Consider the following 143,639-nt stretch of genomic DNA (forward strand, 5'->3'; position numbering starts at 1 on the left):
TTGGCTGGATATCAGTTGTAATCTCCTGCCACCACCTGGAGGTTGGCAACCCTAAAAAAAACCAATGTGAAATCTGGGAGGAAATAATCCAACAGGGCCTCTTCCGATGAGCTCCTTTTCCCCCTGCCCAATTCTGCAATGAAAGGCATGGGGTATGGAGTAGCCACCTATGGAAGCATTATATAATGTGGACCCCTCCCCCCCCCAAAAAAAACCCATGGGTGCATTTTAGTCGAATCGTGGCAATTTTAATTTAAAAGCAGCTACCAGGATCCCCTGGACTAGATTGGGGCCACTGCGCTGTCATGTTTAATGCTTTGAAGGGGTTGACTTTTTCCTCTTCAGAGGTACAACTGAGGTTAGGGGTCCCCAACGTGGTGCCTAACAGCACCTTTCCTGGTGCCCACCAAGAGTTTTTAGAAAGTGGGCGGGCCCAGATGTGGGTGCTGCCCAGCAGACTTTCTGATTAGCCATCGGAGATCTGATTGGCTGTGCATATTAAGGTGACATTGTTTTAGTATGAGCTTGCCCTTACAGCATTGGTTTTATCATCTCCTCATTCCTTATTTCCAGTGTGTGTGTGTGTGTTTTGAACACATGAAGCTGCCTTCTACTGAATCAGACCCTTGGTCCATCAAAGCCAGTACTGTCTACTCAGGGTCTCAGGCGGAGATCTTTCACATCACCTCCTCGCCTAGTCCCTTTAACTGGAGATGCCGGGGATTGAACCTGGGGCCTTCTGCATGCCAAGCAGATGCTCTACAACTGAGCCATGCCCCCTTCCTGGGTGTGCGCAGCTCCGCCCCCTGTGGCGGCCATTTTATAGCAGCCATGTTGTGATTGCGCCCGCCACCTTGAGTCAGAATCCACCGTGGCTCAAAAAGTTTGGGGACCCCAGGTTTAAATATAGGAAACACCATGGAAGGAGCAAGTTAACTTTCCTCCCCTCGGTACTCTGTACCTGATCCAAATTTGCTTCTGACACTGCTTTTAAATAAAATTAAAATTTAGGGAGCTCTGAAGACAGCTCTCCCTAATCTTTAAGGGCTGTGCTTAATTTTTACAAATGGGGGGGGGAGAAATGCACATAGATGTCTCTTTAAAAGAGGGAAAGGCCATGCTAAAGAGTGTGGCTGAAGGAGAAGGAGTGGGGCTACAGGGCAGCAGAGGTATGCCATTTCTTCCCTGCTGATATTTCCATTGCGTTGCCTCCGAGGTCCTGAGATTGTACTGTAGTAAAGGGAGGATGGTTACAGCAGTTTCTGGAAGTTGTGAGATGCTCAATTCTGCCTGGAAATCAGGCCCTCTGATTCCTACTCTTAAGAGATGCTTTGATTGCTGGAAATTACATACTGGTAAGGGGCAAGCCACTCTGCACATGCTTACTTTGTGTCTTATACCATGAGATCTAGGGTTTGAGTCCAGGGTTCATATCAGGTTTTAGGATGTGGCCTCGCTCGAAGAAAACCCTAAATCAGAGAGGGTGAACTTTTGAGTGCATCTGTAGTCTTGATACTGGTTTGAGGCCCATAATGATATTTTCCCATACAAAAGGACTCCCTGCACACAAGTAGTGAAGCTCTGAGATAAAGATGGCTCTCTAGCAAGAACAATTAAGCAGTTACCATATTTACCTGAAAGGAAAACAACCTTTATATAAGATGATTCCACTAAAAGTTATTTTAAAAAACCTTTTTGTTACTGTCTTTTTTTAGCTATGCCTTGCATGTGAATTTAAGGCTGTTTCCTCTTTTTTGTGACAGTAGAAAGAAAAAAAATCCTAGTCCTCATTTCAATTAAATAGGATACACTGCACAGGCATAGCTGGGGAATTGCATACAGCACTCAAAGGGAGAGGCAATGCTAAATGCAAAACATCTCTATCAGAATAATTTCATTTGCCCTGAGTGTGAAATGGTGAGCAGATTTCCCACTATATCATGATTAACATTTGGTAGAGTAAAATTAAATTACTTGGGTGTTTCTAGCTGATCATACCTAGCCCTAGACTCTACAAATCAATATCACATATATACCACCAAATCCCGCATGAATTACAAAGCCTAAGAAGTGATTGTATATCAGTCATCTATCAATAATTATATCAATGTAAACTGCCTTCCCCTTCGTGGATGATGAAAGCAGCAAAACCGGGCCACCTGCAGACCAGGTAGAGGTCTCTACCTATTTGTGGGACTCCCCAGGTTTGCAGAAAAATAGCTCTTTGTCCATCAGCCCAAAGGAAAAATGCTCTAAAGATTGGGACTGAAAATTGCCCCAGAAGGAAAGGGATGTGGAGAGCAATGGAGCGTCAGTTTAAACAAGAAAAAAGGGGGAGGAGAAATTGGTCCACTCAAAACACCTGAGAGAACAGAATCCTGGAGGGAGAGCTTTTGAGAAGTGGTATCTCAAAGTTGTGGCCCTCCCTAAACAGTTGTGGCTTTCTTCAAAGAGTCGTGAGAATTGGCGTGATGCTGAAAATTCTCTTCACAGAGTTAAACGGTGGGGGGTTCACAAGGAAAGGGGAGTAGCTGTGAAACCTGTCCACGCCTACAGTGTAAGCGTAGACCACAGTTTGCCTAAGGTTCGGTATATTAATAAGTTATCATAGAGTCTTTCTCCTGTCTAGGTTATCAGCGGACATTTCTGCAATTGATTATTCCACAGAGGATCCCATTACATGCCACTGGAAATCTGGTAAGGTACCTTGTTTAGATGAAGAATTACTGAGACTTTAACACTACAATCTGTCTGGACATGTGGCATTTTCACACGAGCTATACCAAATGCTTCTGGCAAAGAATGACTCTTCTCCTTTGTGGGCATGCATTAAGATTATGCACACAAGCTCACATATACTAAAGGAGAGCCTCAAAGATTCTTGTAGAATTATCTTGTAACTTTCCTATGAGCTCACCTACTGTGCTGACAGTAGAAGTATAACATTACCCTTTTGGGGGAGGAGGGAGTCATTTATCCCAGAAGTTTGGGAACTTCTGGTGTCTTGATTTCCACACTCCCCCAAGCTGATCTTATAAGATCATAACCAATTTTTCAAGCTTTTGTGATCAGCTAGGAGTTCTCTAGGCAACTGGTTGTTTTGAGTTGATTTTCATGGTTGTCTTACCAGATGTGAATTATTTAAAATACTTTTAGCCTGCATTTCTTTTTTTTCTTTTTTTTTAAAAGGGCTCCATGACTTTGGGTCTTTGTGTTGATTATGCATGCTGTTTTCAACCGTCAGAGGTCAACTTGCTCTCCCCCTGCATTCCCCCCCCCCGTTTTGCCCGTGTTTTCAAATTCAAGATAAAACCAGTCTTTGAAAACATGGGCAAAATTCGGGGAAACGCAGGGGGAGAGCGAGGCGACCTCTGACAGTCAGAAACAGCATGCATAATCAACACAAACACCCAAAGTCATTGGAGAGGTGACCCCAAGGGAAACAGCCATGCATAAAAGACCTTTGCCTGGAAAATTTGCCCAGGTACAAGATGCTATGTTTTAATTGGTGGGAAAATGTGATATCTTTGGACGTGGCACCAAAGCAGGAACACATGCACGTTTTATTCAGCACAAAACTCTTGCATGTGAATATTCACATCCTTGAGACAAATAAAGTCTGGGATGGTAGCACTTTTCAAAATGTTGTCTTCGTACATCTAAGGCCAAAAGAAGCAGCAGGCCAAGTGGAAAAACTGTTCTTGGGCTATACCACTTTTTTATTTTAGAGTTGGGGAATCACAAGTTTGAATGTTCTCCCTTAAAAATATAATATAATATGTTAATATATTTAATAAAGTACAATATTAAAATTCATATACATAGAATACTAGTATGCCAGGAAGATGGCTAGGCTACAACATGAATCCTAATATATAATTTTCTGTGTGAGTGTTCTTGTTTTGTTTAAAGGGGGGGGGGGTCATCCAGTCATGTGATCTCACACCTTCAGTCTGAAGGTACCAAGCCTTCCAACAGGCTTAAAAAATATCTCTCTCTCATTTTTCTCCCTTGCGGGGACCCATGCTGCCTTATCACATTGTCCTCTCTCCCTCCTCTGCCTTATCCTCACAGCAACAAGCCTGTGAGGTAGGCTAGGCAGAGAGATTGTGACAGGCCCATGGTAACTGGCAAGCTTCCATTGGCAGAGCGGGGATTCAAGTTCAGTTGTCCCAGGTCCTCATTGAACACTTTTAACTACTACACCGTGCTGGTTTTACCACCTGACTGAGCTGTTTGTGCAGAATGGACTTCCCGTACAATATCTGAATAAAACAACTGTCGTTTTACAAATTCTTTGGCTGTTACAGGACAGGATGACCTTTAATATCAATATAGACGGGACGACGTACACGGTTCATCTGAAGCGACAGTAAGTAGAACCAAGGACTACTGGAGTTTGCAGCCCCTGTCTCTTCATTCACATGAACGTTGACTGAGTCTTGGAGGTTTCTGGCAAAGCCTCCTGGAGAAAGAATTCTTACCCAGGAAAAAAAACAAACTTACTTCCAGGTGCATATTGTTAATAAGTCCCCCTCTTCCCCAATTGGCAAGAAATGTCGAGGGCAGCCCTACCGGAAGAGGTTACCTTTGGACAGGAGAGCACCAGAGCCCTACAGTGGCTTTGAAACATTGCCTGATTTTCAAATGTCCAAGAAAAACCTAAGGGGAGCTGGGGGCGGGGAGAAGCATTTCTATAAGGCAGCTTATAGAACGCTGTTTGCCGTTCATCTCTCTTCTGTGCTTGGTGAGTCAATTGGGGCCCTGAAAGTGGGCACGACACCCCTGGAGGGTGTAAGTTCCTAGGCCAGGCTGGGGCCGACTATGGCGCCTCTGATCCTTCTCTGGGGTGGGAAGGGTGGAAGAAGCACTCCCCACTGCCTGAGTTTTCAATGTGAAGGCGCCTAAACCTTTTTTAGAGTCTAAGGAGAGCTATAAGGCAGCATAACAAGTTACCTGACATCAGATTCCCCAGAGGAAGGCACCCTTCACCACCAGATGCTTCTTCACCTTTTGCCAACTCACTGCCCTCTAATGGGTTGAATCCAACCAACTTTTCCACTGGTGAAAAAGGGTGGAGAGGCTCCCCTGTGACCACCAAAAAGGCTGTGCTGGGGATCATGGAATGGAAAACATGCCTGACAGAGACTGGAGTAAGGAGGCGGGGAGGGGGTTTAGGTGAGACTGAGTGGAAAAAAAACAGTCTGGATCAAACCCTCTGTTTTTCCCCTTCCCTCTTTTCTCCTTCCAAACTCAAACTTCAAGCACGCCCTATTCACAGAAGGCCTGTGTCACCTTCTCCAAACTTTGATGGGTCCGTGGACAATTTCCTAACAGCTCTCATCGAGGAAACATTTATACCAATTGAGAGACATGGACATTTTTTTGGTCCGAAGCCTGACTTTAATCAGGTGTTCCAGTCCAGGCCGCACCAATAGTGATAGCTGCATTCACAATAATCTTTGTCATTCCTATAGATCAGTGGTTCCCAAACTTTTTCGGGCCACCGCCTCCTTGGTTCCATAAATTCATCCGCAGTGCCCCCTACCCTATAAAAAGCATTATTCAAAATATGACTCGCTAAGGAACGTAATAATAAAATTCAAAACTGTAACAGTTGTTGCACATCTATTCAAAATCAAATCAAAACTTTGCAGTCTAATTTACTAAACAAAATTGAGGAACCTGATCCAGTGATACCAGCTTTTCAAAGTCTTAAAAAAAATTCTGGTCGTTTCCATCAGATTTGGCAGCATGGTTCCATAGCTTGATCTACTGTAAATAAGTGAACAACACAGTTGAAGGGGCCCACCTCCAGCACCCCCTGCCACTCTCTTGCCTCTTAGTGTCCCCTGGTAATCCCACTTCCCCCCAGGAGCGGTACTGCCCACTTTGGGAACCACTGCTATAACAGTGTACCCTCGATGAATTTCAAATGTGTGCAGTGATGGGCACTCTTGGTGGGCCTCTGTTGGCCTACAAATAATGCAACAGTGTAAGTGATAAATTGAGGGAAGAGGGTACTGTTTGTTAAAATTCAGTTGCCCTGAAGACTGACAATGTGCCATGATCTATGAAGTAACTGGAGGTGGCTGAGATTATTTTATTTGATATAGAAAATTTGCATGTGCCTCTCCAAATGTGGGAGTGAGGTAGGTGAGTCCCTCTATCATACACCTGTCAGATGGACAGCATAAGCTTGAGCTTTCCTCTTGGGGGAAAGGCAGGGAATCCTGCATCCATGCTGTCTGTCTGACGGGCGCATGATAGAAGGATTCACCCTCCTGACTCCCCTATTTGACCTCCACTTCAGCTTTTCAGTCTCCTCCTTGCATCTCTGCCACAACAGAGTTTCAGGAATCACAAGGGAATTCCCCTCAATTTTTAGGTGTTGGGATTTGAATACCTGCTGACAGGTGCTGCAGTCCTGACCTGTCTCCTTCAGTAATTGTGAGGAATCCAGGCCTCCCAGCCACATCCTCCTGGCCAGATCACCCCGTGTTTAGTGACGTCAGTGCTTCAATTGCTGAGGCAAGAATTGTGGCTGCAGTAGTGAGAGCATCTGGCTACCATTTGGTGTCAGGCCAGAGAAATTCCAAATTATTTAGCCTTCGAACCCAGACACTTACATTGAATTATCTTCTCCTCTTCTGGCTGAAATCTCCATAGCCAAGCAGGATGTGCAAACCCGCCCCCGCCCCCCAACAGATATTCTAGGCCTTCTTATTGATTTTGGAGCATTCACACTTTTAAAAAAAAAAAGCCTCTTTACTTACATAGAGTTAATTTGGGGTGCTCTGCTTAATTCAGGTTGCAAGCTTGTAGGGTGCTAAGAAAGACCTGCAGAGAAATTATCTTAGTGGACCTGTCTAGCAGTAGGAAGTGGGCTGCAGGGTATAGGCAAGCGGTTCAGGACCAGGGAGAGCGTCCCAGGGAAGGCTGATGTTGTTCCTGCGATAGTAGGAAACAGAACACAAAATGTGAAGGTGCAGCTGAATTTGTTCTTCATGTGTCTGCCTCATAACGTGTCTAAAATGGGAGACAGGGGTATTTCTTTTTTCCTTTTTCTACAATAAAAGGGGGTTGTTGACCCGTGCCATACTCACTCAAATTATCTCCCCGAGATCTGTCACTTCAGGCACCAATATTGGAAGGGCTAAGGGGAAAAGTGCCTTTTGTTTTTTTTAAAAAATAGACCCCCTATTCCCTGTTTTAGACAAGAATGGGGCACGCCCACACACACACGGACACATACACATGGCTGGTCTGTAGTGCAGGGGTGGGGAACGTCAGGCCCAGGGTCTGGCCCTTCATGGGTCCTGGCAGATCTCTAGTTCAGAAGGATCTAAGACTGGTGATCCGCCCCCTCCCGCGGACAGGAATAGCCTCTATTCAAGGCGGATGTGAGTTTGTTTTGCTGAGAAAAGGCACCTTTCCCCCCCCCCCTTGCAGAAGAGTCGTTAGCTATGGAGCTGCTAGGACCGCCCAAGTAACTGTGTTAACCCTTTCCCACCCAGACCATGGAGAAACGTATTTCCGGTTGGATGCCTGCCTGCTTGCCCACGCAGGGGCGGGGTGTCATCTGGGGCAGTTGCCTGCTTGGGGCTTGGTTGGCTAATTTTTAAGTTGATAATTTTGTACGGCCTGCGAATGATGTTATAAATATCCAAATGGCCCCTGATGGAAAAAAGGTTCCCCACCCCTGCTGTTGTGTGTAGTTTGCATGTGAGCTCTTTCGAATTGTGGAGCTGCCCTACTGAGTATTCAAGACCCGCCCATCAGGCACAAGCTGGCAGAAATGCAAAAGATGAAAGCCCTGGCTTGGAAGCAGGACACAACCCTAGTGTTGTGATGCTTCAGATTTTACATTTCAGAAATTGAGGTTTTCCAGTCTCAGGTGCAGAAAGCCATCAGTTATGCTCCTCAAGCTTGTCTGGGGAGTGCTAGTCCTTGTTCTGGACCCTGGGCAGACCTGGGGAGAGGAGGGTCCCTCAAGCAGACTTGAGTTGATCTGTTTGTCTACAGTCCCCCTTTGCCGCAGAGGCCATGATCCAAAAGTTGTGAACGGGTACTTGGACATGACTGTGGGTGCTGTTGTGACTTTCAAAACAAAGTCACTCTTTGTACCTCAGCTTACTGTCCTCATATTTTTTTGTGTGTGTGTTTTCCCCCCAGAGCACTATTAACCAATAATTTCAGAATTTATACGCGCGATTTTAGAGGGTCTCTGAGGTCTGCTATCCCGACCATCAAGGTAAGATTTCTGAGATACGGGAGGCAAGATTCTTTTCATTCAGTTGCTTTTTGATTACTTTGGAGCTGCAAAGCAAGTTTTTAAAAGTTGATTTATTCATTCAAGGGATTTATAATGCACCTTTTTACTATTGAGATGACCCTCAGGGAGCTTACAGTATAAAAGTAAAAAACAGCAAATACAATCAACATGCAATACTTAAGTTTGCATTAGCAAAGCTAAAGCAACAATGCAAAACTATTTTTTGAAAAGGACAAAAGTAGCAATGTGACAGCAGGAAAAAAGGTATTAAAAACAGCAATCAAAGAGCAGCAATCAAAATTGGTGATCAGCAATAAAATGGGCTAGATTCAAGAACAAGGCTTTGCTTCCGTGCCTTGAGAAGCAAGTGGCTTTTCCAAGGAGGAGGGGCTGTGGCTCAGTGGCAGAGCATCTGGTTGGCATGCAGAAGGCTCCTGGTTCAATCCCTGGACACCTCCATTTAAAAGGATCTGGCAGTAGGTGATGTGAAAGACCTCTGCATAAGACCCTGGAGAGCTGCTGCCAATCTGAGCAGACAATGCTGACCTTGATGGACTGATGGTCTGATTCAGCATAAGGCAGCTTCGTGTGTTCATGTGTTCTGCTCATGCTACCCCCTTTTGCAGAACATATTGCATGAGGGCTGGGAGCTTCCGGTCACACAACGTCTTTCTTGGAGCTGAGAAGCACCAAGTGCCAGAGGAAAGCACTGCACCAGAGAACGGCTTCCACCTCGAACAGAGAGCGGTGCAAACAGAAGCAAGGCTTAGGATCCAAGCCGGATTTGCATCTTGAGAAAAGAAACACCAGCATCCCTCTGGGACAAAATAGTTGTAATGAGAGGACCAGAAGGGAGGGGGCATGACAAGCCTCCTCAGGCAAGGAGTTCCACCGTCTGGATGCCACAAAGGAAGAAAGCCCTGTCCTCTGTGTCTGCCAACCCGTTACTGTGAGCACATAGAGAAGGCTCCAGCATCTGAGAGTCTGCACAGCAACTTCCCCGCCCTGCACTTTCCTTGCCTTAGGCCCAGGCCATCAGAAAACTTTTTTGAACTTTTCTTTTCATTGGTAATTGACAAAGCACTATAGGGTTATGCCAATTATAGATTTTTTTTTTTTAAAGCCAGTGATGGGAAAGGAAATAGTGGCCATGGTGGATGGGGTGGTGGTGGCTGAGGTCAGTGAGTAAAATGGTGTGGAGGTAGGTGGAACCTTCAAACATGTGCACTTCTTAATTCACACAGCATGCAAACAGGCTTTGACTGCAGTCTTGAACCTGCCAGCCAGGTTTTAAAAAGATTGTATCAAAGCTGGGTGGGGGAAGGGGCATGGATACAGGACAAATGGAGAGCTGTGGAAAGACGCCGAAGCAGAGCAAAACATCTGTGTGGAAGAAGCCTCCAGTGACAATTCCAGCACAGCCCTCTCTCTTTTGGAAACACGAATATTGCCGGCCTTCGCAGAATTGTATCCTCTTGGACAGTTGTAATTGGTGGCTACAGTGCCATTATCATTCTTTAGCATGCATTTGCCTGCTGTCACTTTGTACATTCTTGTGCTAAGATGTCATAGAAGGGCGGAAGCTCACTTTGTAATGCATCATATTTATTTGAGGCAACCAGTCCAGTTGTTTGCCTGCAGGCCGCCAGTTTAAATACACTGGCACAGTGTACGGGGTTAGACTTCCCCAACGCAGTTGGTGTGACTGTTAGATGGGTTCAGGGTTAATTCCCCTTCCCATTCTTAGATGCTTCTGCTAACATACAAATTGTTCTGATTATTCTTTTTTTAAGCGGGATTGCTACTACCAAGGATATGTTGCAGACTACACTGATTCACTTGTGATGCTCAGCACCTGTTCTGGGCTCAGGTGAGGCCTTGTTTTTCTTAGACAGAGCCCTTTGCATCTCTAAGTGGGGGCATCTGACCACCTTGGCCCAGCGGGAAATCATGACACCGTTGAAATTGGTGATCTTGCTTCCGTGGCTTGGCTGAATAAGCTGCAAGCGGTACAAGGCATAGCAAGAATTTGTTTGCAGGGCCAAATCTCTGTCTCTTCTTTGAACCCCTCTCAGAAGCACCTTTTCCTTAAAGCCCATGCCTTAACCCCCCCCCCCCCGCATTTTCAACTGGAATAAATCCTAAGTATTTCCAGCCACAGGCTGGTCTTGCATTGGTAGTCTACCTTTGTCTGGGCTGGACCATGTCAGGCTAGAGATGTGGGCTCGTATTACTGAAAGCTCCTCCATATAAAATAATCCTTGCCATACATAGTAGTACATGAAGGAAAAGTTGAGGGTAGAACATTTCTCCCTTTCTATGTAGAGGGAAATTGTTTTGAATGGAAGAAAATTCAGTCACATAAAACAGCCAGCCTGAAGTTGGGAGGGCTGTGGCTCAGTGGTAGAGCACATGCTTAGAATGCAGAATATCCCAGGTTCAATCCCTGGCATCTCCATTTAAAAGGATGAGGTAGTACTGATGTGAATGACCTCTGCCTGAGCCCCAGGAGAGCAGCTGGCAGTCAGAATAGACAATATTGATCTGGATAGACCAGTGGCCTGACTCAGTATAAGGCAGCTTTATGTGTTTTCAAGTGGTCCAATCAAGACACAGTTTTGTAACTTCAGAATAGGCCTGCATGTTGTAACATTCATTCCTCATTAACCTTGGCTGTCCCTAGCCCTCCCTCCCTTAGTTGTCTGTTGATCCTGCATCAGATCCCTTCCCATTGCACCCCCCCCTCCCCAGGCTCCCTCTCCAGCTGCTTCCACTTCAGAGACTCCCCCCAATTCTCTTCCTCTGTACGTCTCTTAAGTCAGACTTGCTGCAAACACTTTCTCTGTGAGCTGGACCATGTCACCTTCCAAAGGCTAGAAAGAGAGTGCCAGTTATTAAGGGAAATATCCATGGTCACCAAGAAACATTAGTGTTCTTTTGTCAAGTCCTTGGTTGCTCATCAGAGGCATTTATTGCAATCAAAATTCCTGCTCTTGAAATAGTATTGATACGGTGTTCAGTCTAGATGCTTTGCAGAAAAGCATTCTGTAATTGTAGTAAATACAAGGGAAACTGATAATGGCTGCTGTGCCAGATAATGGGGAAGGGATGAAATCTGGACTGTTGTAGGTCTTTTGTGGCCCAGAAGTGGGCCCTTAAGGGCCAAACTGGATGCTAACTGAAGGCATGGCTACCTCCAATTCACCTCTCTTCTTGAAACATCATTTATGCAGGGAGGTTTCTCTGTGGTCATCCCACTGACTGCTTCAAGGCTTACTTTTGATTATGCATGCCTTATCTGCCCATCAGAGGTTGCCTCCTGCTCCCCGTGCATTTTGCTCAGGTTTTCCAGATTCTGGCTAGAACAGCATCTGGAAAACATGGGCAAAACATGCGGGAAGAGCAAGGTGACCTCTATATAGCAGGGAGAGCAAGGTGGAAAAGGCATGCATAATCAAGGCATGCATAATCAAAAGGAAGCCCCAAAGCAGTCGGCAGGGGTGACCGCGGGGAAATGTCCCTGCATAAAAGGCCCTTGCAGTGTCTCCTGGTAGCATTTAGCTGCATATGTGTGATTTGATGCCACTGCAATCAGCATTCCCGACACAGGTAGCAATCAGTGAAGGGTGTGTGTGCTGGGAAAAACTGAACATCATGGCCTTGCATGATACGTTGGCTTCTGTTGGTTGTGGGATTGATGGCAGCCACATGTTCCAGGCATCTGGCTTGCCCCTCAGGCTGACTGTTCACACGATGGGAGTGGGAATGGCGAGGCACTGTGCTGCCTGAATGGGGAAGCTGGAACTGCTGGGCACCAAAGTCCTGGTTTGTGCTGTCCATATATATTTTTTTTCTTTCCCCTCTGCCCAGAGGGCTGTTGCAGTTCTCAAATGCCACCTATGGAATTGAGCCCTTGGAGTCTGCGCACGGGTTTCAGCATCTCATTTATCAAACAAACTACGGGAACTCAAACCTTCCAATTTCTACAGAGAATTATCACATTAAGTGGAGCACAGAATTGACTCAAAGGGTCAACATAGAAGTACCGGTGCGTGCTAATTTTTTTTTGTAAAAAAAAAACCACCATTCTGGTATGTATATAGATATAAAGGTAAAGGTCCCCCGTGCAAGCACTGGGTCATTCCTGACCCATGGGGTGACGTCACATCCCGACGTTTACTGGGCAGACTGTGTTTACGGGGTGGTTTGCCAGTGCCTTCCCCCAGTCATCTTCCCTTTACCCCCGGCAAGCTGGGTACTAATTTTACTGACCTCGGAAGGATGGAAGGCTGAGTCAACCTTGAGCCGACTACCTGAAACTCCCATTGGGATCGAACTCAGGTCATGAGCAGAGCTTTTGACTGCAGTACTGCAGCTTACCACTCTGTGCCATGAGGCTCCTGAAGATATAGATCTATAAAAAATAAGCAGATAGTTGAGTGGCTTCTCATTTCCCCATGTGGTAGGAAAGCTTCCACAGAGGTGAGCTTCTTTGTCACAAGAAGTACTGGAGACTTCCGGTTCTTTTTCATTTTTTCATCTATTTACATATGCAGGAGGGAGAGAGAAAGCAGACCATTCCCAATGTGAATGGCACCAGTCAATTCTGTTTGTGTCCCCCCTCCCCGAATTTTCCCTGAAAAAAAATGTGCTCATTTTTCAACGTTAAGTTGTGTGTCAGCAAAAAGGGTTCTACGTACATATTGCGTACACTGCCTGTTTAAATACTATATCCGTCCCGTGTTCCAACTACGCAACATGCACACCCAGTAAAAACGAATCTATAAAAACAGCAGCAAAAATGGAGAATTGAAAACCAGTGAATGGACATGGAAAGGTGCAAAATCAGTCTCTCGGGGACATTCCCTAGACCTGAAAGTGGCTTGGGGTCAGTTGGCTCTTTCTTGACTCCCAGCAGATTCTAGTAGGCTCCCACAGTTGCCCCTTGATAGTCAGCAGTCCCCCCCCCTTTGGTTGTCAAATTCTGCATTTCCCTAGAATTCAAGGGCAATTCTAGTTCCTTTCTCTGGCTTTGTTTTTTTGGATATTAATAGTCCTGGCATGCTAAAGAGTGTGGTCATAAAGTCTTCAACTTGGTTTCTGCCTTCTGTTTGAAACAGGCTAATTTCACTACCCAGAGATACCTGGAAATACAAGTGGTTGTGGCCAAGACTCTGGTAGGTCTATTACAATGGCTGTCTTATCACTTCACCCACAGGCCCATTCAAACCTCTTAGAAGACCAGACTTAACCAGTGGTTCATGTGTATGGCCCCTTAGGGGTTCTGGCTTGGGATGTACAAACATGCTCCAGTAGCTGCCACCTTTACAAGCGCACGGTTTCTTCTTGTGGCCTTTCCAAAGTTTGGAAGTATGGGGAGAAGCATTTCTTTGGTTAAACCGCACACAACACTGGGAGATCCATGATTATATCTGTGCAGTGTTTTTAAAATGCTAATAGAAGGCAGGAGGGTCATGCTTTAAAATCCAGGGATGGGTTGATTTATTCATTTTATTTTTTGCAAAATGTCATAGGAGCTGTAAGTGGTATTCGAGCCACATTGGGGTGGGGGATGGGGTTTAACTCTTCCTGCTCTGCAGTTTACTGATCCGAAACCTGCCCAGCTAATGGTGATAATTCACAGTGGGTAGCTGCGTTAGTCTGTCTGCAGTAGTAGAAAAGAGCAAGAGTCTAGTAGCACCTTAAAGACTAACAAAAATATTTTCTGGCAGGGTGTGAGCTTTCGTGAGCCACAGCTCACTTCTTCAGATACAGCTAGAATGTGAATCCATCTGTCTTTAAGTAGAGGAGAGTGAATTCAGACAAGCATTAGTATGTAAATGTTAACAGTATGTAAATGTGAATAGCAGACGAGATGGGATTAGGTGTGGTATGCAGAAGAGTCTGTGATGTCCAGGGGAGAGATGGGTGTGGAGAAATCAGCATTGGTAATGAGCCATGAATGCAAGGTCTTTATTCAGCCCAGGTAAATGCATTGTCTTTAGTTTGAATATCAACTGTAATTCAGCAGTTTCTCTTTCCAATCTCCCTTTGAAATTCCTTTGTAACTGACTTCCTAAGGAAACTACAGTCCATCAACTGTCTCCCAGAAAACAGCATTCTAGTCACCATGGATGTGGAGTCTCTATACACCAACATCCCCCATGATGACGGGCTACAAGCCAGTAGAAATACCATCCCTGACAACAACACAGCAGATCTGGCTACACAACTCTTCAGGTTTGTTCTCACTCACAACTACTTCCGGTTTGGTAAGGACTTATACCTTCAAATCAATGGCACTGCCATGGTCACTCACATGGCTCCACAATATGCCAACATTTTCATGGCAATGTTTTTTGAACTCATACCCACTGGCACCTCTCCTTTACTTGAGATTCATTGATGACATTTTCTTTGGACTCATGGCAAAGAAGCCCTTGAAAGATTTCACCAGGCTTTCAACGACTTCCACCCCACCATCAATCTAACTATGAATTACTCCAAACAAGAAATCAACTTCCTAGACCCACAGTACGGATCCACGGGGGACACACAAGCACCACATTGTACCGGAAACCGACGGATCGGCAAACGTATCTACATGCGTCCAGCCACCACCACAACCGTATCAGACAATCCATTGTCTATAGCCAAGCCCTACGCTATAGTCGCATCTGCTCCAATCCTTCAGACAGAGATACACACTTGAGAGACCTACAGCAAACATTTTTGCAACTACAATATCCTGCTGATATGGTGAGAAAGATGATTGCGAAGGCCAGAATGATACCCAGGCACAACTTACTACAAGAGAGAATGACAACAGAACACCTCTGGTTGTCACTTATAGCTCCCAACTAAAACCAGTCCAACATATTATTAAGGACCTACAACCAATGCTGGATTGTGACACTTCCCTCGCTGAAGCACTGGGGGGCAGGGGGCGTCCCTTTCTTGCTTACAGACAGCCGGCTAACCTAAAACAACTTCTCACCCATGATGATAAACTACTTAACAGGAACATGGACTCTGCACCAAGGCCTGCAACAAACCAAGGTGCCAACTTTGCCCTCATATAGATTCTAGGAACATCATCTCTGGACCCACCAATGTCAGCCATACTATCTCAGGTTCATACTCCTGCTCATCTTCTAATGTGATTTATGCCATCACATGCCAGCAATGCCCTTCCACAATCTACATTGGACAAACAGGTCAGTCTCTTAGACAAAGATTAAATGGACATAAGTCTGACATCAGAAACCACAATATTCAAAAACCAGTGGGAGAACATTTCAACCTTCCAGGACATTCTGTTGCAGATTTAAGAGTAGCAGTTCTCTTACAAAGGAATTTCAAAGGGAGATTGGAAAGAGAAACTGCTGAATTACAGTTGATATTCAAACTAAAGACAATGCATTTACCTGGGCTGAATAAAGACCTTGCATTCATGGCTCATTACCAATGCTGATTTCTCCACACCCATCTCTCCCCTGGACATCACAGACTCTTCTGCATACCACACCTAATCCCATCACGCCTTCTATTCACATTTACATACTGTTAACATTTACATACTAATGCTTGTCTGAATTCACTCTCCTCTACTAAAAGACAGATGGATTCACATTCTAGCTGTATCTGAAGAAGTGACCTATGGCTCATGAAAGCTCATACCCTGCAAGAAAATATTTTTGTTAGTCTTTAAGGTGCTACTAGACTCTTGCTCTTTTCTACTACAGCTAATGGTGGTTGGGGGTGGGGGAGGAGCTGACTTCAGTCACATCAGCTCTTGGTATTCAACCCCCCTCTTCCATCCATGCAGACCCAAGGTCTGAACTGAACTGCTGTCCATCTTCTACCAACATTTTAAGTAAACTGGGAAGTTCCTATCATAGCTTTTCCAATGTCTCATCTGCTTCAGTCCAAAGAGCGTGAAAATGATGTGAGTTTTGTATACATTTTTTGGGTGCTTGTGTGCATGTATGTGTAGGAATTATGATATTGTGCAAACAAAAACAAGTGTTTCTTGTGAAAGGGTCTTAGAGGGCCATTCCACACATTTCACAGTGGTAAGCCTGGATTTGCTCCCTGGAGTTATGTACACTAGATGGAGCGCTCCAGCCATTTGGGCCTCCACAGTGGGTGCATCTTTTTGATATCTGTGTTTGTAAACTTATGTTGGTTGCCTTCAAGCGTTGCATGAAGACTTAAAAAAAATTAAAAATAAAATGTGTGGAGCAGGCCTGATCTAAAAACAACAACAGCTGACTAACAAGAGAGTGTCATTTTTTAGTATGAATATCTGGGTCCGAATGAGGAAACCGTGGTGGAAAAAATCATCCAGCTTATCAACTTCCTCAATGCTGTAAGTTGCAACACTTTTACAGTGAGATATTTATTTTTAATCCACTTTTCTGCTGTGGCAGAACTCAAGGCAGCATGCATAGGGCTCTCAAGGTTCTCCTATCCAGGCCTGAGCCAGATCTGTTAGCTCCAATAAAGGTTGGGGCATCATGTGTCTTCCAACCATACTGTGGGACCTAAACAGGCGGAGCTATGGCCCTACATAAATTGTTTTCTTGGGCCTGATTTGAATACAGTTCTGACAGGTCGGGAGAGCCACCAACAAATGAAATCCTTGCCACATCTAGGGAGTTTCACTAGTACGGCATGTATTAATGCTCTCCTATGGAGAGAAGTGACTAGTGGGCCATTAATGCATGGCCATAATAGAATTTGTTTGTCCCGGGTGTATATCACATTTTATGTTCCCACATTCAAAAAATTGAATGCACGGGGACATAAAACAGGGACAAACAAATTCGTCTGCTTTCCCCGCCAGGTAGAAGTCACTGCCTGGCCCTAGCCAGGAAAGCAGCGGCGCGCCCCCCCCCCCCCCGCCAGTGTTTGAAGCTCACCTCCAAGCAGCCTGCTGCCTGGATCCCCGCCGTCAGAGGGGAAGCGGCGGCAGCCCCTTCCGGTGCGCCAGGTCCGTGCACTTTCCGCCGCCACAAACCTCCACCGGGCAGGCTGCTCGGAGGTGAGCTTCAAATGCTGGCAGCGGGGGGGGGGGGGGAGAGGAGGGAGAGAGAGGCGGGGGTGGGAAAAGGTGCCGCTGCCGCTGCTCTCCCCGCTGGGGCCAGGTAGTGCCTTCCTCCCGGCAGGGAAAGGAGCTGCTACCGCTGCTGCTGCCGGGGCCCAGAAGTCTCCGGTGGGGAGGCAATCCGGGCGCCCGGCACACATGGGCAACCTACTTCCTCTGTTGCGCGACTTTCATTTAAGTCGCAATAACAGAGGAATTAGTTCTCCCGGGAATGTAGCGAAAGACAGAGGGGTCAACACGCGCTTGTACAAAGCACGTGCATGGGGACCTCGCCAATTCGCTGCATTCCCGGGAGAAAAGAGGGAGAAAGAACCCATGCGTTAATGGCCGTGGAGTTCCTCAGGGATCTGTCCTGGGCCCTGTGTTGTTCAACATGATTATAAATGATTTGGATGAAGGAATAGAGGGGATGCTTATTAAATCTGCAGATGATACTAAATTGGGAGGGGTAGCAAATACAGTAGAAGACAGAGCCAGGATATAAGATGATCTTGACAGGCTGGAGAACTGGGCTAAAACTAATAAAATGCATTTCAACACAGATAAATGTAAAATTCTACATTTAGGTATGAAAAATCAAATGCATAATTATAGGATGGGGGAGCCTTGTCTGAGCAGTAGTGTGTGCAAAAAGGATCTTGGGGTCTTAGTAGACCAAACACTGAACATGAGTCAGCAGTGTGATGCGATAGCTAAAAAGGCAAATGCGATCTTGGGCTGTATCAACAGAAGTATAGTGTCCAGATGACGTGAAGCGTTGGTATCGCTTTACTCTGCTCTGGTTAGACCTCACCTAGAGTACTGTGTTCAGTTTTGGGCACCGCAATTTAAGAAAGATGTAGACAAGCTGGAATGTGTCCAGAGGAGGGCAACAAAGATGGTGAGAGATCTGGAGAACAAATCCTAGGAGGAAAGATTGAAGGAGCTGGGTATATTTAGCCTGAAGAGGAGAAGACTGAGAGGGGATATGATAACCATCTTCAAGTACTTGAAGGGCTGTCACATAGAGGAGGGTGCTGAGTTGTTTTCTGTTGCCCCAGAAGGTTGGACCAGAACCAACGGGTTGAAATTAAATCAAAAGAGTTTCCATCTAGACATTAGGAAGAATTTTCTAACCGTTAGAGTGGTTTCTCAGTGGAACAGACTTCCTCGGGAGGTGGTAAGCTCTCCTTCCCTGGAGGTTTTTAAGAAGAGGTTAGATGGCCATCTGTCAGCAGTGCTGATTCTATGACCTTAAGCAGATGATGAGAGGGAATGCATCTTGGTCATCTTCTGGGCATGTAGTGGGGGGGTCACTGGGGGGGGAGGTAGTTGTGAGTTTCCTGCATTGTGCAGGGGGTTGGACTAGATGACACTGGTGGTCCCTTCCAATTCTATGATTTTATATGAGACCACTTAGTCAAACTATTGGTCCCTGTAGTCCACTGTTGTCTATAGCAGTAGATCTCCACGGTCTTAGGTCCTTCCTGGCCTTTGATGCCCCTAATGTCCTAAGTTCAGTTTCACGCGGTTTGTCTTGCACATAACAAAGCTGATTCTTTAGCTGGAGAGTACTGAAGCTGCTGCAAAGCTTGTGCTCCTCCACTGAACCTGGGCACATCATCACTTCCATTTTCAGATGTTTTTCAAACTCAACACAAAAGTCATACTGACCTCTGTCGAGTTCTGGAAAAAAAAGGATAAAATTGAAACAACCAGGAGCATGAATGAATTGCTGCAAAGATTTACCGAGTGGAAACATTCCCATCTCAGCCTGCGACCCCACGACGTAGCATTCTTGTTTATGTAAGAAAAGCAGCTCTTTCCTTATTATTAATGAATGGAATCTCCAGGGTTGTCCCTGTTTAGGAAACTTTACCGTTATCATAATCTCTGGGTACTGAGCAGGTGAGGGAGGAGGTCAGAACAGAAGTCTAAAGCTGTTGGGCCCATTCCTGTGCCTTTTAAAACACTTTTGATATGAAATTCGTGGCATCCCTGGTGGTGGAAAGTGTTGTCAAGCCACAGCCTGCTTATGGCGACCCTGTGAGGTTGTCAAGGCAAGAAACGTTCAGAGGCGGGTTGCCATTGCATAGCAACCCTGGATTTCCTTGGTGGTCTCCCAAATACTGGCTCTGCTTAGCTTCTGAGATCTGATGAGATCAGGCTAACCTGGGCCATCCAGGTCAGGGAAGAAGAAGAAGAGTTGTTTTTTATATCTTGACTTTCTCTACCACTTCAGGCAGAATCAAACCGGCTTACAATCACCTTCCCCTCCCCACAACAGACACCCTGTGAGGTAGGTGAGGCTGAGAGAGTGTGACTTGCCCAAGGTCACCCAGCTGGCTTCATGTGTAGGAGTGGGGAAACCAACCCGGTTCACCAGATTAGCCTCCGCCGCTCATGTGGAGGAGTGGGGAATCAAACCCGGTTCTCCAGATCAGAGTCCACTGCTCCAAACCACCGCTCTTAACCACTCCACCACGCTGGCTCCCAGGGCACCTGTAGGGTAGTCCAATGCTCAGTGTGTGGCTCAGTGCTGTCATTTCAATTGGCGTGAGAAAGTCTAAGAGGTTACGCCAGATGTTTCATGGAAGAGAGCCAGGCAATGTAATGGTCTGAGCATCTGAGTAGGGCCTGGGAGACTCAGATTCAAACCTCCTTAGGGCCTTGAAGCTCATTGGGTGTTCTTGGGCCGTTCATTCTCCCTCAGCCTGACCTACCTCACACAGTTATTGTGAGGACAAAATGGAAGTGTGTGTGTGGGGCTTTCTGCAAACTGCCCCAAGCTCCTTAGAGGGAAACGCAACAGCGTAGAGGTGGATTTTAGGGAGAGAAGAGGCTCGTACAAGGTCAGTATTCTTGGTGGGCACTCCTGCACCAAGAGGAAATGAGTCGTCTTTGAAGGGAGCAGGAGACCGAAGTGTGTTTTCCCCAAAAGCATGTGCACACAGTACAAAACAAGGGGATGTGTTTCTGTGTGTGATTTTGCTACCAGGCACCGCCCATGTCCCTGTGTTTTTGTGTTCTCTCAGCTACAGGGAGCAGTCTGCTTCTGTGGGGTCTGCCTTTGCAAGGAAGCTGTGCGTCAAACCCACCTCAGCAGCGGTTGCTGTGGTATGTATGTGCTCCCCCCCATGCTTATCTTGTGTGCTTTTAAAAAGATCGCTTCTTATTTGCAATGTAATTCACAACTCTGAATGAGGAGTTTTGACTGCTTGAGCAAACAGAGGAATCTATGACATCCCTAAATTTGTCTGTTCATAGAGAAAATTCCCCTATTTTTTTCCCATTAAAAAAAAAGAAAATAATTGCTGGTGCAATCTGCATGCCTATTGATCCTAATCCTTCACATATGAGTTGCATTCATCCACTGTTTTTTCCTGAGATCCCCACGTAACTTACAACAACAACAAAAGTAACAGGTATACAGTAAGAACAGAATCGTAGATTTAACTACTGCAACACAGTAAACCTACTGTGTAGTTAAGCATACTGAAGCCTGTAGGTTTCAGGTTGATGCTGATAGCCACTGATGTCCTCCATGATGGATCTGTCTTCTCATTCTTTTCAGTATAAAAAGGAATACACACTGGAGAACTTTTCCGTGATTGTCGCGCAGCTGCTGGGGATCAGCCTAGGAATATACTTTGACCAGTCAAGAAACTGCTACTGTCCAGGATCTGCTTGCTTAATGCATACTAGAGCAGTGTAAGAAAGTGCAATGACCAAAGGCATGTCCCCTCCCTTCCCCTAGATCCAACATAAGATGCAACCATAAGATGCAACCTCCTGCTTTGCATGCATGAGGTCCCTGCTTCAATCCTCTCTCTGCTTAGAGACACTGGCGATTCTGGGGGGCAGAGCCTGAGGAGGGCGGGGGTTGGGGAGGGGAGGGACTTCAACGCCATAGAGTCCAATGGCCAAGGCGGCCATTTTCTCCAAGGGAACTGATCTTTGTTGGCTGGAGATCAGTTGTAATAGCAGGAGATCTCCAGCCACCACCTGGAGGTTGCCAGCCCTGCAGACGGTTGCCGGTGCAGCCGTGATGGAAAATCCTGGCCTTCACTCCTGGCACTGAATGGCCTGTTCCTGGGGGGGGGGGGGGGTACACAGTCTGAAATACAGGAGGTTTCCACCTAATATGTTCTCTTTCTATGCTCTTAACAAGTAGTGTATTTACAGAGTGGAAGGGTGCATAGGGGGTCCTTCTTTGATGGCCTCAGGGAGCACGACACTGAGCATTCATATTGTTTAGATTTCTCTCATTGTTGGCAGATCTGTCCCTCTTGAGGACCATTACTGGCGGCCAAGGACTGCCAGGCTACAGGACTCCTCATGTCTTTAATTCTGACAGATTGTATTATTTATTCCTTTGCAATATTTCTGTCCTCTGCTCTCAATACAAAAAGGTTGGCCGAGGCAGCAACAACATTTGTCATCAGAACTGACGCTACGTAAATATAAGAATGGGAGAAAAGCAGGAAAGGCGGGCAAGCAGCAGAAGAGCGACACTAATTTTAAAAACCATTCTCAGAACCATCCCTTTAAAAGCATCTGAATGTCAACACCATATGGTCAGGAGGAGCGCCCCCACCCAGATAAAAAAACAAAAATTTAAGCAAAGGCCAAAGCAAAGAAAAAGCTTTATCTGATGCTTAAAACTTGCAGAATTGGCTCCAGGGGAAAGCTGTGGGGAAGGAACTCCATTGGGGTGCCACCGGAGGGAAGGCCCTGCCTTTTGGCCATCTCCCACAAACCAGTGATGCTTCACAGTGTGTGTGTGTGTGTGTGTGTGGGGACTGTCGATCCCGAGGCTGGTGCTGCAGTCCACAACTGCTGCTCTCCCTGGTTCTTCAGACCCCTCCCAGCTCTGAGCTCTATCAGTTCAGCAGTCCATAGTGCATCTGTCCCCTTTCTGGTCTCATCCCCTGGGCTCCCACATTTTGCAGGCACCAGCCATTGCTGTTGTTATCCTTGCAATTCCCCCACCCACCCCACTTTTTGTGTGGGTGTAAAATCAGGCATTTTGCAAGTGTGAAATATTCCCCCAGCGCCTCTCCAGCATGCACTGTTTTACTGTTCTTAACTTGTTGAGCCGAAAGCAGAACTGCACGTTACAAAGACTGCCTGAGAAAATGGCAGTCCTGCATTGAGGACCCTTCTGGAACACCAAGGACAATTTCCCCTGTGCCCAGGGCTTTTTTTTGCACCCTAGACGAGGCTAACTATTTGCACGCACCCCCCCATTGCAAACCAATTTTCAAAAACAAATGTCTTGCAGAAAAAATAAAAACACAACACTTGAAACTGCTAACTTTTTGTTAAAAAAATTTCCCCCCAGGTCAGTTCTGTGCCTCTTTGAGGTCTGCGCCCTAGGGGACCGCCTAGTTCACCTAATGGTAGCACCGGCCCTGCCTGTGCCCCATGGTAATTATGCCGCAGGAGTTTCCTGGCCCTGCCAACAGTTGCCAGAGATTCCATATGGGTTGGAATTTTGCATCCCACGGGCCTTCTGAATCTAGGGCAGACCTCTAGGTGGCCTTGTGTTATGGAAAGTGGTGTTATGGAAAGTGGTGACTTCCGTTTCATGCATATGCATATGCCCCTCCAGACAGGCCAGTGGTGTGAAGGCCTTCAGCAGCTGCAGCGTAAAAGACTTCCAGAGTTTTCTGGCCCACGGACAGGGGCAGTGCCTCCTGAACAGGCCTCATCTGGATCTCCAGTACAAAACCCCCTCCTGCGGCAACGGAATCGTGGAGGACGGCGAGCAGTGCGACTGCGGCACCAATCGGGTTTGTTTCGCGAGAAAAGAACTGGGAGTGCAATTGATGGAGACCCCCTCCCCAAAGCTTAGACCAGGTTGCACTGTTCCATGTTCCTCATTCAGTATTTTTTTTTAATTTTCTCTCTCCCCCCCCCCCCCCGCCTTCATTTTAGCAATGCATAAACCACGGTTGCTGTCAAGCGGACTGTCACTTGAAACCGGGGAAAACGTGTGCCCACGGGGTATGTTGTTGGGAGAGGAGCTGCCAGGTAGGTGGGCCTCGCCGTAGGTTTTTCTGCAGTTTCTCCCAGGGGTTTGTGACTCAGTGGCAGAGCCCAGGCTCCTGGACACAGAAGGCCCCAGGGTAAAGGGTGTCAGGCTCTGCTTTGCATTCAAGAATACATCAAGCCAATGAGTCTCATATAAGAACATAAGAAAGGCCCTGCTGGATCAGACCAAGGCCCATCAAATCCAGCAGTCTGTTCACACAGTGGCCAACCAGGTGCCTTTAGGAAGCCCCCAAACAAGACGACTGCAGCAACTCCGTCCCGCCTGTGTTCCAAAGCACCTAATATAATAGGCATGCTCATCTGATTCTGGAGAGAATAGGCATGCAGCATGACCAGAATCCATTATAACTAACAGCCATGAGTACCCCTTTCCTCCATGAACCTGTCCACTCCCCTCTTAAAGCCTTCCAAGTTGGCAGCCATCACCACATCCTGGGGCAGGGAGTTCCACAATTTAACTATGCGTTGTGTGAAAAAATACTTCCTTTTATCTGTTTTGAATCTGTCACCCTCCAGCTTCAACAGATGACCTTGCGTTCATATGTCATGTGAACCTCAGGCAGAAATCCTTTAACTGAGGTTGCTGGTGTGTGTGTGTGTGTGAGTGTGTGTGTGTGAACACAAGATGAGTCCTTGCTGGATCTGACTGAATGGCCTATCTAGTGCAGCATTCCTCTCTCTCACAGTAATTGACCACTTGCCTTTGGGAAGCCCACAAGCGGGATGGGAAAGCAGTGGCCCTCCCCTGCCATCGCTCCCTGGCAACTAGTATTCAGAAGTACACTGCCTCTAAACATGGATGTTTCATTCAGTTATCCTAAGAATTTGCTGCTTAAGGAAATTACATAAGAACATAAGAAAGGCCTTGCTGGATCAGACCAAGGCCCATCAAGTCCAGCAGTCTGTTCATGCAGTGGCCAACCAGGTTGCCTCTATGAAACCCACAAACGAAACGACTGCAGCAGCACCATCCTACCTGTGTTCCACCACACCCAAGATAATAGGCATGCTCCTCTGAGACTGGAGAGAATAGGTATGCAGCATGACTAGTGTCCATTTTTACTAGTAGGCATGGATAGCTCTCTCCTCCATTAACAATATATCCTCCAACAATTTCTGTCTCATCCTTCTAAAACCATCCAAGCTGGTTGCCCCCTCCCCACCTCATGTGGCCACGGGTGCCCCTTACTGTCCATCAGTTTCACCGGGTGACCCCCATCATGGCAAGTTCCAGAGTGTGTGGGGAAAAGGGAGAAAAATGTCTATCCGCTTTCTCTGTAACAGGGATACTTGCTCAGTGGCTCAGGAGCCACGCGTGGCACTTAGACATGCCATCTGTGGCTCTTTTGAGCGCTGTTCCCTAATGAGGCACCTGCCACACATCTCAGGAAAGCAGGCAAGGCCCTTGCCTGGTGGGTCTTGCAGCTGGCAGGTGGTTCCTGAAGCAGCTGGTGCCGGAGGGACAGGCAGCTGTGAGCCTACGTGAAGTGCAGGCACCATGGCCAAGATGGAAGTAGATGTGGGTTTTTTGGTTGATGTTAATTGAGAATGGGGCCTTCCGTGAGCCACAGAGTGGGTATGTCTGCTCTACACATTCTGCATCTCAGTCATGTGCTCTGGCCCTGAGCCAAGGCCACTCCCCATAGAACCAGGTCCGCTTGCTGGCTTGGATATTTGTAAATCCTATGAGTTGCCTTTCTCCTTTCTGAACTTTCCCTGCTTCCCTGTGGTCATGCCCTTGACTACCTATGTGGCTTTGGTAGAGATGCATTTGTGTGTATGTAGGGATTGGTGCGCTCAGCACCACAGGCTTTGCACGTGAGAGCCTGTGCGCAGGCGCAAATGGATATCAAAGTTTGTTGCTAGACCCCCTATCTCAGAGGGGTAGGAGGGGAGAGCAGTGTTGTGTGTAGTTCTACCCTCTGCCATTCCCCTCTCCCTTACAAGCGCACTCACACGATACACTGCTTTGAAGCTTCTTCACAAGCTATATACAATTAGGTGCATGCTTCAAGAATCGTAGGCCCATTCTTCATGTTGCGGCGAAATGCTTGCGGGCATGGCTGGCTCTCTTCTCCCCTGTAACGTGTCACTGAGAGCATGCTCAGTGCGGTGTGATGTCATCCCATTTGTGTGTTTGGATCCCCGCCTCCAGCTCAGCTTCAGGGGTTGCCCTTTGCAGGATGGAGTGGGAGGGGGCAGGCGATGCCGGCACGAAGTTGTCACATTCCCTTCTTTTTAGCCACATGTCCGCAAGGAGAGGCAGGCTGGCAGCACCCGCGTGCCCCCTCATACTGTGTAGTTGGCACCTTAGGCACGCACCTGTATGTCTGAACGGGCCCCTTAAGGTTGGGCGTGAACTGGACGGCTTCCCCTTTCTTCTTCCAGATAAAGGAAAAAGGCACCTTGTGCAGAACCGCGCCTGACCAGGAGTGTGATTTGGCCGAGTACTGCAATGGCACCTCTACAGAATGCACGGAGAATTTTTATGTCCAGAATGGGCAAATGTGCGAGGAGCGGACTGGGGTTTGCATGAATGCAGTATGCCAAAGTCCTGATCGATGGTGCCGAAAAGTGTTTGGAAGAGGTAACAGAAACCCACTCCCCCCCATCCCCCACCCACAACCTCATGCCCCTATTCTCTCCCCTGGTCCTTCATACATGTGTTAGTCAAATATGTATGCTTTGCCTTTCTTGTTCATAAGGGTCTCAGTGTTTATAGAAAGCACACCCCAAACAGTCTTGTGAATAGTGACCACAAAGCTGTACAAAGTCCATTTAAAAACAGTTTTAGAACACATCTAGAAGGAGCGAAGGTGTAATCGTCTCCCTCCCTCCCTGGTCTGGCTCAGCAGTAGTTGAGTGGCAGCATTTTGGAGCAACTGAAGTTTCCGGAGAAATCTTCAGAAGCTGCCCCGAGTAGAGTACATGACAGTAGTCTAATCTGGGCGTCACCGCAGCGTGAGAGAGAGTGGGAGCGTCCTTTTATTCTGACAGCAGGTGTAGAGGGCAGACCAACCTAACCGGTAAAGGGCCCCCTCGTAGTCACTGCTGCCGCCTGTCATTCCAGAAGCAACTCAGGAGGGGCCCAAATTGAAAAAAAGTGATCTTTCAGGGAGAGTGCAACCCATCCAGAACAGGCATTTTCCCCTGCTAAGTCTCTCCTGCAAACATCAGCTCTGTCTTGCCTGGTTCGAGCTTCAATACGTTCATCCTCATCAGTGGTTCCCATCAGTGGTTCCCTGGTGGGGTGGTGGGATTACCTAGGGGGGCACTAAGAGGCAAGGGGGAAGCAGGGGGCGCTAGAGGTGGGCCCCTTCAACTGTGTTGTTCACTAATTGACAATAGATCAAGCTATGGCACCATGCTGGCAAATTTGGTGGGAACAATCAGGATTTTCCCCCAGGCTTCGAAGAGCTGGTACCACTGGATCAAGTTCATCAGTTTTGTTGAATGAATTTCAACTAAAAAGTTTTAATTTGATATTGAACAGATGAGCAATTAATTGTTACTGTTTTGAAATTTCATTGTTATTTTCTGTAGCGTGTCACGCAAACCCCTATTTTGAATAATGCTTTTTATAGGATAGGGTAAGGATGTGTCACTGGTCACCAAGACTAGATTAATTCATGCCATCGTATTCCCTATTACTATGTATGGGTGTGAAAGCTGGACAGTGAAGAAAGCTGATAGGAAGAAAATAGATTCCTTTGAAATGTGGTGTTGAAGGAGAATGTTACAGATTCCACGGACTGCCAAAAAAACAAATCAGTGGGTTATAGATCAAATCAAGCCTGAACTGACCCTAGAAGCTAAAATGACTAAACTGAGGCTATCGTATTTTGGTCACGTCATGAGACGACAAGAGTCACTGGAAAAGACAGTCATGCTAGGAAAAGTGGAGGGCAGCAGGAAAAGAGGAAGACCCAACAAGAGATGGATTGACTCAATAAAAGAAGCCACAGCCTTCAATTTGCAAGATCTGAGCAAGGCTCAAAGATAGGACATTTTGGAGGACTTTCATTCATAGGGTCGCCATGAGTCGGAAGCGACTTGACGGCACTTAACACACACACACAGGGGGTGCTGGGGTTGAGTTTGTGGAACCAAGGGGCCGTGACCTGAAAAGTTTGGGAACCACTGATCCTCATCTAATCCATCATCAGAAAGGAACTCTGGAGGACTCCATAGAATAATTCCCATGTAGAAGAACGGTAGATCCTGCCCACTACCTTCTGAGACCGACATTGCTTCGGGGGTGGGGGGGCGGGGCACTACCAGGGATGAACTCCCCCCCCTCCCACAAGCAGCTTCTTACACTGCGTTCCAGGTCCCTGGTAAATCCTAATTGGCACTTGTTTGCAGGTTCAAAAAGCGCCTCGTCGCAGTGCTACGAGGAAATTAACAGCCAGAGCGACCGGATGGGACACTGCGGATCCTCTGAGAAGGGATATCAGAACTGTCAGTGGCAGTATGTTTTCGATGCAAATGGAATAATTTGATTAATTTTTTTTTAATTATTCCTTGTGATGTAGAATATGTTTGTAAAGGTATCAGGGCTGTGGGTTGCATCTGGGGTAGTAGGTACAGGCAATTGGGTGGCTATGTCATTTTGAATCTGAATTGCTGTGCTGTTAACAACTCCCTCCCTCTCCGCCACTGAATACAATATCAGTGTATTCATTAATTAAATTAAATTAAATTAAATTAAGTAATTAAATTACTAAATTAATTTAGTAATTTAAACACTGGCAATACTGTTAAAAAGTAAAGGTAAAAGGTCCCCTGTGCGAGCACCAAGTCATTCCTGACCCATGGGGTGACGTCACATCCCGACGGTTTCTAGGCAGACTTTGTTTTTATGGGGTGGTTTGCCAGTGCCTTCCCCAGTCGTCTTCCCTTTACCCCCAGAAAGCTGGGTACTCATTTTATCGACCTCGGAAGGATGGAAGGCTGAGTCAACCTTGAGCTGGCTACCTGAAACCGACTTCTGTCAGGATCGAACTCAGGTCGTGAGCAGAGCTTGGACTGCAGTACTGCAGCTTACCACTCTGCGCCACGGGGCTCTGTGCTATGGGGCTGTTAGCTGAGTTAAATGCTTGGGTTTGTCCATTAGTGCAAACATAGTTGCAGATGAACTAAAACCCAGGTAAAATGCAATCAGAGCACCTCTGATTTTTCTGCTCCCTAGTATACCAGGACAGCGAGTTGGATCTCTTTTTCCCATACAGCTACCCTATTCCTCTTTAACCTCTTCCAAAGGCTATCTTAAAAGTCCTCTGTCCAGCCAGCATAACCTCATTGTCAGGCCTTAGTTCTGTCTCCTACCCTCACTCCCTCGTTAGTCAGCATGGTATAGTGGTTAAGAGCAGTGGTTTGGAGCAGTGGACTCTGATCTGGAGAACCAGGTTCAATCCCCCACTCCTCCACATGAGTGGCGGATGCTAATCTGGTGAACCGGGTTGGTTTCCCCCCACTCCACATGAAGCCAGCTGGGTGACCTTGGGCAAGTCACCATTCTATTAAGATCTCTCTCAGCCCCACCTACCTCACAGGGTGTCTGTTGTGGGAAGGGATTGTAAGCCGGTTGGAGTCTGCCTTAAGTGATAGAGAAAGTCGGCATATAAAAACCAACTCTTCTTCTCTTAAGCCTGGGATTCTCTTTCTTTGCCAAACTGATCTGTTTTAAGGCTTTACAAATGTGATCTGACCCCTCCCTCTGTCCTGCCACAGCCTGAAATGCTTATTGAAATGTTGTGGGAGACCAATAACAGGAAAATGGGGACAGAGGGTTGGATGGCTGTGGCATGAGAGGGGAACTGGCCAAAATCACGCATGCAAACACATGCACCACATACAGATCTTTTCACAAGATTCAGTCTGTATGCTGGTGTAGCCTTCTTGGATGGAGCTCCAGAGTCTTGAGGAGGAGTCTGATGCAGAAGGTAGGACTTTGTTTGGGAGAGAAAAAGTAGCAGAAAGAGCCGACATCTAGTGGGGAATCTGCCCTGCTGCTTCTCTAGCAGCACAAATGAGGACCATCGTAAGCAGTTAACTAACTAGCCACTGCTACTGTAATGGGGAAGCTTCACAGACATGGTCCCATGCTCAACATTTGATAGTCACCTGTTGAGCAGGACAGCACATGTACTTCTGGCCTAAAGCGTTATGCACGACGGCTATTCATTCTTGCATGTGCTCCTTTTCTTACTCATCCGTGTTTCTTTTTTTGGGGGGGTTGGGGGTGTTCTTTTTAGTGGGTTCATGTGGGCAAGGTTTTGCAACAATCCCCCACGTGGAAACCATCCACTTCAGCACCTTTCTCAAAGGTTTTTGTAACCTCCTCTTCCTACACAGTGCATCACCAGGGGGCACTGTGTGGCAGGGAGACTGTCTCTCTTGCATCTCGTGACCTGACCTGTTCACTTTGTGCCATCTTTGGCGGCGCAGTGGTTCACTTTGCTCTGTCGACCAGACACGAATTAAAAGTGAAGGCATTCCCCCATCCCTCCTGAGAGGCTCTTGGGAGTTAGGTTGGTGGAGCCTCACAGGCACACAAGCAGACCTCCCAAAGACCGGGCCTGATCAGGAATGCAGAGACGCGCACCCAGCCTGCTGAGGCAGGCGTGGCGCTGACTAGAGCACCTCTTCCATACAGGATTTCTTAATAGAAACAAGTTTCAGAGCAGCAGAGCTTCAGAGCAGCAGCTAGAATGTGGCAGTCTGGTGCACGTCTGCAGTGACACGATGGGACTGTAAGGCGACAGGTCCAGATCCAAATCCTGAATGGTGTTGTTTACTATTTCGGGCTCAGACTCTGTGGTTCGGGGTGCTTTGGGTGATTCCTCTTGTCCAGCAGGCTCCTTCATGCTCTAAGCTCCAGCCTGATACAGATCGCCTGCCCCCCTCTTCCCTTATCTACCCGTGCTCTTCTGGGGACATTCTTCTACCCCACCTGAGACCCGGCCCCCTTCTGCTCTCATGTGGAACAAGCCCAGGTCAAGATGCTCCATCAGAAAAACATTGGCCGCCCAATCATGTGCCACACGACTTTGCCAGTTGCAAGGCACAGGAACTTGTGATGCCACCTGTGTAACTGTCTTCTCTCTCTCCCCCCCTCCTGCTTTGTTGTGTTCCATTTGCATGCAGGGATCTCAGGTGCGGCAAGCTGGTCTGTGACTATCCACACAACAAGCCTTTCCTGATAGAAAATGCAGCGGTGATCTACGCAAGAGTGCATAACCGCTGGTGCATCACGTTAGATTACCAAAAGGGGAAAACCATGAAGGATCCCTTCTTGGTTCAGAATGGTGCTGGCTGTGGGCAAAACAAGGTAATAGTTGAAGCTGGAGATGTAGCCAGGACGCAGCCCGTTCAATTGCCGTCCTGTAAATAGTACTGCCCCACGTGTAGGCAGTCATCCCCAGGCCTCTTTCTAACCATTTCTATCCAATTCACTTGCCACCGAAGGGGGGCCCTTTAGCAGCAGCTAGATTCACACAATCTTGCCTGTTCTTTAGTGCTCTTCATTCACTCTTTTTATAGTTGTTACCCCTCTTTGGACTTGTGTTTCTATTCTTTATTCAGTGGAACTGCTGACAATGGAAACACTTTTCCACCTGTAGTTTTTGTTTGTTTTCCAACCAGAGGGAGGGAAATTGTCAAAAGATGCCATGCCCAGTGGATCCTCCCACCAAATTTCAGCGCCCCCATTTTAGAGGCAATTGACATTCTCACTTTTACGTTGGAACGGAGAGAGTTGTGGACTGACGCGTGAACGACATTTTCCTCCCTAGGAACCTCCAGTGAGGGATGGGGGGGGCTGGAGTGTCTCTGTTTTAAAACAAGGCATGAGTCAGGGGAATGAAGCCCTGCTGCCCTCCACCGGTTTGAATGCGATTCCTGGAAATCAACCATCTCATTTGGATGTTTTGGCCTTCATAATTTCTTACGAAGCGTATTTCTACTTTGGCTCTCTACCTGAAAAATTTGGCTTACGAAACTTTAAAAGCAGCTTTAAAACCAAAGCAGTTACAATAAAAAAAATCTTTTCAAGGGATTTTATATAAACGAAGGAGGGAGGGGCTGGTTGGACCAACTGCCAACCGCCCCCTAAATGATGGCACCGTTCAGGGCTTGAGGGTGGTCAGAGGTGACAAAAGACTCCGCCCTGCCCTCAGATGCTCCTCTTGTTGCCACGGCAGCTGCTGCCCTTTGAGAGGCCGCAGCCAGCCCAGAGTAGATTGCCCCCCGCCCCAGCCCTTGCTGAGCTCTCTTCCAGCAGTCACTGTAGGGGAAGGCTTCTCTACATCCGAGCCATGGTTGGGGCAGCCTTGGCAGCTCCTTCTCCTTCTGCAGTGCTGAGGGATGACCGGGTGGGTGGGAGGGTTAACAGAGCTAACAAAAGTCCTCACAGCATCCTCAAGTTGGTCCTGCCATGGCCTAGAGAGCCAGCGTGGCATAGTGGTTAAGTGTGGCAGACTCTAAATCTGGAGAACCGGGTTTGATTCCCCACTCCTCCACCTGAGCGGCAGACTCTAATCTGGTGAACTGGGTTGGTTCCCCCACTCCTCCACATGAAGCCAGCTGGGTGACCTTGGGCTAGTCACAGTTCTCTTAGAGCTCTGTCAGCCTCACCGAGCTCACAAGGTGTCTGCTGTGGGGAGAGGAAGGAAAAGAGATTGTAAGCCGGTTCAAAGGCCGAGAAAATCAGCATATAAAAACCGACTCTTCTTCTTCTCATTTCTTATCCTGAAATGGTTCAGTGGCTTTTTCTTTGTTTTTAGGTTTGCATGAACCAGAGGTGCGTGGAGTATGCTACAATCAAACCTTCCTGTGATGCCGAAACAAAATGTAACAGCAAAGGCGTGAGTAAAAACAAAATGATGATTCAGACAGCACTTCGTGCAGGGGAGGGCTTCGGCTGCTTCTGCGTGGTGGTAGCGCTCTTGTTGCGGCAGCTTCCACATGGCGGGTTTCCCTGCCCTTTCCCTGCCCCGCCCTCCGCGGCCACCAGCTCCACTGCCATGTGGGAGAGACCCTGCATAGATGGATTTGTACCTGATGGTGACTGACGCATTCCTGCCTCCCAGGCAACTGTGCAAGCCCAGTTGGGACAAAAGCATGTCAGGGTTTTTTTTCCCCTTACACAAATGCTGCTCCAGGAGAGGGAGGCAGGGAGAGAACGCATTGCTGTAAGGAAAGTAAGTTCGGGTTCTTTTCTTCCCCTTTCCATGAAACTCAGGTGTGCAACAACAAAGGGAATTGCCATTGCCAGAAGGGCTGGGCCCCACCTGACTGCAAGACAAGAGAAACCGGAGGCTTGGGAGGAAGCATCGACAGCACGTTCCGAAGTGGTTAGTGACGTTGCCAGGTTTTTGCGCCGTCTTGTTGCTGTTTCATCTCTTAGGAAAAGATAAATGAAAATGGTAGTTGTCTGGGGATGCTTTGCAAGACAGACTGGATGGGCTGTAAGAGGGAGGGGGAGCGCGCCCCTTAAAATCGAGGTGCAAGTAGAGCGAGTGAACACATCGGTCTGCTTCATATGCCTTTCACTGGCGGGAAGAACCCTGGGAGTTGTCATGACTAGCGACTGCACCATATTCAGAGCACCATGCCAATTAAGCCTTTTGATTTGCTAGCAGCGTCACCAGTCCGGCCCCGCGCTGTTAGTGTCACGACGAGGAACTGGCTGCTGGTGAGCTTCTTTCTGTTCCTGCCTGTCGTCATTGGCTCCATCGTCTTGGCTGTGAAAATGAGAGAGTTCCTCATGTGGCGCAGCGATGAAGAGCCCAGAGACAAGGAAGAGGAAGAGGAGGAGAAGGAGGAGGAAGTTTACCAAGAAAGGTAACCAGTTCGCTGAGTGGTCCAACTTTTTGATACCTGGTTTAGGATTTGCCTCCCCTCCCCGGATTATAGTCGGAGGCATGCTTTCCTCGAGTTTAACTCTCAAAGATGTAATTCCTTAATTGGTTCTTGAACCATGGAGGACATCATCTATGCAACTGCGAGGCTGCTTCCCACCCCCACCCCCCGCCCTGGAGAGTTTTTCCACGGCTTAACAGTAGGATGACCCTGTTGTTTTTCAGAACTTCCCCATTATTTCATTACACGTCATAGGCTTCCCGTGTCTTTCCCTTTTGAGCTGGATCAAAGAAAAACCTCCTTTGATCCAGATTAAAGGAAGAACTGCTGGGTGGCTACATTTCTCCACCAGCATTCCACTTCCCCTGGCAGCACTCAGTGGGTCAGGGGGGGAAATGGGAGGGGTGACAGGACACTGTTTCCAGGTGTGTATCTGGAAGTGCCATCACTGTGTTGCTGACTGCTCTAGAATTCACCAGAAACTCTATGGCCATTTATTCATGAACAATTTTGATGCTCACTCAAAGCACTTTTTTTAAAATGCAACTTTAAAAATGCCTACTCACGGTCCCGGCGCAAAAGGAGAAATTCCACCCCCACCACTCGCCTGCTCCTGTAGGAGAGGGAAACCATGCATTTTGCCGAAGGTTCTCCCCCACCAGTGGTGCGCTGAATTAATTTAAGGCACTGCTTAAGCCTCGGGGCCGCTTAAGCAGAGCAGCATGCACAGCTGCCCGGCGGCAAACGGTGGAATACCCCCCTAGACCGCTTTCGCCCATCAGCAGAATCAAGCTCTTCCTCAGCCGTACCACTTCAGGCTGCAGGAGCAGGGCTGTTGTGCGTCAGAGTGCTTTCCTTTCCAGAAAATGAGAAAAATGGCGCCCTGTACACAGAGCCTTAGTAAGCATGGAGGGAAGAATAATACAAATCCTCACCTACAGTCTGAAATGGTATAGTCCAATAAAGGCTGGTGGAGCTTTTTAATAATCTCATTCTGTTTAAAAGGGCAAACTGCATGTGGCGAGGCTAGGGAAAGCCCCCCATGTTTTTCTAAAATTTTGTTTTCCCTTTAAATCTAGGTCTCAAGACCCAAGCCCAACAGGGATCACAAGGTAGATTTTTTTATTTATTCCTTCTCACCTTTCCTCCAGTGAGCACAGGGCAGCGCATGTGCCATTCCCCTCTTACCTTAACAACAATTCTGCAGTGTAGGGGGATGGCTCAAAGACGGGGATTGGAACCCAGGTCTTCCCAAGCCTCATCCCAAACACTAAATGCTACACTACACTGGTTCTTGCTTTAACTTGCTCTTTTATGCCAAACTCAGCTCTAGTAATCTACCTTGCCTCTAGAGTTACATTTTTCCTATTTAAAGAATGAAACCTGTAGAACCATTTGATAGCTGTGTTTCCTTGGTACTCTGGCGGATTCTATCAGCAGTTTTCAGAGCATGTGAAAGTAAAAATTTAACGGTCCAGAAAGGAGCCCAATCTCTGTTTCTGTGGCCGTTAACGCATGGTTGGTTTGTCTTGCACTTCTCCCTGGAATGCAGCGAATCTCCCTTGGCCGAACGCATGGTCGTCTCCCTCCCGCAGGGACCAACACACTCCCTGGCGCTGTTTAACTTTCTTTTCCAATCCCTCTGTTTTCCCGATTTAAAGTGAAAGTTTCGCTTTAACTTGGAGTGCTTGCTTGTGCGCTGGTCAACCTTACTTCCTGCCCCATTGTCCCTTCTTCCTCGGCTCTCTTTTTGCCGCCTTCTGCACGAGACAGGCAGCAGCAGTGTACCAGCCTACTGGCCGCTGCCGCAGCAGTGGCCACTGCGGTTGGAGGAGGACGGGAAGCAGAGAGAGGCTGCGGCAGCAGCAGGCCAGCTGCCACTGCAGAAGCTGCTGCGCAGTTAAGTCCTTCTCATGCGTTCAGTTTTCTGATCGCGCTTCAGAAAATTGTCAGACACAAGAGGGACAAACCAAGGACTCTGTAGCCATGCTTTAATGGCCTGTGTGTCTCACAGACTGATCCCCCTAACTGGAACATAAGACAAGCTCTGCTGAATCAGACTAGGCAGTGGTCTCCCTAGCCTAGCATCCTGTCTCACACAGTGGCCAACCAGTTGTCTTGGAGGGCAAACGAAAAGGGCACAGAGGCCAGGGGTTTCCCCAGGTGTTGCCTCCTAGCTCAAAGGTTTCAAAGGTTTCAAAAGTTTACTGCCTCTGAATATGGCTTTTCCTTTCACTCACCATGGCTAATAGCCATTGGTGGCAGGGGCAGTGATTCTGGGGCACCAGGCAAAACTCAACGAGTAGCCCCCGGAATCACTAGCCTGGGTGCAGAGGGCTGACATGTATTGGTGCCTCCAGCAGCCTTCTTAGATGATTATGATATCCTTCGCCACAATTATTTTTCTTTTTTTGCTGTCAACTCACAGTAGACTTATGGCAAGCCTGTAAGGATTTAAAGGCAAGAGATGTTCAGAGGTGGGTTGCCTTTGCCTGCCTCTGCCTAGCGACCCTGGTACTCCTAGGTGGTCTCCCATCCAAATACTTGCTAGTGCTGACCCTGCTTAGCTTCCAAGATTGGCCCAGCCTGGTCTATCTGCAATCAGTCCTATAAAATGTCAGTGGGACAGTGTAGCTTTGGAGGTGACTCTGTGCATGTGCGTGCATGTGTGTATTGGAAGGAATACTAGCACACAATGGCTGAAGAGTTTGCACAAATGCTTGTCCGCTGCACGTTCTTGTTGATTCTCTGCTTTGTTTTTATTGCATCTCAGTGTATAGCCAACACAGACCGGGCTGCTCCATCGCTGTTCAGATGCAAAAGACATCTTTTCTTCACTTCAAGAAGCGAGCAACAGCAAAAATGTCTTAGCTGGAGCATCCTTCTGTGCTACAGTGTAATTTGTCAAGCAAACACTGCTGTTTGCCGCTCGAATTTCTACAATAAACTTACACTGATTTAAAAAAAAACTGAAACTTTCAACTAAAATGGACGGGGCATGTGTCTGGGCGGGAAGGGAGATGGATGATGGGAGTGGCCAGACCACAGGACTGATTGGCCCACGGGTAGTGACTTTCCTGGTGGAAGTGATTCCAAAGAATCTTGGGACACCAAGAGACTGTGGGGCGGGGGCATTCTTGCAGAAACACCAACTGCCTTGGGAAAGTGCACAATTTGGACACGGAGGCAGAAACAGGTTTAGGCAACATAAGGAGGCCAAAAATGGCAAAGCCAGAGACGTCCAGGTGGGAGGAATATTGCAATGGGAATGCAAGGCGCGAGAAGTCTCTCTCAATGGCCAAGCTCAAGAGTGGTGGCAGCTGTCCACCTCCAGGTGGAGGAACCTGGCACTGAGCCTCAACAGGTGCTGAGGCCTTCACTTTACCTTGAGCTGAGACTCCTTGTGGCAGAGCACTTATATTTCTTGCTCACTTGCTAATTCCACAAACTGAACACCTATTGTTCATGCATATCACTGCTTTTTAAGCTAGGTTGTTCAAAGAATTCTCTCCAGCTGACAAAGCCTTCTGCATCTGGCTTGGAACGTCTGGGCATTGCAGTGGGTTCTGGGTTCTCTGTGGCTGTGCTCATGTTAGCTTCTGGGAAAGGTCCTGGCCTTGGGAGTTGTGCTCCCATGCATGTTAAGAGTGTGGAGTGCATGCACTAACTGGCCATGCAGAGCTTAATTCACTGACTAAGCAAAATCCCATATTTGCATATCCATTGGAGTTCTCCCAGTCAGGCTGCTTCCCAACTGAAGGCCCTGCCAGCTGTCTTTAAATCTTTGGTGGCCAGGCCCACCACTGACTCGATCTACTTAGGGTGTTATCAGCAACCTTTACTGATGTTTACTCAGCTCTGCTGGCCATTGGTCAGCGTGAATGCTACACCCAGGTCAAAGGTTCCATTGGTACCCTGAGTGTCAGAGGGACTGCGTTGCGCGATCAGCACATACCAGCTGTGATCTGCAGTCAGACCGGCACGCACCGCAAAAGTCTTGACTTCCCCTTGATGCAGTAGGCCCTGCATTTCCAGAGCCATCTCCCGACTCTGGCTTCACTCAAATAACAATGGAAATGAATAATGAGCATGCAAATGAGACTTTGCCTTTCACTTTAAGAAGATTTCATATTTCTGAAGATTATGGCTTCCTTCTTCCAAATCCACTGGTAGGAATGCAAGCTGTACATGCTACTGGGGGCAGAAAGGGGGCAGTGGAGGTGGGGAGGAGGATCAAAGCCTTCTGAGAAGAAGGGATTTGCATGTCTTTTACCAAAGTCAATCACTAATGTCTAATCGCATTTAGAGATTCACTGGGCTTATGGAATTGGTTGGATTGGAGTTTGGTTCTCTGGCTGAATGCTGAAGAGATTCAACAGGGGAGGAAGCTCTTAAGAAGTTGTGGGGGGGGATACCTCAAAACAGCCATAGGCATTTTGAAACCCTGAATGAGTTAATATTGAAAAACAAGCACTTAATTTCAGACTTGGAGGGAAGCAATATGTCCCTTAACTCCAGATGCACAGGGACTAGCTATGGTTTCTGACACAGGGGCATGAATACCCCCTCCTCCCCAACCAAGAAATGTTTCTACATGGATTGAAACTCTCTACAAGAAAAGTCCTCCTGAATCAGGCCGAGCAGCCTTTCCCCAGCAGTGGCCAATTAAATGTTTTGAGAAAGGCCGTAAGCAGGACATGGAGGGCTCAGATGAAAACCACAGAGAACATATCTCATGGCTATTGGTCATGGCATCCAAATGGAGCTTCCATGTCCAAAGGCAGTGTGCCTTTGAGTATCAGATGTTCTGGGGCAGCACAATGGAGGGGTGTTGCTTTCAGGCTCTGTCTGTGAGCTTTCAAGGTGTGTCAACACTGATGGAAACAAAGCCGTTGGCCTGATTGGGTTCCTCTCACATCTTTTGGTTGCCTTAAATTTCCCTGGATTCTTTGCTTCAGCCCGAACCTCCACAGTCACGTTGAAGGTTCACTTCCAAGCTACTTGTCACCTTTGAATTTCTTCAGGGGTTCAGAAAGGACTAGCAATATTGCTTCAGTTCTAATTCATGACTGTACAAGTCATAAAACAGACCTCATGATCTTGCTGGAGAAACAGCTTCAGTATCATGTTGGAGCCAGAAGAGGGTACGGACAGCGCCCAGGCTTACATGCCCACAACAACCCCACTCTCAGTGCGTGGTTGCAGGGCTCATGAACACGGGTGGATCTGTTCAGTGCCTGGCTAGGTATTGCCCTGGGAATTCTGTGTTAGCAGCCTTGATTTCCTTAGAAACATGGTGGGGTAAAAATGTCATCAATGATCATAAAAAAAAACCCTTTAGAATGGGAATTCTGATTATTAGTCAACTTTCTGGTGAGGAAGCAGATTGAATCCAGCCTGCTTCTATGTGTGCATGATATTTTTGAAAAATATATATCAGGAACTTTGTTTTATGATGCAAAAGAAATGAGATTCGAAGGGCTTGAAATGCTATTTCAAGTATGTCATGTTCTTTCCTCACTTTTGTTTTGGCACTCCCCTCTGGATTGCTGTAGTTTCTGAGTGGCAAAAGGATTACATTTTATATATGTTCAGAGGCACTTTTCTAAATTGCAGAAATGAGCTGGCATAGAGTAGGGGCCAGAGCATGAGCTAAGAGCAGTAAGTCTCTGTTTCACATCTCCCAGCCTCTTGTGTAATATGGAGATGATCACACTGGCCTACCTGAAAGAGTTGTTGTAAGAAGAATCCATCTAAAGCACTTTGAGAAAACACTGTATGAGTACCACTGTAATTTGTTTGTACGTTCCAGTGCCAAGCTCTGGCTTAAAAAGCAGGTTTGGGGCTGAACCCCTTTAAAAATTAAGTCTCAGCATCTTGGGCTAAACTGTCCCAAAATCCGTACCCCTATAGGTCTGCTCCAAACTGCAGATTAAATCAAATAGGGAAGTAATAATGGGGTGGGGATTTCCTAGGGCATGAAGCATCCCTCCCCTTCTGTTACAGGTAGACACTAGGCTAAAACAGTGTGATTTTTAAAAAGAGAATTAACCTTCCCTAGAAACAAAGTCCATTTCAGTTTAGTGTATCAGCAGACTGTGACAGTGATAAGGGTTTTTCTTCAATCGAAGAGATAATGCGTCTTAAAATCTGAGTGGACAAAGAGGACAGATAAGATGCTATGCAACGCCAGGAAACATTAAAAAACAGACTTACACAAGGCAAAAGGAAAAGGGGGTGGAATCCCTGATTTTAGTTAAACCCTTTCCTGAATCTTCCTCCCAGTTTTTGGGATATCTGCAGACACAGAAGTTAGAAAACTGGCAATTTGGTCCACGTCAGTTGTCAATAGATAACTAAATTGGCAGGTTTCCTCACACTCCTCATCTCAAAAAGTCTCGACGAAATTTCATTATACCTTCAGACAGCTCAGAAGCCATGTGATTCTAGAGATTATCACTGTTACGCGACTGTCAGGCCTTTAAATAAAAAGTAAAATTAAAGCAAAAGCAGTTATTCCCTGGACCGGCTGAGCTCAACGTATCTTGAAAATCAAGGTGAAAAATACACAGGCTCTCCCTGATCATGAGTGAAACCTGGGACCCAGTGTATTGGGAAGCTTTCCTGCACAGCCCCACTGAACTGAACAGGGGCTGAAGAAAGCAGACCTCAATAGATTGGGCCCCAGTGGGTGAGATCTATCAGGGATTTTGCCTCCCTTAAAAACCTCCCTGGAGGTTTCTAAGAAGAGGTTAGATGGCCATCTGTCAGCAGGGCTGATTCTACGACATTAAGCAGATGATGAGAGGGAGGGCATCTTGCCCATCTTCTGGACATGGAGTAGGGGTCACTGGGGGTGTAGGGAGGAGGTAGTTGTGAATATCCTGCATTGTGCAGGGGGTTGGACTAGATGACCCTGGTGGTCCCTTCCAACTCTATGATTCTATGATTCTGTTCTATGCTTCTAATGGTACTCAATCTGCCTCCCCCCCAAACAGCTGTCTCACACTGCCTCATAGTAAACCTGGCTCTGATACTTATCCTCCATTAAGGCTGGCCATGTGGTCATCTAGTAGTTATCTGACTGGATGGTCATGTGGTCTTTTTTGCTATTTTTTTGCCATTTTTTTAACCTTATGATAGGGGTCCATCTCTGTCTCTTCATCAAAGTGATTGGTTTAGGTTGCAGTCTTGTCTGTGCCTCCTTGGGAGAAAGTCTCCTGGAGAATACTGAGTGCTGCTTGTCAGTAGGCATGGCGGTTAATCTGGGACCCCCAATATAAGCAAATGACACACCACTATCTCAACAGCACCCTGTTTCATAGCTGGTCAGAGGCAGCATGTGAGAATTCATAGTTTTCATGTCTTACTTCTTGCTGACTGGAAGAGGCATACTGAGGGTGCCTTGCTAAGGTTCCCAAAATACTGGAGCCAGCACTGGCTTGGGGAGTGGCATAAGAACATAAGAAAGGCCCTGCTGGATCAGACCAAGGCCCATCAAGTCCAGCAGTCTGTTCACACAGTGGCCAACCAGGTGCCTCTAGGAAGCCACAAACAAGTCGACTGCAGCAGCACCATCCTGCCTGTGCTCCACCGCACCCAATATAGTTGGCATGCTCCTCTGATATTAGAGAGAATAAGTATGCAGCATGACTAATATCCATTCTAAGTAATAGCCATGAATACCCCTTTCCTCCATGAATATGTCCACTCCCCTCTTAAAGCCCTTCTAGCAGGCAGCCATCATCATATCCTGGGGCAGGGAGTTCCACAATTTAACTATGCGTTGTGTGAAAAAATACTTCCTTTTATCTGTTTTGAATCTCTCCCCCTCCAGCTTCATCAGTGAATAAATTGTGAAGATCTCTTTTAAGCTCTTTGTCCTGAATACTGATCTATACTCTTAAGAGTCTGGTCATGGGGGCTCTTCCTTCTCTGTTTTATAGAAAGAACTCCCTCCTTTCTACAGCCCTTGGATGGCGATTGCCCACAAACTTCCTCACCTGATCGAGAACCATCAACTTCGTTCGTATGTAGAAAAGGTATTGAATTTTATCCTGTGTCATTTTACAGAGTGTGAAGAATGTTAGGGTGACGATGGATATAATAGAAAATTGGAGTTCAGCCATGGGATGAGATTAAGGATGAGCAGATTTCTCTTTATTATTTTGGAATTTCTCTCTGCACAACATTCCATTTCTTGTTGGTTCCAGTTTCACTGGGTGAATTTCTAAGATTAATTCTGAAACAGAATCATATGCAGTTTGTTGCAGCTTTCAGTTCCTTGACATTGCAGTTGTTCCTCATTTGTTACTGATGTGCAACCCTGTATTGACCAAATGCTGGGGAAAGCAATGGTGATATGATTGCATCAAGATTCTTTTTGTGCAGTGTTCCACTGGTGTGCAATCATACATTCACTTAAGGGTTGAACAGTTAGGGGTCAGTTCCTTACATCTCTTTGCAATGCTAAGAAACCTCCTCTGGAGGTCACTAGTGCCTTAGCAGAGAATCCCCCAGCAAACGTGCAGGCTGGAAATAAGGAATCTGGCTTCAGGTTCTCATATACAACTATTTAGAGCAGCTGCATCAAGAATTTTTATCAAACTAGCAAGCTAACTCCCTGTGATTAATCCATTATTTTATTGATGCATGAACACCTATTCCTATCTGTTGGTCTCTTCGCCAAAACAATAGCCTGGTGTTTCCTCCCAACGGTCTCTCAAGGCAGATTATGTACAGTTAAATCCAAACATGGTTAAAATCCAACAAACTTTATATTTTAGTGCCTGAAACTGTGATTCCAAATTGCTAATGAAGCTCTTCCCTGCAAGTGTAATTGACATAAATAGGAGTGGCTCTCAAGAGCATTACTGTGTTTTGCTGAAATTCATGCAGGGTGAACCTTCCACCGCATTGTGTCTGATGGGGCTTCTTGCCTTTCTCTGCTTCCAGCTCTGCTGCTTTTAATGTCCCTTCGAATCTGCTGCCTGAATGTGTTTGATCCACGACAGAGCCATTTCTAAACACGCTGAACCATACTAGCCAGCTTTAAAAAAAAAAGTTTATTGGAATAAAAATACCTTGGATGGCATGGATGCGCATTTGGGAGTAGGGTTGCCAACCTCCAGGTGGTGGCAGGAGATCTCCTGCTATTACAACTTAAATGCCATACCGTCCAATTGCCAAAGCGGCCATTTTCTCCCAGTGAACTGATCACTATCGGCTGGAGATCAGTTGTAATAGCAGGAGATCTCCTGCTATTACAACTGATCTCCAGCCGATAGTGATCAGTTCACTGGGAGAAAATGGCCAGGTGGCGGCAGGAGATCTCCTGCTATTACAACTGATCTCCAGCCGATAGTGATCAATTCACTGGGAGAAAATGGCCGCTTTGGCAATTGGATGGTATGGCATTTAAGTCCCTCCCACCCCAAACCCTGCCCTCCTTAGGCTCCGCCCCAAAAACCTCCTGCTGGTGGTGAAGAGGGACCTGGAGTGGCAACCCTATTTGGGAGGCAGCCCAATGCCTCCACCTCCTTTCCCTACAACAGAGTGAGCTGGTGGGCATGTAGCAATTACTTCTATCAGGAGTAGTTGCATTGCTTGGCCCTTTGCCTGCCAGATCCTCTTCCTCTGGACAGTGGCAAGGGTAGGGATTGGCAGCTGTTGTCCTTAGGGAGATAAGTGTGGAGTGGCTAGGCATCATTGCTACTCATTCATTCTCATGTCTGGCCACATCTGTAGGCTTCCTTGCATGCTCATCTCTTTAAGGGCTGTGACAACTACCCATCCTCTTAAGGAGAACCTGCTCCCGTCCCTGCAAGAGCCCTGAGGGACAGTTTGAGATTAAGGGGGAAGATTCTAGCTAGCCGCCTTTAGTATGAGAAAATAAGGCAGGGAATAAATCTTCTAAATTAATAAATAACATGAATAGACACTGTAAATATTCATGTGGCAAATGACTCCAAGGCACAGGACTTCACTGACACTTGGTCCTGGATAGGAAGAGAGAACTAGAATGGAAGGTTAGGCCTAGTCCCCAAAACAATCATTTACGAAAGAAGTCCAGCCCTGTTTCTATGAATAAGGGATAATACATATACAAACAAATGATACATATACGTACAAATTATCATTCTGTCCATTCCATGAAATATAAATTCAGTGTGTATAACACAAATCCTTCTTCCCCAGTGGTATTTGGTGGTGGTCTTTGCCACCCTTGTGCTCCCCTGAATTAGATCAAATAATAGGTGGTCAATTCACAATATTGGACTGGTTAAAGGACTAGTATGCCAACTCTATTCATGGGTGAATGGGTGAACTTACCCCATTTAAACATTGCGTGTGAGGAGTTAAGATGCTCTCTCTGTGGTTTGTGACCTTAGATGCAGTGGCGTAGCGTGGGGGGTGCAGGGGGGGCCGGCCGCACCGGGCGCAACATCTGGGGGGGCGTGCTCGCACTCGCAGCTCTCTGCCCCGAGGGGCCGGGTCTCCATGGCTGGGGGAGGGGGGGCAGACCCCCCCCGTCCCCAGCAGCCGCTCTTCTCCAGAGTCTGCTCCAGCCTCACCTCGCCCGCCAGGGTCTCAAGGGGAAGCCTCCCCTCCGGCAAAAGGGCGCTTCACCCGACCCGCCACCCCTTTTCTCTCCAGTGGGGACCCAAGACGGCTCACGTCGTTCCCCTCTGCGGCATGTTATCCTCACCCCCACCGGGTGAGGTGGGCCAGGCGGAGAATGCACGCGCTTGGCCGAGACCACCCAACAAGCGTGCACGACGCAGCTGGGATTCGACACCTGCCCCGCCGAGCCGAGCGTCCGCCAAGCCACCCTTCCTGGCACCGCTGCCGGCCTGGCCGCTTGCTGGCAGGGAGGCAGGCAGGCAGGCAGGCAGGCCGGCCCCGCGCCTCCGCGCCAGCCCGGGGGCACGCGCACCCCCCCCAGCCCCCCGGCCCGCTCACCTGCGCGGCGTCCAGGCGGCTCTTGCTCTTGCTGCGGGGCCAGCAGACGTGGCGCAGGGAGGCGAGGCCCGGCCCGGCCCCCTCGCCAAGCACCTGCGCGGCACAGGGAGCGGAGCCGGCCCGGCCCCTGCGCGGCACAGCAGCCCCGCTCCCGCGGGAACGCGCCCTTTCGGCGCAAGGCCGGCCCTTCGGCTTCTGCCGCCGGCCTTTCCTTCCAAGCCAGCCCCTGGAGCACGACCTGCAGCAAGACCCCCTCCCCAAGCCCCAGAAATCAAGCTGCCCTCCCTTCTGCGCCCCCCAGCAAAGCCAAGATTTGAACCCAGGCCTCCCAGGCCCCAGTTAGCACAACATACTCTGCAAGGGACCAGTGGCCCCCCCCCCCCCACAGGCCCTCTCCTTGGAAACACATTATAGCCCTGGCGGAGGCTGCGGACACCAGGATGCTCTTCTGAGAAGTGTTTGAAAATAAACTTGTATTTAGATGCATTTTACTTTAATTACATCAGTATTTTCATAACAAACAATACATGTGCTTAGGGGGTAAGGGTTTCTTTAACTAATCTAGTGGAAGAGACTCGAGTGCTAAAATCCACGGGTTAGGGGGCGCAAATTACTTGCCTTGCCCTGGGTGCTGACAACCCACGCTACGCCACTGCTTAGATGATTCATTTATTACCCAAGTATCACTTGATTCTCCAGACATCGGGTGAAAACGCATGGTTACTTTAGCCTCCTTTATTCCCTGTTTCAGCTGGGATTCAGCCAGGATCGAACGCATGGGTTGCGCCAAACGTGTGTTCGATCCTGGCTGAATCCTGGCTGAAACAGGGAACAAAGGAGGCTAAAGCGATCATGAATTTTCGCCCATCATGTGACAAATGGGTTTAAGAGCCAGTTTATAAGAATCCCTGAATTAGCAGATTCTGGTGTTCTTGAGAGAAATAGTTTTGCTGCACAGCACTGTCTCTGTTTAATGCCTTGCTTTTTAAACAGATGCCTCTGCTAAGCACTCAGCACCTTCAAAGCCACCGAGAACTGTATTTGGCCCATTTGGTCCTCAGCTTTATCACGATGGGCTACGTCTGGCAGGAAGGTGAAAAGGGAACTACCAAGGTAAAGCCCACAAGAAATAGTCTTCCTGAGATAAAAATAATTTCGTATATATCTCAACAGCCTAGCTGTCAGTACTGAGTGTGGTAACAGCATGTCTCTGTGTGGTAATAGCATGTGCTGTTTCCTACACATACAAAATTAGCACACAAGGGAATAGTCTGGACTAGAACTTTTCTCCCTAACATCTAGCTTTTGTATGTAGTTTTAGGAATGAAGGAATGTTAATTTCCATTGGGATACAGCCTGAGTGTATATCATCTGAGTGTTGCACCTAGCGATCCACTGTAGCGTAGAAAACCAGTGATTGCAGTGGTCATCCTGGAGAGATCTGGGTTCAAATCCCTGCTGTCCCTAAAGCCTACTGGATGACCTTGGGCAAGTCACTCTCTCCCGGCCTAGCCTACCTCACAGGATTGTTGGAAGGACAACACATTTAGGGGAGAACCACAAACATCACGGTAAACTCTTTGGAGGCTGGATGGGATTAAGATTGACAGTAACAACGGCAAAGTGTTGCATCACAATCACCAACTGTTACTAGGCCTCCCTACTCTAGGTTGGGAAATTCCTGGAGATTTGGGGATGGAGCTGGGGGCGGGAGAGAGGTTGGGGAGGGGAAGTACTTCAGTAGGGCATGATGCCATAGAGTCCAGCCTCCAAAGCAGCCATTTTGTTCAAGGGGGGGAATGTAGTCTGGAGATCAGTTGTAATTCCAGATCTCCTGTCCCCACCTGGAGATTGGCAACCTAATTACATGAGCCTTTTTAGCGAGCACTCTGCTAAACTCTTGAGGGGCAGTGACTTTATCTCATCATCCATTACAATCTATTCAGCCAAAGGTCTATATCTGAAAATTACAGGGGAATTCGGACTTGTCTTGTATCTTGCAGGTCTTGCCGCGTAACCTTGCCGTCCCCTTTGGAGAGATCTCTCAGGCTCTAGGGCTACCTCCGATCCTGGTTCATGCGGATTTTGTGTTAGTAAACTGGAAGAAAAAGAATCCTTATGGGTAAATGTAAGAAGAAAGACCTTTGGGATTGGTGGACAGAAGCCAGACCAAAACAGGAGCCTGAAATGTTAGCCTGTATTCATCGGGTTTCTTTGTTTAGGACTGGCTTGGCTCTCTGAATTGAGAGTACTTTTAACAGTTTAGTATACCGAGAGTCATGGTGGTGATGTTAGCCCCACAAAAGAATCCACATTTTAAATTGTCCTGTGTTTGTGGACAGGTTTGCAAGATGCCAATTCCAACTGTTAACGGGCTCTTTGCAACTGAAACAAAGGCCCTTTCTGATGTGAGGAGGCATCCTGAAAACCTTTTAAAATCAGAGGCCATTTATTCTTGGTAATTAACAGTGCGTTCCAGGCTGAAGTGCCCTGCATATTTTTTTTGAGTTTTTCACGCTGAACTGTCATTTAGGAAGTGACTGTGAAGGCGGCGCATACCTACTTTGCATTTCTTAACAGCCCCTTTAACACGACCTTTTGAGTTTGCTCCCCCCCCCAACACCGAAGAATCCCAAGGAAGCATGCAAAATGACAGCCGCGTGTTTAGCGGTTGGCTAATGCAAGGAACGAAGAAGCAGGCGAGGGGTGTGTGTGGAATTTCTCCTTTTGTGTCGGGACCGTGAATAAGCAATTTAAAGGTCGCATTTTTAAAAAGAGCTTTGAGCGAGCATCAAAATTGACTCTGCATAAATGGCCAGAGACATTTGGCCACTGAAGTGTTTAATTTATCGGCTTATGTAAAATATTCGTAGGCTGTTTTCCAATTTTTTAACTGGTATATGCTCTTGAAAAGCAGCATTAAAAATAAATAAAAACAAAACAGCAAACAATAATTATTAAAAGCACCTTCAAACTACCGTTTGAGAGCCAAATCTTACATTTAAACCAGCAGTCGTTCCTTCTCTCCTAGTAAATTGCTACAACCTTTATGGAAGGGTTAGTGATATTTAACAGAATCTGAGCATAACTCTCCAAATTACAATTCTCAGGATTCCCAGGGAAGAGGAAACTCAACTAGTCAACTCAACTAGTCAAACTCAAATCGATATACTTTTTGTAATTTTGATGTCCCTCACAGAATTATATTACTCAGGGTTCCCTGGGGTGAGGGAATGATGCCTACAACCATTTTAAAGGTATAATTTAGTTATTACCTGAAAGAAGATGGGGATGAGGCACAGTTTAATGGTAGGTCACAAGCGCTGCAGGCAGAAAGTCTCTGCTTCAATCCCTAGAATCCCTGGCCAACCGGGTACCTTTTTAAAAATACTTGTATAGCCCCATGCTAGGCTGATGTCATGAGATCTCAGAAGCTAATCAGGGTCAGCCCTGGTTAGTATTTGGATGGGCAACCTCCAAGGAAGACCAGGGTTGTGACATGGTGGCAGGCAATGGCAAACCACCTCTGAATGTCTCTTGCCTTGAAAACCCCACCAGGGCTTGCCATAAATCAGCGGTGACTTGACGGCACAAAAAAAATCCCACTTTCCCCACTTTCAATAGCAGTTTACAAAAATCAGTACTAGTACTGGAGCTATAATACATAACCAAACAACACTACGCAGATAGGGTTGCCAGCTGCCTGGTAGTAGCAGGAGATCTCCTGCTATTTCAACTGATCTCCAGCCGATAGAGATCAGTTCCCCTGGAGAAAATGGCCACTTTGGCCATGGCATGGAAGTCCCTCCCTTCCCCAAACCCCGCCCTCCTCAGGCTCCGCCCCAAAAAACTCCCATCAGTGGCAAAGAGGGACCTGGCAACCCTATACGCAGATCTCATGATGACCTTTTCTCAAAAGCCCCTTTAAATAGGACAGCCTTGCACAGTTTTTGGAAACCAGCCGATATGGGTGTCCTCCTGACCTTTTTGGGAAGGCCGTTCAAGAGGGCTGGAGTCACAGCCAAAAAAGATCTCACAGATCTGAGATGTGGGACAGAGGACGCGCTGAGTGCCTTGCACAATACATGCAAATGAGGGGGGCATTTGGGGAGATTTCAGTTTTCAGAAAAGCACAATGCTATTGCGTGGTCCGGACTTTGCTCCTCCACTGACTTAATCTTTTTGTTTCCTTTCCTTGTGTGCTTGCTGCTGATACCTCCAATCTCTCAAAGCCCCCTGGAAATTGAGTAAGTATTTGAGATGGCATTTGTTTTTGCACTTCAGAGTTTGTTCGGATATTTGAGGTCACTGCTCAGGCTTCTTGAAGTTAAGTCTCTGCTGTTCGTGGGATGATTGTCCAGGGTGATAGTTTATTGTTGGCTATTCATCAGGATAGTTCTGTGTTTTTATTCTTACTGTTCTGAATTTTATGGAATTAAGTAAAGGTCCCCTGTGCAAGCACCTGGGATCTATTTAATTTTGTAAGCCACCTTGAGAACCTTGGAGTTCAACCGCAGGACAGACAATTTCTGTTCCATGTCTCAATCCCATTCTCCTTATCTGGTTTCCCTCAGATTGCATAGTTCCAAATTACATGGTCTTGTTTACAAGGTGGAATTCTCTATTGTTTAGTTCTTATTTTAGAAATTCATCAAGAGCAGAGGACTATGAGAGGGTTGCCAATTCTGGCTTGGTAAATTCCTGGAGATTTGAGGGTGGCGCCTGGTGAGGGCAGAGCTTGAGGAGGGGAAGGAGCTCAGTGGGTATGTGATGCCATATGTTCCACTCTCTGAAGCTGCCATTTTCTCCAGAGGAACTGATCTCTGTAGCTCTATTGTAATTTTGGGAGAACTCCCGGCCCTTCTTGGAGGGTGGCATCTATACATCTTTCAATTCCTTCAAGTCATTTTTATCTACTCCTTTTCCCCACCCCACATTGCCACTGAGCATGCTTGCATTGCTAAAACGATGCAAAAAATTAAACGACACGTGACGGTACCATTAATTGTGTGTGCAGTGTTTTACCAGGGTGCAAGAGAGCCATACAAAAAGAACTTTGGTGCAGTCATGCATACAATCAGAGCAAGATTTTATTTTTTGCAGTGTTTTATTGTATGCACATTGGTAACAGAGGAGGGGGAGAGGCAAAAGTTAGAAGAAAGAACTGAAAGATGTAACAAAGGATGCCTGCTTTCATTCTAGAATTCATATTAGAAATCTTCTTAGTTAAAATGCAATTACAGAGGAATCAAACCCTGGTGCCCTGACTGTAAACTCTCCTTGCACGCCCCATGCTTTCTCCTCTCCCCACAGGAATTTGGATCCCATTGTTTCCTTGCCTGGAGGAGACAGCATGAGGGGCTTCATTCTCGTCACTTTCCTGGTTGAGAAAGCTGCTGCACCTGGGATCAAGGTATGGTCTGTTCAAAGCATATACATAGATATAGAAATAGATAGGGTAGAGTTGCCAGGTCCCCCCTCCCAATTGGTGTAAGTTTTAGTGGGTGGGCTGCAGTGAGAGCCAGCATGGTATAGTGGTTAAGAGCGGTGGTTTGGAGCAGTGGACGCTGATCTGGAGAACCGGGTTTGATTTCCCACTCCTATACATAAGTGGCGGATGCTAATCTGGTGAGCTGGGTTGGTTTCCCAACTCCTACACATGAAGCCAGCTGGGTGACCTTCAGCTAGTCACAGCTCTGATAGAGCTCTCTCAGCCCCACCTACCTCACAGGGTGGTAGGTGGGGCTGAGAGAGCTCTATCAGAGCTGTGACTAGCTGAAGGTCACCCAGCTGGCTTCATGTGTAGGTGTAGGGAAACCAACCCGGCTCACAGGGTGTCTGTTGTGGGGAGGAGAAGGGAAAGTGATTGTAAGCCAGTCTGATTCTGCCTTAAGTGGTAGGGAAAGTCAGCATATAAAAACCAACTCTTCTTCTTCTTCCAGTTTTACTTCCGGAAGCACCATATCACTGTGGCCGATTTAACACACAAAGCCCCAAATTTTGGGGGTTTGAGTGTTAAAACAGCTGTGGCGATGCGGCGCTTCCAGAAATAAAACCGGAAGTGCTGTCACGCCAGCATGCGCGCAGCCCCAGCTCTGGAGTGGCTGGGTGGATTGGTGGGCAATGCCTAATATAGGGTTGCCAACCCCCAGGTGGTTAAGCAAACACCAGCAGCACTTATGACCAAATGCAAAACTATTAATTTCTCCTAGCAAACAATATTCCCAATACAAAAGTTATTCATATGGATGTGTGTACAAATTTCCAATAAAAATAAATTCAAATCAAAGAACCGTCACCTGGTGCTCTGTAATTTTAATATAGTCTAGTCTATAAAGTAGTACTATAATCTTAACACAGGTAATCATCACAACACTAAACTATAGTTTATTTTTGTTAAACATTTGTACACACATCCATATGAATAACTTTTGTATTGGGAATATTGTTTGTTAGGAGAAATTCATAGTGTTGCATTTGGTCATAAGCGCTGCTGGTGTTTGCTTAACTTCCAGGTGGTGGCTGGAGATCTCCCGCTATTACAACTGGAGTTCACCTGGAGAAAATGGCTGCTTTGGCAGTTGTACTCTATGGCACTGAAGTCCTTCCCCTCTCCAAACCCCTCCCTCCTCAGGCTCCACCCCCAAAACCTCCAGGTATTTCCCAGTCCGGAGCTGGAAGTTTGTGGAGAGGAAACAAACTCTTGTTTGCCCCAGCATCTGCATTTGGGAATAATTTAATTAAATTATTTATTATTTAAGTTATTTATAGTTTTTTTTTAATAATCCATCTTTCTCATTGAGACTCAAGGTTGATTATACAATGTAAGTCAGTGCATCAGTAGGATGAGGAGACATCTAATAAGCAATGCAATAGGCCTAGAAATCTGAAACCGGGCATAAATATTAAACACGATGTGTTAAGCAATGCAGGAAATGGTATTACGTAAGCAGAAATACAAAGCAGTGAAAACAAGATAAAAACATAGAGGAACAGATAATATATATTAGTAGTATGTATGTATGTATGTGTGTGTGTGTGTGTATATATATATATATATATATATATATATATATATATATATATATATATATATATATATATATATATATATATATATATATAGCTTCTTTCTGAATCATTCTGTTCTAACGCAGACCTATTCTTTTACCAAAATACCCCCATGAATAGTTCTGTATTACATAGTTCAGTGGTCGGCAAACCGCGGCTCACGAGCCGCATGTGGCTCTTTGGGCCCTTGAGTGAGGCACCCAAGGTGGCAATCAAGAAAACTGCCGGCGCGCTGAGTCAGCACGGCACAACCCCAACCCTCCAGAGGCTCCGAAAGGGGCTCCATAGTTGGTAGGAAGCCAGAAGTGCGGGAGCCTTCCTGACCTTCTCAGGCAGTCCATTCCACAGGATGGAGAATGCTCACGTACAGGCAGTTGCTGGTCTTGCCCATTGGCAGGGTGGCACCTGTAGAAGGCCCTGTTCAGATGAGCAAAGTTGGCTTGGTGGGACATAGGAGGTAGAGTTGCCAGCCTCCAGGTGGGACCTGGAGATCTCCTGCAATTGTAACTGATCTCCAGATGACAGAGGTGTTCTCCTGGAGAAGATGGCTGCTTCGGAGGGTGGACTCTATGGCTTTATACCTACTGATGTTCCTCCCTTCCCCTAACCTTGCCCTCCCTAGGCTCCACCCCCAAACTGCCAGGAATTTCCCAACCTAGAGTTGGCAATCCTATGAGGAGAGGTGGGCCTGCAGATGTGAGGGTGCAAGGCTGTGAAGGGCTTTGTACATGAAATCATGGGAACCTGGAAATTTGTCTGAAGGCTTTGCCAAGAGGAGCTGATTTGCTGACCTGTCAGAGTGCCTCTTTTCCTCCATTGGTGCACTATTTGCATATTTGTAAATAAATCAGATAGTATATATTTGAAACCCACATAAGATTCCAGTCCGCTGATATTCAAAGGACACCAGACTGGTATTTCCCCTGGAACTGCTTGCTTATTGCTTGGGAAAATGGAGTCTTGGAAGAAGAGTTGGTTTTTATATGCTGACTTTCTCTACTACTTAAGGAAGAATCAAACCAGCTTACAATCACCTTCTCTTCCCCTCCCCACAACAGATACCCTGTGAGCCAGGTGGGGCTGAGAGAGTGTGACTAGCCCAAGGTCACCCAGCTGGCTTCATGTGGAGGAGTGGGGAATCAAACCTGGTTCTCTGGATCAGATCCACCACTCCTAACCACCACTCTTAACCACTAGGCCAGTCTGGCTCCTTCACTCCAGGCCTTCCAATTACTGGAAATATTTTACTTTTCTGGAAGGCCTTTGGTGGACACTGAATCCAACTGTACCCAGTGCTGATTGCTGGTTTTATGCATTATTTTGTCTCTGCGTTAGTTTTAATCCACACAAGCCACACTGAGTACCATTTTTATGGGTGTATGAAACCAAGCATGTGCATTGCTCATGTCTCCCACAGGCAATGGCCCAGGCTATGAATGGCATCTTGCAGCTGAATCACCGGGTTCTGGAAGAAGCACTGTGGGAACTGGCAAATGCACTCAAAGATATGACTAGGGTTTTGAAGAAAATGCATGGTAAACCTGGGGATTTTTTCTTAGCAGCATGACTCACAAAATGTTACCCAAAAGGACCAAAAAAAGGGAAATAATATGTCATTTTTATGCAGTATTAAGAGGACAGGTGGATGTATACCACAGTTTTGCATTACATTCAGGAAAGCTACATAATATGTTGCAGCACAGTATAACGTACTTTTTGTTTTGTTTTGTTAAAGTACATGTTTCTAGCCCTTGATCCCAAAATACGCTTGAAAGTGTGTGGAAACGCCTTGTGAATTCTCCATACCAGAAGAGTTGTTCAGTGTTAGGTGAATAGCGAATGGATGGTTGAATATTGTTGAACAGTGGTTTCTACTATTCCTCAAGAAAGGCCAGAGGGCAACATAATGGATTATTATTATTATTGTCCTCATAACAACCATGTGAGATCATTTAGGCTAAGACCATCTTGCAAAGATAACAAAACTCTATCCCTAAAAGTTATTAGCAGCCCATCTGCTTAGACACAGCCAGTGCTCAAATGTGTTGGCATGGAGTATGATGCCATGTTACTTTTTTTCAGACAGGCCAAAACCCATCCACGTGGTCGGTGGGCAAAAGCTGGCCAGGAGAAGGGAGGGGGAGCGATTGGCATCCCTGATGTCACTTCCAGTTTATGCAGAAGTGCTGGCATCTTACCGGGGGGCAGCAGGGTGGGGGGGACCGCTTTAGCACTCTCCCCAAAAACTCTATGAAAACCATAGAGATTTTTTTGCAAGTGCTAGAGCATCCCCCAGTGTGATGCCAGCACTTCTGCACAAACTGGAAGTGACGTCATCGTGTAGGTGATGCCAATCGCCGACCCTGAACCTGCCTTTGGAGGTTGGATGGCCATCTGTCGGGAGCGCTTTGATTGTGGGATCCTGCATGTCATGTTGTTGGACTGGATGGCCCTTGCGGTCTCTTCCAACCTTGTGTGATTTTGTGATTTGTGTGATTTGTGCCAGGTCCCTCTTCGCTACCGGTGGGAGGCTTTGGGGGTGGAGCCTGAGGAGGGCAGGATTTGGGGAAAGGAGGGACTTCAATGCCATAGGGTCCAATTGCCAAAGCGGCCATTTTCTCCAGGTGAACAGATCTCTATCGGCTGGAGATCAGTTGTTAATAGCAGGAGATCTCCAGCTAGTAACTGGTGGTTGGCAAACCTACCAATGTAAGCAGAGTGATATAGGAAAGGAAAGATGGAAGGAATGTGGGGTAAGAGAAGAAGCCCAGAGGGAGGCTTTGCAGAGTGCAAAAGCAGAATTGAACATGACCAGGCCCCTGCAGAGGCTGGGAAACTTGCAGCTCTTGTGTAGTCCAAAATCGGCCACAGCTTTGTCTGCCTACCTCTAGCCGCCTTGTATAATTAGATAATCAAAGGGGTAGGGGATAAATAAGTGTGTATGTGTGGGGTGGGGGGAGACTTGGATCCCAGCACAGTACTGGTCTTTTTAGCTTTCTTCTACATGGGCTTTCTTAACCTGTATAAAGAGGAAAAGTGACCATTGATTTAACTGATAGGCCTGGTTCTGCTTTGCTTCCCAGATTATGTGGATCCAGCAATATTTTACGGTGTGATACGAATATTTCTTTCTGGGTAAGTACAGCACACTCCTTTGGCTACAGAAAAGACTCTCTCAGCTTTCCCAAGCTGGAATGAAGAGGAGGGATGAATCAATGCCACTAGGGTTGCCTGGTCCCCCCCTGCTGGGGGATGGGGGGTAGCCTTGCCAGATCCAGGTTTGGAAACTCCTGGAGATTTGGGGATGGAGCCTGGGCAGAACAGGGACCTCACTGGGGTCTCAGCGTCTCACCATGCAAAACTGGGACTGCATGAACCTGACAGATCCAAAAATCCTTCAGTCTCTCTCTGGGTGCTGCATCCAGGCAAATTCAGCTTGAATTTCACTTGGGGGCCTAATCCATCACCTCCCTAAAGGTATATAGCAGAATCCCTCTAAGAAACTTAGTTGGGCTTATGAAAATTGGCTTCCTTAGAAATCCCTGGCACGCTTAGCCTGAACGGGAGCCTCCAAATTCACCTGGGAGTTTGCTTTAGCCAAAATGAGGAGCCAGTTTTAAACAGAAGGCAGATAAAGGCTTCAGGAATTAGGCATGTGAGCCACACCTGCCTGCCCATTTTTCTTCCTATTTATACAGTATCCCCCACTTTCCCCTAAGATATGCCCAGAAGTAAGGGTAGGCATGCTCTATGATGACAAATAATGAAGTATGGACTTAGCCCGGTAAGTGAATAAATGACAAGGCAACCCTCTGAATGAATGCAGCCCCCCTGCCTGCTCTCTCTGCCAGGCCTTTATATCCCTTGCGCAACAGAGAACATGACAGAAGGTCAGCAAGTGTTTCCTCCTTAATGCTTGGCTTCCTGGGGCCACCACAGCTAATTCTCTTGGTTTCTCTTAATCAGTCTTCCTCATTAAACCCTCATTAAAACTTGGCTGGATCAAAGTGGGGGGAAGTGCTTGACGCCATAAGGACTTGAACGCTGGCTTTAATGCAAGCACTTTGCTTTGGGGACTGCAAACTCCCTGAAGGATTGTTGCATGTGTTCCCCCCTCCCCCAGGCTCCTCATTTTAACTGTATGCTAAAGTACCGGTAGGTTGGAATTGTAAGGAATTGACCCAAATGCAAAAGAAAAGAATCTAAACTCGTCCCACCAGATATCAGGAGAACACAAATTCGTTTAATCAAGGGATTTTTAATGCTTTTTCCTCCAAAGGGAACTCAAAGTGACCTACAAGAACTTTAATAAAAAATACGGATCCAGAATACAAAACACCAATAAATACAACATTAAAACTAATTCAGGAGACTGGAGATGATAAAACGTATTCAATTTAAGGCTGCACACAGATCTGGAAAGGCTCTTCTAAACATTTCTACTTTATAGTAACACTGGAATACCCACAGCGAGGATGCTTTCTAGAAACGCATCACTAGTTTTGAGTCCAGTAGACCAACAAGATTTTCAAGGTGTGAGCTGAGAGTCAAAGCTCCCAGTAGTTGTTTTACTGCAGAATGACACAGCTACCCTCTGAAACTAGAAATACACAGGAACACATGAAGCTGCGTGATACTGAGTCTGACCCTTATTTATTTAAACATTTATATCCTGACTTTCCTCCTGGTTCAGGGCAGCTTACAATAATCATTAAAACATTTCCAGTTAAAACCAAAGATAAAATAGCAAGCCCCAAATCCTTTCCCCCTCTCCCTGTAAAAGATGTTTGCCATTTAAACCCCCTCAAAAGCCTTGGGAAAAGGGCTGACCTTGCTGTGCTTCCTGAAGATCTCCAGGGACTAGGGTTCTCAACTGCCTGCTAATGGCAGGCAGTCGCCCACTGATTCGCCCCGCTGCCCGCTGACACTCAACTGGTCGGAAGCAGACTGGTGGAAGAGGGGGAGCCATCTGCATCCCCTGCCCGATGACATCACTTCCAGTTTGATGCGGAAGCACTGGCATTGCACTGAGGGGATGCGCTAGCATTCTTCCTGAAAACTCTTTGGACAAGCGTTAGAGCACTGCCTCGGTGGGATTCTGGCGCTTCTGCATCCAGCCGGAAGTGACGTCATCACACAGGGGACGCAGATTGCCGTCCCCAAACCCACCTCTCTAAAGCTCCCACTGGTTGCCAGGAGGGACCTGGCAACCCTATCAAGGATGCCCCCCCCCCTTACCTCTTCAGGAAACCCATTCCACAGAACAGAGCCATACCAGAAAAGGCCTGGATTCTGGCCAGCCAGGCCAGTGCCAGACGGGCCACCCTAAGTGCTGGACTAGCCAACAGATTACTGCCTGATGCAGTTGGCCTACAGGGGCATATGGAAGGAGACAGTCCTTCAAATATGTGGGTCCCAGATCATAATCAGAACCTTGAATTGAACTTGGACACAGACTAGCAGCCAATGCAGCTGTTTCAGCAGCAGCTTTCCAGAGACTCAGGCAGAGGTCCTTCATATCACCTACTGCCCGATTCTTTTAACTGGAGATGCTGGGGATTGAACCTGGGATCTTCTGTATGCAAAGCAGATGCTTTCCCCGTGATCCACAGCTCCTTCCTCCCACCCCAGATCTATTTCCGATTGGTTTCCAGATCCTATAGAATCTGACCCAAATCTGGTGTTCACCATGGTCATGGGAACTATGGTGGCTTTAAGAAGATGTGTCCAAGGTCTGAAGCCCCCCACAGCCCTCCCCCATCTGCCTCAGTAAGTCTGATGAAGTGTCTGCATGTGGGAGCACGCAGAGCAGAAGACATAGCCTTAATGACAGGCTTGTCTGCTTTCTTTCCCACGATGGCACCAACATGACAGCTAATTTGCAATTGACTTGAACCTTCAGAGGAAGTTCAGGGTTATAGAGGAAAAAAGCCAGTTTTCCATCCTTGATCTTATCCAAAAGATTATCAGCCTGGGGAAGAAAAATTCTTTTTCAAAAGTACTTTTTCTCTGAATTCTTGTCATTAAAGGCTTTCTATAAATACATTTCTAGGGCAAGTTAAAATAACTTCTGCTAATAAAAGTATTTCTCTTTTAACTGTGCTCATGCCAAAGAAAACAGGCCAAGCTCCGGTCAATCTGCTGTCTCTCTCTTGCCTCCTTGGGTATATTTTAATGAATTTCATTTGATTCTCAAGTGTGTCATTCCTGAAGAGTGAGGAAGTGCCCATCTGGGACACCAGACTTCTGTTTCCTTCCTCTGTCCATACTCCCTTTCCACTTTTATTCCTGTTGTGCATTTTTAATTTGTTAAATATGCGAGACATGATTCATGCCACTTTAGGAAAGCAGAAAACTTCTTTTTCCTAGTTGAGTGGCTTTAAAACTTAACCATCCCAGAGAAGCATTGCTATGTTGATTTCGTTGCCAAGGAAACCTTGTGTTTCTTCACCAGAATTATACAGTATATGAAGCTGACTTATACTGAGTCAGACCATTGGTCCAGCTACTGTCTGTCACTTATGTTTTGCCCCCTGTCCTTACTACTTGTCTACTCAGTAGTTTCTCTGGGATCCCAGACACAGAGGAGCCTTTCCTTATTCCTGCTAACTTTAGCGGGTGATGCCCGGGAGAACTGCCTTTGAGCTGCAGCCCCTCCCTAAGAGAGTCACAAAGGTTACTGGGAAAGTGTTCTCAGGGGCAGTTGGCATACATTTCCCTTTCAATCTTGGATCTCCCCAACTGCCTTTCTGGAATTTAGAGGGTCTGGGTAGGGCTCCCTTCTGCCAGCTGATGGGACAGTCTGTGGGTACTAGAGAGGCTGTGCCATGGTGTTGGAGGGAAGAATGCAGCAGGAGTTGCCATTAGGGTTGGCAGCAGCTAATGGGATGTTATTTACCTCCATGCCATGAAAAGCTTCAGGTGCTCATTTTCACACATTAAGCCTCTATTAAAAAGGGACAAGGAGCCCCATGGCGCAGAGTGTTAAGCTGCAGTACTGCAGTCAAAACTCTGCTCACGACCTGAGTTCGATCCCAATGGAAGTTGGTTTCAGGTAGCCGGCTCAAGGTTGACTCAGCCTTCCATCCTTCCGAGGTCGGTGAAATGAGTACCCAGCTTGCTGGGGGTAAAGGGAAGATGATTGGGGAAGGCACTGGCAAACCACCCCGCAAACAAAGTCTGCATTGGAAACGTCGGGATGTGACGTCACCCCATGGGTCAGGAATGACCTGGTGCTTGCACAGGGGACCTTTACCTTTACCTTTTAAAAAGGGACAGGACATTTTTATCTAGGCTGTTGGCAACCCTAGTGGCTGCCACCCCAGCTTGTTCTCCTCAGCAGAAAGAGCCTTCGTTCTGAAGCACGAGTTGGCTAGTAGTAGTTGGGGAAGAGCTACTTGTTAGCCAAATTGCTCAGTTATGAACGGTGAAATGGGGAATAGCAAATTAATAACTGGCAAAAGGCATAACTAAGCGGGATATAACCTATGTATACCAGAGTCCGTCCCATGACCCCCAAAATGAGGCAGAGGCAATGGATTTAGTTAAAAGGGTTTTACTTAATTTTATATATATATATATATATATATATATATATATATATATATATATATATATATATATATATACACACACACACACACACACACACACACACACACACACACACACACACACACACACAAGCAAAACAGACTTTCGTAACATACATACAGAGCCTAGAGAATAAAGGTATTAAAAGCAGAACGTTCGCCAATGTGGCAGGGTCCGGGTCCCTTTGAAGAGGGGTGATATTCACCTGATCCTGAAGACGGCTTCCTGGGTTCCGTGCAGCAAAGACAAGAGAAAAGGGGGCAAGGGGGTTCCCGTGACTTGACCAGCAAGGCGGGAGGGGTACGTGGTCAGGCAGCGCTTACCCAAACCGACAGAGTAACAGCAAGTATGAAAAGGAGAGGGAGATAGCTTCTGAATGTATACTGGTATCCCCAGATATACCCTTTCCGGGGTGGGGGCTAATTAGATTACCCCCTCATGGTTCCCTGCATGAACAAAGACCTTAATGGTCATCTGCGAGGTGGGGCAGGGGGCAATTTAGACAGGCTAAACCTATACCATTGACTAAGCACATTCCGGGAACGTTGGGAGACGTTGGTAGATTGGATTATTCGGTATAAGACAAAGGTTTGGGTTGCCAACCTCCAGTGTGGCTGGAGATCTCCCTCTATTACAACTGATCTTCAGCCGATAAAAGTCAGTTCACCTGGAGAAAATGGCGGCTTTGGCCATTGGACTCTATGGCATTGAAGTCCCTCCCCTCTCCAAACCCCACCCTCATATGAAGCTGCCTTATACTGAATCAGACCCTTGGTCCATCAAAGTCAGTATTGTCTACTCAGACCAGCAGCGGCTCTCCAGGGTCTCAGGCAGAGGTCTTTAACATCACCTACCTGCCTAGTCCCTTTAACTGGAGTTGCCAGGGATTGAGCCTGGGACCTTCTGCATGCCAAGCAGATGCTCTACCACTGAGCCACAGCCCCTTCCCCATCATCAGGCTCCACCCCAAAAACCTCCCGCTGGTGGCAAAGAGGGACCTGGCAACCTTAGGGTGGAACCATGGTTTGGGGAGGGGAGAGAACTCAGCAGGGTACAATGCTATAGAGTCCCCATTTTCTCCAGGGGAACTGATCTCTGTTGTCTGGAGATCAATTGTAAAAGCTGGAGGTTGGCAACCTACCCGGAGGTTGGCAACCCTATGCTGTCGTAAGGACTGCTCACCAGCAAAGTCCTCATGAAAAAGTCAACCATTTGATCCAAGCTCAGTTTGCGTGGGTTGCCAACTTGCCAGTCAGGTCTGTGAGATGCAGAGGAAGACACAGTAACACAGACAACCCCAGGACAGTAATTCACGCCATGCAGGATCTGAAGGGAATTTTCTCCTTTGACTTAGTCTTCAGAGACCCACAATAACACCCTGGTTGAGTCTAACCCTCCCCTGAGTTCTCCATACTGCTTGGAGTAAGCCAGCATGGTGTAGTGGTTAAGAACGGTGGTTTGGAGCGGTGGAGTCTGATCTGGAGAACCAGGTTTAATTCCCCACTCCTCCACATGAGCTGTGGAGGATAATATGGTGAACTGGATTTGTTTCCCCACTCCTATGCACGAAGCTAGCTGGGTGACCTTGGGCTAGTCACACTCTCTCAGCCTCACCTACCTCACAGGGTATCTGTTGTGGGGAGGGGAAGGGAAGGTGATTGTAAGCCGGTTTGATTCTCCCTTAAGTGGCCGAGAAAGTCGGCATATAAAAACCAACTCTTCTTCTTCTTCTTAAATTCTGCAAGGCTTTCCAAGGAGTTGATAGGGAAAGGTTTCAGCTTGCGTTTTGCTGTGTGTGACTGTTTTAACAAAACAGCAGCCTAAAAATAGATACAGCCAAACCTTCAGAGTCTCACCAACATCTGGCAGGGGCAGGTGGCAAAGGACAGCTAATGAGCACATGCCCAGCTTGACTCCTAGACACACACAACCCCCGTTTCTATCTAAAGCGCATCTCTCGCAATGCGTCACCCAGTGGAGCTACATGGAGGCTTTGCAGTAGCTGCCAGCCTGCCATTGAGGGGACGAGCACATGGATTTCAGCCAGATAATTTCTTGGAACTGGGAAGCACTCTTGGTTGGCTAGTCCCAGGGCTGGTTTGTTCATGCACAAACTGAGCAGATGCCTTCATGGCTGCATGAACTGGCACTTAGCCTGGAAGGGCATGGCTGTCACCCGACCCTGCCCTTTGCCAAACACCTGCAGTGTGGCAGAAGGCCAGGAACCAAGCTGCGGCCCAGAAGCGGCAGATTTAGGTGAGGAGTGCTGAACACCTCTCCTACCTGCCAATGTCCTGAGGCAGTTCCTTGCCAGAAGCTGTTTCTCATGAAATAGCAGCGAAATGTCTAGATCCCATCCAATGGTTAAGGGAAGAGTTAAGTACCCTCCTCCCTCACTGTCGATTTCCCCTTGCATGTCTGATGTTTTGCATTAAATTGGTGGAGATGGAAGTACCGATTCCTGGGTCTGCGGTTAGTTCTAGTGGGCTGGATGGTACAGTAAATGTGACCTAGCTCAAGGCTGGCCATAGTTTTAAGACTCATATTACAGTGGGGGCTTGGAGGGGACTGTGCCCCCTGCCTTTTGTTCTGGCCCCCTTCAATTCTGGTTTAGAAAGAAAGGCCCCCAATTAGCAAGGCTCAGGGGGTGGTGCTTGGGGATTTCATTAAGCCCCACTCTACCACAATTTAAACCAGGTTTAACGTGTCTATTTTTTCCCCAGTTTATTTAGCTGGTAGGGTGAATCTCACTTGTTATAATCCCCACAGGGCCTATGAACTGCAAAATAGGTTAAAGAATTAAACTGCCTCATAGTGATGTTTTCAAAATTCTCCCAGTCAACATTTCACCCCAGATGTTGAAGTTTTGAATTACCTACTCCTGTTTCTGGAATGGAATAGAGCCATCCATTCATTTTCTTAAAATTTCCCAGTGCTACACACCCGCCACTGGATGCAACTTTTGGTCTATTCAGTTTCCCCCCATTGGATATATGGCTGTATCAAGATTCTTCTTGGTATGATTTTTCAGCAAAGCGTAGGTGTCTGTGTGCATCCCATCAAGTTTGTTTTGTGCAACATTTTTTTCAAGGTGCCATGGGTGCATCAGTGACATAGAAAAGGAGGAATATGCAAAAGAAGAGAAAGAACTGAAAACTGTTGCAAACTGTTGCAAATATTTTGAACATTTAAAAACCCATACCCTTAGCTATTGCTCTAAGGCTCTCAAGGCAATTGCTCTCAAGGCAACAACCCAGCAATTCTAACACTAATAATAAAAGGAAACATTAGCAGTTCAAGCATAAAGCCACCATAAAAACTAGAGACTAGCATTAAAAACACACATTTAAGTAGCAGCAGCAGATGATAAATGGAGGAGAAATATCAAGGAAGGGGGAAAATAAACAAAAGGCCTGTGAAAAGAAAAATACTATTTCTTCTGGCACATTTAAAACTCTGAAGAATTAACACGGCACTGACCTGGATGGCCCAGGCTAGCCTGGTCTCGTCAGATCTCAGAAGCTAAGCAGGGTCAGCCCTGGTTAGTATTTGGATGGAAGACCACCAAGGAAGTCCAGGGTTGCTGTGCAGAGGAAGGCACTGGCAAACCACCTCTGTTAGTCTCTTGCCATGAAAACCCCAAAAAGGGGTCGCCATAAGTTGGCTGCAGCTTGACGGCACTTTACACACACACAGAATTAACATGAGGGGAACTCATTAGGATTGCCAGTCTGGTAGCCGCACATAGTGTGAGCTTTCAGGTGATGGAACCCTTGAAAAAACAACATTGTATGTATTGTATCATCACTTTTCGTGAACGCCTGGAAGTGATGTCACAGCCACCTGCAATGGTCTAGGAACATTCCCCCCCCCCCAAAATACTCTTTGGTAATGATAATGGGGATGTAGGGAATTCCCAGTGTCATGTAGGTAGCTGTGATATCACTTTTTGATAGAATTGATATTGCAACATACAAGACACTGTTTCCCCTGCCTGCATTTTTCCTCCAGCAGCCAAGAAGAAAGCAGTGGGAGGGCAGCAGCAAAAGTGGGAGAATTCCCATCACCACTGGATAAGTGGCAATCCTATAGCTCGTTGTGGGAGGGAGTTCCAAAATCAAGGGACCACAACAGAGCAGGCACTGCCTGCAGAGCAGCCCCCTTGATGTTGGTCTTAATCATGTGTCTTTCGATGCTGAAAAAATATTTGCCCCAGAAGGGTTTTTTTTTTTTTTGTATGGGCACAGACCCTGTGCACATTTAAGAGTTTGTAGCCTTCCTCTGCATGCATCACTGTGCAACTTCTCACTGTTTTTTCCTAACTTAGATGGAAGGACAATCCAGCTCTGCCAAGAGGTCTGATCTATGAAGGTGTCTGGGAAGAGCCTGTGGGGTATTCAGGAGGGAGTGCAGCACAAAGCACCACACTGCATGCCTTTGATGAACTCCTTGGAATCCAGCATAGTAGAGAAAGCAGTAAGTAGCTTGCTTTGCATCTTTGGAGAGGCCCAGAACTTCAGCAGGGCCACCGGAGAAAGGCTACAGCTGGAGAATGGAGTGTATTCATTTGGGGGTCACCGGTAGCAGAACTGGAATGAAAGCGGGCATTGAGGGGAAAGAGGGAGGGGGAGAGAGAGCAGAAATCTGCAGGCGACACCTGGATTTCTCTTGCTATTACAATTGATCTCCAGACCACAGAGATCAGTTCCCCTGGAGAAAATGGCTGCTTTGGAGGGTGGACTCCATGGCATTATACCCTGCTGAGGTTCCTCCCCTCTCCAAACCCCACCCTCCCCAGGATCGAACCCCCCAAATCTCCTGGTGTTTCCCAACCCAGAGCTGGAAACCCTACTGCTGAGCTGTGTTTAATCCATTCCCTCCTACCTTCTGTGTCCTCTTGTCAGCTGCGTTTTTGCACAGCATGAGGGAATATATGCCCCCCCACCATCGGGCCTTCGTCAAGGAAATCCAGTCTGCTCCTCCGCTGAGACGTCACGTGTTAACTTCAGAAAACAAGGAGCTCCGCTCCGCGTACAACGAGTGCGTGGCTGCCCTTTCGGACTTAAGAACCTACCACATCACCATGGTCACCAAATACATCAGCGTGGCAGCCTCAAACGCCAAAGCCAAGCAAGGCCAGGCCACAGCTGGTCTCTCAATGAGCCCCCCTTCGTTCCTGGAAGGGAAAGGAACGGGTGGTTCAGGGGTTCTGAGTTTCTTAAAAAGCGTTAGGGACACGACGAGGGAAGCGTTGGTCAGTTTTTAAAAGCCCGCTCTGCCCCTTCTTCAGGTAGGGAATAACAGCATAATTACTGGGCCAAAACACCAAGCTCAGGCTATTTATGTGGTAATGTGGGTCATGCTTGCTAGTAATGGTGGTGGTGGTGGGGAGAGTGGTTTATAAAATGACATTATTAAAGTGGGGAGGGCGGACAGGACAGATGTTCGTAAAATTATACATGGCGTGGAGAAAGCAGATGGAGATAATTTTTTTCTCCCTCTGCTAATAATACTAGAACTCAGAGGCCCCTGATGTTGTTGGGCAGTGGGATTCAGGACAGATGTAAAGGAAATACTTCTGCAAACAAAGTGTTGTGAAATTCCCTGTTCACAGGATTTAGTGATGGCCACTGGTTTAGATTAATTTAAAAGCGGATTAGTCAAATTCATGGAGTATATTTCCATCAATGGCTTTTAGCTGTGATGATGATTAAATACAACTTTCATGCTCAGAGAAAGCCTATTTCTGAATGCCTGTTGTCGGGAGCAGCAGCAATAGTTAATCTGGTGTCCTGATTGCTTGACTTGTGTAGGAAGCAGGGCTAGCTGGACTTCTGGTCCGATTCAGCTCTTCTTATATTCTCATGGATGGATGGCCATTACTAGTAAAGAACATAAGCATTGTTTTGTCTCTGCGTATAAAACTATTACCATGTTTTAGATTTTAAAACACACAAAAAGTTGAGATATTCAGGAGGCAGAATTCTGAATCTAATACCCCATTCTGCATTATTTTTTTGTGTGCAGAATGATGGCATAGTAGTTCAGGGGTAGGTTGCTGTGGCTCAGTGGTGGAGCACATATCCTGCATGCAAAGGCCAAAAACGCTTGGTCCTTTAACCCACTTTATTCCCTGTTTCAGCCAGGATCAAATTTACCCGGGCTGGGGAGCGGGGGGAAACTGTACGCATTACCTTGAAAAGCAGGGACGAAACTGCCAATCGATCCATGTAAACAGAAAGTGCGGGAGACATGAAGTTCCTGTTTAGATTAGCACACACCCCATGCCCCCGGTGATTGGTTGTTTCAAATTGACCAATAAGGGCCTTCCCTGTCCCGGAAATGACCAATCACCGGGGGCGGGGGTGTTGCAAGCTAAATAGGAACTGTCCACATCTCCTGCACTTTCTGTTTACATGGATGGATTTGCACAGTTTTTTTCTTTCTTTTTTATTAATTTTTTAATTGTTTTTCCAAAAGTATTAAGAACAAAGTTTAACAATTAATATAAACAATGTAAAATCCGATAAAAAACATTGTTGAAAATATATAATCAAAAATATGTTGACTTTCCCTACACCTCCCTCCATCTTGTGATAAATTAGTAATCTCTTTTGCATAAAATTATAATCCTGATATTGTTACTAATACTTATTAATCTCTTTGGCATTTATATTTTTCAAAGAGAAAAAGATTAATAATTAATACTGTCATGAAGGAAAAAAGAAAGAAAGAAAAGAAAGAAAGTTAGTAAATCTCACTAATAATAAATGGATTAGAACAATAGGAAACATTTAATTACTTTCATTAAAAATTAATTATTTTGTAAATCATCCATTTCTCCCAAACACTCATTTAAGTGAAGACTTAATTTAGTTAGAAAGACAACACCTCGGGGTGTGTGTGGGGGTTACTCCTCCTCCCTCTCCTTTATACGTCGTAGTTTCTGATTGGTAGCTGAAGCGTCTTTCAAAAATCCTAGTTGTTATGTCTTCCCACCGATCTAATTGATAAGATTCCTGCCGGTTTATTTGATCTTTTCTTGTTTTTAAAGAGTCATTTAAACAATGGGTGGGGAGATATGGATTTGCCAGATGTATTTAGCAATCCCTCGGAGCTTCCAGATCCAGGTAAAACAAAAGAGTTCTTTAAACTTACTCAGATTTTAGGAGAGTAGGTATTCTTGCTTTGTATAGTTGCTTAGATGGTAATAGGTAGAGGAGATCTGAGCCTAATTCCAAAGAGATGTTCGCGGCGTTGTAATTCCCCTTATGCTGGTGGGACCTTGCCCAATTCCCCGAGAGTCTTCCTCTCTCAGAAAAAATGGGGGTCAGATCGCTCTTCAAGGCTGCAGGAGAGTTCCTGTTTCCCAGTCCACTATTTAGGCACTGGGTAGGGGTGCAGGGTGCACCCCAAATTAGAACGTTTCTTGGGTCCCTCGGGAGCTCCCGAGGAACGGAGCACTCAGATCAGCTCCCGAGGAACGGAGCACTAGCGGAAGTCGGATTTGAACAGTTTCATCCCTGCTTTTCAAGGTAATGTGTACAGTTTCCCCCCAGCCCGGGTCAATTTGATCCTAGCTGAAAAGGGGAATAAAGTGGGTTAAGTTACCATGCGTTTTTGGCCAAAGGGTCTTAACCTCTATTCCTGGCATCTCTAGCCCTCTACCCAAAGGGACCCAGGTAACAGGCACTGGGCAAGCCCCCAGCAAGACACCAGCAGCCAAAACAGGCAGTACTCAGACAGGCCAGCGATGCAAGGACCTGTCATAGGAGAGATGCCCACAGCCTAACTTGGTTCTGGGGAACCGCCTGCAGCATTTATGTTGACTGACTGATTTAAAAGTCTTTTGATCCATTAAAAAGGTATCAGTCTTCAGAGTTAAAAAAAACAACAAGAACAAAACATTAATTAGTTTTTTAAATGTAAGTACTTATGAATCTGTGGGTGGTAGACATCATCTCTGAAGTGGCTTTCTTCTTTCAAGTAAGAGGCCTCGCCTTTTCTGAAGAGGGCACCTGCTGTGACCGTGGCACCGCATTACCTGGAAACGAAGAAAAACATTTTGAGAAAGACTGTTTTGTTTGTATGCAAATTTAACAATAATAATGCTTAGCTTTTGTATCCTGCTTTTTGTTGGGCCAAAGTGCTTCACATACAATATCTTGCTGTCATCCTTACGAAAGACTTGTGGGAGAAGCTCCATGATTTGATTCCCCCTATTGCAAATAGGAGGCCAAGGCAAGGGGGGAGATTTGAACTCGGGACCTTTCAGATCACAGTGTATTCTCAGGCTTCACTGGAAGATGTAACTTCTCTTGCAAGGGTGCAACCTTAATTTAACCAAGTGTGTGTGTGTGTGTGTGTGTGTGTGTGAAAACACTCAGTTTCCACAGCATTGCACCTCACCCATATCTGAAGTACTACAAACTCTCTTCAGTTCAATTTCAGCAGATGGCAGCAGCGGGCTGCCTTTTTTTTCTCCCAAAAAGCTGCTTGACCTGAAGTAGCTCTGCCTGGAGGACAGAACGGGCTCCATTGTGAATTTTAGAATCCTGGCAAATGGGGGCAGGAGGCCTGGCAAGCGGCCAGACTATTTTGGGCAGCAAGACATTTTTCTCGTGGAAGCTTAGAGTTTTCCCAAATTAATCAGGGAAGGGCACCTGCTCACTTGACCCTAAAAGAAACCAATGTTCTTTCGGCTGAACTGAGGGAGCTCTAGCACGGATCTCACAAGCAAGAGAGCGGGTGGTGGGCCCAGTGTGCTGGATGGAGAATTTGACATGCACAGAGAGAGGCCAGACCCTGCTTCCCCTCAGAATCACTTAGGCTTCCCAACAGACCTAGGGAAAATGTCCTGTCCCGCTTTAATAGAGGCTCGGTAAGTGGGAAATGGACCCTTGAAGCTTTTCATGGCAGGGAGGTTAATCACATCCCATTAATCCTTTGTTAAAGGGACAGGACATTTCCTTCAGGCTTGTTTGTTACTTTAGAGCAGTGGTTCCCAAAGTGGGCAGTACCACCCCCTGGGGGACGGTGAGATTACCTAGGGGGCACTAAGAGGCAAGGAGGCAGCAGGGGGCGCTAGAGGTGGGCCCCTTCAATTGTGTTTTTGGATAGGGTAGGGGGCGCTGGGGTTGAGTTTGTGGAACCAAGGGGGTGGTGGTCCGAAAAATTTGGGAACCGCTGCCTTAGAGTAACAGGTGCAGGGCTGGCCCATGACATTTTGCTGTGGACAAACCACACAGCATCCCTCCCTCTCGTTTAAAATTGGGCACGGTCCTCTAGGACAGCTGCATTGAAATGACTGGGAGGTGCATAACAGCATCACCACAGAACGGACTGTGAGGCAAATGATCTGCCTGCTTCCCTAATTCCCTGCCAGTGTGGTGTAGTGGTTAAGAGCAGTGGACTCGAATCTGGAGAACCAGGTTTGATTCCCCACTCCTCCACATGAGTGGCAGACTCTAATCTGATGAACCGGGTTGGTTTCCCCACTCCTCCTCATGAAGCCTGCTGGGTGACCTTGGCCTAGTCACAGTTCTCTCTGAACTCTCTCAGCCTTACCTACCTCACAAGGTGTCTGTTGGGGGGGGGAGAGGAAGGGAAGGTGATTGTAAACTGGTTTGAGACTTCTTAAAGTAGAGAAAATCGGGGTATAAAAACCAACTCTTTTTCTTCTTCTTCCTCTTCTTCTTCAATTACATCACCAATTTTCTTCCATCCCAGAACACAACAAAGCTGTGTTACACTGAATCGTACCATTAGTCTACCAAGGACCATTAGTCTACCACTGCCTGTTCTGATTGGCAGTGGCTCTCCAAGGTTGCATGTAAAGGTCTTGCCCATCACCTGATATCTGATCCTTTCAACTGGAGATGCTGGGGATTGAGCCTGCTTCCTTCCACATGTAAAGCGGGTGCTTTACCACAGAACTGCGAGAGCTCTGAAATCCACCGGCCTGCAAATTTGGCTGTCAGTTGGGCTGTCCATATGTTTATCCTCAGAATCCCTGGCTATATCATTGTGTGGAACAGACTTGTCTCTGAAATAGATGGTGCGTTGGCGAGTGGACTGTAATTACCCACAGCCCTCACTTGCTAGCAAAGACTATCATTACGCCGTCACCAGAATTAGGTTTATTTAATTTAGGGGAGAGCAGAGGTTGATGGAGGAGGTGGAAGACAGAGGACATCGGGGGAAGATCCTAGAGTTATCCCTGATCTTTCAGAGGACCTGAAATTATGGTAGCTACAAAAGGTATATTAAACGCTGAACGTGTTTACATCCCTAAGTTCGCCTCGAATGTGGACTATCATTATTCAGACGTTTCCTGGCTGAGAAGGTGGGTAGGTTAGAGGCAATAATAAAAGCCAAGGTATGATAGCAAAGGATGCTGCATTGCTCACATCCCTCCCCTGCCAATCACCGTACTTGCACAGTACCAGTCAGAGTACCCGACCAGACAATCTTTTACTTGTTCGACCAGGAAGACCATGTTCTGTTGGGTAATGAGCCTCGGTGTCTGAAAAGGAAATAGATTGTATCAGACTCTACCCCTAACGTCTCCCCATATGTCCATCTGAGCCTACTGCCACCTTCCTGTTGCCACCTTTATTATTGATTTATTAAAACATTTATACCTCACATTTCCTTTTGGTTCAAGGTAGCTAACAAAACAGTTAAAACGTTACAAATTAAAACCAAATAGAATTTTAGAAGCCCCAATTACCTCCCTCCCCTCCTTGAAAGATGCCCACACCGTCACACCCCGAAAAGCCCTGGCAAACAAAGCGAACAAGCCTTGCAGTGCCTACTGAAGATCTCCATTGGGAGGGCTCCCCTTGCCTTGTCGGGAAGCCCATTCCACAGAGCGGAATGGACATGGCAAGGGCTTTGGTCGATGTGGGTGGACCATCCTGAGTGGGGGAACAGCCAGCCAGTGCCAGCCTGAAGACAGTTGGCGCAAGTGAACACATGGAGGAGATGGTCTGTCAAATATGTGGGTCCCATGCTGTGAATGGCTTTAAAGGTCATAACCTAGCACCTTGAATTGAACTCAGAAGCAAGCGGGCACTCAGGGTAGCTGTTTTAAAATGGGCAAGATATGTTCCCATCGGCTGGCCCCTGACAATGATTGGACTGCTGCATTCTGGGCCAGCTGCATTTTCCAGGTTGCCTTCAAGGATGTGAGGGTGATCTGGCTGCGACATCTGTCACCCCATTGATTGCCAGGGTTGATTGGGCTGATCTGGCTGGCTAGGTGGGTGTCCCCTCCCTCCCTCCCTCACTGCTCCATGTGGGTCCCTCCCGAAGCTGAGCTCTTGGTGGAAGAGGACAACCATCCCAGATAGAAGGAGTGTACCATTCTTTGATCAAGGTTGTCTTCAAGGGCCCCCAATGTAGAGCCCATTGCAGTAGTCCAACTGCAGAGTTACAAAAGCATGAATCTGTATGGCCAGATTGGCTGAGTCTAAGAAACAAGAGATGCAGGTGCTAGACGATGTTCCTGGCTACTGTTCCAAACCTGAGTCCATGAGCACCCCAAGCTTTTAAGCTGCCCTGCCAAAACCGCCTCCACTCTACCCAAGACATGTGGATCAAATCCCTCTAGAGCATCAGCCTTCCCCGCTAGAATTACTTGTCTGCATTCAGCTTCATCTTGTTCTGCCTTAGCCACCTAACCAGCTTCTAGTTGTTCACCTGCTTCAGGTGGACCACTTGGCATCTACTAGAGCTTTTCTATATTGGAGCCTACCTTGTGGAACAGGCTCCCTGAGGAGGAAATGATTAGGAAGAAACGTAAGGCAATTTTATTCGGAGGATTACGGTGTTTGATCTGCAGGCATTTTCTTGGGAAAGGGCCTAATTTATTGCAAGGGATTATGTGAGGGAAGTGCGTTTTCTTTTTCTTTACCGCACCTTGAATAAATTTTTCACGGGTAGGCAGACCTGCTAGAGAGGCTGGATCCAGCCTGCAGCCCCCGCCCCCAATTTGGCCGTCTCTGAGGTAGGCTGTTCTCCATCCCCAAAGACCTCTATGCAAGTCCGATCCAAACATACCCATCCAATTAAAAGCAAGTTCTGCGGCTTGGAAGGTTTTGTTTAATTTTGTTTTTAAATCTGTGGCTGCTGTACACCCAGCCCTGACATGGAAGCCAGAGGGAGCAACAGGATTGGGTCCCTTTCCTTTGGAAGAGCCAGCCCAGAAATGAACACATGAAGCTGCCTTATACTGAATCAGACCCTTGGTCCATCAAAGTCAGTATTGTCTACTCAGACCGGCAGCGGTTCTCCAGGGTCTCAGGCAGAGGTCTTTCACATCACCTACTTGTAGGGTTGCCAGCCTCCAAGTGGTAGCTGGACTTCTCCTGCTATTACAACTGATCTCCTGCCAATAGAAATCAGTTTACCTGGAGAAAATGGCTGCTTTGGCCTTTGGACTCTTTGGCATTGAAGTCCCTCCCCTCCCCAAACCCCACCCTCCTTGGGTTGCACCACAAAAACCTCCCACCAGTGGCAAAGAGGGACCTGGCAACCCTACCTACTTGCCTAGTCCCTTTAACTGGAGATGCTGGGGATTGAACTTGGGACCTTCTGCATGCCAAGCAGATGCTCTACCACTGAGCCACGGCCCCTTCTGCTTTCATAGGCATTGCTGCGTGGACAATGGCTTGGCTTGGTGTGGTAGAGATTGCTTTGGCTGGAGCCGCTTCTCCGGCCTCCTAAGCCACGACTCCAAGCCCTTCCATCCCCACCCCCAAGGTGGCGGAAAGCTCAGTGCAGCTCACATCAGTGATTCAAGCGCTTCAGTAAAAATTACATCTTGTGCTCCAGCAAGAGCCCTTCAAACTGCAGGTTAGAAAAAGATGCCCTTGGTAAATGGCGGCTGTTGAAGTTTTTATCACCAGTGGTTTTGTGAGCAAGTCAGTGCTTTCGTTCCTTCACATTTCTCTCTCCAAATAGCTACCTCATATCTTATGCAGGAAATCTTTGGCCTGGATGGAGTGTCTGGGTCTGTCAAATGGCAGCCTGTTTCAGAAAACCGTGATAACATTAACCCACCCAATAACACATAAACGTGTGTGTGTAGAGTGGAGGACCCTCAGATGCAAGCCAGAGGCTGATGTGGTACAAAGCTATACAAATAGTGTTTGTTTTATGTTGACTCTTCTCTGACAATAATACAATACAAATGGGGAGACTTTCAGGGGGAAATCCCACCCCCCCCCAATTGCTGAGCCTGGTGCGGCTCCAGGACTTTGAGCCTGGCTTCAGCGGTGGCAATGCCTGGCCCCCCAAATCCTCCACAGCAGGGCCCAGAGCCTCTCCCAGGGGCCTCCATAGGGTTGCCAACCTCCAGGTACTAGCTGGAGATCTCCCGCTATTACAATTGATCTCCAGCCGATAGAGATCAGTTCCCCTGGAGGAAATGGCCGCTTTGGCAATTGGACTCTATGGCATTGAAGTCCCTCCCTTCCCCGAACCCTGCCCTCCTCAGGCTCTGCCCCCAAAACCCTCTCGCCGGTGGCGAAGAGGGACCTGGCAACCCTGGCAGCTGCTGCTAATTCTGGGCCCAGCGAGGCTCTGAGCCTCTGCTGCTGTGGCTTCCTACCCCCCAACTTCTTCTCCCTAATCGCCACTGCTGCTACCACCACTGATTCTGGGCCCAGCAAGGCTCTTAGCCTCTGTTCAAAGCCTCCTGCGGCTCCCCCTCACATCGCCGTAGCCAACCAGGGCCCAGTGAGGCTGCCAGCATCCTCCTCATCTGAACGGTAAGTGCATTGTCTACACATGCTCAGACAATGCTTTAAAAAAAAATTGGGGGAATTTACCCCCCCCCCAAATTTTTTATTTTCAGATTTTTCTGCAGACCTAGGGGGTCCCCCAAGTCTACAGAAAAACCTGTTGGGGGTCATTCTGCCCCCTATCTGCTGATGTAAGTATCCACAGGCAGGGGGCTGATTTGGGAACTAGGTGGGGAAACAAATCCAGTTCACCAGATTAGCCTCCGCCGCTCATGTGGAGGAGTGGGGAATCAAACCCGGTTCTCCAGATCAGACTCCACCGCTCCAGACCACCGCTCTTAACCACTACACCACGCTGGCTTTATATATAACCACTACACCACACTGGCTATATAGCTGCTTTATATTTTCCTGTGTGTAAATTGTTTACGATGATTATTGGAGAACTGCCCTGACCTCGGTAGCCCAGGCCAGCCCAATCTCATCTGTTCTCAGAAGCCCTGGCTAGTATATGGCCCTGGTTAGTACATGCATGGGAGACCACCAAGGAAGTCCAGGGTTGCTACACGGAGGCTGGTAACGGCAAACCACCTCTGTTCATCTCTTGCCTTGAAAACCATATGAGGTCACCATAGGTTGGCTGGGACTTGACTGTACTTTTCGACCACCATTGGAGAATCAGTTGCTACCTTCTAGTTGCGCCTGCTTAAGGTGGCCTGCTAGGCATCTTTTAGAGCTTATACTTGCTCTCTAGTGGCGCCCACCTTTGTGGAATGGGCTCTGTCAGGAGGTGAGGGAGTCACTATCTTTAGAAATTTTTAGGAGGCGCTGCATGGTCATTTCATTTGTAAGAGCTTTTAGTGAGGTTTTCTTGAAGAGGTTTTCTGTAAATATTTTAATAAATAAAAAAATAAAAAAAGTTGTTTATACACAGCAAACTATTATTCAAGAGGTATTTTGATGTTGTGTCTTCCTTTTACTAGATAAATCTTTGTCGTGTGTGTTGCTTTGGTGTGTTGTTTTAAAATGATGATGAACCAAGTGTGAGGGCGAGGGGAGAAATCCCAGCTTGTGGGCTACATTGTCTCTGGAAGTCTTTGAAAACAACCCTTTCTGAAGGGAAATGGCTCGTGATCAGAGCTGGTATTGAGTGGCAAAACACCAGCAGGGATAATATTGCTGTTGGAGAGCGGGAAAATAATGAGTCTGTGCACTCCTCTCTTCACTACCCGGTGAGAAATTTCAGACGCAATCTTTTGCAGGTCCAGTCCTCTTGGGAAAAGAGAGTTCTGGAAACTTGCAGACTTTTTCAGAGAACTATCTACAGAAATACCTCTGGGAGAGCAAGCAAGCACAGCAACAAAACACTAGACTTTGAAGTAGCATCAATTCCCAAAGCAAACGGCATATGCAGTTGGAGCTGCATTTCCAAGGCTCCTCACTTTTCAGCCAGCTAGCTATAGAAATTCACTCTTCCGCCTCCTTTCCTGTACCCCAAATGGCCTCTCTGCATTGAGTGGGTGTGTGTGAATGTCCACTAGCTAGTTGCTACCAGCCATAGAAAGCCGTTAAATGGACATAGAATCATAGACTCATCGAATCATAAAGTTGGAAGGGGCCATATTGGCAAAAGGAGTAAGGCCGGTTAGGAAAGGGCCAGGTGTGTGCCGAGCATCAGCTGAGCAGCAGGAACTCAGAGTCTTCCCTGTTGTGGCTATCGCTGTAGCTGAGGAGGCTCCCGATCTCTGCCAGAGCTGACAAGCTCCTGAGAGGCCAAGAGGGCACAGCATGTAGGGTTGTGCCAGGTCCCTCTTTGCCGCCAGCTGGAGATCAGTTGTAATAGCAGGAGATCTCCAGCTAACACCTGGCAACCCTACTTTTGCCTCTGCCTCTGCCTGTCCATTTTCAATGGCCCTCCTCTGAAGCTGTTAAAACTTGCAACCATTTTCCCGCTCCCCCAAGATGAGTCAACATTTTCAGTTAAGACGTGTTGGCTATTTCCGGCCCATTAATAGTTTGGCGGGTATATTCCAGCAACTGGCCAAGTTATGTTGGATGTTCTGCTATGCCTGACGCTGGATTTATTGCCACTTGACAGACTCCGGGAACAGTGTGGAATCAAGATAAATTTGGACTCCGGCCAGCGACAGATAAAAACTTCATAGAGATCACCTTTACGCACTTCTCCATAGATGATGACAAAGGAGGATGTTGAAATGTTAAGTATCTTTCCGTGCCTGAACCTTTTTGGTTCAGTGTGTGATGAGCAAAAGAAATGTCTTTGCTCTGTAGTTCGGCTATGCACTTCAGCATTAAGGAAAATGAGAGTGTAAGGGCAGAGTCCATTGTAATGATGAGAAATACACACAAAATGGAATCCTGGCTTATCTTTTCCTTCTGACTCTCTAGAACAATTGGTAAAAATATCCCAGTTTCCAATGCCTTCATAGCACATGTTTTCCCTATCAACTGCAACCAAAGATGTGAAAATGGGGCAGGAAAATGCACACTGCCATGACAACTAGGCATGGGGCAAGCAGGGGTGGAATTCAGGGCAGGCGGAGGTGGGTTCGGCCTATCTAGTTATTGTTTTCTTGAGGTCTTGGTTAACCTTTTACTTGTGTTAGATTAACAAAAGCAATGGAAATATTTACAGAAATAAATTTCAGGGTTTTATTTTTTATCAGACAATTCTTATATTGCATTTTGACATAAAGTACTAGCCTGGATCATGGTAGATTGAGAGCAGTGACCTTGTGTGATCTACTGTGTGTGATGTGTGTAATTCTTCTTGAGTTCAAATATCACCCAAGGTAAGCAGAGGTGCATAGGGATGCCTACATGACCTCCCACATTGAGTTTCAAAATTGGGGGAAGGGAATGTAATACTGTAATTTGATATATGCTTTAGAGTGTAAGATGTGTGTGTGTGTGTGCGCTCATGCTGTCAAGTCACTGCAGACTTATGGTGACCTCATAGGGTTTTCAAGGTAAGAGACATTCGGAGGTAGTTTGCCATTGCCTGGCTCCATATCATGACCCTGGTATTCCTTGGAGGTTGCCCATCCAAATTCTAACCAGGGTCAACTCTGCTTAGCTTCGGAAATCTGATAAAATCAGGCTAGCCTGGGGCTATCCAGGTCAGGGCAGAGACTGAGATAGCTGTGGTGAATTAGAGTTAGGGCTGTTGATTCGGCAAAAACCAAAGCGAAAAAATACCGAATAAATGCCATTTCGGTAAATTTTTGGTTCGGGTTTACCGAATCAACAAAATCCGGGAAATTGGCAAAGCCGAATTTGCCATTCCCGAAAGTTCAGCTTTATCAGGAATGTCTTTCTGTGGCTCCTGCGGGGGCATTTTTGCAGGTAGAGGTCCCAAATTTTCAGGGTAGCTGGAAGGAACTCTCCTTGCAAGAACCCCCAGGTTTGGTAAAGATTGGGTCAGGGGGTCCAGAGTTATGGGGTCTGGAAGGGGTCGCCCCATCCTCCTCCATTGAAATGCATTGGCAAAGTGGCTGTGTTCAGAAGCTTTAGTGTGATCTTTGCAATGTATCTTTGCAAAGTTCGCCCCGTGCCTCCATAGAGATACAATGTAGATACCTAGGCTGGATTACTGCACCCATTTTCAAGAAGGCAAGGAGAAACTGAGGCCTTTCAAGTGCTATGTTTTAAGCGTGCAGAAGAGGCAATTGTTTCAGGTGCCAATTTGTTCCCGTCTGCAGCCCTGTGACAAGACAAGCTCCTTCTTCTATGCCGCTATGGAAGGCTATCCATTATGTCTGATCAATCTATTGCAGATGGGCCTCGTCCTGCCTGTCCTGCCTGCAATTCCCATCACCTCCCTTTGTTGAAATGTACACTAGTTCCTCCCCCCCTTTCCTCCACTTGGCAAAGAGCTCTGTGATTTCTCTCCATTGCAGCAATTTTTTTCTTCAGTAACTGGCAGTGACAGTTGTCTGTTTCTCTTTCTTGGATCTGTTTATTTACTCCTTTGTTTTTGCGGCACTTCTCTGCTCTGTCTGGTATTAGTTGCCTTGATATTCACAGCCATGCCTTTTAATAACTCGGAAGCTTGCCGACTCTTTTGCCAGTGCCAGGAGGCTACTTATTTTGGTTCCAAATACACGGGTAAGGTCACCTGCAAGACCCCCTTTGAAATGAAAGGCAACTTTGTAAGAATGTTGCTGGATGCTAGACTACCCCAAAATCATCTCTATTACCAACAGAACCTCGTCGCAAACAGCCCTGTTCTCACAGGTGGATGTAAACATGACTTACACTGAAGGCTGCACAATCTCCTGAGGTTCACACTCTGAGATGAAGGTAAGGATGTGACAGCATCCTGGAATGACTAGAGGCTTCCTTAGAGGTACTCTAAGTAAGTCCTATAATATTCAGGGTGTCTTACTCCTAGGAAAGTGTCTTTAGAATTGCACCCTGTGTCCTGTTTGCCGACTCACAGGGCAATCCTATACACCTTTACTCTGAAGAAGGCCATACTGTGTTCACAATAATCCCACAAGTGGTGAATTTGGGCAGTCTGTCTAGTAGAACTGTTTTTCATTCTCCAAGCAGTCACCATAAAAACCAGCTAGGTGCCAATGCACGTGTCTTTAAATTACCTAATTTACCACATATGTGTACCTGATGGTATACGTTAAAATCCTCTTTGCCACACAGCAGAAGAGCAAGTGTCCCCCTCAAGGTGTGCGGGAGAGAGAGAGGTCATCCTAGAGTCTTTTGGGCCCCTTTACATGCTCCAGGTTAGAACACGGATGGCATCCAGACCCCTACTCAATAACTTTCTCCAGAACTCTCTCAGAAGATACAGGCTGGAGAGAGTGCACTAGCTTTCTAGGCAATCTGGATCTTTGGCGCGCATTTTCCCTTTCCCTTTTTAAAGAGAATTTCCCCCTCGACAATTCCCTCCAGGCATTCCCCCCTCTACCACAAAAATACCATCTGTAGCCATTCCCTTGTGAGCCTGAAATTCTAGGCTTTATCTCCTGGGGCATACATCAGCAGCATCCTTCACAGGAAGGCAGCCTCCCCGCTGTAACAGATTGCTTCTTCACCCGTCCTCCCTCCCATTCCTATGGCCTCCTTGTTCCTGTTTCTATTGTCATGAATATTTAAACATGAAGAGTGTTTTAAACATTTGGCTTCTAGTTGTTTCTCAGCCTCCATCTTCTCTATCACACTTGGCTGGTTTCCTGGACATGAGAGAGTGGGGGAGAAAGGAGAAGCAACAGAACGGCTTCCAAATCTCCCTCTTGGTTAATTATTTAACATAGCGTGTTGGGATCGATCTTGTTCTCCCCCTCCAGCAACAGGCGTCTCTTTGTGTTTTCCCCCCTCTGCTCAGTTATTATGTCCATCAATATCGAAGTAATTAAAATCCCCCATTATCCTGGCTCTGGCTGCCTTACAAGCCTCACGGAGGGATAAAAACATTTCCTGATGATCAATTTTGCTCAGAGCCCAAGAGGTCTGAGCCACTGAATTCTATTTATTCTATTGGATGGCCCATCATGGTGATTTTCAGAATGCATTCCCACAAACCTCGGGGGCAGATCTGCATTTCTCTAGACTACAGGACAAGTATCGGATGCAGAATTCATCTTCCAGAGAACCACTCAGACTATCCAATGTGAAGAAGAAGAGTTGGTTTTTATATGCCAACTTTCTCTGCCACTTAAGGAAGAATCAAACCAGCTTACAATCACCTTCCCTTCCCCTCCCCACAACAGACACCCTGTGAGGTAGGTGGGGCTGAGAGAGCTATGACTAGCCCAAGGTCACCTAGCTGGCTTCATGCGTAGGAGTGGGGAAACAAATCCAGTTCACCAGACTAGCCTCTGCTGCTCATGTGGAAGAGTGGGGAATCAAACCCGGTTCTCCAGATCAGACACCACTGCTCCAAACCACCGCACTTAACCACTACATCACGCTGGCTGAATGAGAGGGGGGCTGAATGAGATCCCTAGTGGGTGGAAAATAGGATTTGAGTGCACCACGTAGCTCCTCCCCTGAGGTAGCAAACAAATGGAGAAAACACAGCAAGAACTGCAGCATATATTATGCAGAATCAGAACAACGGTGCCATTAATACCCAGCGTGGTGTGTCCAGAGAGGTATTCAAACCATTTGGTTGTACGGTATTAATACCAGAGCATGCACAATACCAAAAGACCAGAGCATGCACAAGAACCAAAAGAAGCCAGATTAGTAGAGGGGAAGCCAAATGGCCTGAACAACTTCTTAAAATTTCTGTGTGTCAGACAGTTGACTTCACAACCATTCACAAACCAGACTGTCCAAGAAGGATTGCCAGCTAGGGTTGCCAGGTCCCTCTTGCCATCGTCGGGAGGTTTTGGGGGCAGAGCCTGAGGAGGGCGGGGTTTGGGGAGGGACTTCAATGCCATAGAGTCCAATTGCCAAAGTGGCCCTTTTCTCCAGGTAAACTAATCTCTATCAGCTAGAGATCAGTTGCAATAGCAGGAGATTGCAGCTAGTACCTGGAGGTTGTAGTCAAATGAAGGCTACAAGTGCTGAACAGGAGTTCTGAATTAAAAAACAGAGCACAAGCCCTGAATAAGGCTACTAGAATACAGTATTGCTGTTTAGAAAAATATATTGAGAGGTAAAACCTCACAAACACAACCGCAGTTGAAAAAAAGAAGAATACAAACTGGTCTAATGTAGACACAATATAATAGACGCTAGGCGTTACAATGAGGTAAACATAGGCGTAAAACGCTCAAATCATATTAAGTCCATACATATAAATTGCAACAATCAAGCAACGGAATCAAGACACTGTGCAATGGGCTTCCGGTATAATTCCCATTTCATGAAGTATTTTTTCAAGCTTCTAGTCCTTCCGTGTGCCAAAAGATTCATTCATAGAATAAAGGAGTGTACCTTGCTAGTATGCATGGACGGCTGGATAAGACGTCTAGTAGCCTTATTCAGTGCTTGTTTTTTCTTGTGCTCTGTTTTTGAATTCAGAGTACCTGGAGGTTGGCAACTCTGTTTTGAGGCAGCGTAGGAGAAACCCCTGCTCAGTTCTGCATTGTGGGTAGGGCTGCCAACTCTGTGTTGGGAAATTCCTGAAGGATTTTGGGGAGGGACCTCAGCAGTATATAATTCCATAGGCTCCACCCTCCAAAGCAGCCATTTTGCCCAGGGGCACTGATCTCTACTGTCTGGAGACCAGGTGTGTTTCTAGGAGGTCTGCAGGCCCCGTCTGGAGGTTGGCAACCCTAATCACCTGTACAGCTGCTACTACGGCGGCTTGACTGAAACTGGACTTAAATTTGGTTTTCTTATTAATCTATTTTCAGTTATTACGTATTGTGTTTATTTTGAGAGGAGAGCAGGATATAAAACAAAACAAATAAATAAGCAAATAAATAAATCACGGGGCTGCTTTGTGCTGCATTTATCGGAGGTTCTGAAAAGAACTGGCTGGGATGGTGCTGCGGTGTGGCTGTTGACAGAGGTTGCTCCGGGGGCGACCTCTGCAGCAAGAGCAAACCCAGACTGACATCTACAACCTGTTCTGCCTTTAACTTTCCAGAGGCTGCAAAGTTCAGCGGAGCACCATTCTGAGGAAAAGGGTGTGTGAGAGTGTGTGAATAGGGGCCCTCCTCTTACTCTTTCCTTAGGCGGTTATTTCTGGGTGTCCTGAGGATTGGGAGGATGCCGGAGTTGCAACAGCAGCCGCGTAGAGACAGCAGCGCTCCGTTGGGCCCGCCCTTCCCACGATCCCTGCGCCCCACTCGTCTCTGTGGGCATCCCTTTCCTGCCGAACAGCCGGCAGCGTGCAATTTATGATGTGTTTGCCGTGTGTAATGAGGAGAGAGTGGGAGGCTGCCTGGAAATGATTGCTCTTAAATGCTAGGAATGGCCCGTTGAGCCACGAGCCAGAGTCTTGATCATCCTCTGAGCTGGCTGCCTTTTAACACAGCTTCCTCAGGCACCGCTCTTTACCCGAGCTTTGTAAAGCGAGCTGTTCTCAGCTTAAGGTGGCGTAGCCCGGGGAAAGGTAGCAGCAAACAACCGCTGCTTCATTTCAAAGAGGGGCAAGACGATGAACGGACGCAGGCCCCTTCTGAGTACTGCAGCATCAAACAAACAAACACCCCCCACCCCACCAAAGAAATGAGCCCTGTGGGAGTTTGGTCTCTTGCTTTTAAACGTATTCAAGAGGTATCATACACAGATAGGGCTGCCAACCTCCAGGTAATAGCTGGAGATCTCCTGCTATTACAACTGATCTCCAGGCAACAGAGATCAGTTCACCTGGAGAAAATGGCCGCTTTGGAAGGTGGACTCTATGACATTATACCCCATTGAAGTCCCTTCCCTCTCCAAACCCCGCCCTCTTCAGGCCCTACCTCTAAAATCTCCAGGTATTTCCAAAAACAGAGCTGACAACCCTAGGTGATTCCCCTAGAGGGCCCAGCAGGGAGGCCCTGTGCAACCGCAGGGCCCGAGTCTCACTCAACAGGGAGTTCCACCAGGTTGGTGCCAAGGCCAAAAAAGCCCTGGCTCTGGTTGAGGACAGCCAGATGTGCCTTGGGCCAGGGATCACCAGTAGATTGGTTCCAAATGAGCACAGCGCTCTTCGTGGGATATATTGGGAGAGGCGGTCCTATGGGTACAAGTACCGACCCTGCTTAGCTCCCGAGATCTGACAAGATCGGGCTTTACCATGCCGCCTTCCCTCCCAAGAATGTCTTACTGAAGCTTTTTCTAAAAAATCCCTTAATTTCCTCAGCTCTTTCATCCAAGCAAAAGGTTTCCAATTTTGTTTTGTTTTGTTTGGAGTGAACTTTGGACATTTGAAGACTGAATCCATTTGTGAATACAAATTTAAACAGAGTAATGTTCTGCAAAGCACTATAATTGCTAAGCAGTAGCATTTTTAAGAGGAAGAAGCTGGAATTTGAACAGTTGGCTGGATTGTAGTTTGTTGACTCTGAAAGCAACATTTTTGAAATTGCACACTCTGATCCTTGGGGGGTATTCTGCAGACACATTGTGTCTGAGAGCTCAGTTGCCGTCTGGAGCGTTGGCAGTGTTTGTGCAAGATGATGATGGATATGTGAGGTGCACTTTTGTTTGGAGCGGCTGAAATGTGTGGGTTAGTCCATCATCCCAGAGGAAGTCTGGCTGGATACTCTTTTGTTCACTGGGGAAACTGTAGAATGTATCTCTTCACCCCTGGATGTGATCCCTGGGTTTGACTCCACATGAGTGGCGGAGGCTAGCCTGGTGAACTGGAGTTGTTTCCCCACTCCTACACATGAAGCCAGCTAGGTGACCTTTGGCTAGTCACCCTCTCTCAGCCCCATCTACCTCACAGGATGTCTGTTGTGGGGAGGGGAATGGAAGGTAACTGTAAGCCGGTTTGATTCTTCCTTGAGTGGTAGAGAAAGTCGGCATATAAAAACCAACTCTTCTTCATCATCTGTCTGCCCCCCTATTCCAATACTAGCTAGATGCCTTCTTATTGGCCAGTGTGCCAAAGTGGAAATATATTCCCAACCTCTTGCAGGAGATGCTAATGCATGGCGCCTGAGCCTGAAGCGGCCAGAGTTCTGCCAGCTCCCTGTGTCTAGGAGCTCAAATGCCACCTGGAGTGCAAGAAGAAGACAGATTTTATATTGCACCCTCCCTTTCAGTCCTTCATTTGTTCCGTGGTTCCATTCTTCTCTGCATTCCACCTTTTATGAATTCCAGTTTAACTAAAATCAAACAACCCGTGATGCTGGAGTTCTATTTTTGGAATTCCAGAAGGTTAATTTTAGCACAATAAAACCGCTGCTGGGAAAGGGTAATATGGATCTGGGCAATATAACAGGGAAGGTTAACTCTGTCCTCTCAGTCATTTTCTTGCTCTAAATCGCCTGGCTTCCCATTTGGGTTTCCATTGGGGTGGTCTCCCCCCCTCCAATAGCCTCACAACCACCCTCTGAGGCAGGCTTGGGAGAGAGTGACTGACACAAGGTCGCCCAGCAAATTTTATGGCAGAATGAGAGTGGGGTTTTCCCAGTTATAGGATGACACTGTAATCCCTCTATCACACTTTATCTATCTATCTATCTATCTATCTATCTATCTATCTATCTATCTATCTATCTATCTATCTATCTATCTATCTATCTATCTATCTATCTATCTATCTATCTATCTGTGGAGTTTATATGCCACTTCTCAGCGTGCTGATGTAGGTGGCTTATGAGGATAAACAATAACATCATTAAAAATCACACATTTTCAATATAAAAAAACAAAGCAAACAATTAAAACAAAACCAGGGACATAAGAACAGCATAAAACAACTACTGAGCACCCCAAAAATATCCATAAACCATACATCAGATGAGCAGCAAACCGTATGTGTGTAAAGTGCAGTTAAGTCACAGCTGACATGCAATCCAGTAGAGTTTTCAGTGCAAGAGGCTAACGGAGGTGGTTTGCCATTGCCTGCCTCTGTATAGTGACCTTGGTATTCCTTGGTGGTCTCCCATTCAAGTATTATCCAGGACTGACCCTGCTGAGCTTCTGAGATCAGGCTAGCCTGGGTCATCCAGGCCAGGGCCAGCAGACCATAACACAGCTAAAATATAAAACCCATTCATTAAAAACCTGGTTAAAAAAAAAGAGAAATGTTTTGGCCTTGTATCTAAAAGACATTATGGTAGGCAACAGGTAAGCCCCAAGGGGGAAGGCAGTCCAAAGGTGAGGAGCCACCACTGAAAAGGCCCTTCTTTTAGTAGCCGTCCTCCTCACTTTTGAAGACAGGGGTATAGACAACAGGGCCTGAGGAGCAGATCTTAAATGGCAGGCTGGATAGTCAGTACAGAGCAAAATGTCCTTCAAGCATCCCAGCCCCAAGATGACTCTGAACAAGTTATATCAGAGCCTGCCTCCATGCTCTGAGGCCCCATAGCTGCAAATTCTCCTGGTATAGCCATGTAACAGCCAACAAGAGAAGCGGCAGGGTGCAGGACCACTCCAGATAGTTTCTCCAGTCAGCTCAGGTAGCATTTTAGGGTACCGCCTCTCTGGACAGCTGCGGAAGGGTTAAAGATCAAATATCTGAGAGAGGGAGAAAGGCCGGTTGTCCCCGTTGGCTGGTTCAGCCCAGCCTGGTTTTCTTTTTTTAGCACTCAGCCGTGATTAGAGATGTTTAGATAACAAATTACTGCATTAAATGTAATTATATGGCTTCACTGAGCTCTTGAGCTACTTCCTGCCCAGCTTTCGCTTTGATGACAGTGGCCCACCGGTATATTGCCAGGGTCACTACTGGGTTGCAATGACTTGTCAAGGAGGGAATCAGTGAGTTTCTCTTGTCCCATTCGTTTATTGTTCTAGATCCCCTGCTCATGAGTGCCATGCGCCTCCTTAATTCAGGGTTAACCAGGATAAATGAATTCCAAAATTGGATCATGCAATTCCAGAGTTGGAGAGTGTCGCTTCAGATTTCTCTTCCCCAGCATTTCCCCTCCCACATAATTATTCCCACTGCTGCAACTGAGCAAGTTCACCTTATACTGAGTCAGATCAACTAGCCCGCCACCATCACCTACTCTGACCGGCAGCAGAGTAAGCAGCAGAGTAAGAGAAAGGTGCTTCCCAGCTCCTCCTCCTACCTGAGATTCTTTCACTGAACCTGGGATTTCCAGTGTGCAACTTCTGAACCACAGGCCCTGAACCCCTAGACAGAGCATTCTTTTTGTACAGTGTTTTACTGATGCACACATGTGCTCTTGCATATGTTGGACACGCCACACAGAAGAATCTTGACACAGCTGGAATCACATCACAATTGATTTTTGGCCCTGTTTCCTCAAGCAATGCTCACATTGGTAATGCGTATGTGTGTGTATTGCAAACCAACTGATGTGATTGTTAACTGTGGCTTACTGTGCATGTACAACACTCGGTACAAATTTTGTAAATGAAAGACAGAACAATTGAATGAAGAATTCCTAGTGCATCAGTTAATTTTTTGTTTGTTAGTCTGCTTTTTAACCAAAGGTTGGCTCCCAGGGGTCATAAGATTGCAATTAAAATTCAATAAGAACATAAGAAAGGCCATGCTGGATCACACCAAAGTCCATCAAGTCCAGCAGTCTGTTCACACAGTGGCCAACCAGGTGCCTCTAGGAAGCCCTCAGACAAGACAACTGTAGCAGCATTGTCCTGCCTGTGTTCCAAAGCACCTGATACAATAGACATGCCTGTCTGGTTCTGGAGAGAATAGGTATGCATCATGACTAGTATCCATTTTTACTAGTAGCCATGAACACCCCTCTCCCCCATGAACATGTCCACTCCCTTCTTAAATCCTTCCAAGTTGGAATGTTTCTCGGGGGGTGGGAATCTTAACTGGTTGCTAGAGTGGTGTAGTGGTTAAGAGCGGTGGTTTGGAGTGGTGGACTCTGATCTGGAGAACCAGGTTTGATTCTCCACTCCTCCACACGAGCGATGGAGGCTAATCTGGTGAACTGGATTTGTTTCCCCACTCCTCCGTGTGAAGCCAGCTGGGTGACCTTGGGCTAGTCACATTCTCTCAGCCCCACCTACCTCACAGGGTGTCTGTTGTGGGGAGGGGAAGGGAAGATGAATCTTCCTTAAGTGGTAGAGAAAGTCGGCATATAAAAACCAACCAGAGTTAAAGCCCTCCACCGCCAGTAAATGAATCTCAAACAAGAACCGGGAAAGACCTTTCTCTGCTTGAGTATCTGGAGAGGCATGGTTGGCCAGCAGGAGAAGACTGGGAAGTGAAAATAGCCCTGGAACAAGCCCAGCTGAGCAGCCTTTAAGAGCCAGCACTTCAGGGGCTACTGAACTCAGTGGAACTGACATTGCCACACCCTCATCCCAGAACATGGGTCCCATGCAGGAGGAGACAATTTTGTGAGATGACATCAATTACCAGTGAAGGGTCTAAGCCACGTGGCCTCAGGGGTGCTGGCCTAACTCAGTGTATGGTTAACTAGGGGTAAGATCATGGAGGGCTTTGAAGAAAAGGGAGTCCATGGTTGAGAAAGTCCTAGTTGACCAGCCACATAATTAGCCATGGGTTAGTGTTGTGGGGAAGCAGCGGGGTGCATGGAAAAGGGGTTGCATGAATTAAGCAGGAGGGGAATTTGCAGAACTAACTGTGCCCCTTTCCCCAGACAGTCTATTGAATGATGTTGCAGTGCAATCAACAGTAGCAATAGACACACACACCCATTCCATGTGATCCACTCCACTCAGCTCACTTCTATGAACAAGGGGTTTGCAAGCACACTGTTTTCTGGTGTGTTGTTGCTAAGGCAAAAGTGTGTGAGAGAGAGATTGCAAGGACATCTGGCTTACTCAGCTTACTGTTTAAGCAGCAGGGTGTAAAGGTACATTTAAGCCTGAGTCACTTTTCTTGGCTAGGTGCAAGTTGATAACATTTTGAGTGCTGATATTCAGGAGCATTTTTGGCATCTTTTCCACCGGAAGCCTATCTGTCTCATGTATTTATACCCCATCTTTCCTACAATGTACATCTTCCTCCCCCATTTTATCCTCAAAACAATCCTGTGAGGTAAGTTAGGCTGAGAGAGAGAGAGAGAGAGAGAGAGAGACTGGCCGAAGGTCACCCAGCTAGCTCGAACCCACATCCTAAACAGTCTGTCTGCTATACCACAGTATCTGCTATACCACAGAGAGCCACCGTAGTGTAGTAGTTAAGAGTGGTTTTTTTTGGAGTGGTGGACTCTGATCTGGAGAACCGGGTTTGATTCTCCACTCCTCCACATGAGTGGCGGAGGCTAATCTGGTGAATTGGCATATATTGCGGCATAAGATAATTATTTAAATGTAACCTTCCTGCTAGGAAACGTTTCATGGAGCTACTCCTGCAGGAACCCCTCCTGAGATCCTGTGAACACAGTCTGAAAGTCAGCTTGCAAGGGGGGTTGAGATAGAAACTTTTTCTCTCTGTATTATTAGCAGTGTCTTTTGTTAGTAGAGTTTTCATTCTCAGTGGGATTGCAGGTTTGTAAATGTTTCTTTTCCCTTTTGATTTAACTGTAACTGGCAGGATAAATATAAACCTACACTGTCTGTGACCAAAATACCTGTCTGAAATACACCCTCCTCGCTGCTGACTCCAACGTGAAGCAGTGTTAAAATGGGGAACAGCTTTGCAGAGGAAGTTAGCAACATAATAATTAACCCAGTCCAGATGCCTTTAGCGACATCTGGGACAAGCAGGCACATGCTGAATGCTACCTGAAGAACATGATTTTTGTTTCTTTCCCCTATTGATCCCATCTCCCTGGATTTTGAGCAGGTCTATTTCTCTGGTTGGCACAGCTGGGCCTTGCCATGGATGCCCTCTGGACAGAAGAAATTCTCTAGTGTGTCTCAGACAAAAAATAGGCACAAAAATTTCACATTGCATATCCTTTCCCCCCCGAAGTCTTTTTATCTCATGTATTTGTATGCCATCTTTCCTCCAGTATACACTATGCTCCCTATCCCATAATTCATTCGGTGCAACAACCATGGTCTCTCCAAGCCCTTACACAAGGTCTCGCACCTGAGTTATTACAAAGTTGCCAACCTCCAGGTGGGACCTGGAGATTTCCTGTAATTACAAAAAAAATCACTTATAATTTTGGGAACACTTTTAGTTCTTGGAACACTTTTAGTTTTTGGAACACATTTTGTAGATCTGTTTGCAATGCATACACAGCTTGTAAAGTTTTTATGTGTATGGTAGTTACACGTACAGTGTTTACAGGTGTACACTGAGGTATAATGCTGACTTACCAATGCAAGGGACAGAAAATGGTGGGAAAATTTAAAAACTACAGATTCGCACAAGGGAGAAGAGGATCAAAAGAGGGGGAAATCAAACTGCAGATCCTTATTCAGAGCTTACATGGATCATGCATGCTTGACTGAAATTAGGGTTGCCAACTCCAGGTAGGGAAATTCCTAGTGGTTTTGGGGTGGAGTATGGAGAAGACAGAGTTTGGGGATTGGAGTATGGTTGCCAACCTCCAGGTGCTCAGCAAACTAGAAACAGCACTTCACAAAGCTAGACACAATGATTATAAAGTAGTGGTATTTAATAACATATCCACCACTGATATGTTATGGTGGATATGTTATTAAATACCACTACTTTATAATCATTGTGTCTAGCTTTGTGAAGTGCTGTTTCTAGTTTGCTGAGCATCCTACAGCACGCTAACCTTTGTTTACCACAAACCTCCAGGTACTAGCTGAAGGTCTATTACAACTGATCTTCAGCTGATAGAGATCAGTTCACCTGCAGTAAATGGCCGCTTTGGCAATTGGACTCTATGGCATTGAAGTCCCTCCCCTCCCCAAACCCTGCTCTCCTCAGGCTCTGCCCCCAAAGCCTCCCACTGGTGGCAAAGAGGGACCTGGCAACCCTAGATTGGTTGGAGCTCAGCAGGGATGCCAAAAACGCCACCCTCCAAAGCTGCGGATTCCTCCTTTGGAACTGATCTATGAAGTCTGAAGATCAGTTGTAATTCTAGGAGAACATCAGCCCCCACCTGGAGGTTGGCAACCCTGCATCTGCAGTGAACCCAGGACCCCGTAGCCCAACCCTGCTGTCTCTGCTCGAATGAAACTGTGCCATGTAGCTTTTGTCTGTCCCTTGTTAGGAGACATCTATCAAAATGAACCTTCCAAGCACACCGGCCCCTGTCGGCGCCTTCTCCGTTTCTCTTTTCAGTCCACAGCAAGTTTCCATCTTATGAATCAGAGCGTGTTTCTTCCAAGAATCAGAGTCGCTGGTTCTTCCTCCTCTGCAGCCCCATCCAAGTATGCCAATTAGATGCCTCCAGGCAGGACAGCTTTACCCGACTTGGGGATTGTTCTTCTGCTGCTAGCAGACTCCTTCCGCCAGCCAGGATTGCTGTTTCTGATTCCCATTGTGGGGCCGTGGGCTCTTATGCTTCGAGGAAATATATAATGAAGGGGCTGGAGATTTGCCCAAGTAGTTCTAATTGAGTGGAAACAATGTGTCTGCTTCCCACAGTGTATAAGTGCAATGTGCTCCTGCCTCCTCTACTCCCTCCCTAATCCACAAGGACTACAAATAGCTGTGAAATATACCCTTTTGGCTCCCACAGTAGCCAGTGGGATGAGTTGGAGAATGAAGGGAAAACATACCCATCTCCGTCTGGGAGTGCTTCCTACAACCTTCAGGCAGCCAATGTGTAGGGTTACCAACCTCCAGGTACTAGCTGGAGATCTGCTATTATCTCCAGCCCATAGAGATCAGTTCACCTGGAGAAAATGGCCGCTTTGGCAATTGGACTCCATGGCATTGAAGCCCTTCCCCTCCCCAAACCCTGCCCTCCTCAGGCTCCGCCCCAAAAAACTCCCACCACTTGCGAAGAGGGACCTGGCAACCCTACCAATGTGGTAACATTCGGTTGAGGTTGCCAGGAAGGGCCTGGAGTTCTTCGGGAATTACAACTATCTCCAGACTACAGTTTTTGTTTCCCCTGAAGAAAATGGCAGCTTTGGAGGGTGGAATCCAAACCACATCCCCACTGAGCACCCTCCCCTCTCCAAACTCCACCCTCCGCAGGCTCCAGCCCCCAAATCTCCAGGAATTTCCCAACATGGAGTTGGCTCCCCCAGTTGCAGTGAGTCACTGAACAAGCTGCAAAAGACGCCAGAGGTGATCCTTGCTGCACCAGAGAAAGGCGTTGACAACAATTAATGAGAAAGCCAAAGCAAAGCAGGGGAGCCCTTTGTGTGGCCCATCTTCTGTTGGTGGAACATTCAAGGTATAAGGATTTTGGGAGTTCAAGAAAGTTGTTATGCATGGTTGCCGACAGAAGCAAAATGCAGACAGCATCAGCTGACCTATTTCTGGTGTCCTCTTCTCTGGAGAGGCTTTCAATAACTTAAAGCCTTAACAAGCAGTGGCCTGCCTCTCCTTGTTCTTAAGCAGTCAGTGACAAGGTAACCTATCAAATTAATACGGCACAGACACAATACTCCATAAAAATGGATGTCTTAATAGTCCCCCTGAAGAATAAATTATACAGTTAAGGCAGAAAGGACAAAGCGTACCGAAAAACCTGGGCTTCTAATGGAGGACCGTTCCCCTATCACACATAGGGTAGAACTTTTTCAGCGGATTTTAATGAGCCTCTTTGTGTCCTCTGAAGATGCAAAGACATCTTTCCCGAGCTGCTCTTTCATGGCAGATCAGTTAGGTGAGCAAAGCTGTTAGAGGGTTGCTAAATAATTCAGATTGTAGGGATCGGGTTAAGGCAGAAGCTGAAGCTGTAACATAAATAATTATCTTATGCCGCAATATATGCCTGCCTATCGCTACTTTTTGTTTTAGCTGAGTGCTATCGGATGCATTCGAAGGATGCCATGTTGGGACCACTAGATAATCCATAAGTGGATTCTTTTTGCATATACGGACATCACTGATGTGTATATTTAGACTGGATCCCCACTGGGAGCTGCAAAGTCTGGCAATCACACCTCTATGAAATGCCAGATCAGGCTTCCACAAGTCACTTGGTGGTGCTCTGCCATTAACCGCATGCAGAATTACAATGGAGGATCCACATCAATGCATGTTGCGTCACTGAATTCATTAGCCCCCTTGATTTTCTTATCTGTTCTGGTCATGACCCCACCCATTTCTGTTATTCACCAATGTGAATCTCCAAGCTCTCCCTGTCAAATTTCTCCCCAGTGCCAATAATTTTTTTGAAACAGATGAGTGGGGCAGTTGTTGCTGCATTGTCTCACATTCTCAAAACATTGTCATTCAGAAGATTCAGAGAGCCAGCGTGGTGTAGTGGTTAAGAGCGGTGGTTTGGAGCGGTGGACTCGAATCTGGGAACCGGGTAGGATTCCCCACTCCTCCACATGAGCTGCGGAGGATAATCTGGTGAACTGGATTTGTTTCCCCACTCCTACACACGAAGCCAGCTGGGTGACCTTGGGCAAGTTACAGCTCTGATAGAGCTCTCTCAGCCTCACCCACCTCACAGGGTGTCTGTTGTGAGGAGGGGAAGGGAAGGTGATTGTAAGCCGGTTTGAGTCTCCCTTAAGTGGTAGAGAAAGTTGGCATTTAAAAACCAACTCTTCTTCTTTCTCAAAAAAATTGTAAGCATTAAATTTTGCAAGAATGCCTTGTTGACCCTCTGTAGCTCCCTTCCTCAGTGGTGAGTTTCCAGTCTGCTGAAGTTCATTTGAAGGCAACTGACGTATCCTACAGTACTGATTTACCTGGTATAATAACTCATTCCTTTCTTGTCAGAGAACCCTGGGAACTAAAATTCTTTGATGGGGACCAGGGATCTCTAACAGAATTCTCAGCATCTTCATCCGACCACAATTCCCAGAATTATTTTGGGAGAAGCTGTGACAGTTAATGCGCATGATGTGTGTACATCTCCCTTAAGAAGGAGAAGAGATAATCTGGTGGAGATGTGTCAACTATGAAGAAGGCAGGAAGGATGCTGACCTGAGGAAAGAAGGCCATTTCCCCCGAATCTGGTATTTATTAATGTTGCTTACTTAAGATATTTATAGCCTGCAGCTTAAATAAACCTCCATAACAGAATAAAACCACATTGTTCAGATTTAACCAGATAACACAAGCACACTACAGCGGTTCTTCCATCTGCTATTCAATGAAAGGGGCCTTGTTCCCTTTCTTCTGAGGGATGGCTAGCCATCGAGGGAGTCCATGATGGACAGACCACATGACACTTGAATGGGCAGGCTGGAAGAAAACTCCTGAGGTTAGATGTGTGGCCACCAGGGAGATGGCTTTCTCAGTGGTCACTCCCTGGCTTTGAAATGTTCTTCCCCTCCCCCTGAACCTGGTGCCACCTTCAGACGTTTCGGTGCTAGGTCAAAAAAAAAAATTTAAAAAAAATTCCAGATGGCTTTTAATTGTTTGGTGTAAGGTTTTTGCCACCACCCTCCCCTCCCCCCGCTTTTGGTTGCATGATGATTTTAATTGGTTGCTATTTGTTTATAGTTGCCTTGACCTGGATGGCCCAGGCTAGCCTGATGCCAGATCTCAGAAGCTAAGCAGGGTCAGCCCCGGTTAGTATTTGGATGGGAGACCACCAAGGAAGTCCAGGGTTGCTGTGCAGAGGAAGGCACTGGCAAACCACCTCTGTTAGTCTCTTGCCATGAAAACCCCCAAAAGGGGTCGCCATAAGTCGGCTGCGACTTGACGGCTCTTTACACACACACATTTGTTTATAGTTACTGCTTTTTCAGTGGCTGCTGACTTTTTTTTGCATTCTTGTTTCAGAGTGTATTGTTGTTTGGGGTAGCTTTTGATTGCATTACATTGTTGTGAGCTGCCACTGAGGGGGTCCCAGACAGAAGGGCCAGGTGACTTTTGGCCGGAGAGTCTGCTAGAAACAGGCTTGTACTGCTTCAGATCTTTATTCTTTGGTGTAATTTGAAAATTATACAGGCACATGCTGTTCATAAACATGCTGTTCACATGCTGTTCTGCACTTGGATGAACGCTTTAAATGAGAAGCATCAGTCAGATTGTCATGCCTGCTTTTTCCACCTATGCGGTCAGCAGCATGTATCTGAGAAGCGGCAGCAGGAACTGATCATAAGATTCACTGGGTTCGTGGGCGGATATCAAAGGCACAGAGAAACACCTAAGTAGTAGGTCTCAACAAAAATCTCACACAGGATTCTTTTTTCTTTTTACAATGTACCTTGTAAGAGCTGGAAGTAGTGGCTTTGGTGGCAGACAAGTACCAGGGGATGAGCTATGAGAAAGTAATTGGATGCCTCCAAATATCAGATGTAATGGTTTGCTGAACCATCAATTCCCTGCTTGTGGCTGGCAAGCAGAATGTAGGGCTGCCCCTGAGACTACTCTGGAAGATTCAGTTGGTACAGAATGCAGCTGCGAGGGTCCTAACAAGGACCCCTTGGAGTGTTTCCATTCAACCTATTCTCTGCCAGCTGCATTGGTTGCTGATATGCTTCCGGATCAGATTCAAGGTGCTGGTTTTAACCTTTAAAGCTCTTAAAGGTCTGGGACCCTCATACTTGCAGGACCACCTCTCCTGCAATGTGCCCCCAAGGATGCTTTGCTCTAGTTCTCAAAATCTACTGGAATTCCCTGCCCGAGAGCAGTGTGGTTGTCCTCGAGGAGGGCCAAGGCCTTTTCAGCTGTGGCCTCTGCCAGGTGGAATTCTCTGTCTGAGGAGACCAGGGCCCTGCGGGTTCTGGACCAGTTTTGCAGGGCCTGCAAGATGAAGATGTTCTGCCAGGCACATGGTTGAGGACTTTTGGATGCTCTATTGCATCCACCGGTCACCTGGCAGAGCCCCCCCCTCTTCAATATGCTCCCTTCAGTCCCCCTCCTCACTTACTTTGTGGGGGATTTGTTATTCTTGGGAGTCTGCTCTGCTGAGAACTTAGGGCGCCATCTTAATAGTATTTTGTGGATTTTAATTTATTTTAATCTAGTTTCTGTTTTTAAATGTATTTGATTTGTCATTACCCGCCCTAAGCCCTGCTTTAGTAGGAGAGGGGTGGGATATAAATCTAATAAATAAATAAACATGAGCTTAACTGTTAGCTGATGAAGCATGGTTATCAGATAGTTGGATTTTGCTTCTGCTTGAGTGTTTTAGCTCTGAGGTTGCCCTTATCAAGCATTTTTAGGTTACCCTTGAATAGGGTTGCCAGCTCAGGGTTGAGAAATACCTGGAGATTTTGGGGGCAGAGCCTGAGAAGGATGGCATTTGGGGAGGGGAGGGACTTCAATGCCATAGAGTCCAATTGCCAAAGCGGCCATTTTCTCTAGGGGAACTGATCTCTATCAGCTGCAGATCAGGTGTAATAGCAGGAGATCTCCAGGTACTACCTGGAAGTTAGTATAACACAGTTACCTATGCTGAATTAACTAAGTTAGCAACAATGACCAGCACGTAGGCTCCCCTTTTAGATGAATTCACAAATTTCACAAATTCCACGAAACACAATTGAATGCATAGCATATAACACAATGCATTCAATTGTGTTTTGTGGAATTTGTGAATTCATCTAAAAGGGGAGCCGTCGTGCTGGTCGTTGTTACTACCTGGAAGTTGGTAACCCTACCCTTGAACCAGAGCAGGTTAGAAATGTAGACTCGGTGTGGGGGGGAAAGCACATGCTATTCTTATTCAATATTCTATGATACTGTGAAAGAAAAGAATGTTATTTTGCATGGACTATAAATACACATTCCTTCATTCCATTTCTTGATTGCAAACATGTTTAGTTTGTGATCGCAACAGCCCCCCGTTCCTCCCCCTCCTTTAAAACAAGAAACAAAAAAGCCCCAGGCACAGATTTTCTGGATGTTTAAAATATGACTCACTAATTAAAAATTAAAGAGAGAACAGTTTATCTTCAAGTTGTATGTAGTGGTTTGTTTTTGTTTTTGAAACAAGAAAGATTTTGAATACCGTGGGCTTGTTGAGCAATTGCAGCCGCGGCAGCTGGCTGGAACTGTAAAACAGGGCTTTCAGAGGGGGCCTTTCTTGAAAAATTTATCAGCTGTACCTATTATGGTGGCAGGACAAACAGATAAAATTTAAAATTCTGTTTCTAAATATGATGCCATTCCTTTTTTGGGTTGCCAGACACAAACCAGACCAGAAAATACAGAGCTTTAACCAGAGATGCCAGAGTTTGTAACTGGGACCCTCAGAGTGCAAAGTACCTGTGTTCTCTTCTGCGAAATTCCCCCACCCCCAACAGATTCCTGCTTGCTACTTTCAGTAGAAGAGGTTGAGCACTAGGGTTTCCAACTCCCAGGTGACTGCTGGTGATCTGAAATTACAAGTGATCTCCAGACTACCTAGTTTGCTGTTCGTTCGTTCATTCATTATACTTCTCCTGGAGGAAATGGCTGATTTGGAAGGGTGATTCTATGGCATTATACCCTACCAAGGTCCCTCCCCTTCCTAAACCCCACCCTCCCAGGCTCCACCCTCAGATCTCCAGACATTTCCAAACCTGAAGTTGACAACCCTACTGAGCACAGAGACCATTGACACAACTGGCTAGAAGGCGCCATTGCTGCCCACGCTCGCATTGTTTCTCAGGTGCGGTCTTACCAGTTGGTGAAGCATGGGCAATTGTGGGGGGGGGCAGCCCTGACATCCAGTGAAGGGTACCATAGCGTAGCACACCACACCATACCATACCATACCATACCATACCATACCACACCACACCCAGTGAGGGTGCTATACTATATAACATATGTAACATCACCCAGTATATAGAATGAAAAAAAATGTGATAGTGTTTTCATCTATTTCAATTTTCCCTAATACCAAAAAAATTCCAACAACTAGTTTCAGACGTCTACCTGTCCTTTGCAAATGAGCTATTCCACTCGGGCTTGTAGGTGGAATTTTTTAAAAAACAACACCCACACACAATCAATCTAGCAAGCGCTATTTGTCTGTTGTAACTGGGTTTTCCCCCCAAAATGCAACCTGTGTTGCATTTTTGAAGGGACATGCACTGTGAACATTGGTGCTTTATTCTTGTTCAGAGTGAGTTGGGTGGGAATAAAGTGGGGTGTAGGGGGTCCTATCCTTGGCTTTTTTGCAAGGCCCCAGGATCACGAAGACCGCCCCTGCTGCTTCCAATCTCTGGATGTTTTTAGCCATGCCCTTGACTTTGGAACTCCCTGCCTCAGGAAATTCATCTCACCTACTTGCCTTAGGAGGCAATTGGGCCCGACGACAGTTGTGTGGCTGCTGATTGGTTTTTATAGCTTCCTGTTTTTACTGCTCAGTATATTTTCAGTGCTTGTAGGATCTTAGAAGAAGAGTTCGTTTTTATATGCTGACTTTCTCTACCACTTAAGGGAGACTCCAACCGGCTTACAATCACCTTTCCTCCCCCTCCCCACAACAGACACCCTGTGAGGTTGGTGGGGCTGAGAGCTTTAACAGAGCTGTAACTTGCCCAAGGTCACCCAGCTGGCTTCATGTGTAGGAGTGGGGAAACAAATCCAGTTCACCAGATTAGCCTCCGCTGCTCATGTGGAGGAGTGGGGAATCAAACCCGGTTCTCCAGATCAGACTCCACCGCTCCAAACTACCACTCTTGACCACTACACCACACTGGCTCTCTTAGCATTTTTAAGGACTTTTGTCTGCCTTGGATGCTATTTTAGTACGAAACTGTGGGGGGGGGGCAGGATAGAGATGGCCTACATGAACTAACAAACAAATACATTTACAGGCACAGCCTCTAGGATGGATCCTGGCAGTGCTCAATTTGAACTTGTGAGACTCTGTGGAGCATAATTTTGTCCCAAAGTGCTTAAAGAAAGTGAAATAAGGAGAGCTCACTATTGATGGAGGGAGAAAAGCAGAGCACCTCCTTCCCTCTCACATGGGCAGGGGAGGGGGATATAATATGTAGCCTGGCTGCAGCTTCAGCTGTAGAACTGCATCACACAGCTTTAGATCATTCTTTGTTTCAGGAGATGGTCATTCTACCTGGGATGTAGAGATGACATTGGAAGTCCTTTCCCCTGCTCTTTCAACTCACAAACCACTGTTTTGATTTTGCTTCCACCTCGTGCATCAATTGAATTCACTGATTATTCTCACACCAGTTTCTGTTTCCTTACACTGATTTCCCCTGTGAAATGTATGTATCTTTCAATATTGTTCATGCAAAAGTAAGTTGGCATTATATGTTTTTAGGTATAAATGAGTAGATAAATAAGGTGGCTGGATCCCCCCAATCCATGTGCGCAAAGACTATCTTTCCCATGTTCTTCTACCCCCCCCCAGTAGTACCCAGCCAATGGCTGGCACCTGGTGTAAGATAGGGGGGGCAGGAATATGGGGAGGTGCTGTCATCATGTGCAACATGACATCATATCCAGGGGAAACTGGAGGTGAAATCATGTTTTCTCTTAGGGTTCCCAGCAATTCCTAGAGTGACATGATGTCATTCCTGGGTTTCTTCAGAAAGTGAGGTCAGGTCACAAGCAATGATGATAATTAAAAAATGTGTTTTCTCCTGCCAGAAGCAGCATCAGAAAGTGAGATTTGCTGGCAAGAGATCTCCTGCTATGGCCTTACCTAGCAGTCCTGAGGTTGTGAGACCAAGCTGCCTTCTCCTTCCTCTTGCGTCAGTGCGGTTCTGCTGAAATAAAAGGGAGGAAGGACTATTTCTCCCCCTTCCCTTCTGCTCCCACCACCTGTAGGGGAAGTCCTGCAATTCTGGGAATCCCGCGGTTGGAAGGGACTGCTGGGTGGAATAGGGAACATGAGAAATATCTATGACCATCAGGACTATCTGCTGGTGGGTTGCAAGGTCCAACACTTTGTGTATAAAAATTGTTCAGCATAGGAAACAGGGAGCATTTGCTCGCTCTTACTGTGATGGAGAGACATCCTCTATTTGTGTTGTGTTGGTCTCTTCCATGGTTACTGCTTGTGCGTGTTTGCTCTGTTTCAGTGGAAAGGGGTAGGGTTGATGGAGGAGATGAGTCAAATACAGTGGCTGGGAGCAATTGCTGCCTCCACTTCTGCTCCCATGGAATGCCTCACAAAGAATATGACCAGAAGATACATCACCAAATCGCGTGAACCCACAGACTGCCAATGGTCTATCACGGTCTGTCTTATCTTCTCTGACTGGCAGTGGCTCTCCAGGGTCTAATTAGAGATCTAAGACCTCTAATTTAGAGGTCTTTCACATCATGTGGACAAAATCCCTTTAACTGGCGATGCCGGAGAGGGGTCCTAGGACCTTCTACATGGAAAGTAGATGCTCTATCACTGAGCCACAGCCCTTCCCAGATTCCATATGCACATGCACCCCTCCCACATTTTAAAAATAATTAATAAACACTGAATTTGCATATTGTATGTCCCTCCATCCCATAGACTATGTGTTTATTTATTTAGTACCGTTCGATCCCACCCTTTCCCCCAAGAAGCTCAGGGCAGCGTCTATTGTTCTTTTCTCCATTTTGCACTTACAGCAAGCTTGTGAGGTCGGTTAGCCCAAGTTCACTCAGAGAGCTTCCATGGCACAGTGGACATTTGAACCTGGTTCTCACAAATCCTAGTCCAACATTCTGACCACTGCACCATAAAAAGTAAAGATAAAGGTCCCCTGTGCAAGCACCGGGTCATTCCTGACCCATGGGGTGACGTCACATCCTGACGTTTACTAGGCAGACTTTGTTTATGGGGTGGTTTGCCAGTGCCTTCCCCAGTCATCTTCCCTTTACCCCCACCAAGCTGGGTACTCATTTTACCAACCTCGGAAGGATGGAAGGCTGAGTCAGCCTTGAGCCGGCTACCTGAAACCGACTTCCGTTGGGATCAAACTCAGGTTGTGAGCAGAGCTTGGACTGCAGTACTGCAGCTTACCACTCTGCGCCATGGGGCTCTTCACTCTTCACACGGGGCTCTGAAAGAGGCAGCGTGGAGAGACTGTTGCACTGTAATCTTAAACAGAGTGACACCCTTCTGTGTCCACTGACTGCAGTGGACTTAGAAGGGTGTACAGCTCTTCTTAGGATTCCACTGTTAGTCATTTCCGTGATGGTTCAGGTATTCCTGATAGCCAGTTGTTTTCTTTTACTTCTGCTAGCAAACAAAATTAACAAGGGAGGTAGATGAAGAGATACACTGCTGCCAGTTCTCTGCCAACAGTCAAGCATTGGCTGAGAGTCACAAGCCCTGTTCTTAAGTTACAGTGAACACATGTACAATCAGTGTACAGTGTACACTTGAGTTTTCTTTATATGTGCGTTGAGTGTTTCTCAAGTTACATTTAATGCATGTACAGGGGAAATGTGAGTGAAACCAGACCTTTATCCAGGTACCGGTCCCCAGTTTCATCAGTAAAGTGAACACTTGCTGGTTCTTTCTTACAAACGCACATACATGCATTTTGTACGAGTTCACTGTAACATGTGAACAGAGCTATGGCCAGCAGGGGGTGTTCACTGCCACTGCTGCTTTCTTCTCACTTCCCTTCCTTTCCCCTCCCTTATCAGCATCAGCTAGTGCGGAGCATGTGAACGGCTGCCTCCTCCACCCTTTGCCAGCACCCCTGAGCTGGGGTGGCCGGACTTCCTGCCCTGGACTCTGCTTCTTCTGCTGTTGCTCAGTGGTGCAGTGGTGGTAGCAAAATTGGGGGGGGGGAACCAGTGTGGACACAATGCCACTCCTAGCGCAAACCTGGAAGTAACATTGCCATGTTGGGGCAACACTCTAGGATTCATCCCAAACTCTATGTATTTATTATGCACAGAGCATCACTCTGATGGAGCAACGTCACTTTTGGGTTCGCTTGGGAAATGACATCACCACGTCGCCACAATGATGAGCTTGTTGTCCTGAGCCCTCCCAGTGCTTGACTGGCAATCCCACCCTGAGTGCAACTGGAGCTGTGCATAGAAGAAGAAGAGTTGGTTTTTATATGCCAACTTTCTCTACCACTTAAGGGAGACTCAAACCGGCTTACAATCACCTTCCCTTCCCCTCTCCACAACAGACACCCTGTGAGGTAGGTGGGGCTGAGAGAGCTGTAACTTGCCCAAGGTCACCCAGCTGGCTTTGTGTGTAGGAGTGGGGAAACAAATCCAGTTCATCAGATTAGTCTCCGCTGCTCATGTGGAGGAGTGGGGAATCAAACACGGTTCTCCAGATCAGAGTTCACCGCTCCATAGGAGCCGCTTCTGCCTGCTTTACACAGCCCCCCCTCCCACTATGCTCAGCCTGCATTAGGTGGGGCAACAAGAGCCCATGTGTTGGGTGGTGCTGATAAGGACTGTGACAGTTGGAGGAGGAGGCATGACTACATGACCTGTGTGCTCAGAACCAGCTGTTTCTGGCAACAGGAGGAAGGAGGAGACAAGCTGAACAGATCAGCGCGAATGAAGAAAAACCATGCGACCCACTCCAAGGGAACACATGAACACTTGAAGCTTCCTTATACTGAATCAGACCTTTGGTCCATCAAAGTCAGTATTTAGTCAGACCAGCAGCAGCTCTCCAGGGTCTCAGGCAGAGAAAGGTCTTTCACATCACCTACTTGCCTGGTCCCTTGAACTGGAGATGCTGGAGATTGAACCAGGGACCTTCTGCATGCCAAGCAGATGCTCTGCCACTGAGCCTCAGCCCCTCCCCAGAAAGGACTTTTGATGGAAACCTGGCCCTGGCCTTGGTCCTACGCGTGAAACATTTGAAATCAGAATTGTTTGTACATTTAACAGAAATAAAATGCTGATGTTTCTGCAAGGAAGAAATGTCAGAAACATATCGAAGAGAACATTCCCCCCCCCTTTTCTTTTATAAGCCTAGGAGAAGGGGCTGTTTGTCTCTACAGTTTTTGCCTCAAGTGAAACTCTGATACAAACATGGGGGTTTCGGTTCAGGTGAAGCATCTGAGGAATTTCAAGGGAAACAAAAAGAGTTCTGAGAAGGGAAGGAACATTTCTCACAAGGGTCCCACTCACGGAAAGAGAAAGACAGACAGAAAGACTCTAACACTGGAAGAGGGGTCAGACAACGGCTAGCCATTTATGCCCTTGCGCATAAAAAAAGCATCTCTTTAATGAGGTAAAAAGACAAGAATAAATAAATAGGAAGATGGGTGGGACAAGCTGAGAGGACAAAGGTGGGTGTTTGAAGGAAGTCCAAGTGCTCGGAGGCAGTCAGGGAATCTGACTGCAGTGCTTTCATTGTTAAGAGCCCTCCGCTAGCGTCAGAAGAACATGAATACCAGGAAACAGACCTGCATCTTGGCCACTTCAGCCGCCTGTCAGTCTGCCCTATCCGCCCCTCGGCCTGCCTGGCCCTCCCGGTATCCTTGCAAAGGATCCAGCCACTGTGGCGTCTGGGCACTTCAAATCATTGGGGTAGGGGATGTCTGGGTGGCATAATGTACTTTGATGTGTCAAGTCAATGGAAATACCCGCGTTGTTGCAATTACAGTGCACGGCACGCTACAGGGCCTCTGTGATCTCCAGCATGGTGTAGTGGTTAAGAGCGGTGGTTTGAAGTGGTGGACTCTGATCTGGAGAACAGGGTTCGATTCCCTACTCCTCCACATGAGCGGCGGAGGCTAATTTGGTGAACTGGATTTGTTTCCCCACTCCTACACATGAAACCAGCTGGGTGACCTTGGGCAAGTTACAGTTCTCAGCCCCACCTATCTCACAGGGTGTCTGTTGTGGGGCGGGGAAGGGAAGGTGATTGTAGGCCGGTTTAAGTCTCCCTTAAGTGGTAGAGAAAGTTGGCGTATAAAAACCAACTCCTCCTCCTCCTCCTCTTCTACTCCTACACCTATGCTGGGAGCTGCAATGGACTCCCAAGAACACATGTGTGTCTTTTGGTTGTGGTCACTTGAAATGTTTCAACCTTAGTTGAGAAGTGTTTCAACGGCATGCATACGTACATGTACACACCCTCTAGTGATCAGGAGGTGAGATGTCTTCATTCAGACAATTCCCATTTCCTATACCCCTGCCTTTAAACACCTTCTACTCAAACAGACATCCCTCATGAGCACCAGATGTAATGGAGTAGGCACAGTGAGCTGCTGAGAGCATTCATGTTCTATCTCTGACTTCTGGAAGCCCTGCCCAACCCGTGTGAGCCTCCTCATGATTTTATCATTGTGGTGTCTATGAAGAACCAATTATTTGCATCCAGGGCTACCTAAAGAAGAAGAGAAGGGGTAAATCTGGGCTGCTAATTGAATCCAGATATGATGGAGGTGAGGCTTACACAAAAGGGTGATGTTGGGGGTTGCCTTCCCCATCCTGGGAGAAGGGAGTTTAATCCTTGGCAGACTTTGGGAAAAGTCTGGGGGTTGTTTTTAGATCTTGTTTTGTAGATGGAAAAGTAGGTTGGTATGGTGGCCAAGAGTGACATATTTCAGTTACATCTGGTGAGAAAGCTATCGCCTTTTTAAGACATAGGTGATCTGGCAGCATCGATCTATGCTACCATAACCTCGATGCTAATTTACTCTAATGGGTTCTGTGTGGTGCTGCCCTTGAAGATGACTCAGAAACTTCAGCTAGTATACAGCGCAACAGTTCATCTTTTGGCTGGAGTGAGTCTGCACCAACATATTACACTTATATTAGCACATCTTCACTGTTGCTTATTTTATTGTATTAAATTGTGGTATTGCCCTGACCTGGATAGCCCCAGGCTAGACTGATTTCATCAGATCTCAGAAGCGAAGTAGGGTCTGCCCTGGCTAGTATTTGTATGGGAGACCTCCAAGGGATACCAGGGTGATGAAATGGAGGCAGGCAATGGCAAACCACCTCTGGATGTCTCTTGCCTTGAAAACTCTACAGTGTTGCCATAAGTCAACTGTGAATTGATGGCAAAAGACCATCTTGTAAGCTGCCTAGGGCCCTTCATGTGTGTGTGTGGGGAGAGGTGGGTTAAAGTATTTAAATAAATAAATGTTGGCAGTGGAGGAGGAGGAAAATCATTAGAAATGGCACCTATCTTTTGGCAGTGTCCAAAGATAAAAAAAAGTTTTGCAAAGCAGTCTTAGAAATCAACTACTTAGCAGGTCTAGACATAAACCAAATATTATCTTATTAGGATATCTAACAGAACCAATTCAAAATCTGGAATAATTCATGAGATCTAGAGGCTGATACTGAATGTATTGTCTGTATCTAAACTGAGAGAGGTGCTGTGTAGCGGTTAGATAGACTTCTACAGCCCTGGGTCAAACCATGAAGCCTACTGGGTGTCCTTGGGCTAGTCATTCTCTCAGCCCAATCAATTTCATGTTGCTGTTGCAAGGATAATCCTGGGGAAAGGGAGAATCATATATTGCAACCTGATCTTTGGAGAAAGGATGGGATAAAAAAATGTGTGTGTTGGAGACAGAACGGCCAAGCTTCTGAATCCTCTGCCCCGGCTCCCATTTTCTGCTGCTGCTGGTGGGAGAAAAATAAATAAAAAAACATCACCAAGCAAGACATCACTTCTGGGGAAAACCTGGAAGTGATGTCAGCCCTCTCTAGGAATTGCCAGAAAAATCTATGGTTTTATCATAGAGTTTCCAGTGATTCCGAGAAAGGCATCTAGTTGCCATACAAAAACCGAAAAGGGCCCTACACCACTGCATTTCTTGGTAGAAACCCTATGTTCATAATTTTGCCATTCTTTATCCATGTGTCACCTATATTGGCAGACTTATAGTACACTCCTAAGTAAAGTTACAGTCACCTAAGCCCATTAAGTTCCAGTGACTTATAAGGGTATAACTGCTCAAGATTACACTGAAGGTTTCAGTTCATATGACCGATGAAATAGGCTATACCCTAGACCTATCAGGCTTTAAGTTAGCCCAAGACTCTTTTTGGTTTTGCTACAGTGAGTAGACTAACACAGCCATTGCTCTGGAATTTGTCTTCAGAAAATAAGTATTTCATTTATGCCAAGACCTCACCAGGCTTTAGCACTATGGCTGAGTCCTGGGATAGGGTTGCCAGATCCCTCTTTGCCACTGGCAGGAGGTTTTTGGGGCAGATCCTGAGGAGGGTGGGGTTTGGGGAGGGGAGAGACTTCAATGCCATAGAGTCCAATTGCCAAAGCGGCCATTTTCTCCAGGTGAACTGATCTCTATCGGCTGGAGATCAGTTGTAATAGCAGGAGATCTCCAGCTAGTACCTGGAAGTTGGCAACCCTATCCTGGGGGCGGAAATCTCTTAGCGTGTACAGAGTGGCTTTCCTTCACTACTGAATAAATGTAGTCTCCTGCCTCCCTCCACACTTACTGGGGCAATCTTGGTAATTCTGGGGCCCTGAGCAAAAGTCCAGGTCAGGATGTGGCCCTTTGCCACATGTAGTTACCTATGTAAAAAAAAAAAAAGTATTAAAAAAAACTTACCAAAATACTGCAAGGATTCACATGGGTGTGTGTGTGTTTTTAACATTGATGTCGATGCTTTATAAAGTGTGTGTGGATCTAAGAAAGCCCTTTCTTTACCCAGACTCCCGCTCTCCTCCATTTCCCATCCTTAGAAGCTTCCATTATAGCTCCTGGCTTGCTCTCGAGAAGGAGCAGCCAATAGTACATGCCTTTGATTTGCATCGAATGTCAAAGGTACTAAGAGGAAATTTCCAGTTAAAAGTATTTGTACACCCGTTTCTTTGCATTTCTCAGTAACATACAGTTCTGTGATCAACAATCATAAATGGAAGGGCTTTGTCAACATAAGCTCTATGGCTTCAGATTAGAGGGGTACCGGTATATATACTACAAAAGGCTGTTTTTTGTGAAGCTTTAGTTATCTTACCTGTAGAGTGCAAAAAAGCCAGGGGGCGGGGTAGGGTTGCCAGGTCCCTCTTCACCAACAGCGGGAGTTTTTTGGGGCAGAGCCTGGGGGGGGCGGGGTTTGGTAAGGGGAGGGACTTCAATGCCATAGAGCCCAATTGCCAAAGTGGCCAATTTCTCCAGGTGAACTGATCTTTATCAGCTGGAGATCAGTGGTAATAGCAGGAGATATCCAGCTAGTACCTGGAGGTTGGCAACCCTAGGGGGGGCCTGCATGTTTTTAGGGTGAACTTTTCCCCTGCACAGCTGCAAGCTAAGCATAGAGGAGTTGTTAGTGGTGGTGACAGAAAAAGCCAGAAAATCCAGCTCCGTGTGCTCCAGGAAGACTCCAAGCAGTTATTCGGGACCTCTGTGGAGAGAACCAGCCTGGCATGTAGACTTCGCCCTTGACACTTTTGCTGGCGGCTTTTAGGTTTCCACAGATTTCCTAGGAGGATGAAATGCCCTCCCTCTGATTTCTGAATATTTCCCATCTCTTTCAGATTATGTCCGCTTATTTATTTATTTTGCATAGAGACTGGCCTGTTTTTCTGACATAGACAGCAGAAGGACATTGTTGGCAGGTGATGGCATACTGGAGGCCAAAAAACAAAACAAAAAAGGTGAAGGAGCCCTTGTTGACCGGGGCTGATCTTATGAGGTCCTAGTTAGAGCGGTTCCTCAGTGGAACAGGCTTCCTCGGGAGGTGGTAAGCTCTCCTTCCCTGGAGGTTTTTTAGCAGAGGCTAGATGGCCATCTGTCAGCAATGCTGATTCTGTGACCTTAAGCAGATGATGAGGGGGAGGGCATCTTGGCCATCTTCTGGGTATGGAGTAGGAGTCACTGGTGTGTGTGTGTGGGGGGGAGGTAGTTGTGAATTTCCTGCATTGGGCAGGGGGTTGGACTAGATGACCCTGGTGATCCCTTCCAACTCTATGGTTCTATGATTCTATAACAGTATTGCTTGAATGGATATGGGATCAGAATCGACACCTGAGTTGGTTGTAGGGTCTACTCCCTGAACCCTGCTTAGGTAGCCCGGGGTTGCTTTTGAACAGCTGCTTTAGAGGAATCCTTAGAAATATGCTGGTGTGGATCTCTATTTCATTAGAGTGGTTTTCAGCTCTTCCTCCTGCCTGTCTATCCTCACAACAATCCTGTGAGGTGGGTGAAGTTGGTGGGGAGGAGTGGTCCATGGTCACCCAGCGAGCTTCATGGTAGAGAGGGAAGGGGAGCTATTATCCTGAAAAGTGTTGCCTCCTTTAAAGTTGAAGCATGAAGCTGTTGATGAAATGCACCCAGAAAATCAAATTTTAATTCAGAATGTTGATACTATACACATATATAATGTACATGTGGTTAGTTTTACACTGCATACTTTATCATATTTATTTTATTATTTTATTTTACTTTATTTATACTCCGCTTTTCTCCCTAATGGAGACCCAAAGCAGTTTACAACATTCTCCCCTTCTCTGTTTTATCATCACAGCAACCCTGTGAGGTAGGTTAGGCTGAGAGTATGTGACTGGCGCAAAGGTACCCAGCAAGCTTCCACAGCAGAGTGGGGATTTGAATCCAGGTCTCCCAGATCCTAGTCTGATACTCTTTTTCACTATGCTATGCTGTACATCTGATGTGATGAGAACTGATATCTGCAGTGAGCTTTCACATATATGGAGACAACCTTTACCACTGAATTATAATGTAATAATATATTTCGGTGTTCAAAAACAAAGGATCTTTTTGTCTTTTGAAACTCTGGTCTCTAACCTTAATTGGTACAACCCTCTCATGAACACATGAAGCTGCCTTATACTGAATCGGACTCTTGGTCCATCACAGTCAGTATTGTCTACTCAGATTGCCTTCGGCTCTCCAGGGTCTCAGGCGGAGGTCTTTCACATCACCTACTTGCCTAGTCCCTTTATCTGGAGATGCTGGGGGATTGAACCTGAGTCCTTCTGCATGCCAAGCAGATGCTCTACCACTGAGCCACAGCCCTTCTCCATTCGCAAGCCCCATGTTTACCTCTGTTTAGTGCCTCCAAACTGAATAGTCTAAAAAAGGGAAAAGAAGTAAGTTCCCCCAAACCTCTGCTCCTGAACACTCATATTAATAAGTGATAGAACTCCCTGCAATCTCAGGGGAGAAAGTGCTCAGTGCAGAAAGAAAGGATACTGGCAGTTGAACTGTTAAACCAGCCTGTTGGCTTTGGGCGCTGAGCTCAGTCTGATGTCACTGCCGTAACTTGAGACTTCGGCTTTCCCTCTGAATTGCCTTTAAATAGCCTTGCCCTGACAGAGAGTTCTCTACCAGAGAGCGCCCTGGGACAAAACACAGCCAGAACCTGGACTGCTGCATCCGACACTGATGAAAGCAAGAAGCAGCCAGGCGTCCAGCATGTCGACCTCCTTGAGGGTGAGCCCTTCCGTCCATGGCTACCGCTTCGACACAGCCCTGCGCAAGAAAGCAGTGGCCAACATCTTTGAGAGCATGGACCAAGAGTCGCTCCAGAAGCTTTTTAAAAACTCTGGCGACAAGAAAGCAGAGGAAAGGGCCAGGATCATCCTCGCCACGGACCAGGATTTGGAGGAGAAAGCCAGGGCGCTGACGGCTTTGAAGCAGAGGACAAGAGACAAGCTCTTCCAGTTCTTGAAGTTTGGGAAACACTCCATTCAAGTCCACTGATGCCTTAACGAAAGGCAGTAATGAACAGAAAAAGAATACACAGCTCATCGGCCAGATCCATCCTTTCTGCACCAGAGTATCTCCTGCCAGCCTGAAACTGACCGGACGTGTAAAGCTGGCAAAGACTGCCATGGGTCTCATTTTGCGCACATCAGTGACAACAGCAAAAAGCTTGCTTGGAGGACTCAAACTTGCACACTGTAAAGTGCAAGAGAATGAAAGGAGCCGGCCGGTGAGCGAGACTGAGCAGTCCCCGAGGGATGAAATGGGGACGGCCACCAAGGCTGACTCAACTTTTCCCAGCCAGCTTGGGGCGACACGAGATGAGATCATTTTTCTTCGTAACTTACTGTCTGACAATCTTTCTGGACTCTTGTTTATTGAATTTTTAAAGCCTTTCCTAAGTCTCACAGTTGTCTGCTGGAATGAAAGGGATTAGAAAGTGATCAGCCACTGTCTATTTGCATTCGTTTAAAATGCATGGAACACACACCAGCCAGGTGTGGAAACCACTTATGCGTCAGGGGATGAACTTTCTTCTGAAGCCTCGTAAAATGATCCTCGCTGACTGTTATCCAGCCAAAGTGGATCACTGAACTAGTTGCACAAACTTTTTTTTTAAAAAAACCTCTGATTGAACTGTGAAAAGTTTACCATTTTTTTTGCCACAGTTACAATTCTTGTAATGAATTTAACAAGGCAACTAGCTATGTGATATTTTATGAAGATGCTGTAGTATTGCTGGCATTAATTTATTAATATGCTAATCTGCAGAGCAAATAAATTATAAAGGTGACTTAAATGCTTTTGGCTTGAAATGCTTTACTTGAACAACAGAAAAAGTAGATTTTGTAGAGTCTTCAATGCCTTCCTCATTTTTTGGGACTAATGTGGCTCGATATGCCAGATCAAAATTTCAGCAACTAGGGACATTCCTGAAGTACATAAAAAGTTGGGGTATTTTATGAATAAATAAGAATTATTCATTTCTCATGTTAAATAATAGGGTTTCAGTGAGACAGGTTTTACTAAGATTTCGCCCCAGAACCCATTTTCAGTGCCAAGACTCGTCCTTGGAACCATGTGCAGAACTAAAAGGAGACAACGTATTTATTTGCTTCATTCGTACCTTGCCTTTCTCCCCAATAAGGACCCAAAGCAGCTTTACATCATTCTCCTTTCCCCCATTTTATTCTCACAACAACCCTGTGAGGTAGGTTAGGCTGCGCGTGGGTGTGTGGCCCATGGGTACCCAGCAAGCTTCCGTAGCAGAGCTGAGATTTGAAATGGGTTGTCCCTAGTCCAGTGCTCTAACCACTACGCACGCTGGCCCCCAAACTTTGAGAATGTAGGAAGCAGATTTCCCAGACCCCCGAGAAGCAACAAGCCATCCAAGGCCCATCTGAAAATAGGACACAAAGCTCCCTGTGTGTGTCGTATTTCTTTTTTACTTTTCCAAATTAAGCCCCAAATATGCTTCCTGGAAATTGGCTTCATAGGGACAGAATTATTTCACTAATATTTCCAGTATTTGATATGCAGAGTACTTTATGATGTATATCTGTATATTCTCTTAAAGACACCTGACAGGTAGAAACAAAAGTATCCCTATTTTACAGCTGAGGGACTGAGGCTGATAGCTTAGTCCGTGCTACCCAGTGAGTTCCTTGCTGAGCAAGAGTTTGACTACACTACGCTAGCCACAAGTTGGAGAAAGGTGTAAATGGCACCACTTTTGAATGACTTAAAATAATCTATAGAAGCTACAACAGATTCCAAGTTCCCTGGCTGTCAGCACAGAACACAGTCTACTGGGAGGTTCTCTTGCATATATTTCATACAGAAATGTGAATTTCACAGGCGCACGAGAGCCATCTTGACCCACTTGAGCAAAATATGTAATTAAATTATATCTTCCACAGGACCAACCAATGCAGTATGCAGGCTTTGGGGTTACACAGCACTCTTTGTCTTAGCTGAATCCTTCCTCCAATTTTACCCTAAATACTTATTTCCCCTCCTTTTCTGGGGCCAGCAAGCCTGGGTTTTGCCACCAGGTGTATACACAACAGTGAGGGTCATGTCATAAATTACATGGCAGCAGACTCAGATTTGCTGTGCTTTTTAGTCAACTGCAGCTTCCAACAAATGTATCAGATAGAGTTGTGTGCTTGACTTTTTCCATTTGAGCCACATTTTTAGATGTAAACATGTCATGTGTGAACAGACAACCAGCCACAGCAAATCTTGGTTCCCTGCCCAATAGCTGTTATCAGGCTTCACCTGATTCATCAGACAAGATGACTCATCCCTCACTGGGAAGGTGCTGACTACCAATCTTGTTCTTACACCGGCCTTCCTCTAGAGTTGCCAACCTCCAGGTACTAGCTGGAGATCTCCTGCTATTACAACTGATCTCAAGCCGATAGAGATCAGTTCACCGGGAGAAAATGGCCGCTTTGGCAATTGGACTCTATGGCATTGAAGTCCCTCCCCTTCCCAAACCCTGCCCTCCTTAGGCTCCCCCCCCAAACCTCCCGCAAATGGCAAAGAAGGACCAGGCAACCCAACCTTCCCCCAAGGAGCTCATGGAAGCACACATAATTTTCCCTTCCTGCAACTTACCATGGCAACAATTCTGCAAGACAGGTTAGCTTGAAGGAAAGTGACTGTGTCCAGGATTACCTGTAAGGGTCATGATTGGCTGTGGCTGAGTCTCCCCAGCCTAACCACTATAACATTCTGGACTTGACCTCTAACCATGCTTCCTTGCATATCTTTCAGGCCTTTAGCTCCCAGATCCTGACCCCTTCTACTCAAGGCCTTCAGGAGAACCGGGGGACCGAGTCAGTATGCAGTAAGCAGGACTGGAACCAGCAGCAGCTAAACAACCCACACAGCTAGCAGTGTTTAATTTCTAAAAATGAAAAGTACTGAGAGGGAAATTCGTGCTCTTTCCTGCAGTGGAAGTCATTGTCACTAATCCCAGTTGTGCGATCCTCTTCCTCTCAGTGGCGAGGGTATGCTATTCTGCCTAAGCTCACTGTTTCTAATTATGCCACAAAACATGTAATTATGGTAGAAAAGGGCAAGAGTCCAGTAGCACCTTAAAGACTAACAAAAATATTTTCTGGTAGGGTATGAGCTTTCGTGAGCCACAGCTCACTTCTTCAGATACAAGGCGTGACAGCATCGTACAGATGTGATGCTAGGGGTTTCTGGCACAAGAATCATGTTTTGAAACATCACAAGTACCTCATCAGCACACTGTACCTGCAATGCTATGCTGCACCTAACTTTATGAAAACAGTGGGTAATTTAATTTAAATCAACTTATTTTCCTGGGAGGTGGGGTGGTTGTGCATATGCATACATGCCCTGGGGATCTGGCAGAATAACTGAGAAAAAAAGAACTTTTACGGCATGCAATGCCAGCGTTTAAGGGAAAGCCCCATGGTGCATTGTATCGATTCCTTCCTGAACTCTGGCTACTGCTGAGTCAGCGTCTGTCAGGGCGAGCACGCGGCGCTCATCGGGCAGAAAGTCCGCTGGAACAACGCAGGCTGTATTGTCAGGGCCTATAACAAAAAGAGGAAACGAGTTGGCCGAGATACTTCCTGCCTTCAGAAGCCGCACACTTCCATTAATTCTTTCAACCGAGCCAGAGAGGCTACGCTGGGCATCCCTGGACTGAGCAACTAATTTCATCCAGCTTGGCGGGTGCTGTTCCAGGAGGAGACGGAGTGTTGACAGCTACATTGTTAAGTGATTTTGCACAGTGTAAAGATAAGGCAAGATGTACAAGGCCATCAGAGCTGGAGAGACAATGAGGCTCACCACCCACAAAGTAAAGAACAGGGATATAAAAGGGGATATATTAAAAAGGGGAAAAAATGTGTAAAACAATCATATGGTTTAATTTCTTTTCTAAGAACTCAGTTCTCTGAGATGCTACAGAGAGGCAGCAGTACGGAAGACAGGACACCAGGATTTCACAGGCTGCATCCACACAGTGAGGACTGCATTCATCGCTGCAGCCAATGCTGAGACATTGGCATTGGCAACCGAGTGCCCACAAAGAAGTATTTTGTGTACTCTTCTCTGTCAGCCAGTGTGGTGTAGTGGTTAAGAGCAGTGGTTTGGAGCGGTGGACTCTGATCTGGAGAACCGGGTTTGATTCCCCACTCTTCCACATGAGCGGCGGAGGCTAATCTGGGCCGTGTCCGCACTGCACGTTTGCTGCTCCGATTTCTGCGGGGTTTCCTTGCATGTTCCCACTTCATCTCACCCGAAGGACGTCTCCAGAGCGCAATTTCTCCGCGGTAAGAGGATCCGCTTATACGGCGGATTATAAAAATAAAACATGTTCCCCACGTGGAGCAATGAAGTGGGAACATGCAACCCCGCTGAAAGCCCACCGCACCGCCCCCCATCCTTCCTAACCGCCCACACTCGTTCCCCCCCTTTTCGCCTTTGCAAAGGAGGAAGGGGGGGGAAATTGGGGGGGTTTGCAAGAGTTGCCTGCCGGATTCCGGCACAAACTCCCAAGTCAACTGGAGTGAGGTGGCATGAGTGGGGGGGAGGGGGCAGAGGGGGGAGGGGGCGGAATCGAGGCTTGCAAAATGAGCCCCCCCTTTAATTTGCGTGCTTAGATGCGAGAGGGTGGGATGGCGGCAAGTTTCGCTTTCCCCTCGAACTCCCGCCACGCAGTACAATTCTCGGGGTTTTTTCCTTTTTTGCCCCCATTTTCTAAACAACCTTCCCTGCTACCATTATGGGATGGCCCGTGAATTCCTGGACCAATCGCCATCCTTCCTTTGAGCGCAGTACAGCGGAGAAAGGCGGCGCAGTGGGAACAGAAATCATGCGAATTTTATCAAAAACCCGGAGAAAGGCGGCACGGTGGGAACAGAATTTTTATTTCGTTTTCGATTCTTTTGTACTCGACACGTATAAATAGCGAGGTAAGTTGCTGGTGCGTTCACGGGCCTGGTGAACTGGATTTGTTTCCCCACTCCTACACACAAAGCCAGCTGGGTGACCTTGGGCTAGTCACACTCTCTCAGCCCCACCTACCTCACAGGGTGTCTGTTGTGGGGAGGGGAAGGGAAGGTGATTGTAAGCTGGTTTGAGTCTTCCTTAAGTGGTAGAGGAAGTTGGCATATAAAAACCAATTCTTCCTCTTCTTCTTCTCCTCCTCCTCCTGCTGCTGCTGCTGCCGCCATGCTACTGGAGGAATTTTGAGAAGTTTTAAAACTGGTAATCGATAAATTGCAATTATATTGCTCTATAGCATTTTTCTGGTGGCATAGCTTGGAAAATGGTGGCTACAATGGCGATTAAATGGAGCCAGCGTGGGTAGGACCTTCAAAAACGTGACCTTTCCCATCCGGGTGGTGTGCTATTGCATCCAAAACTGTCTTCAAAGATCATAATAAAGCAGATCTGAGAAAGGGTACACTGAGGATGGGGAAAACCTGGAAAGAAGATGACGTTGTGTGGGTGCTCCGAAAACAGTGCTGTAGTTTGGCAGCAAAGGCAGAGAACAGAGGACTGATACCCTTCAGGCCAGATATCACAGCAGCAATCTAAGAACAGGAGACGAACAAGATGTTCAGGGTTTGAACTATTGGGTCAGCCTCACTGTAGTATCCTAGGTGCTCCAGGCAAGAAGTAAGATTCCCTTCTCAGTGGCAAGCCAAGTCAAGTATAGTTATTTACTCATACAGTGCAAAGAACAAGTACTTCGTCCCCTTTTTTTGGAAAACAAAAGATGCGCAGAGTTCAGCAGTGTGAAGATGTCACTGTTTATTACCACCCCAAGGAGACCTGGCACTTAGCACGAACAGCTGAACTGAACACTGGGTACACTATGGCATGGAGACCAGCTGAATGTTAACGGCACTCTGAGGTATTCCGACTCCACTGTCTGAGTGCCACGTATATGTCAATCCTTGATCCCAGCAGGATAGAAGCTGATAAACATGCCACAAGTATTTGCTTCCTGGCTTGCAAGCTAACTCTGGGAAAGCTAAACAAAGGACAACGGGGGGGCCTCAGGTTACTGCCATAGTCAAATCAAGGCCCTGCTCCTTCATCCCAAGCATTACGTAGAAAGGAAACAGGGGAGCCAGACATGGGGTTATTGGCTATCTTGGGGTCACTGGTCCACAGAAAGGGGACTGGGATGTATGTTTAAACCAATAATTGCAGCCATCAATTCTCAACTTAAGTGAATTTCTTACCTATGCTTACCTATGTAGGCTTACCGTGGACAGGCAGGAAGACAGATAAGTGGGTTCTAGATCAAATCAAGCCTGAACTCTCCCTAGAAGCTAAAATGACTAAACTGAGGCTATTGTACTTCGGTCACATTATGAGAAGACAAGGCTCATTGGAAAAGACAATAACGCTAGGAAAAGTTGAAGGTGGCAGAAAAAGTGGAAAAGATCCAACATGAGATGGATTGATTCTGTAAAGGTAGCCACCTGTAAAGTTTGCAAGACCTGAGCAAGGCTGTTAACAATAGGACATTTTGGAGGACAATAATTCATAGGGTCACCATAAGTCGGAGGCGACTTGACGGCACTTAACACACAAAAGAAATTGGATGCACTTGGTTTAATGGGACAGCAGTAGCTTATCTGCTGTTTTTAAATTTTACTTCATTTCATCAGTATTGCTTTCGTAGACTTTATTGTATTTGTGTGTACGTGTGTGTACACATTTTATACACACATTCATATGTATGCATGTATAAACACATTATTTGTTCATGCATTTTGTTGTTATTTAGTGACGATGGATCAGGGACGAATACTTTGTTGAAATGCATATGATAATTTGTTTAATTGTAATATAATTAGTGTTCTTTATATATTTTATTGATTTTATGAGGATGCTATTATTTATTAATGTTTTCGTATCATTATTTTTTCCCGTATAATTTCCCCTCACATTCAAGTTTCAGTCACTTGTAGGCTTATTTGCCCCCTCCCTTTATCCTCTCAATCAATCAATCAATCAATCAATTGGTTCTTGTAGGCTATCTGGGCTGTGTGACCGTGGTCTTGGTATTTTCTTTCCTGACGTTTCGTCAGCAGCTGTGGCAGGCATCTTCAGAGGGGTAACACTGAAGGACAGTGTCGCTGTCCTGTTACCCCTCTGAAGATGCCTGCCACAGCTGCTGGCGAAACGTCAGGAAAGAAAATACCAAGACCATGGTCACACAGCCGGGATAGCCTACAAGAACCGATGAACTCTGACCGTGAAAGTCTTCGACAATCAATCAACCAACCAACCAACCAATCAATCAATGTTTAACTGCTGCATTCAGAGACAAAGTTTGCCGAACTGATTGATATCTAGGGTTCCCAACCTCCAGCTGAGGCGTGGAATTCTCCCGGAGTTACAACTGATCTCTGGACTATAGCGATCAGTTCCCCTGGAGAAAAGAGCAGCTCCAGAGGATGAACTCTATGGGATCCCATCCCTACTGGGTTCCTTACCCTCCTCCGGATCCACCCCCAAATCTCCAGGAATTTCCCAACCCAGAGTTGGCATCCTTAGTACGACGGCAATGTGTGGATGTCTGCTGATATTACAACGAGGGCTGGTAAGGCATACTCACCCTCCTCCTCCTCCTTCCTACCATGAACTGAAACAGCCCATTGTCTGAAGCCACCTCATCTGTTTTCTCTACTTGATAACAGAGGGCGTGAAGGAGACAGAATTCTCTGTTAGCATTCTATAAAGCCTCCTGCCCAAACTTTGTCCCCTGCTTTTCTTTACAGTAAATGCAGATAACAGGAAGCCTTAAGACCCTAAAATAACCACACAAAACAAACGTCATTGAGGATCAAAGTGAGATGGCTTTCACAGTCAAACACATTTGTTCACAGAATGCTGCAATTTAACTGCCTCCGTAAAGGGTTCATTGCACAGATGATGGCTGGGCTTGTGTTGATCACAGGGCGTTCAGGCTGCCCGAAGGCCTTAGCGTGTTGCAGAGTGAGCACCCTCCTTATTCACTTGCCGCACTCAAGGAAGGCATGCAACACTGTCTCCGAGGGCATTTGGTAAAGGGCAGACTGCACTCTCTCTGACTACTGGCTTTTAACTCTGTGTTTTAATCCAATATTGGTTTACACTGGTTGGATGCATATGATGTCTGTGACCTGTGCCTTCAGCTCTTTTGTTGCCCACTTTGAAATAATGCTGGGTAAAAAAACATTTTTTAAAAAATAAATAAATCCTCTTGGGCAGTTTGGTGCTAACGGTTCCTGTCCATGCTCTGCAATAGTCAAGATAAAGCAGAGGTGGGAAAGGCTGACACAGATTCCAAATACCAGAGAGCTGGTGGATTGAGTGGAGATCTAAACTATAGTGAAATGTGGAGTTTCTACCCTGGAGTTACAGTTCGCTTATTAACTGGTACAGTATCATGTACAGTAGGTATGCCAGACTCCAGGTGGGACCTGGGAATCCCCCAGAATTACAGCTCATTTCCAGAGATCAATTCTCCTGGAGAAAATGGATGTTTTGAAGGGTGGACTTTATGGCATTGTATCCTACTGAGGTCCCTGTCCTCTGCCGGATGTTCCCCAAATCTCCAGGAGTTTCCCAACCTGGATCTGGCCATGCTACTCCCCCCCCCCCATCCCCAGGGGGGACCTGGCAACCCTAGTATCATGGCTCAAGGTTTCTTTGTCAGGGTCCAAATCTTGCCTCTATCATAAACCCATGAGAGTGCCTTAGGGTAGTCACAGTCTCTCTTATCTGTATTATGGGTAGGGTTGCCAGGTTCCTCTTTGCCACTGGTGGGAGGCCTTTGCGGTGGAGCCTAAGGAGGGCCGGGTTTGGGGAGGGGAGGGACTTCAGTGCCATAGAGTCCAATTGCCAAAGCAACCATTACCTCCAGGTGAACTGATCTCTATCGTCTGGAGATCAGTTGTAATAGCAGGAGATCTCCAGCTTGTACCTGGAGGTTAGCAACCCTACTTATGGGCATATTACTACTGGCCTGCCTTGCAGGGTTCTTCCATAAGCTCTAGCTCCTGTGCCTCCACTCTGCAGAGGAATGTCTGGAAAGGAATTCTACGAAAGAGACAGTTGGGCTGTACTGATTCAGTCAGTTGTCTGGGTGTCTCTCTGCTCCCCCATGCCTTGATGTGTACAATTGTAAATACACAGATATCACAGAATGCCATAAGCCTCTGACACTTCTTCCTCCTTAAAGTCGCCCTTTCCCCTGCAGATTTCCTACCGTGTAGGGCGTGTAAACATGTTGGTAAGAGAGTCCAAAGGCCTAAGAAATTCTTTCCTGGGTATTCTTAGCGAGCAAAATCAAATCATTCTGCAAAACAATAAGAAATCAAAAGAGAAGAAAACACTTTCTACCCCACAGATCTTGGGATAAGGGGTGGGCTTTGAGCGGCTACTATGAAAAATGGGCTTCTAAGCTTGTGCAATACACAGCACATAAGAGGCAGAAACCGTGACCTTATTTCATCTCCCCATCTTGAATTTCAATTACATCCCTGCCATTCCTATGCAACTTATCGGTCCAAGATAATAGCAGTTAACAATGAAGTGGAGACAGCTCAAATCACAGCATTAGTGAGTAAACATTACATCAAGCCCGGAGAGAACAATGGGCTCCATTCTGCAGCCAGCCCTCTGTCCTTGTATGGCCAAACAGCGCACAATAAACCACCTGCTTATATACATGCAAGAATAATTAAAATAGAAATGCAATTTCATCATAATGCCAGCTCTGTCTGCTGGCAAGGTTCTAAATGTGGATGAGGAACTTTTCAGGGCCCCTCTTCTTATGCCTCATCATTAGGGTTGCCAACCTCAGGGTGTCACCTGGAGATCTCCTGCTATTACAATTGATCTCCAGATGACTAAGATCAGTTCTCCTGGAGAAAATGGCTGCTTTGGAGGGTGGACTCTATGGCATTATACCCTGCTCAGGCCCCTTCCCTCCCTAAACCCACCCTCCCCAGGCTCCACACACCCCCAAATCGCCAGGTATTTCCAACCCAGACTTGGTAACCCTAGTCATCATCTTTAATTTACCCAAAACAGACAAGTTAGCTGTAGCAGTCCTTCTTCCAGCTGCAGACAGCTGTGGGGACCCTGTGGCTGCTGTAGCATCTAGTCACCATAGCATCTTCAGCTGGTTATTCTGGATAGAAGCAGAACCCAGACATTTTAAAGGGCAGGCCTCTTTCCTGAAGATATTTGAAGAAGAAGAAGTAGAGTTTGTTTTTATATGCTGACTTTCTCTACCACTTAAGGGAGACTCAGACCGGCTTTGGCCACCCGTTTGCCTCCAATGGTTTGGTCCTCTTCACCTCAGCTCATGCCTGTACTTTTTCTGAACGTGGACTAGCCTGACTCAGCAGTAGGGTTGCCAGGTTCCTCTTCACAACCAGCGGGAGATTTTTGGGGTGGAGCCTGAGAAGGGCGGGGTTTGGGAGGGGAGGGACTTTAATGCCATAGAGTCCAATTGCCAAAGCGGCCATTTCTCCAGGTGAACTGATGTCTATTGGCTGGTACCTGGAGGTTGGCAACCCTACTCAGTAGGCCAGGACGGTTTCTTCCATGCTGAATATTAGGAAAATGTATAAGATGAAGGAAGCTGTTCCTTAGAGCTTTCTTATTGGGCAAGTAGGTTGGGACTCTATTTTTAGCAGCTTTGACTTGTGAGCTTTTTGGTGAAATTGCTGTGTAATTTACTTGTGAAATTTCTATGAGTATTGGATTTTATATGGTTCTGTTGTTTTAACATGCTCTAAGCTGCCTTGATTCTAAGATGCTATGTGAATATTTTAATAAATGAACAATTAGTAATAGGATTTCCCAGAGGAATGCACTACAATTTCATTTTGAACAATAATCCACTTTTTCACCATAATTGTGAATAAAAGATGCATAGCTAAAATGCTAGGTCAGCTGAAGGAGGACGCAAAAACTAACTAGCATGCCTTTGTCTCAAGCTTTGGTGAAGCTTCCTCAGACACCCCCCCCAATAGGTCCCAACAGGCCTTTACCCATGTTAGCATTTGTCCCACCTGATTTTAGGGTTGCCAGCAAGTGGCTTGAAAACCGGCAGGAGACTCACCTGTGTGAGGCCCTTGTCACCAGCAATGCAATGATATCACTTACAGCAGGATCAGAAGTGGCATCACTGCATTGCCAATGGCCACTCTAGCATTTTTCCAAAGCACCATTAGTTTACCCATAGAGTTCTGACTGAATGCTAGATTGTCACCAGCAATAGCGTGACAACACTTCTGGATGCACCAGAAGTGATATCCTCACAACAGGACACTGGTGATTCCTCCCCCATTTTTCTCCCGCCCAACTGAGAAGCAGCAGGAAAGGCCAGAAGGAAATCTCCCATCGGCAGTTGGAACCTGGCACCCCCATGTGGGAGCTGGCCATGTTTCCCCTCCCCTTTTGCCTCCCTGGTCCCCAGATAAAATCTGAATTTGAGCAGCAGCTATTCAGATGAGTCAACTCTCTGTCACTCTGCATCCTGGAAACAACAACGCTCACCCTATGGTTCAAAATTCTTCATGCTGGCCTCTTACCTAATAGTGTTTAGAGAACAAACAAGCTTGCTTACGTTGCTAATCACTGCCTATTTCCTGCCGGCTCTTTTTTGAGCTGAAGAAAATCCAGATGAAACCCGACTCGCCCTTTTTCCATGTGTCAGTAGATCCAAGACATCTTTTCCCGGTCCTCCCTCTCCTCAGCCTGAGGGCCCCAAAGACCCTCACCTTATATTACATTTCCTCTCTGCTTGGGGTCGAGCCCCAGAATGGGAGAGTTGATTCCACTAACTAGTTGCCAAGTGAGGATCACGTGTCTACGAACGAACCCTGGTCTGCCTCTTTCAGAAAACCCACACAATCCCACAAACACAAAGCCACGTTGCTGAGATTAAGAGGATTTAGCCCAAGTTACTGGACACAAGTTATCTCTCCCTAGTTGTGTGTGTGTGTTAAGTGCCGTCAAGTTGCTTCTGACTCATGGCGACCCTATGAATAAAAGTCCCCCAAAAGTCCTCCCTAGTTACTGGACACAGATTCAGGGATGATTCCAGGTTTTCGTTGTTTTTTGGGGTCCATGGACTCTGAAGGGGCTTTCCAACTGCCTCACTTGCAGTGGATGCCCACCAGGTGAGAGGAACTCATCCACAGAGAAGGAGGGGTAGGGAAATGGCAACGAATTTGAGACACTGTGATGGAGCTAAAAATGCCCTTCTGCCAGTAGGGCTGCCTGCCTCCAGGTGGGACCTGGGGATCCCCTGGAATTACAGCTCATCTACAGACTACAGAGATTAGTTCCCCTGGAGAAAATGGATGCTTTGGAGGGTGGACTCCATGGCATTGTACCCCACTGAGGTCCCTGTCCTTCCCAGGCTCCATCCCCAAATCTCCAGGAGTTTCCCAGCCTGCATCTGGCAACCCTATCCCCCCATCCCCCAACGGTGGCTGGAGGGGACCTGGCAACCCTTATGCTCAGTCCCTCATCCTTGTCTTGTGAAAGTCACTGTCAGGGGGCCAAAGAAAATGTTGTGTTGTAGTCATGCCACAATGGCCTCCTAAGCCCCTTTCGGAAGGGGTGGTTTCACTGGAGGAGGGATGGGAGTGCTTCATCCTTCCCACACAAGTTGCTTCTCCCCCACACACAATTCCTTCCAGCTTTTTTTAGTCTTGCCTTAATTGTCCACCTGAGAAGCTCCAAGATAAGGAACACACTGTGGGAACTGTAAGAAAACGATGTGTTAAGTGTGTCAGAGCATCAACAGGATTTTATCAGAGTATACCATGCCTGTCATGTGTTAAATTAAAAGCTGCTTTTTGCAGTAACAGTGCCTCTCTTCTGGGAAAAGAACAGTACATTTTCTGGCATTAACTAGCATTTCTCCTGGGCGTTCACATTATACAAAACTGCCTTGAGCCCTCTTCGGCAAATACATAATTTTTAGAAATACTGAAGAAGGAACAGAAAAGAGCAAGAGTCCAGTAGCGCTCTCGCTCTTTTCTACTGCTAGTGACAGACTAACACGGCTATTCATCGTGAAGAAGGAACAGTTCCTTGAAATAAGCAACAAGCAGCAAGCTGAACCTGGAAGGTTCCAGGTGGGTTTTTTTTAAGGGCTGGGGAGTTCCAGGGGAAACATGGCCAGCAAGGGAATGGATAAACATTCGAATCCCTGCTGTTCCCCTTTCCAATGAAATGTTCCCCTCCGGATGCCTTTGGGACCTTAAAACAGTCTAGGAACAAGCTGAGCCAAGCAGCCATTATGGTGCTGGCAGATCCAGAGGGGATACTCAGCTCCTCTGGCTTCTGGCTGCCAACTGAACTCCCCCTGGGAGCTTTCCTGATAAATTAAATGGCCCTTCCACACCCTAAGGGAGAAGGACAATTAACATCTGGGCCCATTCTTGCTCTGACTTACTCCATGGCTAAAATTAAGTATTCTGAGGGGGGATTTGTATACTTCATTGAAATGACTCACTGACAAACGTTATGTCCCAAGAAATGAAGGCAGCAGAAGATTAATGCACATACGTGGAAGTCTGAACAAATAAATCAGGAATCGCAGCTTTAAAACTTCTGCAAGAGATCTGATCACCTGGTTCCCCAAGCAGTGACCAAGGCTGATTAGAACTCCAGTCCTCTGAAACTTCAGTCTTTCATCATTGTAAGCAGTCTCAGGGTCAGATGAGACAAGATGCTGGAAAAAAAATCAGTGAACAGCTCTGCGGCACTTTTTTTTTTTTTTTAACTGCAAATAGTAGCTATGCCACCAATGCAAACCAGGACTGCAATGGGAAGTTTTACTCTTCCCCCTGTGCCAATTCCATTTCCCCACACAACTGGCCCCACTGTAGCTACTATTTGCCCCACTGGGGGAGACACGGCCACTTTGTTCTTTTAATCTCCTGAGAATGGAGCAAATTCCCCAAGGCCACACGCATGGCCATGGCCCGCCCGCGGGATCAACACGTCCACTTCTGTGGTTATCTCAATGCTGAGTTGTGCCGACTTTAATTTTTGGAACGCTGCAGCCTGTGGGTGTAGACGGTGCATTTCAGCACCTGGGGCGACCTCCTGGTCCCGGCAGTGGCGGCACCTTTCAACCAGGGACCCCCTGCGCCCTCCTTCTCTACCGCTTCCCCCTACACCAGCCATTTGAGCAGGGGGAAGTATGTGTCGTTGGCTTGGGAAGCAGCCGTCGTTGCCACTCCATCTCTCTCTGACCTTGAGGCTCTGGGCTGCAGGCTACTGGAAAGGTGGTCTCAAACGGCTGGTGCTGGAGGGAAGCCACAGAGACGGAGGAGGGCGCGGGGGAGAGAGAGGGGTTGGGGTGGAAAGGGGCCACCGTTGATGCTGCCGCCAGGGCCAGGGGGGGCGGAGGGCATGGGGAGAGAGGGAGAGAGGCACAGGGTCCGGGGGCAGAGAGGTGCTGCCAGGGCCTGGCAGTGACTTCTCCCGGTGGGGAAGGTGCCCCTTCTTCAGACTGTAATTTGTTTGTCCCTGTCCCTAGGCGTCCAATTTTTTTAAAGCGAGAAAAAAAAAAAACTTGAGACAGAACAGGGACAAACAAATTACAACCTAGCCATGCGTTATCAGCCATACAGGTTTCCTGAACATTGCAGTAGGCTGCTTTCACAGCAGGGCATTCTGTAGGCACCATTCCTGTCAGTTCTGCTATTGCCATGGTGGAGGAAGCAGCCTGAATGTTTCTCCAAGTGGGGAAACAGCAGCTGGGGGTGGTGGTGGTGTTAAGGTGGAAAAACAGTTTGTGGGCTAACCTCCTTCTCTCTCCCCTGGGCTGTGGCCTTGATCTCCCATACACATACACTGCTGATTTGAAAAATAAATAATTGAAGATCTGTTCAAGGATTTTGAAGCTTCTCATGTACATTTACTCTCTGAATCTGTAAAAAAAAAGAACTGAAACATGGAAATCTTTGCCACAGCATGGGAAACACCCCATAAACCTTAACAGACAAATTGCAAAACTGTCAGTGTTTCTCAGATGAAAAGGGGACACACTTGTAAGACTCCCATTTTCATACTACAGATCAAGAGCTTCTCCCCCAGACATCTTACACATTGCTGAAGGCTCTGCTCCATCTTTTGCAAGCTGCATTAATTTATTCTGCAATCCATCTGCCTCCCACATATTAAAAAGCAAAGCAGGCATTTGTTCTTAAGATTAAAGATATGCTCAACAAACATAATAGACCTCCAATAGGTTATCAAGAGCTCTAAACATACTTCAGCAGTTTCAGGGGATGATAGGGCAGGGTGTGTCCTGCTGTGATGCCTTAGTGTACATGTGCAGCTGTTGAAATGCATGCGTTCGATCCTGCCTGAATCCTGGCAGAAACAGGGAATCAAGGAGGCTAAAGCGACCATGCGTTTTCGCCCAACATCTCTCTTCTCAAAATGAGGATAATGATTGTCTGTGGACACACAGATGATTGACCCTGGAATATCAATATCTCATTTCCCCCCCAGTTTTTGCCTTTCGAGAATGCCAAAGCACTACCTGACCATAGCATACGAAAAGCCTGTAAAACATGGCTACACAGAAAGTTGCCAGGCCAAACGCTGCCAATTGCAGGCTTAAAGCTGATTGCCAAGGCATGTATTTGGGCTATGGATCAGTGACGGAGCATCCGTTTTGAATGCAGAAGGCTCCAGGTTCAATTCCTGGCACAGTTAAATGAACTGGGCAGTAAGTGATTACAAAGCCTTCTTACATGAGAGCCCAGAAAGGTGATGCAAGTCAGAGCAGACAGACTATGATGGGCCCACGGTCTGAGCGTAAAGCAGCTTCCCGTGTCCAAACTGAACTTTGAACAGAGGGAGGCATTCCAGTGAGGGGTCCAACACACGTGGAAACAAGTACTTCAATGACAACAAAGTCAAGTGTCAGTTGCATTTCTTGCCCTGGCAGCATTGCCAGTCACAAGCCATAGGCCCCTCCCTGTTGTCCTCTGTGAAATGTTGGTAGGTTTTGGCTCAGAGCAGAAACAGAAGGTTTTCTCGCTGCTGCTGAAGGCTGTGTAATTTCTGCTAAGAATGAACAAAATATGTAACAAAAGACTAATGATGCAAACACTTGTACAAAATCCAAAGATAAACCAGAAACAATAGATAGCTGACTGCTCAGCCTTATCCAACGTGGCATGTCTTGCCAGAGACAATCAGGTTGCTAAAATCATTCACTGCCAAATGGGTTCCAACTAATTAATTCAAAAACCGCCCCCTTCTTACAAGAATAATCCTGCCCCACTTCTTGAGAATACTGATTACACCTTGTGTTGGGATAAACCAGTTATAGCAGATCAAAGAATAGAGATTGCAGTAGACCGGAAATAATTCTGGCACAAAACACTAACAGTCTGAAACAGCAACTAGCTGGGCCATGGGCGTTCCTTCTCCCCATGCCCATGCTCCCCATGCCCGTGCTGGCGCCCTCCCTCTCATTGCGCCCGGGGCAAGTGCCCCCGCCAGATCCCCCCAAGATCCACCCCTGCTTATGCTCCTCTTCCCTTCTACCCACACTGGACTTGCCCACTGCAGCCTATCCAAAAGGAGGGAGCACTAAATGCCAGTTAAGTCAATCAAATGTCCTGCCAAGAGTCAGCACAAAGTAAGTAGGCTATAATAATACTCCTGCCACAATGGCCAACCCAGGATAGTGAAAATTCCAACTTGACCTTCCCTGCTGCCAAACCAGGGGAGCCAGCCTGTTGTTGCTTTTCTCATGGCTAGAGGCAAGCTTGTCCTCCCCCAGCCCCAGAAGGAAATCCCAAACTTCTCTGGATAAGGGATTTATTAAATGGCTCCTAAAATTCCGTAGAGAAGGAGGCTTGAAATATCCGATTCCCATCTCAACATGCATCAGGATCAGGGGCAGATTAGTCATTGAATTTTCCAAGAAATTGTGGACCCTTGTGGGTCATGTATGGGTCACTGTCCTAGAGGGCAGAGGAAAACTCCTCCCAGCACCCAAGGCCAGGTAGCGTTGCCTGCTCCTGACTGAGATTTTGGGGGTGGAGCCTGAGGAGGGTGGGGTAAGGAGAGGGGAGGGACTTCAAGGGGTATAATGCCATAAAGTTAGGGTTGCCAGCTCTGGGTTGGGGCAGAGCCTGAGGAGGGCAGGGTTTGGGGAGGGACTTCAATGCCATAGAGTCCAATTGCCAAAGCGGCCAATAGAGATCAGGGGAACTGATCTCTATTGGCTGGAGATCAGTTGTAATAGCAGGAGATCTCCAGCTACTACCTGGAGGTTGGCAACCCTACATAGAGTCCACCTTCCAAAGCAGCCATTTTCACCTGGGGAGCTGATCTATGTTGCCTGGAGATCAGTTGAAACAGTGGGAGCTCTCCGGCCACCACCTGGAGGTTGACAACCCTAGGGGCAGGCAGCTGCAAAGTCTGGCCACAGGGCCCTTCTCTGCTGGGCCCAGCCTCCGTCCCAGAGAACTTTCCCCACGCCTTGAGAGGGACCAGAAGACTAACTCCAGACTCAGAGACTGAGAATTTTGACCCCTCCTTGGGAGCACGGAAGCCTTGTTTGCTGTGTCCAGCCTCTGCCCAAGCAGTTGGGTTCACCAAAGAGTTTTCCTTGTGCTTGAGAAGGGGCAGAAGGTGCTCTACAGGCCCAGGGAAAAGATCCCTTGGTTTACAGCTTGGAAATGGTCAGGAGGGGAAAGAGTTAAATACCCTTCTTCCCTTATACTGATCTCTCCCCTAAAAATTGGAGCCCCACTGGCTTCATTTTGTGTCTGGAGGAAACTGTTGAGGAAAATAATCACATAATTACACTTAACATGTAATTTTGCCCTGAGACAATTTAGTTGCTGTCTGCCTTAACCTTCCGTCAGCAATAAAGGGCTAATAATATTGGCCTGCTTTACAGGGTTGTTGGGAGGATCTCGAGGAGAAAGTATTGCTCCATGTGCTTACGACAAAGCAGCAACAGCAGCAGTGTTCTTGCTACTGCTTTCCAACCCAGCTGAAGCTTTTCCCAGCATGGATTTGCTGCACCTCCTTTTGACCCTACTATAAATCCTTACATGCTTGAGTGAGGGCCTTATAGACTTCTCTGCCGCAAGTAAATAAATTAGCTTGTAATTTAATATTTAATTACAAGATTTACTGTATGGGCACTTTGCAGCTTCTCAGGTGAGTGCTCTGTAATTGAGCACAGTGAACTGCTCCATTAATCCTGTTCCTCTTCCAAGGAAGGAGAGTTGGTAATGGCTTCTCACATCATATGAGCCAGGGCAAGTGACTGGCAATGAGAAACTGTAGCGCCTTCTTTTCTCTTATCCATGATTCCATAATGCAGCCTTGAGGGCTGGCTGGTCCACCGATCATATGGAACCACGTCTCACTTCCTGGTTAGAGGTTGGAAGGAACAGACTGCTGCAAGAACTCTTGGTTTATCCTCAGGTTTGGCACAAGGAGCTGTCCTGAAACAATCTAGAAGACTCCGACAGGGAAAGAGAAAAGATCGAAAAGCTCCTACAAGGTGATAACTCCTTTATTACCTCTCAGGTCGCAAAATTTTGTACGGCAGCAATGAAAATACGTCGTCATAGAGTATTCTCTTAGCCCAAATGGTAGAGGTAATCTGGTTGATATTTTAAGTGAATTAAGACTTTAAATTAGGACTGTAAATTGTTGTCTGTAATTTTATCTGGCTAAGGGCCGTAAATAAACAATCTGAATCTAGAAGACTAATAAGGCATAGTTCTCACTGCAGGTGGAGGGTTCAGCCAACTGAATGCTCTTCCTTAACCCCCAGAAGTCCATGCTCTCAGAAAATTAGCAAGTCAGCGCAACCTAGCCCTCTCTCTGATGTACTAGCTCTCTGTCTGCAAGCAATATTTTTGTATGGAGGCGAGTTAGGGTTGCCAACCTCCAGGAGGTGGATGGAAACCTCCTGCTATTACAACTGATCTCCAGCCGATAGAGATCTGTTCCCCTGGAGAAAATGGCCACTTTGGCAATTGGACTTTATGGTATTGAAGTCCCCCCCTCCCCAAACTTCCCCTCCTCAGGCTCCACCCCCAAAATCTCCAGGTATTTCCCAACCTGGAGCTGGCAACCCTAAGGTGAGTCAGTCATCAGGCCGTCTGCAGTCTGTAGTCATACAGCCCAGACAGGTTTTCTGCCTCAGTGAAAACTAGGCCTATATGTCATCTAGGGTTGCCAACAACCTGGAGGGGAAAAAAATTCTTACCCCTGTTAGCTTAGTGTGTGGAACTGGGCAGTTGATGCTGTTCAAGGCACAGATGTAAATAGCATATATTTATTTATTATAAGAGGCTTATATCACTCTCCTCTCTATTTTTATCCTCACAACAACCCTGTGAGGTAGGTTAGACTGAGTGTGTTTCTCACCCAGGTCTCCCAGCAAGCTTCCATAGCAGAGTGAGGATTTGAACCTGGGCCTCCCGGTCTGACACTCCATCACTCTCAGCATCCCATTAAAGCCTCTGCTAACAGGGCAGAGCATTTTTACCCCAGGTTGCTGGCAGTGATGTATATGACTAAACAGTGATTACATAGCGGTATAACCCCCAGATATATTTATTGATTTAAAACTTTTATTCTTTGACTTTGGGCATAACATATTCCCCCAAGGAGACTTACAGAACATTCACATCATAAATACAATGCCAGGGGACAAACTGGGGAAGATCCTACTAGTTAGCAGCATCTGGGTAACATTTTTCCTTGGAGTTGTTTTTTTTAGCAGAGGCTAGATGGCCATCTGACAGCAATGCTGATTCTGTAAACTTAGGCAGATCATGAGAGGGAGAGCAGGAAGGGTTGCGTCAGTGCTTGGCTCTCGTGGCCCTTTCTTACATGCCCAGAGAAATGTTGATTGCCACTTTGGGGTCAGGAAGCAGTTTCCCTCCAGGTCAGTTTGGCAAGGAATCCTGGAAGGTTTTTTTTGCCATCTTCTGAGTATGGAGCAGAGGTCATTGGGGTGTGTGTATATGTGCGAGGGGAGAAGTAGTTATGAATTTCCTGCATTGTGCAGGGGGTTGGACTAGATGACCCTGGAGGTCCCTTCCAACTCTATGATTCTATTCTGTGATCTTGCTGAGTTTGCTTTTCTCCCTGCACATGCATATTTAAAGCCTGGGTGTGCCCAGAGGTGTGAGTCAAAGGACTTTTGTTCTTTGGCTCTTAATCTAAGGTCAGAGTAGGTTTGTTGACTTTAAGTTGGGAAATTCAAGTGAAGCCTGGGGGGGGGGGAATGGGGTTTGGGGAGAAGAGGGACCTCAGTGGGGTAAAATGTTATGGAGTCCACCCTCCAAAGCAGCCATATTCTCCAGCGGAACTGATCTCTGTAATCTGGAGGTGAGTGGTAATTGCGGGAGATCTCCAGGTCCCACTTGGAGGTTTTCAACCATAGGTCAGAGCCTAGAGCTGGGCGGAAAATCATCTGGTGGAGAGAGAAGACCTAGGCTGTTAGGTATTCCCAGTGATGTATTAAGATTGGTTCTTGTAGGTTATCCGGGCTGTGTGACTGTGGTCTTGGTATTTTCTTTCCTGACGTTTCACCCGCAGCTGTGGCAGGCATCTTCAGAGGAGTAACACTGAAGGACAGTGTCTCTCAGTGTCAAGTGTGTAGGAAGAGTAATATATAGTCAGAAAGGGGTTGGGTTTGAGCTGAATCATTGTCCTGCAAAAAGAATTTGTATTAAGAGTTTGAAACTCTTGTATTAAGAGTTTGAAACTGTTATAAAAAATACTGTTTGCACTTTGTTTGGCCCCTTTAGCTGTGAAGACGTCTTCCAACCATTTTTTAGCCGTGGCATCCAAAAACCCTTTTAAAGCGATGTTTTTTATAACATTTCCAAACTCTTGATACATCGCTGGGAATACCTAGTGCGGTAACAGCCCTACTCAGCCATCTGAAACGTCCTCTCTGTTTCTTGTTTATTGATATATTTTCTGTCTCTCTGTGTATTGTTAGCCGCTTTGTATTGGGGAGAAAAACTGAACACATGTATGTATGCTAAATAAATAATAACAGACTGAAAGTTAGCAGAGCGTACAGCAACTATCACCAAGAAGGTTAGTTTAAAAAAGAAAGAAAGAAACATGAAAAATCCAAATACAGGAGATTTTAAAAAACAAATTTGTGGGAGAGTCAAGCAAAGGCCGAGTGGAACAAATAACAATCTTTCTGAAGGCTACCAAGGAGGTTGCTAATAAAGCCCCTCTAGCACTCTACTATGGACCCTCAGCTTACCTTATTCCATTTATAACAGCCCTGTAAAGTAGGCTAATATTGTGTGTGTAAAGTGCCGTCAAGTCGCAGCCGACTTATGGTGACCCCTTTTGGGGTTTTCATGGCAAGAGACTACCAGAGGTGGTTTGCCAGTGCCTTCCTCTGCACAGCAACCCTGGTATTCCTCGGTGGTCTCCCATCCAAATACTAACCAGGGCTGACCCTGCTTAGCTTCTGTTATCCCCATATTACAGGCAGATGAGTTTGCTGGCATTCAGACTGGAGAGCTGCAGATTCATAGCACATTCTTTTAGCTTACAAACCAGTGGTCTGCCGGTTCCTGCTTGACAGCCCCACAGCACAACCACAAAAGCCCCCAGCCCCAGAGCTGTGAAGTTCTCCTATTGAAACGAATGGTATAGCTTCACTAGAGGGGACTGAGACTGAGGATCACTGGTTTGTCCCTCACGCTTCTACCCCCCCCCCCTTATAGCTGTCTCTCCTCCTTTCAGGGCCTCTCTGTCCTCCAGTCTGACTTCTCACCTCTTTCCCCCAGGGCAGCCATTCGGTTTACTGTAGTATATCCACCCTCAGGCCGCTATTACGAAGCACCGAAAAGCAGTTTAGTCCAGTTTGTCACGCCCAGGCTACTGAGTCATATGGAAAGGTCCTCTGTTTTTTTCCCCCTTCCCGTTTTGGGTTTGTTTCCTCATGGAGTGTCTGGCGCTTGAGAAATGCAGCCGTAGGTGTTTAATGCATGATTCCGAAACCCTGATGACTAATAAACTGTTGAAGGGGCATTTATCTAGCCAGTCTGATGTAAAAAAATCTCTACATGACCTTTTTCCCCACGATAATATCCCTGGTTACTTGCCAACAGAGATTTCTCTCAACAAAGCAATAGTGTTTCCCAAGCACTGCATTAAATGTCCCTCCCCGTTTTTTCCTCTTGCATTCAAACTAGAGGGACATATAGCTACAAACTTCCAAGGGGGCCTGGAAATCTCCTGGAATTAGAACTGATCTCCAGACTACAGAGATCAGTTCTCCTATTGTATTATACCCCCTCCCTCGAGGGCCCTCCCATCCTGAAACTCTGCACTCCTAGGCTCTGCTCACAAATCCCCAGGAATTTCTCACCCTGGAGTTGGCAACCCAGGGACACTATGGGCGAAAACGCATGGTCGCTTTAGCCTCCTTTATTCCCTGTTTCAGCCAGGATCGAACACATGCGTTTCACCGAACGTGCGTTCGATCCTGGCTGAATCCTGGCTGAAACAGGGAATAAAGGAGGCTAAAGCGACCATGCGTTTTCACCCTATGTTTTCCCCTGTTTCTCTACATGAATCAGTGATCTGGACACGTCTTCCAGCTGAAAATAGGTGGAATTTATTTACTTTATAGCCTGCCTTTCTGGCTGATACAGCCCAGATGGGGAAAAGGAGAGCCATGATCTCCTTGGAGGAAGGGTGGGATAAAAATAGACCTGTTAAGCTATTGGGATTTGGTTGTTCCAACCACGTGAAAAAGGGAAAATATTGGAAAATATGTACATATTGGAAAATATGTACTTTGCTCTATTTGCACAAAAAGCCAACTCTATTGAGAGGATCATGGGTAACTCACTTTGACCACTATGCAATATTGGAGAGCTAAAATTGTAATGACTTACAAGATATGTAGCTAGAAAAAGAGCATGGAATGAACTGACTCATGCAGAGATGCATCAGGCAACTTCCTAAAGAAGTAGCAACTGAATAATTCAATTACACCTAATGAAGAGACATGGCAGAATTATCTGCCAGTGGAAGACAAATACAAGTGGAAGATAAATACTAGTAGAACACTGAATCCTACATGGACATTGTATGGGAGGATGCTACTCTGGACTGATGGACAGAAATGATAAAAAATTATTTCCTGGGACACTTCCATGGCACAAAATTTAGTGGTAGAACATGCAGTCAAGTCACAGCCAACTATGGTGACCCCCCCCTCGTTTCAAGGCAAGAGATGTTCAGAGGTGGTTTGCCATTGTCTGTCTGTGTGTAGCAACCCTGGACTTCCTCGGCGCTCTCCTAGCCAAGTACTAACCAGGGCTGACCTTGCTTAGCAGCCTAACGTCTGAGATCTGACTAGATGGGGCTGGCCTGGGCCATCCAGCTCAGGGCCACACAAAGTTTAGGAACTGCTGAATTAATAGCTTGATTTCTAACAGCCTGTATACTCATGCACACAATAGCTGCACCCAGGAAGCTCAACAGAGAGCAGGACAAGAGCACAGATGAGCACCACAGCCTTCCTTCTAACTTGCCTGTTAGTCTAAAAAGCGTGTGAACTACTATGCTGAATACAGTTCATCAGCAACATATTATAGACCTCCAGAACAGGGCCCAATACCCCATTGTTCTTCGTTTCAGAGAGCTGCCATGTGGGTCTGCAGTAGAACAGCTAGATTTGAGTCTAGTAGCAACTTAGAGACCAACAAGATTTGAGGGGAATGAGCGTTTGAGAGTCAAAGATCCCTCCATCAGATACTTGCTAAAGGGAGCTTTGACTCTTGAAAGCTTATACTCCGAAAATCTTGTTGGTCTCTAAGGCGCTATGAGACTTTAGCTGCCCCATTTTTCTTGCAGAAGGCAGGAAACGTTATATTGCCTTATTGAGCCATTGGAGGACCACTAATGTGTGGCTGACAGGCTATGTCTCACTTAGTGGTTCACAAGTTCTGAAGTGGGGTTTCCAGGTCCCCCTGACCACCAGTGAGGGGCAGGGGGGTAGGGCTGGCAGCTCCAGATTGGAAAATTCCTGGAGATTTGGGGATAAAGCCTGGAGAGGATGCAATTTGGGGGTGGAGCAACAGGGTCCACCCTCCAAAGCATCCATTTTCTCCAGGGAACGGATCTCTGTAGTCTGGAGATGAGCTGTAATTCTGGTTCCCCAGGCCCTGCCTGGAAGCTCTCATCCCTATTCTGAAGGTCTGCCATATGTTGATCACCAGAGTGTATGCTGTTGACTTTACCATCTGTGCCACGTTGGAAGTTCAAAAAACATGGCTCAAGAAGGACGCCTGGTGGTTACATTACAACTATGACATTTGCTTCTGCAGGACATTCAGCAAAAATGACAACATTCAAATTACTGGCGAACTGTGGCCCATTATCAGTGCCCCACTACATGTTATTTCCCCCCCAGATATATTCGTAGGGTGGGTTGACAGTCATGGTCATGGTGTGCCATGTTTCCTGGCCATGCGTGGGCTGCAGCATGTGTAGAGATGGGTCTGAAGCCTTCCCAGCATGGTGTAGCGGTTAAGAGCGGTGGTTTGGAGAGGTGGACTCTGATCTGGAGAACCGGGTTTGATTCCCCACTCCTCCACATGAGTGGCGGAGGCTAATCTGGTGAACTGGATTTGTTTCCCCACTCCTACACATGAAGCCAGCTGGGTGACCTTGGACAAGTTACAGCTCTGTTAGAGCTCTCTCAGCCCCACCTACCTCACAGGGCCTCTGTTGTGGGGAGGGGAAGGGAAGGTGATTGTAAGCCGGTTTGCATCTCCCTTAAGTGGTAGAGAAAGTCGGCATATAAAAACCAACTCTTCTTCTTCTTCCCCCTCCCCCTGTGCACTGTGTTCTGGTCTGAAATGGGAAGCATGGAACTCCCTGACCACAGCTGTTGACCTAATCCATAGGGTTGCCAGGTCCCTCTTCACCACTGGTGGGAGGTTTTGGGGTGGAGCCTGAGGAAGGCAGGGTTTGGGAAGGGACTTCAATGCCAGAGAGTCCAACTGCCAAAGCAGCTACTTTCTCCAGGCGAACTGATCTCTTTAGGCTGGATCTCAGTTGTAATAGCAGGAGATCTCCTGCTAGTACCTGGAGGTTATTCAACAAGGAAGTAACCACTATGGCAAAGTTCAATGTTTTATATTATAACAAAAACAATAATATGAAAATAATTGAAAATAATAATTTATTTTCAATCATTTTCATATTATTGTTTTTTGTTATTATATAAAACATTGAAGTTTGCCGTAGTGATTGCTTCCTTGTTGAATAACTTATATTGCAATCCAAGTACCTGGAGGTTGGCAACCCTACTAACCCAGCCCAGGGAACGTCCCTGGGAGAAACATATTGTGTAGTTAGATTACACCACATGTGGAAAAGCTAACAGAAAGCAACAGAGATTTAAACTGGGAAGTTCATAACATTTAATCTAGGAATGATTTCAAATTTTTCCTCCCTGTTGTCTGGACCCCAAAATCAGTTTGATTCCACTTCTGCCTTGTTTGAATTGAACCTGTAATTATTTATTTTCATGCCGTTTTCTTGTTTCCTCATTCCAATCCCCCCCCGAAAAATATATTCAACATTCAGCATTATCAGCATTATACATTTATCCTGTGTATACTATATTATGCACAGATTATAAATAATATGCATTGTACAAATAAATGGCTTTTATTATACATTTAAAGGAAAGGGGAAATACATTGAACCCCGTTGCTGTCCTTCCTGTTTCCATGCAGTTGCTCTGGAAAGACCATTATGCAATTGCTTTTAACCTTGTGCCCTGTCCAGTAAACCTTAATTTCCGCACCTAAATCAACACGCAGCTAAAAAGAAATCACTGATCTCCACGGAAAAGGCATCCCCTGCACAGCCCACACAAACCCGTTCATTACAGTCAGCCTTGCCAAGGGGCCTTGCTCAGCTTGCCTGTAGGGACAACTTCAGTATTAAACAGAATCACCTTGGGACCATTTAAAATAAAAACCAAACTTTCCCTAGCACAGAATGTGAGCTGATCCTTCAAGCAGGAAAGCTGAAGAAAATTTCCTTTTAACACAGAAGCTATTCAGCAAAGTGGAGGCAGGTCCCTGTTTATCATGGGTGCTGATAAAATGGAGGGTGGGGGGTTCCTATACCTCTAATAGATGTTTAGAGGAGAAAATTTCAGCAGGGAAGAAAAATGACACCTATTGAAGCATTCTGAGAGGTGGAGCCAGCGTGGTGTAGTGGTTAAGAGCAGTGGACTCTAATCTGGAGAACCGGGTTCGATTCCCCACTCCTCCATATGAGCAGCGGAGGCTAATCTGGTGAACTGGGTTGATTTCCCCACTCCTACACATGAAGCCAGCTGGGTGACCTTGGGCTAGTCACAGCTCTCTCAGCCCCACCTACCTCACCGGGTGTCTGTTGTAGGGTGGGGAAGGTGATTGTAAGCCGGTTTGATTCTTCCTTAAGTGGTAGAGAAAGTCGGCATATAAAAAACCAACTCCTCTCTTCCTCTTCTACTGTTCTAAATAGCAAAATAAGAGACAGGAGTATCCCTTTGTATCTAGTCATTCTTGTTTATGAGCTACAGCCCCCTGACGGTCATGGGATGATAAATTTCCCCACATCCAAATCTCCTCTTCAAGATATCATAAACTCCAAGATACCATAAAGGCACAAGAACACCAACTTCTCCATCTCTTCTGTACTTTCTCTAATTGGCTCTTAGCTGCTCATAGTCTTCTGTGATTCCTAGATCCTATTCAGTCCTCATTAGCCTGTTTTTGTTTTGACCACTTTATAAAGTCATATTTTTTTCTGTGTACCTAGGATACACAGAAACCCCTACCTTGTCTGTAGGTGATATGACTTTGCTGCTGTCAAATCTGGCACGACTCACCCATTTTACTGTTAAAAACAGTAATAAAATAACAGTATAATGATGATAGAAGGAGTAATTCCAGAATATGAGAGTGCTTTGAATTGTTGGGAAATCACGCCTTGGAAACTTTTAAATGATTATTGATTATTTATATAGTCTCATCAATGGCACTTTCCAAGAGAAGGCAGGAAAAAGGAGACACCCTCACCCCAAGGAGGTTATAATTTAAATTTAGACTGGGACAGTAAGGTTGCCAACTCTGGCCTGTGAAATTCCTGGAGATTGGGGGACAGTGCATGTGGAGGGGAGGGAGCTCAGTGGGGAAGTGATGTCGTTTCCTTCAGGGGAACTGATCTCTGTAGTCTGGAGATCAGACTACACCAACAGGTGTAGGAGAGAGAGGGGGTGGGGACGAGGACGAAGAGACATTGTGCACATGGCACAATGTCATGTTCAGCATTGTGACATCACATCGCCAGCATGCTGTTGATGTGATACTCTAGGATTTGCCTAAATCCTAGAGAATCTCACAGATGTCACACCAGCAACATGATGTCACTTCCAGGTATTGTCTGGAAATGGCATCACACCATTGGCATGACATCTTTTTTCAACATTTTTTTCCTCTTGCGCCCAGCCAAGAGGAATTACCTTGCTAGCTGTAATTCTGGGAGAACTCCAGGACTCAAACTGCCAAGTGGAGTTTGCTAACCCTAGGGAGATGATGTGGAGGGGACAGCAGAGACAATGGTGATGGGGAAGAATTTGTGGACATGATGTTATATGGACTTGGTATCAACACAGGATGAGGACAAAGAGTTCATGAAAACAATGAGTTTGGAGGAAGGATTTGAGTGTTGAGAGAATGACCCAAAGAACCACATGGGGTGTTTTGGGTGGAAGTTCCAGGCACTGGATACAGCCTAGGGAAATGGGAAGAATTATTTAAAATATTCCTTTCCTTAATTTCAGATATGTGAAGCAAGAATATGTGGATCCCACTCCTCCCTTCCCGCTGTGAAATGTAACTAAATTCTTCAATTCAGATTTTTATAAAGATGTTTGTAGGTGACAGTATCCTTAACAGCAGTTCATGTTTCGACCTCTTCTAATGAACTCAGAACAAAGGAAAACAGCATCTGGGGAACAATACAGTGCCCAGCTTTCGAACAAGTCAGCCTGTGGCAGACTAAGGAGGGCGGCACACTCTTTATGGTCATTTTGATGAAAACCTCTTCTGCGGCTCTTGCATAATCAAGGGCGGAAAACATCTTGTTATGCCAGCTGCTGCAACCCTGTTACCAAAGCTGATTTACTGCAGCCAGCTTTTTCGCAGTGTTTTAAGAGTTACACTTAAATAATGACACTGTTTATCAGTGTTTTATATAACAGTGCAGTAACCAGTATTCTTACAATTAAAATGACACATCTCTTCTTAAATTGGACTGTCATTACATTCTTGTTATTATTTTGATACTGTTCATCGCAGTGTTGTACAACAGTGAAGTAACCAGTATTCTTGCAGTTGCGAAGAGGGACCTGGCAACCCTACTTATCACCTATACCCACAGCCTTCAGCCCCAGCAACAACCCCACTCAGGGTATGCGGATGCTTAGGGATGCCAGGTCCCTCTTTGCCACCGGCAGGAGGTTTTTGGGGCAGAGCCTGAGGAAGGCGGAGTTTGGGGAGGGGAGGGACTTCAATTGGGATTTTATTGTTTTAAATTTGGACCTTTAAAGTTAATTTTACTATTGATTATATTTATGTATTTTATATGATTTTACCGGTTCTGAGCCTGGCTTTGGCTGGGGAGGACGGGCTATAAATCGCAAAAATAAAAATAAATAAATCTTCTTCTCTCCTCGTCCTCCTCTTCCTCTAAAATGCAGCCAGTGGGGGGGGGGGGTGACCATTTTTTTCTTGTGAGTCATTTTTCCGAGGAAGATCTTGTTCAAATGTTTATGAGAAAATGAAATTAGTCTGATAACTTCCCCCACACAGTTGGAAAACTGCTGGAAGATGGGTGCTGGTGGGCTTTGAGGTATAAAAAGAACCAAGGGAAGAATTCTGAAAACAGATTCTCCCCTCTCACAGCTGCTCCAATGAAATTCGTAACCCCCCAACAGCTGCATATCCATAAAAAAAAGAATCACTCTTGTTTCATCACATGTAATGTGGCTATCACAGACTCAGTGAATGTTTACCGTGTACAGCTTTCTCAGAGGCTCAGCTGAAACAGGGTGGCTTGTCCAATCTCCCACAAGTCAGAGAAACTGGCTTGTCTCCTAAACATTGGTAGGAGGGAATTCAAAATGCTGGAGGGGCTTTTTTTGTGTGTTTGCAGACTAGATTTCACCAGTTGAAGCAGGATGTGGGCAAGCTGGAAAGAAGTCAAGAGGGAGCCAGAAGAATGATTAAGGGCCTACAAGATAAATGATACCAGGAAAGGCCGATGAAACTGAGTTTGTTTAGCCTTGAGAAAAGAAGATGAAAGAGGGTCATGTTGATGCTTTACACTGAAGGCAAATATCTGACCCATAGGGAGGGTTGGCTTCCAACTCATGAGTCCTAGTTTGCACACTTGAAATATTGTAAACAGGGTAGGGTTGCCAACCTCCAGGTACTAGCTGGAGATCTCCTGCTATTACGGCTGAACTCCAGCCAATAGAGATCAGTTCACTTGGAGAAAATGGCTGCTTTGGCAATTGGGCTCTACGGCATTGAAGTCTCTCCCCTCCCCAAACCCCGCCCTCCTCAGGCTCTGCCCCAAAAACCTCCCGCTGGTTACGAAGAGGGACCTGGCAACCCTAGCCCAGGGTGAGCTAACAAAAATTGACTCCAAACATTCTCCCCCAGGCTCCAGAACATACTTTCTAAAATTTGAAGTCAAATATTCTCCAGATAGTCTCTGGTAGGGTTGCCAGCTCCAGGTTGGGAAATACCTGGAGATTTTTGAGGTGGGGTTTGGAGAGAGGAGGGACTTCAATGCCATAGAGTCCAATTGCCAAAGCAGCCATTTTCTTCAGGTGAATTGATCGCTATCAGCTGGAGATAGTTGTATTAGTGGGAGATCTCCCGCTACTACCTGGAGGTTGGCAACCCTAGTCTCTGGATACTAAAGTATTTGTCAAATGCTTCCTGAACATTTCAGGTCTTGATTTAACCTCCTGTGTTATTTGGTTTCAATACATGACTTTCAAAGGTATTATATAGTTAACATGTAACAGCAGTTATAATTTTAAACATGCAAATATAGCTACTCACTTCTAAACTCATCCAGCCATTCAAGAAGTTGAAAGCTTTGCGAAATGCCTTTTTTGGGGTCACCTTTAGGCCACAATTATGTAGGGTTTTCAAGGCAAGAGGTGAACAGAGGTGATTTGCCATTGCCTGTCTCTGCATAGCAGACCTGGTATTCCTTGGTGGTCTCCCATTCAAATACTAACCAGGGCTACCCTGCTTTGCTTCTGACATCTGGTGAGATCTGGCTAGCCTCCAGGTCAGGGCTAGCTCTCACTACACCCTTCTAGAGACTTAAAAAAAACCCTGATTTGAGAGGCTAGACTTTACTTGTATTTTAAAAACTGCAGCACCACTGCCCTCTAGAGTATTTGGAGTAAGAAAACATATACTTTACTCATTTGAGAAAGGGTCCTATCTCAGTAAACATAGCTGTGTTGTCAAACATATATTTCACAATTCTGCATTTGGGTAATCCAAATTCTATGCAAGAAAAAACGGGATTATGCACTTTGTATAAATCCCACAAAGTAAGCAAATTGGTTTCCCTCTGCTGCTTTTGCAAACTTCACTTCAGTTTCAACAGCGGCACATCTTGGTGCACTGACATGTTGGATTAACCCAGACATCTTCCAGTTAAGAGTGTGGCATAAGCAGATGATTCTTAAATGCTTATCATTCCTGCACAGTTCATTCTGGGCTAGTTTTTATGTGCAGTAGTTGTCCGTATTTAGTAGGAGCAGTCCCTATTTTCTGGTTTTTCATCTGAGTAAATCACTTCTCAATTTTATTTTGTTTTGCCTTTGGGGATGCCCAATTGTCTGTGCAAGTTTCTAAAATTTCCTTTCTCTGGAGTTCAGCTGAGCTCCCTCAACAGACGGTCTAGAATTGAGAACCCGTGTGGCGTAGTGGTTAGAATTTTGGACTAAACCTGGAGGAGACCCAGGTTTAAATCTCTAAACAGCCATAAAGCTGGCCGGGTGGTTCTGGGCCCGTTGCTCTCATCTAGGCTATTGTAGGGTTTTTGTGAGGGCAAAATGGAGGAGGAAAGAAAGTAAATTCCTTGAAGGAAGAACAGATTTTTTTTAAAAAAATGTACTAAATATAGGTTAAATTCCAGCGTGGGCAACCAATCTCTAGTGCTGATGACAGCACCAAGCCAGGCAGACTGTACCTGCACAGCTCACTAGATCTGGCAGACAAAAGGCAGAACCCCTGTGCCCAGATTACCAATAACACCTCTCCCCCCACCATGATTACTGATTGCTGAAAGCTCTATGCTGCCTTCAGAATGCTGCATTAATGTACTCTGCAACTGCTTGTCTTCCACCAGATGAAAAGCAAGAGGCATGCATCCTCTTTTCACGAAAGATATACTAGAAAAACACAGCTGTCTTGAAACACATTATCAATAGCTCCATTATATGGCTATCTCAATTTTCTAAGTATATCCTACAGCCTACATTCTCAACTTGATTCTTACTGTGGCTCAAGGCATAAAACAAGCAGAAATTATAAATACAGTAACAAAAAAAGAACCTGGCCAAAAAAAAAAAAACCCTTCTTAAAACCAGCAATCTAATCATGTCAGTGCACAGCAGATTGCCTAAAATAGCTTTAAACCAGTAGATCGTCACCATCAGAATATATAGTACTAATGCCAGATAGTATAAAGCATACTTATTTACGACCAAAATACGTTTGCACTAAGATATAGCTAAAAACAGATTAGCTGGCAAATATACCTCTGTGCCTACAGGGTTGGAGATTGTGGGCTTTGTGCTGTGTGGTGCCTTAGCATTCATGCACAGGGTACGAGGTTTTAGGCCTCGTACTTAGCTGGTTGATGATCTGTGCCTAGGGTAACCAACCTCCAGGTACTAGCTGGAGATCTCCTGCTATTTCAACTTATCTCCAGCCGATAGAGATCAGTTAACCTGGTTGAAAATGGCCACTTTGGCAATTAGACTCTATGGCATTGAAGTCCCTCCCCTCCCCAAACCCCACCCTTCTCAGGCTCAACCCAAAAAACCTCCTGCAAGTGGTTAAGAGCCCTGACCTGGATGGCCCTGGCTAGCCTGATCTCGTCAGATCTCAGAAGCTAAGCAGGGTCAGCCCTGGTTAGTATTTGGATGGGAGACCACCAAGGAATACCAGGGTTGCTGTGCAGAGGAAGGCACTGGCAAACCACCTCTGTTAGTCTCTTGCCATGAAAACCCCAAAAGGGGTTGCCATAAGTTGGCTGCGACTTGACGGCACTTTACACACACACACAAGTGGTGAAGAGGGACCTGGCAACACTAGCTGCCCCAGCCCCACCCCAGAAACCTCCCACCGGTGGAGAGGGGGGACCTGGCAACCCTACTCGGAGGGTAGGTTTCAGAAAGTGGTGCTAGGAGGCTGCTACTCAGCCCCTTGGCCTTTGGCCTGTGGAGTCCTACAAGGTTCCACCTATCCCCTCTGCTCTTTATTTTATTATACATCCTCCTTGCTTTTATTTATTATTTATTAATTTTTCTCCTGTCTTCCATCTTAATGGCATCTTAGGTGGTCTCCCACTGACCCTGAAATGCTTAGCTTTGCACAGGTGCTGTATCATGTGTACCAGCCATATGCCAGGAGGTTTTAAATTGGCAGAAGATAAGCAATCCTGGGAAAATGACAGAGTACAGAGAAACAAGCCTTTAGGGAGCAGGAAATGGCCAGGCTTCTGTATAAGACCAGCCTGAAAAATCTTGCTGCATATATAACCCCAAGAGCTGGTGCTGCCTTCAGGCCTCTACTTACTGCCCTTTCTCCCACCCACCCCCAATCTTAGCTCAGTGCATCTCTGCCATTCATGTGGGTCCCAGAAAATGCAGCCTTGGGCCATTTATCGAAGGCTGCAAACCAGTAGAGAAGGGCAGAATTGGACATCCAATCATCCCGACCTCATCATAACTCACTGAAAAAACAAAGGGAGCCTCAGAGAGATTTCATGCCCACCCCAGTACTTGGGTGGTTAAGACTGTTAATCAGAACTTCTTGGCAATTAATCAGGATGCTTTAGACATAATGTGCTTTTAACATTCCTTCTAACAAAAGATTCCAATCACATCAGCATTTTTCACTAATAAGGTTTTCTTTTCACATTACTCAAGACTGGACAACTGAGAGCTGCTTACTTCCCACAATGGCCTGAGGCTGCATTTTCTGGGACCCACAAGACCATTTCCAACATGCCTGCCCCCTCCCAGATGTCCCCTCCTTTCCTTATTTGGAAAAGTTCCTAGAACATTGAAACTCCTGCTCCCACATCACTCACCAGTCAAGAAATTCACCTATATTCACTTCTTCCTTCCCAAGACTTGAAAAAAGGGTTTTCTATATGGGGGGTATTCTATTCAAGATCAAGGTCTAGAACTGAAGCCAGAATCTTTCCCCAAATTTTACTTGTGCTCTGCCTTGCCTAGCTGGCCTTGCCTAGCTGGTCTTGACCGATAACCTTTAGTTTCAGCCCTCTTGTATTCAACTTGCCTTGCATGAATGATTCCACATGCTTTCTCACTCCCCATCCCCCTTGGATCTGTACCTGGATTTGTTTGCTTGGGTTATTGCCTCTGATCCTAGCAAGCATCCCTCTGATCGGCTCCAAACCTCCTGGCTTGTATAGTTCCAAGGTTCTCTTTGGGAATATCAACTGCCTAGGTGCTTGGGAATCTCCCCTGGAGAACAGCTACCCAGGATCCTAGAAACTAGTATGATTAAACTGAGGCTATTAGACTTAGGGTTGCCAACCTCCAGTAATAGCTGGAGATCTCCTGCTATTACAACTAATCTCCACCCAATAGAGATCAGTTCATCTGGAGAAAATCGCCGCCTTGGTGATTGGACTCTATGGCATTGAAATCCCTCCCCTCCCCAAACCGTGCCCTCCTCAGGCTCCACCCCAAAAACCTCCCACCAGTGGCGGAGAGGGATCTGGCAACTCTAATTATACTATGGTCTCATTATGAGAAGACAAGAGTCATTATAAGAAGACCATAATGTTAGGAAAAGTTGAAGGCGGCAGGAAAAGCGTAAGATCCTATAAAAGAAGCCATGACCCTCAGTTTGCAAGACCAGAGCAAGCTTGTTAATGATAGGACATTTTGGAGGACATTAATTCGTAGAGTTGCTTTAAATCGGAAGCGACTTGACAGCACTTAACACACCCCACAAGATCGCTGTATCACAACTGGGGTGGGGAGGCATGGCTGCTATTTACCACGAATCAGCCGGCTGGAGATCCATTCATGAATCTTCTGCTTTTACCTCATTAAGCCCTTACAGCGCAACCCTGAGTGTGGGGGGAGGGTAGTTGGATGAAGCCCGGGGATGGCGCAGTCGCACCGGCTCCTGAGCAACTTGCCGGCCTGAAAATACAGGTTAAAAATCTGATCTTTAAAAAACCCAGTGAAACTTCTCCATAGGGGAAGGTTCGTTGCAGCACAAGATGCTACTACGGTTTTGACATTATACAATGAATTAATTAGATCCTTGAGGCCATCTCTGGTTAAGAATGTAAGGCTATCCAATGGAAGGAGATGGAATACTAATAAGTGGTTTGATTGAGAATGTCTTTGAATATGAGAAACCAGCTAAGGTGAAAATTTAGAGTGTATAAGCAGGCTCCACTCCACTGTTTCACAAAGTCTTTTTTTTTTTAAAAAAAACTTTGCAATAAATATATATCCATGATTTTCAGTTCCCAAAATGGCAGTTATATGTTTTCGGTTATTATGGCAAGAAACAGGCTTTCTTTCAACCAGCTATTGCACTTCTGCAAAAATGAAAGAAAATGGGAATTTCCCATGGAAGATGTCACACACTTAGTTACGCCAATGGTAAAATTGCCTGGTCTGTGAGCAACAGTCCAGTGCCATGTAGGGCTGAAAAAAAAAAAAAAATTCGGTACAGTTCGGATTCGGCCGAATTTGGCCCTTGTGGGTTCGGTACGTGCCGAATCCGAACTCCCCCACTTCGGATCCGTTCAATTCGGCCGGAATTCAAAGTTCGGAAAAAAAAATCGGCCGAATAAAGCCATTAAAAACACAATCGCGCCTTTCCGCGGCTCTGGGGGGGGGGCATTTTTTAAGGTGGAGGTCCCAAAATTTCAGCGGAGCTTGGAGGGACCCTCCTTGCCAGAACCCCCAAGTTTGGTTAAGATTGGACCAGGGGGTCCGGAGTTATGGGGTCCGGAAGGGGTCCCCCCCATCCACCCAAAGGAAAGAAAGAACAGAAGCCGGCTGCTATTCATGCAATGGGCGGGGGGGGACCCCTTCCGGGCCCCATAACTCCGGACCCCCTGACCCAATTCTCACCAAACTTGGGGGTTCTGGCAAGAAGAGTCCCCCCAAGCTACCCTAAAAGTTTGGGACCACCACCTCAAAAAATGCCCCCTCCAGAGCCGTGGGAAAAACCTCCCTATGCCTGCTGGTGCTGAGAGATTTCTCATTAAGCTTGTTTCCTCTGCGGTTAACCACAGACGCCCAAAGTGTTAACCCCTCATGGGAAGTAGGTTAATGAGAAATCTCCCAGCATAGGCAGGCATAGGGAGGTTTTTCCCACGGCTCTGGGGGGGGGCATTTTTTGAGGTGGGGGTCCCAAACTTTTATGTTAGCTTGGTGGGACACTCCTTGCAATAACCCCCGTGTTTGGTGAGGATTGGGTTGGGGGGGGGCTGGAAGGGGGCTTGCCCCCTTCTCCATAAAAACCAATGCAAAACTTTTGGCTTAGGGCTTAGGGCTATCCATGGCTACTAGTCAAAGTGAATACTAGTCATGATGCATATCTATAATCTCCAGGGTCAGAGAGGTTTTGCCTTGGATTTGCCACTCTCTAGATGCACATTCCCCCCAGCCAAATTCTCAAAACTCAACAATAAGCCCCCATGCAGAGTTTGGAGAATCTGGCTGGGAAAATGTGCATATGGAGAGTGGCAAATCCAAGGCAAAACCTCCCCTGCTTAAATGACCAAGAGGTTTACCTCCCTCACCCAAGCCTGGGTGCTACTCTACCTAATAACTAGTGCACCCTTAAACAAAGTTAACCACCAACATCACAATTCACAAACAAGGCAGCTACCTTGAAGCAGATGGATCTCCCCTGCAAGCAGGAATCACACAGGTGAGGCGTCGCAACACTCTAGGAACCCAAGCTAACTTCAACCAAAGTACACTGGATCCCCCCCCCCCCGCGGGCAGAGACTCACACTGACCCACTTAACTCCAGCTAAAGTTGGCAACCACAAAAAACAGCAGGAATAACATTCCCACAAAGGCAAGCCCACCCCAACCAGAACAGGTAATCCCCCCCAACCAGAAATCACAGCGTACACACACAGAGCAACAACCCAAACATCAAATTTAACATAAAGAGCCCCAAACCAGGCCAAGCTTAACAGAGACTCAGTCAGTAAAAGCCTATGCCAACTCCAGGCCACAGCAGGAATTAGAAAGCCAAACTTGGGAACAGTAGCACAGGCCAGAAATCACAGCCCGCACACACAGAGCAACAAACCAAACACCTTTAAAATGACTATTCACTGTCCTGATGCAAAAGGAGAAATTCCCACCCCACCGCACTCGCCTTCTCATTGTTTGCATGTGTGTGTTAAGTGCCGTCAAGTTGCTTCCGACTCATGGCGACCC

The 143,639-nt window shown here is 46.6% G+C and overlaps 3 protein-coding genes across 3 annotated transcripts; all 3 read left to right on the forward strand.

Annotated features, from left to right (window-relative positions):
* The first annotated feature begins 4,316 nt into the window (after positions 1-4,316).
* Positions 4,317-35,268, forward strand: LOC130486776 (disintegrin and metalloproteinase domain-containing protein 2-like). Its single transcript, XM_056860074.1, has 14 exons — positions 4,317-4,372; positions 12,146-12,323; positions 13,396-13,452; positions 19,003-19,169; positions 20,399-20,480; positions 20,938-21,074; positions 22,978-23,158; positions 25,809-26,007; positions 27,786-27,891; positions 30,570-30,753; positions 32,207-32,287; positions 32,665-32,776; positions 33,062-33,266; positions 35,058-35,268. Exons 1-14 carry the CDS (start codon positions 4,317-4,319, stop codon positions 35,266-35,268), a joined length of 1,956 nt encoding a protein of 651 aa, XP_056716052.1.
* Positions 35,269-37,354: 2,086 nt separating this feature from the next.
* On the forward strand, positions 37,355-64,176 carry IDO2 (indoleamine 2,3-dioxygenase 2). Its single transcript, XM_056860075.1, has 10 exons — positions 37,355-37,453; positions 41,231-41,326; positions 45,240-45,359; positions 46,250-46,368; positions 48,479-48,493; positions 49,560-49,659; positions 52,735-52,852; positions 54,401-54,452; positions 63,238-63,386; positions 63,815-64,176. Exons 1-10 carry the CDS (start codon positions 37,355-37,357, stop codon positions 64,174-64,176), a joined length of 1,230 nt encoding a protein of 409 aa, XP_056716053.1.
* A 42,260-nt stretch (positions 64,177-106,436) lies between these two features.
* On the forward strand, positions 106,437-106,780 carry TCIM (transcriptional and immune response regulator). Its single transcript, XM_056860759.1, has one exon. The coding sequence runs from the start codon at positions 106,451-106,453 to the stop codon at positions 106,766-106,768; it is 318 nt and encodes a 105-aa protein (XP_056716737.1). The 5' UTR covers positions 106,437-106,450; the 3' UTR covers positions 106,769-106,780.
* The last annotated feature ends 36,859 nt before the right edge of the window (positions 106,781-143,639 follow it).

Source organism: Euleptes europaea, chromosome 14, assembly GCF_029931775.1.
Source record: "Euleptes europaea isolate rEulEur1 chromosome 14, rEulEur1.hap1, whole genome shotgun sequence".
Lineage (NCBI taxonomy): Eukaryota > Metazoa > Chordata > Lepidosauria > Squamata > Sphaerodactylidae > Euleptes > Euleptes europaea.

Excerpts from the sequence above, each read along its gene's own strand:
- TCIM (XM_056860759.1), top strand. The coding sequence starts at position 106,451 with ATGAAAGCAAGAAGCAGCCAGGCGTCCAGCATGTCGACCTCCTTGAGG.
- IDO2 (XM_056860075.1), top strand. The coding sequence starts at position 37,355 with ATGGAAATGAATAATGAGCATGCAAATGAGACTTTGCCTTTCACTTTA. Across the intron at positions 52,853-54,400 it reads GGTTTTGAAGAAAATGCATG|ATTATGTGGATCCAGCAATA; the intron begins GTAAACCTGGGG and ends TTTGCTTCCCAG. Across the intron at positions 54,453-63,237 it reads ATACGAATATTTCTTTCTGG|ATGGAAGGACAATCCAGCTC; the intron begins GTAAGTACAGCA and ends TTCCTAACTTAG.
- LOC130486776 (XM_056860074.1), top strand. The coding sequence starts at position 4,317 with ATGACCTTTAATATCAATATAGACGGGACGACGTACACGGTTCATCTG. Across the intron at positions 19,170-20,398 it reads GACGTAGCATTCTTGTTTAT|CTACAGGGAGCAGTCTGCTT; the intron begins GTAAGAAAAGCA and ends GTGTTCTCTCAG. Across the intron at positions 26,008-27,785 it reads CCGAAAAGTGTTTGGAAGAG|GTTCAAAAAGCGCCTCGTCG; the intron begins GTAACAGAAACC and ends ACTTGTTTGCAG.